The 144,179-nt window shown below is 44.1% G+C and overlaps 1 protein-coding gene across 4 annotated transcripts; it reads right to left on the bottom strand.

Annotated features, from left to right (window-relative positions):
* Nucleotides 1-8,105: 8,105 nt before the first annotated feature.
* On the bottom strand, nucleotides 8,106-117,166 carry IKZF2 (IKAROS family zinc finger 2). Of its 4 annotated transcripts, none has more exons than XM_009990826.2 (7): nucleotides 117,118-117,166; nucleotides 116,278-116,382; nucleotides 56,566-56,832; nucleotides 46,736-46,903; nucleotides 22,376-22,513; nucleotides 14,734-14,877; nucleotides 8,106-8,830 (listed from the first exon to the last, which is right to left on the bottom strand). In XM_009990826.2, the coding sequence occupies exons 1-7, from the start codon at nucleotides 117,149-117,151 to the stop codon at nucleotides 8,106-8,108; spliced, it is 1,581 nt and encodes a 526-aa protein (XP_009989128.2). In that variant the 5' UTR covers nucleotides 117,152-117,166. The 4 variants fall into 4 exon arrangements, with proteins under 4 accessions (XP_009989128.2, XP_009989129.2, XP_086471482.1 ...); XM_009990827.2 differs by having other exon boundaries at nucleotides 56,644-56,832; nucleotides 117,118-117,151; XM_086615356.1 differs by having other exon boundaries at nucleotides 116,278-116,385; nucleotides 117,118-117,151.
* Between the last annotated feature and the right edge of the window lie 27,013 nt (nucleotides 117,167-144,179).

The raw sequence follows: 144,179 nt of genomic DNA on the forward strand, positions 1-144,179 counted from the left end.
AGGAAGGAAGAGGCAAGAACAGGTATGTCCTTAAGTCATACAATGGATGTGTTTCAACGTTAAATAAAAGCAGGAATTAAGGTATGGGCTTGAGCCTTAATTTACAGTTCCTCACCTTTTGTCAGTCACAACCTTAATTTACAGAGTTACTTGAACCTTATCTTTGAATGCATTTAAGACAGAGCATTTTGTTTCACTGATTTGTGTGGACTGGGGAAAGAAAAAAAGAAATCATTGTACATTAATAAGACGTCAGGGAAAGTATTGCACTTGAACAGAAAAATAACCCAAAAAGGTGGTTTTGTTGGTGATTTTTGTTTTTTTAAAACTAATATAAACAAATCATCCATGTCTGCAACGAGTATGTTTAGAAAGCAGGATCCAAGCATGAAGCATAAGAAGCAAATCTGGGGTTGGTAACCCCCACCCTGGAATACAACAGTAGTAAAACTTTTTTTAAAGCATTTTCTTCCAACAGGAAAAAAAAAAATTATATGACTTTTTTTTTTCACTTTACAATTTTTAAATCTTTCTAAATATTTGCATTAAAAGTTTCCAGTTTCTCATAAAAAGATATACATTTTAGGAAAAAAAAAAATACAACCAGAAAATAAAACCAACTAAAAAGGAAGGCAAATATACAGTATTATAATTACATCACTATGGAGTCATTTCGGAAGGTACTCTGGATCTTTAAAGTGTTACAAAGAGTACGTACCTTATTTTTTTTTTTTCTTATATCAACTATCTTTTTTTTCTTTTTCCTGTTTTTAATATAAAACTACACTTGAGTACAAAAATATGTAAACAGACTGTACAGCCGATGAACAAAAAAACCCTAAAACAACCCCCCAAATCCTAGACAGCCCAAAGCTATGGGAGATAAGAGCAGGCCCAGACTTAAAGCTCCGAGAAGGAAAAGGGGGAGAGAGAAGGAGAAACCCACTGAAAGCCGGAGGAGACCGCTACACGGCCGAGGAAGCAAACGTGTTCAAGCTCTGAGGACACTTGACAATTGGTCAAATAATTGATCACAGTTTCAGGATCGGAACGACTACAAAAACAACCAAAAAAGTCCTTCCCTTGTCACAGCGTGTTCAGAAACGAACGCCCATTTCCAGTAAGCAATGTCACATCCCAGTAAGTGCATAGTAGGGGATTCAGTGACCTCCACCCCTTCAAGAAGCTTTTCTTATGCGATGTCACTTGAGGTAAGACTGAACGGCCCGATTTACTGCAAACTGGCCTCGTTGTGCCAATAACCAAGTCCTGCTCTCCACCCCGCCTCGCGGGAGGCATCCGTGTTTTATCCGTGATTGATAACGCAGACTGGAGGCTACTGGTATCGACGTACCGCCGAGGGCGAGGGATTAAGGCTACTACACAAACACAAGTGAGCGCGTCTGCACCGCCGAGCCCGGCCACCGAGACCTTGCCAGAGCTGCTGTGCGGCACCGATGAGCAAATACGGCCCTGATCTCACAAATAACGGTAATTATTAAGCACACGGTTAATTGCAAAGCTCCCGTGCGCTTCCAGATCAAATCCAAGGGATGGCAGGAGGCTCACCATGTGCTCACACGTCTCCTTGGGCTGCAGTGCAGTCGCCTCAATCAATATCTGCTGCAGGAAGGAAGCATCAGCCCAAGCTTTGGGTCAAGTTGCTCCCTTTCTCCCAACAGAGTACATGGCACACGAGCCCCTCTCAAGACATGATCCGATTAACTTCGCCGTCATTCACTCTGGAAAAACACTTCACATACTGCTAGTAAACACATCACGGTATTTTTTTTGTTTGTTTTGTAACTGTAAATAATATTAGGTTTTACTACAGCAATGTAAGTCTTCGTTGAAATGGTCATTTCTGTCCACTGACTCTTTAGGTCCCATGATTTGTATGTAAAGGAAACGTTTTTACAGGAGAGAGCACGGGCAGTTATCCTCCCAAACGAGGATCCACGTGAGGATATTGATAACCACCTTTCCAAAGGCTGGAAGCAAACAGGAACTGGGAATGCTTGTCTGCATGATCAACTGAAAAGCTAGGTGATTTAAACAGAGAGCAGTTTTGTTATCTTGGGCTGCTAAGGGTGCAGCGTGGAAAACATCAGCATGCCATCTCCTCCAGACTGTCCCCTATTCACTTCAGAGCCTCCGTGGAGAAGGAGGACAGAAATCGCGCACTTCCAGGCACGGCAGTAGGAGGCTGAACTAGAAACCAGTGATGTTCTCCCTGGCCTATAATTCAGGACAACTCTTAATGGGGTAAAAGGGAATAATATATCTACTACGAAGCAAATTCTGCCTCTTTTCTACCTAATTCCTCCTCCCACATACTCTCTGCGACCGCCGTGGGCCCGGACTCCAGCAGAGAGGTGCCAGGAGCTGGCAGCGGGCTGCCGCGGGGCTCCGGCTCTGACCGAAGGCGTGCTGGCCCACTCGCCTCCCCTGCCCGCAGGCGCCGTGCCGTGCCCGTGCCAGCACGCTCAGACGCTGCACCCGCGCAGGGTAAATAAACAGATCTGAAACTAGGTCACCAACCTGCCAGGAAAGTACCGAAACAAACCCCGCGCTTTTCACCAAAGCGTTCCAGCTCACAAACCCCCATGACATCTCCTACAGATGGGCTTCTCTCCTCTCTAAGGCAATTATTAGGGCGGCAGCGGCGCGACGGTCAAGCTCACAAACCATTTCCAAAGGACTTTAGTTCCTGCCGGATTTCTTTTTCCGGGTTGAAGCAAGTGGCAGATGCTTTAAAGTCTGCTCCCGTTCCTAAGAGGGAGCTTCAAAGCACAAAGTTCATTCTCAAGCGTGCTTTACTTAAAGCTGTGGAGGGGGAGAAGACAGGAGACAGCTGCCCTGGCATCCCGTAGGGCACTGCGCAGCTGGGGGCTTTTGCAGCGAGTCTCACACCGCTCTGGGGATGCTGCGTTGGTTGGGACCAGCTCCGAGACCAGCTCTGGCTGGATACCTGGAACGCACTTTGCTAGGGTGATCTGCAGCCCTTCCCACTCCCAAAAGCCAGCTGACTCCAGGAAATCTCACGGCAAAGCACTAAGACGGTCGTCTCCCCAGGTCAAGCTGGCAAAGAGGGTGCAGAAGGGGAGCGGGGTCTGTCTTGCTACGCCGCAGGAGAAGGGCTGTTTGCTTTGGGTCGGTTTTTGTCGTGCATTCTGAAAGGGTACGGTAGGATATCATGAACGACATCACAAACTTCCAAAATGCATTTGAAAAAGGCACATATACAATAAAGCATATATCTAGTTATATGATACCATACATATATAAATATACTTTCTCAAAATCCCCAGCTGCCCTAGACTGCAGGTCATTGCTCCCATCCATTTTTGTTTCTAAATGATACTAAGATGCAAATTCCTAGCGTCAAAGCCAATTTCATCCCACTTTTCCTAAAATCCCACACCGAGTTTAGGTGACTGGGGTATCGTTGCAGCCTCCCTTCTCCCTCCTCATCACGTTACAATGAACAGCAAGAGTTAAAGAAGGAAATATCATCTAGTGAAGGAACTATATCACCACGGCTCCTGTCCTTGGCTGAAACAAGCACCTTTCCCTAAATTATCTCCCAACTTTCTTTCTGGAAGAAGGAGTGTCTGTTGTCTGGCGTCTTTGAAATATGAAAAAGCCAGCTTGCAACCTAGACAACAGTAATAATGTCCTATTAAAAGGCAGTTTTGAAGGGTTTGGTTTAATTCCTGGCCTCCTCTTCTGCCTGACAGCTTCAATTTAGGAATGCCCTTGTAAACGGAAATTTGGAAACTCTTAAAATCAAGAATTTCTTCACCTTGTAGTAAATACACTTTAGTTCCACATGACTACACTGTGAGCCGTGTCCTCACATTGTAGAAACTACTATCATTAAAAAATCAGGCCAATTAACAAACTCGGATCCTTTCTCTCTAATAGAGACCAATAAAGGTTAATGCCTGGATACCTTTCACATCGCATCATAGATGGAAGCACTTTTTAAGGAGGATAAAATTGTTTTAATCCCATAAGTTACTGAGTAAAGAGCTGGCTTTACTGAAAAATGCTATATATTTTGATGTGTGCTCCTAACTGATTGCAAAGAGAGATGGCTGTAAAATTCATTGGCCATAACAGCAGATATATAGATAATGCCCTTTGCTCCAAGAGTATGGATCATAGGGAGAGCAGAGGAAGCAGTCACACTTCTATTTCAATTAATAAGCTTGTAATACTCTAAATTGAGTCAGATTCTTGCCATTTTTGACGTAAAAAGAAGCGAAAGTGTTTACTGGCAGGGAAGTGTGCAGAAATGGCTTTTTTTTTTTCTTTTTAATGAAAATGGGGAATGTTCGCAGGAAGCCAATTCTAAATTTGCAAATGCATGTTTTTAACTGGAAGCCTGATTCCAAGAATTTCAATAGAGTCCAATAAAAATCAGTCAGGTTCAATTTCCAGGACCAAATACTTAGAACAAATGGATCCACAGGCCAAGGATTATCTACTGAAATTCTTAGTACAGCGTGAATGACTAATGAACTCAACAAAACTCAAGAGCTTTTCTTAGAAATCTGCAGAGAGCACGAAAGAAAGAAAGAAAAAAAAAATCTCCATGGCCCCATTTCACACACTTCCACATAGGGGCAAACTGCTTTATATAAAACCCTCCAATAATATTCAGTAGGAAGTGAACGCTACGATAAATGCTAGTCCAAAACTTTGTTCAAAATCTGAACTAGAACTTAATCTTTCTCCTTTCCCTAGCTCTAGAATGAAAAACTCCAGTGAGTGTTCAGAAAAGGACATTGATAATAAAAACTAATGGAACTCCCCAAATTCTTCCTCTCTCTCTCAAAAAAAAAAAAAAAAAGCAGTTTTTGGAAGATAACTAAACCAGCATGTGTCTCCCCTGCCTGTCCAGTTCCTTGTGCCCGTGATAGCAGGACACAGCAGTGCTCACTCGCACATCTCGCATGCAAGAAGTTGGGCTTAACTGAAGCCAGTGACAAAAGCACGGAGCCTCCCTGTCTGATCTTTTAAATATCCACAGAATATGCACTACAGGAGGTATCAATGAACCATCAATGAGTGAAAGTGCACACTAACGAACTGCAGATGTAATTGCAGCCAACTTATCCGTGGATACACAAGAGATTCTCTGCCTTTCCCGTACGCCGGTGCTCACCCGAACACAGGCAGAGTTTTGTAACACTTTTTTCCCTAGTGCCAACTATTCCAAGAAACCATAGCCCGTATTCCTTGCGCTGACCGCAGAGGGGAGAACGGAGCGCTGTTCCTCAGAGACCAAAAAAGATTGCCGGCAACCCTTTTCTCCGCTTCAGGCACGTGTCCTTCTGGAGGCCCGTGCAAGCCCAGGGACCTCCAGGCCCAGCACCCTTCCCTTTGCACATTGTTCTTAAAAGACCTTTCCTGCCTCGGCAGAAATCACAATCGCTTTTTTTTTTTTGGTGTGTGTGTGTGGCATGCTGTAAAAGCAACTCCCCTTTTTGAATTTTGAAGCACATCCTGATGCAGAACATGGCCAGCTGCCTCCTAAGCCAACCTTCATAGCTACAGAGAATCAACCATATGGAATAAAAGTGATGCCCTCCAGCATCTCCTCATTTTCCTCCTGCACAAACTCCTTTGACTGCACGGAGCACGAGAAAATGAGAACGGTCTGGAGGACGGCAGCAGTTCATGTGCCTGAGTTTCCTCTACATTAGGACAAAGAAAGAAAGAGGGGGAGGAACCCAACGGCATTAAGAACAATGTTGGGAATAGGTCTTTAAATCTGTCTCTCCAAAGCCCATATATTCCCAGCCTTGATAGCTCTCACATTACACAAGATGACATTTCTCTCCATATTGTATTATAATTAATAGGCTACTGCAAGACTTTACCAGCTCCTACTTAATAGCATTTCAGTGCTGGGAAGCAGTCATCAGGTAATCTGGCCATGATCTACTGTATCCTTTCTAAACACAGATTCTAGCTGCCAAGAATGTCACCATAAAAAGATTTCAATCAATACCACTCAGCTCCTGCTTTCAAATGCTCCAGGTCTAGGAAGAGAGAAGAAGAAAAAAAAAACCAGTACCCTCAAAACGAACAGCAAACTGGCATATGCATCGAGTACGCAGATTGAAGTGAGCAGATGGGAATTCATTATGGCCTGATCTTGCTCTCTCTTTTATACTTCAGTAACTTCATGCTTTGGAAAAGGTCTCGCCAAGCGCATGGAGACTGTGTGCATGGAGGGGGTTAAACCCATGCAGATCTTTCCATTCTCAAGCCGTGTTCTTGTTGCCAAACAACAACATTTCAATTGTGATTGGTACAAACAGTTGGGTTTCAACGGCAATCTGTCACGTAGGTTTAAGCCCAGTTTTTACTGATGCAACCTGCAACTTGCTGGGTGGTTGCTGGCTTTTTTATTTATTGGGAGACAAAGAAAGGAAACAAACCAGATGGGTATGTTGTTGGTTTTTTTTTCTCTTGTCCAGTCTGTAGTTGAAGGACTTGCTCTGGAGTTTGTTTCTCCATTTCTCTTCCCTACAGACAAATTAATAAATTTGGAATAAAAATGAAATCTGCGAATCCAAATCGAAGCACAGCACCTGCATCCCCATCTCCATCTCCATGTATCACTTTCTGGAGAAGCAGGAAAGGTCATATGTGATCTGTTCATTTGCAGGGCTTCTGTGACCTCCAAGAGCCAAAAAACCTGCAAACGCTTCCCCTCCTAAATTAAAGCAGAATCGATGAATTAAAAACAAAAGGAAGTCACTAGTTCAGCAAATAAGACATGAACAAGAGAAAAAAAATGGTCAAGGTTCGGATCTTCGTGTAGCTGAAGTAGTTGGGGTGGTTCCATTAAATTCAATGGAGCTAGGAGGATTAATGCTGGCCAAGGATCTGGCTTCTCGCATTTTTCCAGCTGCAAGTCTTAGTTTAGGCTGTTGCCAAGAGGTTAACACTGTGGTAATAGAATGAGAAAGTATTTATATAATTATGTATCTATATATACCTATATTTAAAGAATACTTTGTTACTAGTACTTCTGTCATTTTAAAATCCGTAATTTTAAAACAAAATTATTTCAGAAGAGCAGCAGAACCTCTCGAGTAAACTACAGACTCTCACCCACTCCTAGGCCACTGGCCGTCCTAGAAGCAAGTTTAAACGTTATTTCTAAATGTTATTTCTTAAAATATAGGGTGCAACTAACTAAGTAAGGCTCCCAAGGGTCTCTAAGAAGCCAGTGAGTCAACACATCGGCATGGAGTAACAGCAAATCAACAATTCTAAAAAAGGTGCTTCATCAGTTAAGGAAAATAAAAATACCAAGCCTCAGACTTACCACAGAAGGCCCTCAGACTTATGAAACTAAACTGCTGTAATGTGGTACAGTGTTAAGACATACATTTCTTTTTTTTTTTCTTTTTTTTTCCTTTTTTTTTTTAAAAAAAAACCCACCACATTCTAGAGGGGCAATACATACTGAACCCAGGAAAACAGCTCATCCTAGAAAGTAATTTTGAAAGGAATATTGACTTTGATTCGTGCTCCTAAATCCCTAACAGTTTTGCTTTGAAACTAATTGTTCATTCTGCAGAATAAATTCTGCCCCCCTTCCTCTTCCAGCCACCGAAACCCCACACCACACCCACACGTTTGAAAAAGGCTCTCCTCTGAAATGTTTGTACCTATTCATCTGAAACTGTAAATGAATGGCATCTCATCAGGACTTTAAAGCACCTAGCAGGGTTGAGGGATATCCCAAAACAGGACACGATGTACAGCTGATGGAGACAGAAACGGACTGCCTTTCAATTCCCACGGAAAGCGAGGTGGGTCACTCCCCAAAAAGTGACAGCAACGACAAACCCCTCTTTTACCCCTTCCCTTCCTTTCCATTTTTAAGCTGGGCAGAGCAAATGAGGTTGGGTCCACAAAAAAATAAGGTTAATAATAATAATTAAACAACAGCAACGACAACAACAGCAACGACAACAAAATAGGTGTCTCAATGTCTGAGGAAAAGTGGGATTGTAAGTGCAGTATTTCTTCATGTGCAGTTCTACTTCATACGAGTCCCCTTTGGATGAGAAGGCCTAGTGGAATGTGTGCTCCCCTCGGACTATGTGCGACGAGAACTCATAGCGGTCCTGGCTTCGGTAGCCACAGATGTTGCACTCTAGCGGGTCCCGGTAGCCGTGGCAGCCCATGTGGATGGTGTACATGACGTGGTCCAGGAAAAGGACGCGACAGTGCTCACACTTGAAAGCCCTGATCTGCTCCCCTTCTCCGTTGATGACCTTGTAGATATCCTTTAAAGAGCCCTTCGAAGCTTTTGTGGCATCCAAAGCCTTGGCGTCCTCCTTCATATAAGCCGGGCTTGGCTTTCTCTTGGGATTTAAGGCAGAGTTTCCTTGGTAGGACTGGCGGTCTTCGTGGCTGCTCTCTGAGTCAGTAGAATCCAGGCAGCTATTGCTGGGGGAGCCCTCTCTATCCTGGGTTCGACTCTTTGGTCTGATGAGGGAGATGGGGCCATCCATGTTGTTCTCGTGACTGTCAGCTGTTTCCCTGCTAATGGGCCTTTCTATCCTATTGGGATGATAGACCTGAGCGTAAGCTGAGCTGATGACCGGGGCCACCTCTGCAATTGTGCTTGGTGTGTGCTGCATCAGGGGGTGAAGTGCCTCAGCTCCAAGGTAGGTGATTGCATTGTTGATGGCTTGGTCCATCATGTGAGACTGCATCAGCTCAGCCTCCTTCTCATAGGTTAGGTTCATATCAAAGGGAATATCTGGATAGCCAAATCTCATGAGCTTTTCACCTAAGGGACAAGAGCAAATGAATGAGAAAAATCAATGTAATCACTCCAAGGTTTCACTGTAAAAGGGGGGGCGAGGGACAGAAAACCCCTGATTTGGGGTGACATTCATTCCACACTCCAAAGTTAGCCTCCTTCTACTTGATTACTGACCTTCTACAAAGTTTCTGTCCTGAGATGGGTAAACCAGCAACCTCACCAACAGCTCTGTTTTTATTCCAGGTGAAGCATGTGGCTGCAGCGACCTCCAGACCAATTCCAAACCTTCCACTGGGCCTGACTGTGCCCTTGCTTCAAGTTAGGAAATACATGTTAACTGGGAGAAAATGGGATTGAAGCACCGAGGGTCAATGAAGCTCTGTTGGTTTATACCATTAGACGTACTCTCCCCAAAATTAAAGGAGGCAGTACCACATGTCCCCCGCACTCTGAGGTGCAACAGGTACAGGGGGCTGGTATGGCAGCATCTTTAGAGCCACGATATGCAAATCCCTCAACCTCAAGCAGAGGGATCCCCAATCCCTCAAGCAGAAAAAATATAAAATGACTGCATGTGGCAAGTAACAGGAGCACTGGGGGCTGACCTGCCATCTCGTGTTCAGGCTACAAGATCTTTGTGGTTCTCCTCCTCCTCCTCCTCCAAAAAAAATTCTATCCCAATGTTTTGGATGAAAAAAAGACACATACACTCCCCCTTCAATGCCTATTTAGGCAAGAAAACAAAACAGAGAAACCATATGTATAGCTTAGTTTCATTTGGTAAAAGGCAAAAGCAACTTTCATTGACATGGGATAAACAAATACATAATGATGATGAAGCTGCCTGATTCATCACTGCGTGAATCCAAATTCACATCCTTGTAACCTTCTCAAATCAATGGAATTACAGATATGCGAAACCAGAACCACATGCTGGTAAATTATGATAGTCACCGGGCACGTTACGTATCACAGCTCTCCTTTGAAGTTCACAATTTACCACTACTTACACCAGGGTCAGCTCAGCAGCATTGCTTTTCCAGTAATGGTTTTAGACCGTCAGTACAAGCAAAGCTCATATAATAACTCTTCTTTTTAAGTAGAAAAGGTTGTATGTGTAACTACATGTGTAAGATACAAGATATACACGTGCTCATATGCGTTCACACACACAAATATTAGCTAGTTGTTGACAGTTAACTTTTTAAGCCTATTTTACAAAGTCTGATAAATAATTTTCGGTGGTTTTCATTGTCTTTGTTACTTTTCACTGCCTCGGTACATAAACCCAGACTTTTCTTCAATAGTGTGAGCTAAGAAATTCAAGGAGTCACTGCATATAACTGGTTTGGCTACCCAAGAATTAAAGAACTCGAGAAACTTCTATCACCTTTTGCCAAAATTACTTGGAACAAAATGTGTATAAACTACCATAAGAAAGAAACAGAACTGTAATCCCAAATCTCTTCCAAATAGCATTAGTACATTTCAACACAGCTATCACTCAGCATTTTATTTTTGACTGTAATAATTCATTCCACTTAGTGCAGCTTATCTTAAAGCGATGCATAAAGACAGAAATAATTTTACATTACCCATGGAACAATCAGGTTATCCTTGGAGATGATGTGTCACTTTTGGTTGGGAACTTAGGCCTGATTAACAAGGTAATTAAATGCAACTCTAAAAAGTGAAGCCTGTGAATATTCCTACTCTTTCCAGCAGTACTGCTCACATGCTTCTGATCAGACATCATGTTCACATACCTCACGACGTTTCCCTAGAGCTGGCTGTGTTACACTTGCAGCTTACCAAAAGAAAGCATAATGTAGAAAACTGTTCTTTTGTTACACATTAGACATTTGGGGAAAATTAGGGAAGGAAAAGGCAAACGGTGCTACAATGATGGCCTTTGTAATCTAACATCACCTAAGGATGATTCTTGCCATCAAAACATCCTCTTTTCAGTGCTTCTGCTGTGGTCTGGCAGTCTTGCTGCCTGTGATGGCTGTCCTTCCACTGGGAGGATGGACAACTCTTTAACAGGAGGTGGCTCCAGCCTCACTTGAAACGGAGCAGCTCCTTCCCAGAGGGAGCCAAAGCAGGACTGGAGGACAGCTTCAGGAGGCACGTGGTGACTTTGGCACAGTGGGAAGAAAGAAATGGAAATGGAAAAGTCCATTTGTTTGGTCTGTCACCTTCTCTGGCCACCTGCATCATTCCTTTGTTTGAATATAGAACTGCATCTGGTGAGAGTCTGATCTTGCCTCCAAACGTGCTGTTAGTCCTTTGTAAGCTATATAGATCAAGAAATAATACCTATGCTTTATGGACTACTTGGATAAATGATGTAAACCTTATTTTGATTCCTTTTATCTCCCACATTTAGTTACTCCACCAGAGACAGCAAAGCAGAGAAAACTGTAAATTGCCAGTGACCTGAATTATTCATTCCTTTAATTATGAACTGGTTCCAAAGATATCAGAGCCTTAGAAATGGAGTATGACATAAAAAAGTAAAATAAAAACACGGGAGGAGAGGGCATAAAACGCAGAGCTCAGAAGAAACGTTAACAAACCAGTCAAAGTGGTTTTCAACTTTAATTCTTCTTTAGCCAAATCTATACTTAAAACTAACTAATCAAATTAACCATTTTGAATTTTCATGCAAAATTATGCTGAAATTCTACTTATTCTTGCCCTGCATTAATGAAGCGGAAGAAGAAACGTTCTCCACTGTGGTCATCTTAGCGTATGACATTCAAAAAAACCTCTATACAGGCATTTGAAGCTAGACCAAAGCAGACAGACACAGCTATCCTGTAGTCCATCTCATCAAGTATCTAGAGCAACTGCACTGCCGGACACTTGGGAGAAAGATGCAAGAAATCTTGGAGAAAGCAGTTACAGAATTTACCATCGGATAAATTTCCTCCTGATCTCTATTAACTAGAAGTTGACTCTGACTTTGAAGCCAGTTGATCTTCATCTGTTCTGAGATTCCTGTGTATTTTTAATTCTTACTATAACAACCATGGTCCTATCATAAGCCACACAAACGTCTCCTCCTGCATTCCTGCCAGTTCTTAAACTCAGTAACACCCTCTGAGCGTGAGCACCACATTCAAACCGAAAATACCTGAATCTGCTTCATGTGATGGGCTTGAAGACCGTTGCTTTCAATTTCACTAATGTCAGTTTGTCCCTTCATTGAAGGAGAGGCAAAACCAAGCACTCAGACTCCTGCACATCATAAGTCATATTTTCTGCCTCCACTATTTCAACAGGTTTGGTCAGGCTAGTACCTCAATAGCAGATACACAACCAAGTCTCTTGCTCAGAAATTAACTCTATTTGCTGTATGCTGCTTCCTTTCCTCCCGAAATTTCAGCCACAGTAGAGACTGTGGTCCATAACCAAGGTCCCTTGGAGACTGCTGATCAGAAAGAGCAATAAAGCATTGACAGATGTAGCATGCAAAGATTTTAGCTTACGCTTACATGACCTTCTCATAAACACCATTAAGTTGTTTTGGACAGGTGCCACACTTGCAGTATGCACAGGAAAATTTCCTGCAAGAGAACCATTACAAGTTCTTCCTGATAGAGTTGAACAATATTTCATTGGGGAGAAAACGGGAAGAAAAGTAAGGTCATGGTGAAAGAAAGAAAAGTAGCAAAGCGGAGACTGCTGTTTTTCAATTCAAACACTGTGATGCCATGAAGGATCAGAAAATGCAGAAAAATAAGATACAGTAAATATGAAAGAGGACTCTCTTTCTCTACAGCTGGTTCTGGATAAAAAGCTGCATGTCACGTGAAACCCTGAATTCCTAGCCCCAGAAAAACGGAATACCAAAACGATCTGTTACACCTATAGAAGAAACAGGTTTATCTCACAACAAAGTAGTATACTCTGCTGAAGACAATAATAATCTGCTACAGCATATCTCAGACAAGGATTTCCAATCAGCAAATCTGCCTTTGAAGACAGTAACAACATATGGTGAATTGCATGGGAGTGGACAAGTAAAATAACTTTCCTGGTCTAAAAAAAAAAAAAAAAAAAAAAAGAGAACATCATCTATAGCTTCCAAAAGTTGATTCTGTTTATACTATCCAAAAAGTGAGTTGCCTCAGTTGCAAGGTATATTTATAATCAAGTAAACTACACTGCTTTGAGAGTAGGCATGGGTACACAGAATGTAAGGGAAGGGAACGAGGTCTCCAGAGCTCTCAGATAGTCTCTGGCCCCTGCAAAGATAATGTCTGAGAGGCACTGCAAACGCAAGTCTGTGGACAACCTAGAGGAGAAAAAGAGCGAGAGGTGTGAACTGCCCTCCTTCCTTTTGAGGCTGTAATGCTTCTGAGGTGTAGACACACCGGTTTAAGTGTCAGCATGGGTAACTATTTCACTGCTGATCAGAACCTGCAAGAACGTACAGCGCTTGCTGAGATAACACCAGGGAAACTTGCTATGATGGGACCACGTTTACGATCTCATAAAGCTGTGTTTGGCTTGTCAGTAGAGTGTCCTGCTTCCATTTCCATCCTCTTCAACCCCAACTGTTGTCACAGCAGTAAATGAAATCAGACTTTAAAGCCTCCCGTTCCTATCAGCTATATAGTAATTCATTTCAGACCACTCTTAAAGACAACAGTCTAAGAATTAAGCTTTTATCTCAGAAGTACTAATAACAATACAGGAAATAGTGATGCCTCCCAGCATTCCTCCTGTAGGTTGGATTGCTCCTGACCCAACCTTGGCTTAGCACCGATATTTGGGAATGGTCAGATGACTGAGCACAGGCAGGTCAGTGTGTCAGTGCCCCCCAGGTGAGCTGCTGCATGCTGCTAACCCCCTACTATTCAAAACCATGTGGGTTAGCTTAAAAAACCACCCTCAATGGTGATTTAACAAATCCATCTGAATCTGCATTTAGCTGAGAGGCAATGACTTTTCTAAATGGCTGCGTTAATTGCTTACAGTCCTCTGATCCTCTCTCCTTAAGTATCCTCGGTGTGGGCAGAATGAGTATATGACACCCTTAAAATCTGTAGGGCTGTCCTTGCAGGGAGTGAGTGTGGAAAATGCATATTACATGACTTTGGAGTCTAGCAGCATACACTTACCCCAAGTAATTCCCTGTCCCAGCTCCCCTCCTAAGTTTAGCACTGCCTCAGGAGCAGTAAAAAGAAGCTTTAGGCTACAGCTCAAAGCAAGTAACGTTCCCCATGCTATCTCCTGCTGAGATGAACAACTTGAAGATGTCAAGATACAAAGCCAAATATGAATTCTGAGCCTAGGATACTAAATTTGGTAACTAAAAGTCATCAAATGCTCTATTATATTCATGCGTTAAGGAGTTTAATGTGCACAGAACACTGCACCTGGAGCAAGCACTTCTTCCAACAGAAGTGATGTGATTTTACTTCCTCATGCTGATATTACGAGACCAGTTGTTGCCAGCTCTCAAGAATTTAATACAAGTTACAAGTCTTGAGATACTGATTGGTTTTTGCCTTTTTTTTAAAACATACGCACGTATGGAGACAGATAATTAAACGAGAGTCTTAGTTTTTATTTGCTGGGGCAAGGAGAGGGAAAAATGACAAGCCTAATTCTCAAAAGGGCTAGAGAAAAGTTAAAAAAAACAAAACAGCCTCAAGGCACAGTAAAAAGCTCAAGATTTTCTAAGCCATTTTCGTGATTCTGGGGACTTCACTTTTGAATTCTCTGGGTTAGTAAAATTAATTCGATAATTTTCAAGATTTCTTGCTGTGATTTAACCGTCTCCATTGTTGTCCCCACCCATCACGACCAAGTTCTGAAAGCGTTGCTTTTCCCCTTGTTCTTTTGGCTATTACAAATAACAAGTGGCCTATACCTACGTGCTAAAAATAACAAAAGGCGTATTTCAAGCTTACCCACAAACTTCTGTGGGGTGGAGCTTTTACGCTTTCCCATGTTGCTTGTCAGCTTCTCTATAACAGCAGGTCTCTCAAAAGGCACCAGAGAAATATTGTTGTCCATCACAGGCTCTTGTTCCTTACAATCTTCCATAGGAGGTACTACATAAAACCAAAAAATCGTATCAGACAAGTCTGGTCTACACTTCACAGACAACACAAATCATTTGAGCCCTGCTGATTGCGCAACAAGTGCAACACAAAACAAAGCAAGGTGTGGGAACACACTGGGCATCAAGATAGCATTCACTTTTAAGCAGAGCCACGTTTACAAAATGCTTCTGTTTGGGACCATCTTATTTATCAGAAGCACGACTTTAAGAATTTATTAAAGGGCTTCTTGTGTTCTGACTACTCAAGATCCCCAGTGAGGAGGGGACACTTGAAAACTCACTCTGTAGATGACATTTTCCGTTATTCTCCCTTCAATACGGTCACCTGTTGCCAATGTAACTTTTCAGTTATCATTCTTTGTGTAAACTCCACACTTATCATATGGCACGCTTACCATTCTTATTCTCTTCTCATGCTAATCTCAACGACTGAAAAACATACAAGGCATTGATGACTTGTGTTTCCTGGGCCTGGCTGTGCATTCCCCAAGACTCCCGGAATGAAGGATCCATTTGTTAAACCATGTTTCCTCTTTCTATACATGAGATTGTAAAATCAACAAACGCTGTACTGGAATTACAGGATTAACATCATATGGAAATTCCTTTCAGAATCAGTTGCAGAAACTATCAAATGTTTGATTAATATTTTGTCCCTTCAAACACGGACCTAACAACCAGTGAAATCATGTCTTCTCTGTCTGTCTTCCCACTTTTTCAGATCAGCAAAGTGCATCCCTGTGCTAACTACATTAGGGGAATACTCATACACTGTCTTTGAGACAATAACGAGAAATTAATGACCCCTTCAGTCTTTACTCATTTCACTCTTTGTTGCTTGTTGGGTTAGGGAATTAGGAGCTACAGCAAAAAAAGTACAGAAATTGCATGGGCTACCAACCAGCGTAGCGACTGACTCGCACAGGGTTTTATGTCACTTGCTGAAACAGCTACCCACTAAATACCTACACAGTACTCCATTTTTGTTCAGCATCCTCTTGCAAACACCAAGAAAGGTCAGTGGTACCATGCTGTGGATCGGGCTCAGAGAACTCAAGTCATAGGGTGGTAAAACACTGGAACAGGTTGCCCAGAGAAGCTGTGGCTGCCTCATCCCTGGAAGTGTTCAAGGCCAGGTTGGATGAGGCTTTGGGCAACCTGGTGTAGTGGAGGATGTCCCTGCCCATGGCAGGGGGGTTGGAACTGGATGATTTTTAAGGTCCCTTCCAACCCAAACCATTCTATGATTCCATGATTTCCAGTATACGTCAAAAGTGTGATTCCACGTGCAGCTCTTCCTACTGCTTTGTTTCCATGAATTTAATACTTGGACTAACTGTCCCACATTCATCTTTGTCAGGTAGCAAGAGAAACCTGAGAAGGAGCAGTGACTATTCCATGTGCTACTGGGATGGTTGAGGTGTAAAAAAATTATTTGAGGAGAAGAACAGACAGCAGAGAAACAGAAACCGGGATGATCTTGCAAAGACTTCCTACAATTTGTAAACTGTGAGCAACCGATTGCATTCTCTGTATTAGATAAGTCTTCCAGAGAAGTCACGGGTGGTATTGCAGAGGTAGTAGAGGAGGACTGAAACCCACATCTTGTGCTACTCCTCCTCTCGTCTCTCAGTGCAGCAGCCTTTCGTGTCACAGATACCCTCTCCCTGAGACTGTGCCATAAATGAACACCACTAGCCTACTTTCCTCCCTTGTAACTTTACTGCCTTCAGGATCCTAATATGGAATAATCACTCCCCTGTTCTTAAACATGCAGCTGTTTGCTAGCACATAATATATGAAAAATGGGGTGATAAAAGCATTGTCTTTGCCTTCTTTCTAGTAAGGAGGAGCAAATACCAGGCAATTACAAAACAGAGTATCTGCTCAGGTGAACTTCTCAATTCAGACACTCATAAGAAGAAAACATGGCAATTTATTCATCTGATTCCATTTGTGCCTCTGCTGCTACGGAAAGCTGAGTACTTGGAGGCTTAGAATCTACCATATGCTATAAAATGATTTACTCTGCAGCTTTTTTATTTGTACATGATGCTCCCCCTGAGAAACACAATGGTTTCTCATTTACAAGGCAGTCCTGCTGGCATCAGTGAAAGAGAGGAAGAAAAAGCACAAATACGAAATGAATCTAAGATTGCAACCAAACGGGACGCAGTGTCTGAGTGACCTAATTAATGCCCAGTGCAGACTGGGAGGTCTGGAATACTTCAATAGCTAAGGCTAAATTTTTAAGGTTATTTAAATACTGTGCTTGGTCAGAAGCTATCTCCACTAGTTCCACTCAAATATTTATCGAGAAGAATGTGTAAGAAAGGAAAGATTACGTCTGTTGATTTTCACTGGCAACTGGTGTCTGACTGTCCTTTTGGCTTACCAAAAATCAGCACATGCACACACTTTGCATGAAACCCCGCATCCCTGCTCAGCAGCAATACCCACCCTCGCTGCCATGGGCCAGGTTTGCATGCCAGAGTCACTTCAAAAATTCCCAGCTGTTGGTGTACACGGCACACGAGGCTGGTGGTGGGGTCCTAGGGAGGTGCAGAGGGCTCTAAATCCCTCCTAGGAAGATTTCCTAAAGGTATGCTGGCTTTGTAGGGCTGTACTTGCCCAAAAAATCAGTTGAAAACCTCCTGATTACTTTCATAGCTATCTGATTAAGCCCCAAAAGTGGTGACATTTGTATGTCTTATAACAATTAAGTAATAAGTAAATAATTCTACTGTTGTGCATACGTGTGTAAAATTTCCTAGATAGAATTTGAAACTTTTCTTCCATGAAAAATGAATAGTGCTAAAAAAGACATCTGCTCTTCTCTATGTCAGGCAAAAATCCTGCCTGGACTCCTTCTAAAAGTAAAATCATCACCAATAAAAGCATTTTCTTTTCTATCTTTCATGCTGCAAGCTCTTTATTCCCACCTCAGAACTCAACTCTATAATCCAGGGCACGGTGAATCACTGAATCACGCAAATGTTTGTGTTACGATGGGAATAAGTTACTGGAGTGTGTTTTGTTGTGTAGATTTCCTGGGAGAAGGGAGAGATGGAAATAGCTTAGTTTCAGAAACCATTGAAATCGCATGCAAAACTAGACCAAACAGGTGAGATGTCACATTTTAGAAACCCAGAGTTAAGCTAAAGATCACCTTGCGAATTCTAGATACATTAATTTTCATTTCAATTTTAAAATATACAAATAAAGGACAAATAGCCCAGCCTGCTTTTTTTTTTTTTTTTTGAGGAAAAACGAAATAAAAAAGGGGAAAAGCAAACTGATCACACACAACCAACAGTTACCAGAAATCAGCTGCTCTGTGGTAGAAGCTCATGTGTACACATTTACTCTGCCGTAAACGCAATTTTTTTTTTTTGTTGTATTTTCTTGTACTTCAATTACCTTGCTAGTGGGAGCTGCCGAGAAACAGCTGACACATTATAACTAGCTTTGATACAGCAACTCATTTTAGGCAGTCAATTTATGGTCTCAGCTCATGAAGGCTTTTTTTTTTAATCTAAAAATCAAGTGTCTAGTCCATGACAAGCCCACGCTTGAGTACGTTTCTCTTCAAGGATGTTCTTCATCAGCTATCAGGCTGCGCTCCTACGCTGCCCATGCAAACATCCACCATCATGTCCTCAACTGCAGTTTACACCAAGTGTTGTTTCTAAACCCAGACTCTCAATACACAAACCTGGATGCTCTTCAGAACAAAGTCTTTATTCTCCTGAAGACATCGGTCTTTCCATCATAGTGCTCAAAGCAGGTATCTTTGAGTTTTTGCTTCTTAGTTTGTAAGAAACCACATACACTGGTAAAAAAAGTTTATGCTGTTCCAGTGAGGAAAGAATAGGGGGGGAAAAAGAAGTCAAAAAAGCACCCAGTATGTGTTTTGCTGATAAATACTTCTATGTGCAGACAACAGACACTGGGCTAAGTCTCAGCTGGTATAAATTAGTATTACTCCATCAACCTCAATTTCCTTTCCTGAGCTCACAAATTGCTATTTTAAAAAGCGTGTGCGTGCAGAGAAATGACAGGAAATATTCCCATGGACCCTGGTGTGAAGTCTCCTGTGGGATCAGCATTTTAATGATGTTTTAAGCAACTATGTAAGAGGGAAGGACACAAGGCCATTGTGTGTTTTATGTGGAGCTGGCCTTTGAGCCTGGCACAGCCTAGGGCTGGGCTTCTTTCTCCTTCTCCACTCTACTTGAAGAATTTCCCTGGATTTTGTACTTTGTGGAGATGGAGAACACCACACCAGGTGCAAACCATAGCTAGCATTCAACTTTTCTCCCTATTCCTTCCTATAAAGATCATGTTCTCGGCATTCGGAGAGCGTCACTTTTGTCACCCCCGACACGCCGCTGGCTCGGAGACCGCAGACTAATTTCTACCTCTGGGGCCAGCACTGCTTAGCTGAAACTGGCCAACAACAAAGTCCTGGGACCTCTCTTGCAGCAGCCGTGGTGCTGAGCAGGGAGCAGGACCCAGCCACGAGGAGGGGCAGCTCCGCAGCCAACTGGCACCCGGAGAGAGGATGGAGAGAGACCCGCAGACGTGTACATTCCTACCCACACACCGAAACTAGCCCTCCTTCCCCTCCTCTCGCTTCCCCCTGTGGCTTTAGTCAGGTGATCTAGCCGCCTGCAACACAAAGATAATTGAAATTAAAGGCCTCCTCAGGCCCAGCAAAAGCACCCAAGTAGATGTTTGTAGCGTGACTATACACTGATCAACTCGAGCACCACGCTTCAAGAAAATCCAAACTCTCTACAGGCTGCCTCCAGTTTTCTAGAACAATTAATCTCTGCCAAAATCATTTAGACTGATGTTAAACGTTGGCCATATTGGGTGAGACCCAGCACAGCCACCTGTGTCTTTACAGCAGGATGTTGGCAGGGATAAGAAAATTCCCATCTCTACCTATTCCGTGCAAAATGGTGAAGTTGTGATCAGGAGACACACCGAAATGCATGCGTAGGCTTCAAAACACTCGGCAAGAATAAAATGCTTTAAAAGTATTTGGGAAGAGAGTTAGGAAAACTTAACCCCAACACGATGCAAAATAAACCAATGATTAAAATCTCCAAAGCAACCACTCACTCATCCTCAGGAATACCTGTTCCATGTGTGACATAGGAGAGAAGGGAAATTAATACATTTTTCAGGGTTAGACTAAGACCTAACTTTTAACCTGAGTAATCATTTGTATACTCTTCCCTGGTGTCTTTATAGTGCCAGGAGAAAGGACTTTGCCTGCAGACCTCTACAGGTTGATGCTCATGACCCTCACTCCCAGGCTAAGCGTCATGGGTGGGAGTGATGCTGGGATGCAAGGTGAGGTTTATTACTGGTCTCAGCTGAATTTGGAGCTTCCTGTCGCTGCCCGTCCTCGTTACACCCTTGCTGAAGAGCACAGTGAAGACAGTGGATCAAACATCTCTTAAACGTTCACCAGGGGAGATTTGGGCATATTTGCCCAGAGGAGAAAGAGGCACTAGTTGAATTCAAAGCGCTGTTTTAAGCTAATTTTGCTGAGAAAAGTAAAGTGGTTGTGTGAACATTTCTATTTTAAGCCCAGTCAGGCTGTAAATAAAAGAACTGTCCACATGGGGTTTGCACCGGTTTAACTCCAGTTGGTAGAAAAATCAATGCAAGGTCAACCATTCCAGCTTCTTTGGGTAGACATGGACTTACCCTTCTTGTCATAGCACTAAGTGGCTGAGAAAAAGCTTTAGATTTCCTCAGCAGTACATTATCAACCAGAGTAACCCAAATTTTAATAAATAACTGAATAATAAATCCACAAGTTGACTGGAATTTGGAAAGATCCTCCACAACGCGATCTCTGAAACATATCCTGGCTGTCATAGCTATATCAGCCTACTCTTACTCCCCTACGGAAAGGCTGATGGAAATCATCACCTCGCTGGTTAACAAGACAGACACACTCTTGTAGAGCAGCGAGCACGTGTTTTGTCAGGAATGGAGCCGGTGGTTAAACTCTGACTACCAACTAAGGGCTCCATCTAACAGATCAAGCCCAAAACAGGTTCCTGCAAATGGCAAAGCCCTGAAATCAGTCTTTCCACTGACTTTTACAGGCGTAAAGTCAGGCCTAAAGCAGATACTCGCTAACTTTGATGTCTTTCAAGTCATCCGTTACAATTTAAATGTTGATTTCAGTCTCGGGGTGCCTACAAAGACAGCAATTACTCAATAGAGCTGTATGAATGTTTTGGCAATATGTATTAAATCTATTTATAATGCCTTTATAGGATTAATTGTTCACAGAAAAGTACTCTAAAATTTTTTGGTGATTTTTTTTCACCAAAAAATAGCCCATATTAGAAATCCTGAACAGATTTTATTTCAGTTTGTATTTTTAGAGATGACCTTTTGGGACTTTTACGTAATTAATTTCCAAATGAAGCCGTACAACTCCACTCAACAATGAAAAGCAAAATAGAAAACAAAAAAAAGAGGAAATGTTCCACCTTTTCATTTACCTACAATCTAACCTTTTCGTATTCTTAGGTATATGGTAATTTTTAATCAAAACGAAAAATGCATAATTTTTATATTTTCTAGTAAGAAATTTTAAACACTTCAAGTACTAAACATCTAAAGACAACTTTTAAAAGTTAAAAGATGTTAAGTTTTAGAAGAGTTTCTGAAACACTAATTTTGAATGAAATTGTAACAATTTTTGGACAGCTACCGTTCAGTATTTAGTGCTACAGACGAGCCTACAACCCTGCAGTCTGAGACGTTATGCTCATTATCCATACTAATAGTTACAGAAATTTTCGAAAACAAATTCACAGAGTTTGACATTTCTTGCTTTCAACAATCTTTTTGGCAATCTTCAGTCTTTAAGTATATTAACACATGCAGTGTTAGTTAACATATTAATACTAAGACATGTAAATGCATATAAACATTTTTCTTGGTTATAATTACTTTCATCAACACTGTTGAATTCTATTCTGCTCTGAAGACTTTTATATCTATCCCTCCCTTTTTTGGGGATATAAGATAATTTCACAAGGAGTGGAAATAACGACTTCTGAATACCTCCACCATCGTTATCTTTTATAATTATCAGTCACTATCAGAAAGGAAGGGGAAGAGAATAATAGATTTTATACATGCCTTAGTTCATTTTTAGGATAACTTTGCACGGGTGTCTTTGCTTTATTTTCATGTCTGCATATTTATACATGCTAAAAACCGAAATATTGACTTTAAAAAAGAAAATCAGCAAAATAAGTGCTGTTAAATTGGCCAGAGTGAGCATTTTAGCCTATCTTTCTCCTCCTGCCTATCTGAGTATAAGTGATCAATAAGATGGAAGTGATGCAAAGCTGAAAGGAAGGAAGAAAAACGGAAGAGAAAAAAAAAAAACCCGCAAGAGATGCTCCAAGTCCAAAAGACCTCAAAAGGCGGTTTCCACCCACCGTGGTGACTCATGACCTGCCCCGCAGCCTCCATACTGACATTCTGCAGATAGTTGTGGCAGCGTTCCTTGTGCTCCTCCAGCGAGCTGCGCTGCTTGTAGCTCCGGCCGCAGTAGTTGCACTTGTGAGGCTTCCCCACTGCAGAAAGAACGAGAGCATCAGGTCAAATCCACTGCAACCCACTTTTTGCTAAAAAAAAAATAAATAAAAAAATCTCACACCTTTGCAACAAACAACTCCTGCAATGGAAAGACACCTAAGAAAGGTTACTCAAGTGCCAGAGCTTTTTCCCAGCCCCATTTTCCCACCACACACACCTCCTCCCACCCGCCGGGTACTTCACCCCATCCGTTTTTCACACTAACGCGCAGCATCAGCAGAAGGAAAAAGAGGCGGACTTGTTGGTCGCAAAGCAAATAAACAGATGACAAAAGGGGAAAACAAACCAAACAGCTGAATCACACCCCAGCACTGCCTGTGTGCCACCAAGTCTCGTGGGAAAGAAACTTCTGAGACGTTTTGCCCACGGTACGAACAGTTGCCTTCACAAAAACGGGCTGCCCCAGTGGCCTAATTCTGCTCCCAACTGTGGGGAAATCCATTACGTGGCCCAGAGGAGTTCTTTCGTTGAGGCAGCTTTGCCAAAATTGCTAAGGGAAGGTTGGAAAAGAAAAGACAACAGAAAATAACTTGGGTAACAGCGCTGTTACATGCCAGAACTGAGCTGTCATCAGTAACTCATAAAAACTGGATAATATTAAAATATATACAATATAAATATACATATATTAAAAATATAAAAGACAATGTACAATTAAAATGAAGCCAGATGAACACAAGACATAACTCCAATTTTTAAATATTTTTTTTGTTTGCTTCACTCAGCAGCGTTATGAACAAATGGCAAATGCTCCTTAATACATGCAAAACCTGGCACCAGATTCTCCTAAAGTATATCCCTTTCGTAGCATGTCATTAAGAAACCACAAGAACGGCCTAACCCAAGGCCAGAAAGCTAGCCAGAAGTGTATTTTGCCAAGCCGTGCTAATAAAGGTTTTTAATATAATTTAAACTTGTACAACATCAACATTTATCCTGTAATAACTAAAGAGCTATTAAGTCAGTACTGCAAGTCTAGTAAAACACCACCGGCTGCGATTTTCAGAGCTGGCTGAGAGATAGGGAAGGTCAAACAACTTACAGAGTTTTGAAAATCTTAGGCAAGAATTTCGGTTTCCGGCCAAAGAAATTGAGAACGTCCTCTGTTGGATAATATAAGTGTTTCTGTTGGGTTTGTCCCAACATTGAAAGCTTTCCATGGTCATTTACTTAATGAAATCCAAGCCGTATTAATTGTAGCCAAAATGCACCGTCACCACTAGGATGGGAAAATACAGGGGAAACTGCAAGGAGGAAACACGTAGCCAAGGAGAAGCCAGGCAGAGGGTTCCTTGTGTTTGGGCCGAAGCCCCAATCATCAACGACCCAGAGTGAGAGAAATTCTCTGGTGCAGGACTAGCATATACCCCAGTGTGTGCCCCACCTCACCCATATGATGGAAGACGAAAAAGCCCGTGCCTCCATGCTTGCAGAAAGTTTCTGTTTTTCTCAAAAAATATGTTTGTGTGTGCAGTTCAGTGACACAACCAAGTTCTCCACCGAGGAAAAAAAAAAAAGCTGCTTTTAATAAGTGTCCAAACTGGGGATTTATTTCTCTTTATTTAGAGAGGTAAGGCTTATCCTCAAGAAAGCATTGTGTCTTCAGCCAGACAGTTGCTGTGGTCTTTATTTCCTTCTGCTCGCTAGCTTACGCTGTTGCTGTAACTGGCATTGGTACTGGGAATCTCAGTGGAGACCAAGTGTGAGGCTCATTATCGTTCCCAGAGTAATTGCCCCTGATGTGAACGAGCTGGATCAAGCCTCAGCTCTTAAACATACACCAGCTGTCTCATTCTGGAAGCACCTTCAGGAAAACAGACTGGCAGCTCCCTAGGATGGAAAGACTTTTATCATCACCATTACAATGCTCCGTCATGCACCTAGATGGCATCAATGCCTGTCAGTCTGGCAGCCTTATTAGAAGCTAACTTGGTGTCCGATCACAAAAAATCCAACGCGATTGAAGGGATTAAGTTAACTGAGCTGAAGCAGGGCTGAAACAGCCCACCAGGTTTGGCCACACCAGGTTATCGAGCAACTCAGATCAACTGTAAGACACAAGGAAAAGGGATGACTACTTTCAGCTATTCCAGAGGTAGCTCCAACTAAATATATTATCATTTGGCAGAGAGAAACATATTCCCCTACAAGCTCGCAGAACAAAAAACTGATTCAACAACCAAAAACCAGTTGGTACTACACCTCTCCAAACATTTACTACCTGCATTGCAACAACTTCGCGAACTATTCACACGCAACAAGGCCGAGCTTTTCCAATGATGGTCTGCTATCCAAATTCCATCAAATTTCAAGGTTCATAGAGATGATAAAAGCTAATGGTAACGGCCCGATTTCTACACGCAATATGAGATTTGAGGAACGTAACTCCCCAAGGAAAGAAATACTCCAGCACACAGGCTCCTTCCTCTGGGGAGGAGATAAGGGAATAAACAACATGTGACAAAGGAGGCTTTGAGCAAGCTGATCTAGTGGAGGGTGTCCCTGCCCACGGCAGGGGGGTTGGAACTGGATGATCTTTAAGGTCCCTTCCAACCCAAACCATTCTAAGATTCTATGAAATGTTAGTCATGTTGTCTAATACATAACTGGAAGCTGCTCAGACACATCTGTGAAGAACGAAGTTTGTAAGCTCCGGTTGAGTGGAATCAACTACAACTCCCTTGGGTTCATTTCCAAATTCTGTCCCCCTTGCTCTACGGATGCAATCGTATCACAGCCCCACACATGTAAAATCTTATTTATACTATAAAATTATACAAAGTGACTGTGACTTGGGTTGCAGCAGAATTGATCAGGTCAGATCAGAACGGAATCGGTTCTGATGGCAGCAGTTTGTGTCACCAGCAATTCTCACAGCCCATTTGGGAAGAGGTGCAGCTAGCCCGGGTAGCAATTACGGTCTGGATTTTAGAAACCTTGTTGTTCTGACAAACCTCAGGTCATTGAAATAGCTTCAGATTTCCCCTCGTATTCTCAAAGTAACTGATGACAAAAAAAACATATTTGTGAACGTGAACGTTGCCAGTGGGTGTACATTTTTCCATATTTCATGTTACCCAACAGAAAGACGTAAAAGTGTACATGAGAATTCAATTCCGGTGATCTCCTCAACAGCATACTTTGTTCCACATAACAAACCACTGTATAAAGCCACCCGACTGCCAAGAGAGATTTCAGCCTTTGTCAAATACTGTGTAGTAGGTAAACATTCATAGCCAAAATTTGCCCCCAAAACATGTGGCTTGCACTACTGGGCACAAGCAGTCTTGGTCTATAGGCCATTGACTTGAAGGCAAAGAGTTCAACAGTGCTATAAGCCTACCAAAACCCTCTCCAAGCCCCCACTGAAGGCAGCTCTTTCCACCACGGAGTCATTTCCATAGAGCCATTTTCACTGTGAGGGCACTCGAAGTTTGGCTCAGCTTCCTTGGCATGAAGTGGCCTTCTCTGAGATCCTCACTGAAGACCACAGTACAAGGACACCACGTTGGCATTGTACGTAACCACCTCTGCCAGTGGTAGTGGCACCCAAGCAACGTCAGTCTGGAAATCCCTGGCTTGGGGTAATTATTCCTTTACCACCTTTTTGGGGTAAGCAATCAGATAAAAAATTACCATCACTCATTCTCATAGAAATGACACAATACAATAAACGCAAACAAGCCCAAAATCTTGAGAAATCTTCGATCTGTTGTTGAACTGGGAAAGACCAGGGCACTGGGCAAAACCCAGCGGCCATACCTACGAAACAGCTAACTTGGAGAATATAAAAAAACACTTTATATTTCTTACTAAAATGTCAGAATTTCCACGCGTTTAAGCTCAGATTCGTGCAGATGACAATGTGGCACAGAAAACCCACAGTGGAGTCTCAGCCTCAAATGGAAAATATTATGACAGTCACAGTGAAAAATACATTTAAATTTGAAGTACAATTTTTACCATGAAACAGGTAGACCACTCGTTGAAATTCACAGGGAAACGGAGTCTGCTTGTGAAATTGAAATGGTTATGTGGAGGGAGGAGGGGGAAGAGGAGGAAGACATAAAAGGCAAGATGTTTGAGTTAGGAATACTTTGAGTCCTGTGGGTGAACTTTGATAGCTGAGAAGTCTGCGTGCAGCGACAATGAGGTGGTGAAACTCTAAGGTCAATATTCAAGACAGAAAGCAGACTTGGGCCTAGGGAAACTTCTTTAAAGTCATAAAAAAAGGTCAGTGAAAGAGAAAGAGCCCGTAAGGCATTCGTGCAGCATTTTGTTCTCAAAAGAGATGGGAGTGCACAGCAGAATATAAAGTAAGTCAAAGGGAAATAACAAGGCATCCCAAGTAATACCTTGCCATAAGCATATAACGTGAGAAAGGCTTATAGAACAGGTTAAGGCAACGATGCACTTGACCGAGCTAAAATCCTGCCTCCATTAAGACCAGTAACAAAACACGCACTGGTTCTAGCAGTCAGGATTAACTACTCCATTTCCCTGTTTCGGGTACCACATTCTCCTCTGCCAGCAGCGCAGAGCTGAGCTCCTTCCCATCCACCTGCCCATGCTCCGAGTCCCTGCAACAGCTCAACTCACGTGACCCAATCACACAGGAAAGGGCATTACTACGGCCGTGCGACGTACGTCAGCCCAATCCAAGGAGTAGAGACTTTCCACCAAGCTTTGTACCAGACTTTTATTATTCTCGCATTATTGCTCCACCAGGGCCTTGGAAGGGAAGCCAGCCAAGATTTCTAAACTAAGTGGCCATCTGACGTAGCTACTCTCGGTCTGAGGAGGTCCCTCTGATAGCAGCGCACCAAGCATGACTTATTTCTGTAAAATCTGAACTCCCACTTGGCCCCTAGCACCCTGGAGCCGGAGGAAACCCCAGTACTCTCCAACTGAAACCTTCTGAAGCAGCATCGAAGAAGTTAAAATGTTTTTTTGGGCTGATACTTACACCTCTCAGTGAGGTTGCAGAATTGTCTGTCACAATCGTAACCAGTATTAATTCATTATTCCTTCTTTCTTCCCTAAAACTGGAAACTGCTGGGGGAGAGAGGAGCTGTTCTGCAGTCACACGGTGCCAACCACAAAGTAACCCTTCGCCTTGAACGGGACTTATCTCAGTAAGATCAGTTTTAACACAGAGGTAGGAAATACGATTAAGGTGCTGGGTTGGGACTGGGGAGCGCGGGGTTCAACTCTTAGTTACGCTACAAATTCTGTGACTGCAGGCAAGTTATTCCGATTTCCTGTGCTTCAATTATTCATACGTATGATTAAGGTAATAATTCCCTTCTTCGCAGCATGTAAATGAATTCATGTGCTTTGCGAGAGGTACGGAGGCTAATTTGGTGAAGCTCACACAAGTAGGTAGACACAGAAAAATACAGCCCATATCTCCACTGAGAAATTAAGGTCTTAATAATACACTGTGATTTTATTAGATGGGGGAGTGAACGTTAAAGGGCGAGAGAAGACACTTAGGATGGCGCAGAGTAGAGGATCAAGCAGGAATAAGAAAATCAAATCAGGAAAAAAATAGGTGGCATATGAGGCAACTTGCAGGCACGGTGAAACGGTCAGCCCAGGGAAATGCAAAATGCCCCTGAGCTTGGTGACACTTAACATCCCCCAGGACAAAAAAAAAAAGAGCATGCAATAGCCACAGAAAGGTGGATATAATAGCTGCTGCGGTCCTTCCCACCTCCAGCTTCCCTGAGGAAGCAGTTGTCGGAGCCGGAGAGGGCCGAGGCAGCGCTGAGGTTTTGGCAGAGAGGTGACACATGGTCCCTCTGGTTCCCTCTGTAATTAAACAGCACACTTTGGCTCTTCTAGAGCTGCCTAGCTCAAAGCTTCACATACAAAAATATTTACATGAACGAATTAATCACCCCTGAACGAATTAATCACAAAAAAAAAAATTCAAGTGAGACCTAAGCCCATGCTGGCTCTGAGCAGCACGCAGCTTTGCAAAGGAAACTGCCTCCCACTCCGATGCTGTATCTCGCTGCTGTGCTTAATGACTGTAAATGTGTTCATTGAAATTCATGGGGGCTCTTTGATTTGTTGCCTTTTTTTTTTTTTTTGCCTGGGAGATTACACACACACAATAATTGGTATATAGTGGAGTTCAGAAATAACAGCAAGTCCCACAGCTAACCCGAGGTTGTCCAAGACAACCTGCATGCAGAAGTCACAACATGTAAACATCTAAAAAGGCTCCAGGCTGTTGGAGCACACCAACACACAGATCTGCAACACGCCGTGTCAAGTACCTCTGCTTCTGAGCGCCCGACCTGTGACATCTTAAAGCAGTCTGATTTTCAGAAAGAACCAACTTTAACCACATAATGAAAACTTTGCCTTAATCTTTTAATGCTTGCCAGTCCAAGCAGAGGCAGCAAAACCTGGGGTACGTTCCATGGGATGCAGGTACTTTGCGGGACCTCATGGAGTTGTGATGTCTCCATTCCACAAGCACTTTGTAGATTATTTGGTCCATATTTTGGGCCAAGTATTAGGGTCCATGAGGTTACGTGGTAAAGGACAAGCTCACTAGGAGGAGACCACACAGCTAGATCTGTGCTTAAAAAGGTTTCTTGACACTCTGGACCCCTCAAAAAGTTCAAAAAGCAAAATGCAGCATTACAACAGTAGAAGTTCACGCACATGCCGTTAAGCAACTAGTACTTTCTTGACCTGCAGCTTGAAACAGAGCACTTGACTCACTTCACGACCTCGTGGCCCAATGCCTCTGAGCACTGATTATTCCCAATTGCCTATTGATACACACGTGGCTGTTGAACATTTTGTCAGCTTCCCAGCAAACTCAGAACGGCTTGTCCGGACTTTCTGCACAGCGGCAGTGGACGATCGGTTATTTCTGCCGACGACCGCCGCGTGCTATCGCAGTAGCCCTACACAGCTAGCAGTGAAACACCACCAGATACTCGTGGTGTATCAGCACGCAGGAAAACAATGGCCAAACACTGCACCTACACACCCTTTGTTTTCCAGACACGTCTGCCTTTCCTATAAATATCTCCAGGGCACAAACCAGCAGCCTGACACCTGCATCTACCTGCCAGTTGTTTACGGTATCGTAAAATAAGTGGCTAGCAGTGAAATACTGTACTAGTGTTCAGTCCTCCCTTGATCCTCTGGGGCAAGCAGGATTAAACACCAGATTATACAGAAACTCTGAGGACTTCATCTGTTTTACATTTTGTCTAGAACGGACTCACAAAAACGCGCACGCACGCGTGGAGAACAAGTAAATACACTATTCAGGAGAAACTTTCAGGCATTTACACCTTCTGTGTGTACAAAGCACACAGTCAGAATCTAGTGTAAACCAGTAAACATTAGTGTTCATGTACAACAGCCAAGGGGTTGGGGTCCTTATTTGTACCTTCAAGATGCTTCCGCCTGCAGCCTTTTATTACTTTAGTAGTAATAAACTTTATTACGATTTATCTTGCAGCTACTGGTGGCTCTGTTACTTGATCTGATTCATCAGATTGTGTTTATTTATTAACTGATCTGCGGGATTTTACAGATAAAACAATGTTCCAATCTGCCACAAGGGTTATAAATAAGTAGGTGGCGTTTTTGTGCCAGAAGTTTAACAAACAAACAAACAAACTCACTCCTGTTTCATTGGCACAGTCACAGAATTACTGAAATCCCCCTAACCGTCCAGATACTTGCAGGGCTCCTGCCGCAGTCTCGCAGCAACCCATTAAATAATTACAAACAGAAAAGCAAGAATCTTACACCCCGTTTTCTTCCTTTGCAGCACAGAAGACAAACAGTTCACTTTGTAGGTTGGTGTGTTGTATCTATGCACGTGTGAAAAATGAAGGAAAACGTACCTGTCTACATGAAACCACGCAAATAAATTATGTAGTAAATCAAGAAAAACACAGATAAGGACACTAATGTCGCGTTTAGTTCTGAAAAAGATGAAATTCACAGATACTTGCTCCAATTCTGTGTCCCAAGTAACATATATTGTAACAGGCAGAAGCTCTGCTCATGTATTTCTCTTGCCTTACCTTTATTTCCTTCAATATAAAAGCTTCAAAACTGGCAAATGGCACTTGACACTCATTTTTGGTTTATATTAAGGGCAACGGAGCTCCCACATCTCCTCACCTGTATCTGAAAATCTCAAGTGCAAACAATCTGCACTGTGATTTTCAGTGCTGTGAGGCCACCGAGCCGGGTGCTCTGTCCTTGTCCTCTACCAGTACGTCCCAGTCCTCCATGCACCCCGGGCACTGGTGGGCTTCCCAGGAATTTTACACTGACGCCGAAATGGTTAAATATTATTAAAAAGGGACTTTGTTTAACAGCACTCTGGTGGAGAGACAAACTAACAAAACCCAGGAAGTCCACAAAATAACTGGATGTTTTATCACCCAGCCAGCTTCAAAATTGCTTAAAGGCAGCCAGGTTTACCGCAGCTTACTTTTAAGGGGGGAGAGGCCCTGCAAGGAACACGAGAGGTGACTCTGGAAAGCAGCCTCCTCCCTATCTGGATGTGGGTGGGAAGCAGCTTAAGACAGAGGTTAAACCTTAACTCTATGTACCGACTCTGTACTTCCCACTCCACTTCAGACTTCTAACATTATAGTCAAGTTGACTCGATAAGCGGAGCATTAACTGGTTCACACCACAAACCTTCCAAAACGTGCTCGTTGGCTTCTCCTTCATTTTAACCCTGCTCCTGGAACACAGCGAGCAAGAAAAATGAAAACAAGTTTAAGTCGGTCTGCTGTTCTTCTCTGCCCTGTCCTGTCTACTCCCCATCAGTGCCAGAGCTCAGCAGGAATTTAAGGAGGTGACCGGAGATCCACACGTCACCACCAGCCGAGCTCCGCGGCGACCGACTGCAGGCGGTGAGGAACAGCTCACACATGCAGCACAGGGTGTGGGTACCTCGGTGCAGATCAGGAATGCTGCTGGACAAACACTCCCCTGAGAAGGGCTTTTGTTTGTTTTGGGGTGGTTTTTTCCCCCTTTGGGTAAAACAGATGTAGGCTTTGGGCCAGATTTGCAGGTGGTACCAATGGAAGTGATACCCTGAAGTCAATTTACATCAGCTGCGTACAGTTTATATTTATTCCAAGTGCAGACCCCTTGTGCGTCTTGCAGAAGACCTTTAGCATTACAAAGCCAACAGAATCTATGAATTATTTGGAGCAAGCAGTGCCAAACACAGTGTTACCAGTTATTTTATACTGTATAAACAAAGGGAGAGAGAATACATGACATTTCACTTTCCCTATAGCACTAGATAGATTTCTCCTGCACAAAACCACTGAACAAGCCCTTAAATCAAGCTCATTTCTTCTTATCCTGTGGCAATGAGTTCCACCGTTCCACCTACATGCTCCTGCACGAGGAAAAACTATTTCTTTTAGCACCTGGCACATTCCAATTCTATATCTCATATTAGGAGATCGTAAGAACACGCTCCAGTTTCCCTTTACATAAGTAAGTTTCCCCTTTTCTTGTCACTGTCAGAAACAAAGTTTTGGAAACAGACTACTAACAACAAGCTGTCATGAAGATAATAGTGACACGGGAGGAATAATATTGACAGCTTCTCTTCTTTTCTCAATCACTGAAGTTGGGAGTTTTCAGTTATTTTGATCAAGGCCAGCAGCGAAGGAAACCTCGCTTCCAAAAACAGGTCAGGCTGTGAAACTAATGGGCTCCCTTGGGACATGAGCATTTTTATTCATACTTTCCTTACTGCCCAAGAACCAGTGTGGCCCATGCCTTTGTGTTACCCTCGTAAAGATCTGCTGCTCAAGCATGTAGTTTTGTCATGTCTTGCACAGATGTCAAATGAGGTCAAACAGCAAAAGAGCTGACTGTCTCCTTTTACTTATGCCATTTTCCTATCTCCTCCTGTTGCTCTCTGCCTGACAACATATATATTTACCACCAAGGTTACAGAGGAGCTCAAAATAAGGGTGGGACTTTTCTCAAGCAGACAGCAATGAGCCGAGCTGTACTGCATACTTCGGAAAATCCCATGCACTAAGGGCTCCTCCAGGATGAGGCTTTTTGGGCCACCTCTCTGCTCCCAAATGCTCTTCCCAACACCCAGAACATTTACTCCCAGTTTCAACAAGGCAAACGCATCTGCTGCTACCAGGGCTGGACAGATGTCCCCTTTCCCCACCACATTCATCACCAACACTTGGGGTCTTCACTGCTCCATGTTCAAAATTAGCCATAGTATTTGGCAGGGGGAAGTCAGGACCATTTTGTATGAAAACAGTTCTCAGCACAACAAAAATTAAGAGCAAAGGTGTGTCTTAAAGGATGATGGGATCACTTAACTCTGAGAGATGAATCTGGGATACCGGACAGCTTCTCTTCTAGTGCGAACCTCTACATCAAGTGTCTATGTCTGACATTGAAGCTACATTAATCTTTTTGGAGTAATAAAATTCAGCAATTCCTGTCAGCCTCAATATGTTTCCTAGCTGTATTTTTTTTTTTTTCGGAAACAGGAAAAATAAATAACGACAGTTCCAGAGCACTTCCTAAAACTCAAGATTTTTTAGGTTTGCTCAGTGGAGAGAATGAGAAGGGAGGGAAGGAGGAAAGATTTAAGGTTTTAGTACGTTTCTTTTTTGGTGCGATTAGTTTTGCACTACAAGCCCTGGATAGATTCAGAAACTGTTATCATGACTGAAAGGCGGGCAGACGAAATGAAAGGAAATTAAATATTACTGTGAAATTAAACCAAAAGGAAGAAAAAGAAAAGAAGGAAAGAAAAAGCAACTGCTTGGGCTGAAAGCAAAGACAGAAAAGTTGGAGAACACAAAATAGAGCTCTCTAAACATCCAGAAATACTTTTTAAAGGTCTCCAGTAAACACAGGGAATTTAGGAAACTCTGAACATGCTTAACTGCATTCCTTGATGGAAAAAAACACCCAACACTAAGATAAAAGTTCATACTGAAGACTCCACTAGGCTATTTAAAATAGGTGATTTTTCTGAGAAGTCTGAATCAAGAGCAAAAGGGTGTAAATCTTCTAATTTCTCATTACCTAGGAGAAGAAAAATCTCTTTTCCTCATTGTCTTACATCTATTTTTTTTTTTCTTTTTGTGTGTAGAATCTTGTAACCGAGTCAGCAGACAAGGATTTAGGACATCTGAGTTCTTTCCCATCTGTGACACTGATGTCTTGAATGCCTTTGTCAAGTCCCTTTCTGTCTGTACTCTAGGCTCATCCTCTGCAGAAGGTAGCTGGGCAATAAACCTTATTGTCTCCTCGTCTTGGGCTTGAACTCTCTGAGAAATGACTGTCTCTCATGATGAGTTATATATTACCTGACACAAAACAGCCCTCTACCTTCTCTTCACAAATGATGCGATCCTATCCCAGCGACTGTACACCAGCCAGGTCACACTGGTCCTGGACTTCATGCTGATCAAGGCAGAAATCCCATACATCTCAACCAAAACTTGCAATCTCCTGAAGCTGGCTCATCATTAGCTCTTGGGACAAACTCAATGCTTGTAGAAGACTAATGATATGAACATAATGGATACATTTTTCACAATATAGCTAAAGTGGATGTTTTACTGTGACATGTAAAAGTCAAACCAAGTGCTTTTCCTGGTGGATGATCTATTCTTTGAAGCTGAGCAGCTTGATTAAAAAAAACCATGCCAAAACTCCATCCTTTGATGCTGGCTGATGGAAAAGTAGCTACGGATATTGAGACAGACCTGATCCTACAGCGTTACCAACACCTGCAGTTTCACCTTAAGTCAGATGTGATACTACGCTTTCCTTCATCTCCAGCTCCTGAAGCCAGTTGACCAAAGAGAAAAGTTAGCTTGTATGCTTTCTCACCCTCTTCCCCATTCACAAAATACATATCATAAGGTAAATTTAAAGGTCAATTTATCACCTTTGACTCTCCTCATTTGTAAGTGTCTATGATCTGGGGGATCCAGATTCATGATCTTTTTAATTCCTAGGGTTAGAAACACATCAATAGCATAAACTCTGGGGAACCATGCCAATCTCAATGCAGTTTCTTCAGATTAGGACAACTACAACCGATATGAAAAGCTCAGTCATTTTCTTCAAAAAAAACACTTTTATGAACCACCTATGTTGCTACTGGAAATCTTCCACTCTGCTGTTGTTTTAAAATCCAGTGGAGTTAAGACAGCTTTTCTCCCTAAATGTGCTCTTACTTATGTCTTAAATCATTTTGCTGTTCCATCCTGGTGTTTTACTGGAAGAAAACTAACACTATATATGAATCACAGAATAAAGTGCCTCCTACAAGAGACATCACTCTATTAGGAGCACATTCTAAGTGGCGCATTCACTGTGCATTTACTTTTCATTTACAGTATGTGCTCTATACCCAGATCGCTGCCTGTATCAGTTTTTGTTTTCATAACCTATTCCTGACACCTAACAAGAACTGGGAGTGCTGCTCCAGGATTTGGCAAGAAGAAACAGGTTGTGGATAAGCAGGTTTCTCTGACTCACCTACACGGATCAACAAGGAAAAATAAAAGGGAGAGGGTGGAGATTGCAAAGGGAGGAGGAGAAAAAAATAAAAAAGGAGAGAGAGGAGAGTGACGTGTTCCTTTGGATGCGGTGTGTAATGCAGCTGGCAGGCTGCCTGCTCGCCGTGCCACAGAGTTCCAGACATGCCAGTCCAGCTGACTCAGCTCTTCGGAAGAAGGAAAGGGAGGGGAGAAATTTCTCAAACGTTTCTGATATCCGAGGGACAGGGATCGCTAGGCTCTCCTCAAAGACCTTTGAACCCATCTTCCACACCAGGGACTCGAGTGGTGTCCCCAGAGAAGTATTAGAGAAAGGTGCCCACGCAATAACCGTGTGCAGAGCTGCTTGTGCTTGTATCAAATCGTGCCTCTGTGGTTGTTGGAAAATTCAGCAGCACAGTTTCATCCCACAAACCAGAAATGTCAGGCCTCTCCTAGCCAAGGCTGGCTGCTCTCAGACAAGCCACCGTCTCCAAGGAGACGAGCAAAATGCACGCACACGAAGGGTATCCAAGTGAGAGTCAGTCTACGGCCCATGCCGCTTTTCTATATAAAAATTTCATCATCGGATTCTCAGCAGCGTATCCTTTGCATGTGATTTATTTTCTAGGAAAAGCCCAAAGCCCTTAAATAGCCTGGGCTCTGCCTACCTGTGAGACCAGCTCGATGCCACGATACAGCACAGTGCCGTCGGCAGCTCAGAACAGCCCTGCGCCGGGAGACTCTGTGCTGTCCTGCACTTCCACTCCAAACTGAAAAGGCAGGAGGAAGAAAGTACCAATTTCCCAGAAAAAGGGACAGAAACACAGGCTAATGCCCAGACTGTCAGAGTCTCTAATTCTCACCAAAACCAAGCAGACCTCAGCGCTTTGAAGACAAAAGCCATGGTGAACCGGCCCCAAAATTAGCACTAGGATGAGCTTGTGTTAATTTTTCCGGTCAGGATCCTCCCCATGGGCCCTCGACCATCTCAGAGCACGCGGGAGCGTTCACGCCTGTCTCACTGGAAGGGAGGGAAGGGACATGTGCTTGGGGAACATATTCCCCCATCCTCAATACAGTATCCGGCTCTCTGAGCAGGAGGAATCTCCGGACAGCAGCAGCACCCCGGGAAAAGGCTGTTGCCTTGCACTGAAAATCCTCCTGAATTACACTGCCCCCACTGATCCCTCACAGCGCTTCCCAAAGAGGTACGGCGATTCCCATGTATTTAATCCAAAAAGCCCAAACAACCGTTAAGCGGAGGCTGTTCCAAAAGCGAGTGCTTTGCAGCGTACGGATAACAGCGAGGTCAGGGAGCGTCCCAGCCAGGTGCTCCCTGTCGAAGTTTCAATAGCCTGGGCCTCCACGGCATTTCTCCAGCTTCAGGAATGAAGACAAGAGATCTTGTCTCTCTGTTGCAAGGCACGGAGGGAACTTGGGGCACCCTGTCTGAAATCAGCACCGCGCAGTTATGCAAAACATGTGTGCAACTGGCATCTCTTGTGCAATAATCCTGGCTGTAATCGACCTCGCTAACCACTCCAGAAAGGAAGGAGGGGCAGAGGGTGGGGAAAGTTCACACTCAGATCAAATAAAAAAATGGGAAAATATCCAGAGAGCTTTAGTCAGGTAAAAACATAGTTCCCTCTCATGGGAAACCTCCGGGACAAGTTTCCTTGAACTTCACACAGGGTTATAAATAGGAGGAGAGTCACACAGAGTTCAGTAGAGGTTCACTGCAAAAAAATCTAGACATTCTCATTTTCCTTCTTGAGTGATATCCATCAATATCTTAGCTGTAAGCCAATTCATAATTACAGGTTGCTGAGAGCTCAGGAGAATATATCAGTAGCAGCTTTCTGCAGCTCTGCTATGGCATGGTGTTAACTGGCTTATTTTTTTTCCCTTTAGTTTCTCTTGGCTTCCTTTCCAGATGGCAAAAATACCTCTCTTACACCTTATAGCACTCGTATATTATCAAAAATGTCAGTGGCGGTTCTCCATTTCGCACTGCCCCATAAAACAGCTCTGCGATAGCTGTGAAAGATGGCCTCAAACCACCGTTTGATTCCAAGCTCCAGCTTTCTCGGGCTGAAAAGTTTCACAAACTCCTTCAAGAACCAACAAAGGTCAGCTCCAAACGCTGGATCTCCTTTCCTCCAAGGCAATAGGCAAAAGCTTTTTTTGCCCTTGAAAATACTTTTCTCAGGGGGGAAAAGAAACTACCTCACTTTTTTCCTCCTTAGAGCTGCTGTGGTATTTTGCTGCTGAAACAGAGTACGTGCAAGAAGCGGTCTTGGTTTCACTGAAACGTGGCTTTGTCAAGTCAAAACGGTGTTCTATTCTCAAGTGCACGAGAAAGCTCTCAGTCAGCTCTTGGATCTCTGTTCTGCAAAAACCACTGCAGCTACCTCAGAAGGCTGCCTCTGGAGCAGGAGGACTCCTGATGCACTGCACCACGTCCCTCAAGCTTATTCTAATGCAATGAGACACCCAGCTCCCAAAGATGATCTGGAGCTTGGCTGTGCAACGCCTGTGTTTACAGCTGCACCTTAAATTCCGATTTTGTACGTCCACATGCCGATCCGAGCATAAAAATACTGGATTTGTGAAGAAATCCCTTAACTTAAAGGAGCAAAGGGATTACACATCTTTAAAAATCTAAGCTACTAGACCCTTATCTGCCAGCCTGTCCGTAGCAGTTCTAGTGCAGAAAGACAAGTAACTCACAGGAAGCTACCGGAATTTGCAAAGTGGGTCTCATAGGGTTTTTTTCCCATCACTGAAAAATGGGAAACAACGAGGCAACAACACATACCCACTTCACACAGGCTTTGAGCTGATGAAATAGATAGGGTTCATAAAAGAAATAAGATGCAAAAATTGCAGGCTAAGTAGTAAGTCCTTTAGCATTACTGATAATCACCTTACTATTGTGTCTAAGATAATCACGCCGGTATCAGGGTATAATACCTCAGTGGTTATGGTAACAATACAAAGTTATTATTCCTTCCACTTAGTAATTATCTCATTTCACTATTGCACAAAGGCTAAGTAAAACTAAGAAGATAATATGCAATGCTATACAGCAGGGGCACCAGCAGTGCTGGAATACTCTGCTACGTACTCACACGACCTTCGTTGCAGAAATATGCGTGTGTCTTGCAATTGTTTGTGCATCCTGCCCTCTCACCATCAAGAGAAGGTCGAGAAGCGTTCTTTATTTCGATTTCACTGACAGGCAACAGAGGCAGAGATGAGGTTATGAGGTCTGCGTCTGTACTGGCCCGTGTTTCTGAAGCATAAAATGACTTTGCAATTTAGGTCCTTCATAAATGAGTGAATAAGAGTAGCAAAAAAATCCAAAATTAGTAATAAAAAAAGAGACAGGAGGATTGGAAAATACAGACAGACTAGAACAGAATCAATGCCAGACATATGACTACAGCCTATCACAGTGTAAACTGAGCACAGGAATTACTCACAGTCACAGAAGACAGTGTTAGGAAGAGCAATAATCTGCAGCAAAAGAAAGGATAGTTTAGGTTAAATATCAGGATGAGAGGCACAGCTATAAAAAGCAGATGGGAAGTGGAATTGTCTCCCTAGGGAGGTGATAGAAACAGTCTCTCTGGATGTTTAAAAAACAGGTTAGGCATGCTGTTTAGGGCTGCTGCTCTACACGCAGAAGTCTTATCACATTCATCTGCTTTTTCGATGCCAGTGAATCCCACATATAGCACTGTGGCAGAATAAAAGCCCAGAGGAAAAAGAAAGTCACTGTCTCGTTTGCTCCTCCAAAGCAGGACATCTCTCTGGCCTACGAATTGGCAACACCCAGCAGCGAAGTGTCCGTTTCCTCTCCAAACAAGAGCCCAATAGGGCAGGACTAGGTGCTTGGTTCTGGTTGTGTATGGCCTGAGGCAACAAAAAAAGGGACAGAATCTGGGTGATGACACCAGGATGCGAATTGCTAACATGGAGGGGAGACGGAAAACATGCAGAACACTGGACATCAGCAGTCCCGGCCCAAACACACGCTTCCATCTTCGCACAGGCATTCAACAGGAAGAAAGGAACTAGGGGATGATCCCATGTGAATCTTACACCACGATGATGCTGTCTAAACACGGACCTTGTTACCTCTAAGTACTGTGATGCTGTCTGACCTTTATGGATAAGGCGATAGTAAGTTCAGGAGGTCTGAAGAAAGGGGCCAAGGACGCCCCATCCCCTCCTTGTGAGCACCTTGTTGCACTGCAGAACTGAAATCTGCCCTGGGGAAACTTCCCCTCATGGTGAAGCTGCAGTGTTGGGGTATTAGTAATCTTCCCCATTCTGGGATGAAGGACCTCCTGCCTTAACACAAAACTCTTCCTTGCCAGGGGTCCAGAGACTTAACCTGACACCAACTACACAATTCTGCCACCCTGCCTCATTAAGGAGAGGAAACTTGGATGATCAGAGAAAGGAGGAGACAATGCAACCTCCCTCCAGACCTGCTCTCCCCCTTCTCAATGCTGAAGAGCAGAGGACTTGCTGGAAGACCTGCAGGTGGCAGAGACATTGCAAGGCCATGTTCCACTAAGAGATGTAGCAGAAGGCACAAGACTTCTCTCAGATACCACAATAAATCTCAGCACCTACTAATCTTGCTGTGAACCAATATTTAGAACGAGGATACTCCCATGATGTTGATGTCTCTCGTCGCTGCCTGGAAGTTGAGCCAATTCACAGGCAGCCCCCAAGCACTGAAGGAACAGCCCACCTCCTGCTTACAGCAGGGCACCACCCCAAGAAGCAAGGAGCCACGCAGTGGCTGTTCTCCTGTCATCTCAATCACACACCCCAGAGAGGGCGGCAGAGAATGGAAAAAATGCTGATACCCAAACGTAAGAGAGACATTCACGAGGCTGGTGGTACACAGCACATCTGCCTTTGCTCGCCAGGACCACTTCTCCTGTTTCTCTGTCTCATCTGTTGGAAACAGATCTGCTGGGTCAAACAGTCAAAGATTCATCCATAACTACTGCAGATAAGGGGGAATGAATCTTTATGGAATTTCAAGACTTTCAAGAGTCCAACAAGCAAAAAGTGAACACTTCTTGCTTTGGGTGGAACCATATCTTTTCACAAGTTTCCCCGAAAACAAAGCCTAAATGTACTTTTTCCAGAAAGATCATGATCCTACAGCATCTTTAAATCAAAGACAGTTTCTCAGTGATAATTATGATCTGTAGAAGAGGTTTAGCATGACCAAGCTTGTATGCTGAGATAATTCTGAGTATATAAAAGATGATCTTTTCACACTACTTGTCGCAGTAGTGCTCTAGAGGTGAAGAGAACCTCACCACTTCAAGGATGAGGTTCAGATGGGGCTTTAGCAAAGCATCAGATACAAGTTGGCTCTACAGAGGATTAAACTTTAAATAAAGATGCTGAGGGGATGAAAGACCTGGCATACCAAACTCCTACCCTTGTATACATTTTGATCTTACCTTCCAAAAACACATATGCAAACGATATGGAAAGCAGAACACTGGAGATTTTAGACACTCCACAACACAGAGCAAAGGCCTCTAGGTACTGGAAGCATTAATGAGAAAGCAGAGCTGCTGCAAGTATTGTGTACATACTAATAACAGTTTGGAACCTGGAGTCCGATAAGAAAAACACAAAATTATTTTGTGACGAGGTTAATTCCACTGAGTTTAACTGAAACAGCGTAAGAAAACCTGAGAGGAAGAGCAGCTCTGCCTGATTAAATAGAGCTCTAAGTATCAGATCAACAGAATAAATGCCCACCGGCTCATCACAACTGAGGGAAGATGCTGTTTGCTAACCTATTGGCAGAACTGGGATTTGCATGCAAAATATCCCCTCGACTCTTCACGTACTTGCTTCCTTTTTCACAGATAGTATCCTGCTTGTTCACATTTAAATTTTTGTTTTCCCCATTCACAACACATTTCAGTCAGTCCAGCTCAGAGTGTAATGAGAATTTCAGGTCCCAAGATTCTTCTAATTACGATGTTCCCATCCTCAAAAACATGGTTACAGAGTAGATACTGGGCCTTTTGAGAGCAGAGATGTTAATAGTGGTAAAAGTCTCTTCAAGATGAAAAATGCAGTTTAACACATTGACTCTTCATTCCTCTTAATAACAATCCTTGCCACTCTTTCAATAATTCCCATGGGCTTTTGACAGGCAGGACTTCATGCGCAGCACTGTGTTTTTCAGCATTGTGCTTGTTCATCCAATTTTTCAGCTGGACTGTGACACTCACAGGTGGGATGACTCTCCCAAACACGTATTGAGTCAGGCATGTCATCAGAATTAGGGACCAGGTTCCTTCTGCCTCTAAGCACGGTCGCAGCCACAGATATCACTTGTCAGTTCTGCCGACAAACGCCATGCAATTGCAGGCTGTAGGATATCTCAAATGGCTCACCACCCCACTGGAGGAGCTGAGAAGAAAGTCCTTATGGAGAAGAAGAGGTGAGAAAGAGATACTTTCAAACCACGAAACATGGAAAGAATTACCAAACTACCTTTCCATGAATGGAGCATTTAGCTTTTTGATTATCTTGTGCACGGTGCACAGTTTGCTAAAACTGTGCTTTGGGGAGTTTTTGCCTGAGCCTTTCTTTTCAAAACAAATGCTTCACTGCTTTTCTTTTGCAAATAAAATGACACCATTAGTTCAGTGCAATTGAAGAGCTGGGCAGTAACAAATGACATGCAGCAGCAATGCAGGAGGAAGGGGAGGGAAGCAAATACTTGTTAAAAGTAGAAAACGGGAAAGAAAAAAAAAGCATTTTTTAAATAGGAAAGAAGTAGCTTGGAAACAAATTTTAAAATGTATCATGAGGAAAGGCTTCTGTGACAGGAAAAATAATGATCTGACTACCCGTTTTTTTAGGAAAAAATAGACGGTAAAACTGCTTTCATACATGAATAACACTTATATACTCCCACAGTAAGGGAATGTGATCGAAGTTGCCAAGAGAAAAATAAGGAAATTCCAGAATCAATGTTGCCCGAGAAGGCTTCATGTGGCCAGTTCGTGTGTATGCATGATGAGACAGTCTTTTAATTAAGAAAAAAAAAAAAAAAAAAAAAAAAAATTACAAAATGCTTTGCCCACAGGACCATCCTTGTTTAGTGCAAAGGATGGATGGATGGTTCTCACTTAATAAAAACCTATCCTGTGTTTTGTTTTCCCCTTAGCAAGTGATCCTATCCGTCATTTACGGCTTACTGCCCAAGCCCTGCTCGGAAAACTAATGCACAAATGTTTTCTACGGGCTGTTCCAGATTGCTCATCGCTGCAGCCTTGATTTTAAGAACTATCAAAGCATTTATGTTCACAATAGCATTATGAGGGGAGGGCTGACTTGGCTCCATTTTAGACACAAGAGAAATTCATGTCAAAACAGAACTGCTAATTTTACGTGCCCATCTGAAGCTGCCTGGCTCTTCAGGGTAAAGCGGCACCAGGTTGTACGTCATATCTTTTGAAGTACAAAGGTCAACGTCGAGGTGCTTTAACCATCAGATTGATCTGTCAGATCAACTGTCTTCCTTAAAACGTCTCGCTTTTGTACATTAATTGCCTACAGTAGAATTAGTCTCATCTGGTTTGTATCTGCCTTTTTTCTCATAGAATGGTTTGGGTTGGAAGGGACCTCAAAGATCATCTAGTTCCAACCCCCCTGCCATGGGCAGGGACACCCTCCACTACACCAGGTTGCCCAAAGCCTCATCCAACCTGGCCTTGAACACTTCCAGGGATGGGGCAGCCACGGCTTCTCTGGGCAACCTGTTCCAGTGCCTCACCACCCTCAGAAGGAAGAATTCTCGTTGAGCAATTCTAGAGATGATGGAAAAAACGGACACGTCTCAGGATGAGATAGCAGGTACTCTGTGACTGCCATCGAGAGATTAGCTTTGCCTGAATGTTCTCCTCTTTAAAAACAGCAAAAGTTAGGCAAGGCAAAGCCAATCCCCACTGGTTTGTCAAGCGCATCCTGCAGGAGGGGGCTACCAACTTTCGCCCCAGTCCTCCACAGCCTGTCTTTACACTTCTGTCCTGGAAGCCCAGTTGGGCACCTCCCCTGTATTATCAGTGTGGTGGAACTATGGAGTTAGTTCTGAAAACAACATCTGAAAGTCCTGTAAGTACCTGGAGGCTCATGCCCACTCTTAGTGTAATTCTGTGCATGAATCTCTCCCCAGGCATTATCCTACTGATATCCTGAAGGCATCGTTATATTCCTGAAATCAAAGAAGCTGCATGTGGGAGGAAAATACAGACACAAAGTTCATCAGAACTCCGTATGTCAGTAAAAGGTAAATAATTGCAGGAGTAAATCCCTGCAAGATAAGTCCTTAATTGTTTAGGGTTAAACAGCAGCAGCATTACAGATGCCGAGTAATATTTTGGTAACCGCTCATCCTGGGAACACTTATATAATAAGATATTATTCTGCACAAGAAGGGGAGCAAAATGTGGACTGCGATGCCTAGAAACATTTCCAAATAAATATGAAATAATATTAAAAAGCACAAACAACAACAAAAAAAATCCATCCAAAGCAAGGGAAAAGAAAAAAAAAGAGAAGCTATCATGAATTATTTTTTGTTAATAGTAGTTTCAGTTACTACCTCTGAGATGCTTCTGCTAATTTCTGTTTGCAATTATATTTCCTTATTTTTTCACCTTTCCTGTCTTACTGTATGAAAACCCTGCACTAAGCACAGGAAAAATTGACTAATTGGTAGTACTGAGAGGGTGGAACTGACTAAGTAGCGACACAAACAAAGTGCTTTCAAATTCACAGATCAAACTAGCTGGGAGGAAAAAACACAAAAAAATTCTTCAATTCCTTTCTTGCACACTCTGCCTTCCATAAAAAACGAGTAGTTTAAAACCTTCTTGGAAAGCAAAAAGATTGGGGTTTTTTTTGATTAATAGCACTCTCTTATTTGAGGAGGAAAAGGACATACAACATGAAAGAGGAAATCGGTCTTACATTTATGAAGTCTTGTGCCAGGTTCTCAGCTGGTGTGAAACAGCAGTACTTTCCTTGCTCAGGGGATGTCATTCCAATCTATATCAGCTGAGGATCTGACCTAAAGAGCTTTCCTCTTATAAATATAAAAACCTAGACTTACCTCAATTGAGACATTAAGGGTACCAGATTGAAACTGGATTGAAGTCTCATATTTTGAAAGAGTTTTCAACCTCTTCTTTCTATATTTTATCTGATAGCCTCTTTTACGGTCAGAAATAGCAGAAGATGTAAACATTCAGTGAAGTTTACTAGATTTGCTATACCTTCAAGGTGTACTTACAGATTTGATACGTGTTTTACTAAAGAAGAAAGTGCTTGTGTAGCACACTGATATGAAACTGTCTAATGTCTCCAGGGAACATCTACCTATCTTCTCCATGAACCAGGTTCACGTACGCACCCATGAACCAACCAAGCTTGCCTATATGACAGGGACAAAAAGACACCTTAACTTTCATGCTCATGTTCAGATTGGCATTCCACCTTTGCGTAGGTGGGTACCAGGTTTTAAGGCAACATCTCAGGTTTTTAACTCTTCACCTGCAAGTGCTACTCCAAGCATTGCCTTGGAGAGTATTGTGGGACCACTTGTCTGCTCCTGCTGGCCCTCTGCTGAAAACTGTTGTAGCTGACTGCTCAGACAGGTGACACTTTCTCCACTGAAAATAAAACGTAAAATTACAAATTGAGCTCAGCTAAGCCAGGTAGGAAAGGAGCACCAAGGGAACTCACGTGCCTAAGCAGCTTCAGTGCCTTCTGAAAATCCCACTTTTACATTTCATCCTCTGCAAAAAGCAGAGACATCGGCCGTGTACTTTCACACAGGAATAACAAACGATCTCTATCAATGGCTGTATCTAGGTAACAAAATCTATATTCATATTATGGAAACAATCTTCAACCACAACGTTCATGTTTTGTAATGTCACAACTCCCTTTTTGATTTTAATTGTGAATATTTTTATCGTGTTTTCTTTTTTACTAAATTTCAAGTTGAAACTACGGTTTATGGTCAGACGTGTGAAAATCGCACCTCGCAGTTCCACAGACATTTTTCCCTTCTGACTTTCGGACCAAATCCTCTCAGCTGACAACTCTCAAGCAGTTCTCTCGCAGTCCAGTCCCACACTTGCACTCCCTTGGAAGCTCATGCAGTGTGTTCGCATCAATACAGCCTCCTGCGTACTCCAAAGTCTACATGGAGAAGCTTCCTAGCTTATCCTTTCTGATTCTTGGAAGCATCAAGGCAACTCGGTGTCTTAAGACCAACCTAATGCTCATAAAACGGAAACTTCTACTAAAACAAGGCTGACCCTGTAGAAGAAGAGACGCGTATAAAGAGTGAGGAAGCTCCATGATAGATTGGATATTAGGAAAAAATTTTTTACCATGCGAGTTGTAGAACACTGGAACAGGTTGCCCAGAGAGGTGGTGGATGCTCCATCCCTGGAGACGTTCAAGGCCAGGTTGGACGAGGCCCTGAGCAACCTGATCTAGTTGGAGATATCCCTGTTCCTTGCAGGGGGGTTGGACTAGATGACCTTTGAAGGTCCCTTCCAGCCCTAACCATTCTATGATTCTATGATCACATTTTCACAGGCAGAGTTTCTGTCCGCAGCTGCACTTTCAACCACTGTGTTTCAGTAGTCACACATTTGCTAACACCTCAGAAAAGTTCATCTGTAATGCTGTCACTTGTAACCAGCCCAATTATCCCTGCTCATTCAACAATGAAAAAACAGTCTCCTATAAATGGCCCAGACACAAAAGTTGAACATCTTGGGAGATAAAAAATGCAGCAGGTTAAGGTCTTACTCAAGAGTCCTACACAAATGAGTAAGCGGGCAGAATGCAGCCCCTTGGTGTAGAGTACAGGGACTAGAAACGCGTCTGAGTTTGATCATCGGGGCTACCAACGCGGCTACTAACACGCAGTTATGCGACGGGTATTTCTTTAGAACGTATCCAGAAACTATATCAAGCAGACTTGATGTAGACATAATGCTATCAAGTAGCAAGGCAAGGCAAACCCAATGTCTCTCTGCCACCTTCTACTCTAGCCTGAGTGCTGTGACTGCCATGAATTAGGACATTACGGCAAGATGTAACTGAATCAAAAATGCAATTAGGAGATCTTTGAGACAAACAACTATGAATTCTATCAGCATACAGCATTTATTAGCTGAAGAAATGGGCATGCACTGCAAACCAGGCTTCCAAGAGCACACAGTTATTCTTTTCATCTTCGGAATTTCACAGCCACTTTGGGGCTGAGAGTGTCAACACAATCTGCCAGTGAAGCCTGGATACACCCAAGGAGATATTCAAAGGGAAACGTGATAGCATCAGCAGAGGAGCTCAGTTACACAAAAGGAGAGGTGTGGCTGAACCACAACTTTTCTGATTCACATCAAGGCTTTCCCAAAGTTCAGAGCTGCGCCATCTGAAGAGGATGGTACAGACCCAGGGCCACCAGGAACACACGGTTACTTTCACAACCTGCTTCACTTGAACGGCAATGACAAAGGAAAAAGCAAGAGGAAGGAGAAGACAAGGCAGGCTCACCAGAGTGCGTCCTGAGGTGTCCCGTGAGGGCGTCCCTCCGTCGGCAGGCATAGCTGCAGAAGGGACATTTGAACGGTTTCTCCCCAGAGTGCAACTTGATGTGCCTCAGCAGGTTCCCCTTCTGGGTAAAAGAAGCTCCACACTGGTTACAGTGGAAGGGGCGTTCACCTGGAAGGGAAATGGAAGGGAAAGAGTTGTCAAGAAACATCATAAGATGCACAGAGCCCGTTATCCCACTCTTTGTAACACTGCCATCTTACATAGGTACGGTCCCCACTACTGTCATCTCACTTGCTAAAGTCAGAGACCTTTTGCACAAGGAGTAAAGCCTCCAGTAGTGATTTGGGGCTCTTCCCTTCTGCAGCCTCAGCTTGAGATGATAAATGCAGTCTGATTTCATACAGCTCTCTACCTTGGAGGTTTTAGCCTTCCTAAAAGACGAGCTCTGCTGAAAATTTAGATCCATAACCATGGCTTCGTGGTATTTATCTCTGGTTTTACACTTATTTTTAGCATGATTCCAATCCATATGAGTATTTAGAACCGATTGTAACAATTGGACTTGGACAGATGTTAAGGTCTTTGCTTCAAACCAAATCTTTTGCTTATATTGGATTTTAATTGAAATCCCTTTTTGAAGGCTGCTTTGCCTTGCTAGAGCAGCGTGAAGAGAATCAGCGCAAGTGAGGATCAGGCCTACAAACTTTGGGCAGTAGCAAACACCGAGAAAAATCTTATGCCATTAAACTGTGAAATAAGCAAATTTGTGTTCTACACAAAACTAAGTGAAAAGACTTGTTCAATGAAAATAAACAAATAAATTAACAGAAACTCTACATACCTTCACCCTCTCCCTTCACCCCATGCATTCACACACACATACAAAACTTATTTTGATGTTAATCCTGAACAGCGCAGATTGGGTCCATAACAACAAAACAACAACAATTTTTATTATTATTTAGAGGAAAACCCTTGACAAACTCACACAGGTTTTGTGAAATATCATCAAAACCATACTCTAAGTCAACATTTGTTGAGGACACTCAATCTGTTCCAGCATTCTTGGGCAGGCAGTCAGCTCTAATCATGTCCCACTGGGTACAGCGCAACTCAACAGGGCACAAGCATATACCCGTGCTGGCCACTTGTCTAAGCACTTTTCTGCAGCTGGGCTCTAGATGTTGAAATGTTTTCACCAACAAGGGCCCCAGTTCAACAAGGTCTTGAACATCTGATTTCAGATGTAAGGGGTCTCATTCATTTTTTTCAGTGTATCACCTATTACAGGAGCCTTGGTCAAATCCTGGTGGGACCTTCTGAGGTTGAATTCACTGGCCTGAAGCACAGTTCTCATGAAAAACAAACATGTTCTTTCATCTGTCACATCTCTCCAAAGCCTTTTTCAATTGCTTTAAAATGATTACTCCCTTGCTGGACAAAATTAATGCTATGTTTTTACCACAGCAGTTCATGTGTCTAGTGTAAAGTCCAACATACTGTTGATTCAAATGGAAAGAGGAGGAGGAAGAGACCTCTTACAGATGTCCGCTAGCTATTCTTGTTTCAGTGGTTTAAATCACTGCCAGCTTTACAGTCCTACCAGGAGGGCAGCAGAAGGCAGGCATGGAATATATATGCCATTCCCCTGCCACTTCACTTCACATGCATGAGCTGGAAATTACATCTGAAACCACTGCAGATGAGCTGAAGAAGATACTAAGGCTCCTACAATCTTGCCAACAATGTTATGGAGTAATGATTAAAAAAAAAAAAATAAAATCAGGGCATAAAGCTCTTCTTCCAATATGCTGAACACAAGCTCATCAGAATTGATAAGAAGTTTGTGGTTTCCCTTTTAAACTCCCACACTATACACTTAGAGGATCTGATTAGCCATTATCTTCTTTTATATCATTTCAAAATGTCCATAACAGAGATATGCAAAGAGACTGCAGTAGAAAAATACATGGCTTATTTTTCTTTTCTGTTTTGCTTTCGCTGTCTGAGAAAAAAGGCAAAACCCCTTCCTTTGACACGTTTCTCAGTATTCAGGAATGATAGCTTCAGTTTCAGGATGACAACATTAAAGAAGATAGCGAGTTTCTTACCAAGTCTACAATTTTTCCTTTTACTCCTGCTGTATTTAAAACTACGCAATCTGTGTGTTTTACCCACTACATCACCCACCTATCTTTGATATTCTGGAGGCCACACGTGAGCAGTTACTATTCCTCGATAAACTGGCAGCTGAAGAGATGCTGAAAGCCTTTGGTCAGGAATTCAAACAATCCCTGCACTAAAGTTCAGTGGCAAAGATGACCTGAAAACTACTCACCACAAAGTCCCCGATAGTCTGCTCCTCTCTGGCAACAGGCACAATCTACTACAACAGCACGTTTTACCTTAAACAACCTTTGTATCTATTTAAAGCTAGCAGGAATTCATTTTTCCTGCTGGCTTAATTCCGGGTAAATAACTGCTTTGATCTGTTTATTATGCTTTTGTCCAATCATTTGATTCCTGCTCCTTGTTTAAGCCCCAGGCTTGTAGGATGACCATAATTTTAGTCACACCTTCACGCTATCGATTAGCAGCTTTTACATTTAGCACAGCTAATCTGAGAGACAATTATCCAATAGAAGGGTGCACGAAAAAAAAAAAAGAAAGAACTGAATAATAAGATTCTGCTGGTTTTCCAAGAAGTCTGTTCCAGATACCAGCAAACCAGCCTTCTTTATCACTTCAGTGCCTGGAGAACTCTGTTTTCTAATTATTTTTCCTGCTTCCTTTTCCTAGTAGGTTTGTAAGCAATTCTCCAGTGTTATTCTTTCCTAATAGCAAAATAACAACCTTGACATCCTTATTCACTTCCCTTCCACTTCTGCGAAAGGTAAAAGTTTTTATTCATAAGCTGAAATCAATCACACTTCAAACTAAACACCGACTCATGAGAAGTCCTTACCTAAATACGTTTCTTCTCTACATGGCAATTCCTGACTGTTTTTCAAAAATGTTTTCCTATCTTTGGGGGTGATGGCAGCACAGACACACCAGAACCTATGGATGTATTAAACAAGTGGCGTGCATGACTACAAAAGGCTACTGCTAACAGCAAGCATGGTGTGTATTTCACACTTAAAGCTACCTCTGTATTTACTGTTTGACTCTATACTCACACTGATTCATTAAAATAAGAATTCCTTATAAGGAGGACATGTACTGGAATGCGACTAAGCAAGCTTTTTGCTTTTCAACACTGGAAACTACATGACTGCAAAATATTTTTCGTCGACCTTAAATATCAAACCTTTTCTCTATTTTTGAGCTAAATCAGGGCAGAAAAAACTCAAAGCTTAGCGATTAAAAAAAAAAGTTTCTGAGTGGGAAGAGGGGGGGGAACAGCTAACCAAACAAAAAAAAAAAGACGCTTCTCGCTTCTTTTCAACTCTAGATTTAAGATCTAAAGCCAGACAAAACCAAGAATGCCTAAAAAGCCTTGCTCTCCAGCACGGGGAATTTAATTATCTAAAGTTACTTCAGGAATGGACAAGGTAAGCCAGAGCTGACTATTACCTTTCATAAAGGCTTAGTAAGAGGTGCTTGTGCCAGGGAACGGCCCATAGAATTGAAGTAAATTAATAAATAAATATATCCACAGAGTTTTATCATTTTACAGTTAAATAAAGTATGAATTAAAAGGTATGGTTTCGAATATTTACTTCTGAATTACAGCAAAATACTGCTGAAACTTCACAGTTCATTAACATGCATCCATTACAGCTACGTCTCCTCCAGGAAAAATAATAATGAAATATTACTGCTCTTTAGCTGCGCCAGTATCTAAAGTACACAAGTTAACTTGCTATTGTGTAAACAAATAGTGAGATGAAAGGTGAAGTGGACCAACAGAGTCAGGGTTATTAGCAAGACCTGGTCCTTTCATAAGCATCTTTACTACACAGCAGCTGGCTGGAGACCTCACAGCACACGCTACGAACGCTGTCTGGCTGATACAACCTGAAACCAAGTAAATGAACTGATTAACTTCCTACTAATAGCTTTCATGTTTTACCGTGTACGGATCAAATGTTATTGCAAAAAGCAAACCAACTCCTTTTTCTGCTTAATTGGAAGCTTCCCTGCACAATAACTCTCCTTTACCGCCTCAGCACGGAAGTGCTGCGCAGAAGTTTCGGTATGAGTTATCCTTCTTCGAATCTCGCACCGGTGCAAAATACATCAGTGATATATTCTGTATCAAAACAGAAATTTAACCGAGGACAAAGAGCCCACAGACCTCGCAACCAAGGAGACTTAGATTTTCATTACCCTTGGCTGGTAACTTTTGTCTCTTTCAAAAAAATCAAACGCAGCGACTCACAAAATAATAGATAATAATGTTCTCGTTAACAGTGAGGCCTGGTTATTTCTACAGCAGTGCTCAGGTCCCTTCCTGGGAATGTTTTAATAACTTTTTTTAAAAAAAAAAAACACCTCTGGTTTTAAAGTCTCTTCCCAAGAAAAGAAAAGCCAGGACAGAGCCTTTCTAAATAGAAGAACTAGGTCCAGCGGGACTACATTTAACATCTGTCCTGGTTAAATGTATGTCTAAGATCTCACCCTTTTTTTGTTTAGCATGTACTTTTGATATGTCAAGGACAGCTTAGGTACTTCTCAAACAGGATTTCTTTTTTTTTTAATCTCTTAATGCAAAATTACTATCCCCATGCTGCCATCAGAAAGTATTTGCTCATACTAATAATACTGATTTTTCACCGTTTCATAGTAGGTTTTTTTGTTAACATTCAGCTAAAATGAAGCATTTCTCTTGATCCATCAGATGCTGCAACTGCTCTTGATTCTGCTCTGTCCCAGGAGCACAAACGACGTACTAGTTGTGCTACCAACACACTGACAGGCAGCGAGTTGCAACCTGCCTTTACCCCAGCGAAATGCAGAGCGGCAGACTTTGCTGTATTTCTGTATTTGTTGCTCTGGGGACTATCTAGCCTGCATAACTACTTGCTGTTCTATCAGATTCACTGGACGGGCTGCATATCACTTGAAATCAGTGCTTTCACTAGGTTTTTTTGTTGGGAAAAACCTACTTCCAGATAGGGCAATTTATTATAAAACAGTAGTGACAAATCTCTCATGAAAAATTTCTGGGAAAACCTGGGTGATTTCCAAGTGTCCTCCGTACAGAAATCCATGACTGCATGCTTTAGAGCGAAAAATCCTTTAAGTGAACTGGTAAAATATCAGAAAAGTTTAGTTACAGAGTACTGTAAGTAAAACACACCCTTATGCAGAGAGCGATTTCAAAAAAATCTAACCTCTCCTTCCTAACGCTTAAGTAGAAAATGAAAATTTAGATTTAAGGACCTAAGTAGAAACCATCACTTGTAGAAATTCGGCCCCACAATTTTTGATTCCGTGCCAAGTTGATTCATATTGCAAGAGGTAGGAGCCTGCACTAGGTTACAAATTACAAATTAAACCAAATAAAACCTTTCTACTAGATGAAAAAGACAGGCAGCCCAACAGAGTTAATTGTAATGTGTTAATATGAACATTTGTTTAATTTTTTCCTGGTTAGCTTCTTTAGGCATAGAAGTCTTTTATACTGAACAGCACGGTCAGTTTTTTCCTAATTTATTAATTGTGCACCAAAAACTTGAACTCTGCATGAAAAAAAATTAAATAGCATTCGGAGTTCCAGTGTTGCGTATGTTCGGTTACAACGCTATGGATGCTAAAGCAGAAATTGAACATTTCCCTCATGGGCATATAACATATCTCATTTCACTGACTTTATGGTACTGCAAGCAAAAGATTTGAGACCCTCCTGTGGTTAGCACCCCAAAAAAGCCTAAAAATAACCTATCAGTGGGTCTAAGCGAGAAGGGGGCAAGACTGCTACCCCTGCTGCATCATGCCCTGCACCCGGAGACCCCCGCCGCGTCCACACAGAGAAAGCATTTAACCTCCAGGTGTTCTTAAAACAAAAAGGATGATCTCAACCCTCCCTTAGAATTAAAAAGTGTTTCAGAATCCAGCGGCGGTCCACATAAAGGACTGGACTTTATGGTGGAGAAAACCCACAACTCACAGTGCAAGGGAGAACCACACCTGGACCTCGCAGATCACAGAGGCAGCAGCACGGCTGCACCAGTAAACTCTTTCTGCTTTGCCAAAATTGAGGAGCAAGGAAATTTTAGTTTGGGCCCACTAGTAGAAAGCCTAAAGAGGTCAAAAAAATCACTGGAGTTCCTTTTCTTTACCTCAGACAAATTGGATTATTGACCTTATCTTCCTCCTCTCCTCTTCCCTCGACATCCCCAAGCACAAGCCCCTGGAGTACCCAGTGGCAATATTACACGCGCGGTCACCTCCTGCAGTAACAAAAAACTCTGATAAAGATGCTGCAACTCAGGGCACGTGCTGTGGAATATGAAATTTGGACCAAAAGAAGATAGTATAGGAGAGGAGGAAAATAAATCAACCCTGACACATGCTGTTTTTCCGACACCAGGACGTGGCACGGGAGGGAGGGGGTGGAGGGTTACCCTGCTCACCAAAGCAGGAGTGCATCACGCTTCATTCCCACATGGAGCGTTTTATTTATCTTCTGTCAGCGATGACAAAGAAATAGCAAGGCCTTTTCCTGATGCCCCCGCAGATTAAAAAACACTTCACCTGCATTATCAGCGTTTCAGAGAAGTGTTGTGTTTGGTGATATCAGACGAGCGGGGCCATTGGCTCCGTGCCGGAGGCGCCATGGACCGAAGCATCGCTTGCACCACGTGCACGAGGCAGCGCCTGGGTGGATCCGAAAGATGAACGGGAAATCCCAGCTCGGTCTATCACGGGAAGTGGTGACTGCAGGCACCAGAAGAAATGGATGCTCCAGCACATGAGGAGGAGAGACGGGACGCTGAGCTCATCTACTCCAGCCTCATCCATGGCACAGATTATTTTCCCTGCCCCTATATCTGTTTGACCGTACCGTGGCAGGATAAGACAACTGCTCCTCAGGAACAGCTGGATAACAGCTGGAGAAGACTGTGTCCCTTTACGTGTGTCACGCAGCCAAAGCCATATGGCACAGCTTCTCGCAAAGCCTCGGTCCCTGGTGTAAGGAAAGCCACACTCTCGTCCCAGCATGCATGCAAATTACAGCCTCTCCTGTGGACCGCAGCATTGTGTGTGATTTACAGAGAATGCTGTCAGGCTTTTTGGGAAGGCAAAAAGGACTTTAGTTTTTGCCAATGCAAACAACTGGCCAGACCATGCTTCGGTTGTGTACGGATAAACAGGAGAGTAAGGCGGGATCCAGCTCCCAAAACATGCTTAAATTGGCTTTGGGGGGGTAAGGATTTACATGCCAGTTGCATTAGCTGATAAAGAACATCATCCGTTTCCACTCGCTAGGGACAACCTCCCTTCCCTCTGCCATTCTCCCTCGGGCTGCAAAACCAGACTGCCCACAGGTCAGGGCTCATTCCAGAGCCGGGGCCAGCCCATCGCGCCCAGCTGCCGAGGAAGTGGCAATATATTTTAAAATCCTGCACTTTAAAAGACAGATACCAGTATGTTAAAAATATTCCTTAAAATCAAGGATGTGGAAATCCAAGCAAACTTCTCCTTCTGCTGAGGACAGCGAAGCAGCAGCATGTATTAAAAACCAAACCAACAAAGCGGGGAGGGGGGGAAAATTCCCCACAAAATTTGCCAACTGCTTTACTGACAGCAGAGCACCGAGCTGCACATTAAAAGGAATGCCATTTCTATATGCTTGAAATCATCTGTATAGAGCAATACATCACAGCTCCTCTGCTCGCATGGGAAAAGTCAGAGCTCTGCAAGGAACCAGCAGTAGCCCGAAGGAAAAAGCTACCAGTTATGCAATTCCTACCCATGCACCCGCACACCGCCGTCTCGCCCGCACCCAGACGAGGTTTTGTTCTGTTCCCTTTGAATTTGCATGTCTTCTTTAACGTGAAAAAGGCAGCTTGGCTGTATTTAAAAGATGCCCTAGCTATTCAGTATCTCAAAAAATGCAGACCATTTAATTAAGAACCTAAATCTACATTTAGCAGGTCTAATTCAGCTGCTCGAGTTCAAATACGTGGACTCTGATGCACCTACAATACATATGCTCAGATACGTGCGAGTGGCAATGAAAACTTTTAGGGAGGTTGAAAGCTGGGGACTCAGTCTGTTACGTTCTCTGTTCTCTTTCCCTTTCCTAGTAACAGCACGTCAAATTGTTCATCAAGATTTTGGTTCTCCAGCTAATGCTTCTCCTCTGTCGTAACTGCTGTCTAAAATCATGACTGCATCATAAATGATACTGCAATGCTTTGCATTATACATTTATGTTAAGTTATTATCAATACGACTTATGTACAGGGCATTAACTATGTAATATATATTTATTATTCCTTTGTACAGAAATTCTATTGATTTCTTTCCCATCGAGAGCACACTACTTGACTGCAAACTACCAGGTTTACAAAGGGATTACACAAAGTCTTTCCTACTCTACCTTAAAACCCCACTTTTCTTTTTATATCTTAGCAAATATCTCAGTGTGAGTCTCTCACTCACTAAATAACAGCAGAGAAAGATAAAAAACAAAGTATCTTTCATTTTGTCCAACAAATATGAAGAACAAACACCTACTGAGGCTCCAACACAGCAACCTGTGCTCAACCTTAATAAGATTTAAGGGTGTATCTTAAGTTAAGCATATATTGTAGCACTTCAGGTGACTTACATGAGCTCAAATCTCATAAAAGTTAAGCAGAAGCTTAAGTGCTTTTTTGAATCAAAGGCTCTGCCAGGTAGACTGCTGCAAGACCGGAGAGCATCATCTTCTGGCATCATCTGTACTTTTATCCTGTTGGAGGTAACTGTCACTCCCACCCCAGGCGCAGCAGAGGTGAGTGAGTACCAGCCCCTTGGGCACTCCAGTTTGTCATATTAGCAAAAACTCCCCTGAAATTCCCTGTTTTGAACTTCAGGCCCCAAAAACCTGCTCCATCAGCGTACTGCAAAGGGTCTGTCTGCCTCTTGAATTCTCAAATCCATCCGCCTGGTAAGCTGTGTTGGTCTCTGAACAGTAGTGGTACTAAGAGCACTAAAACCAAACGACAGGAGAGCGCAAGCACTGAAAGGTGCCACGAAAACGCTATCTGAGTGGTGAGGGGGAGCCAAGCACTCGCCCATGGCAGCGGCTCAGGTGAGGTTTCCCTGATGCAGCTGTCACGCGACGAGCAGCAAGCCCACCCTGGCATCAGGATCGCTAGGTACTGAGTGTCCCCGGCAGGGTTTGCCGATCCCAGGTTTGCCAGGCCACCGGCATCGTGCCCAGCACTTGCAAAGGAGGTGTGAGATCCCCAGGAAGCTGCTGGCATCGCCCACCTGTGGGCACCTCTGAGGGAAGACCATCTAAGACTCACCTTAAAGGCTGAAAAGCCTTGCACATGCACACACACACACACCCCCACATCCACACACCAGAGAAGGACTCTCACTGTCTTGCCCCTGGTCAAGAAGAGTAAAAAAGGCAATTTCCAGACTTCTGTGCTGTTTTTAAGAAACAAAGGCTGGAAATTGACGTCAAGGAAGCACCATGCTTGCCAGAAACACAGCATCACCAGAATGCGGGCAGAAGGAAAAGAACAAAGCCCACGAAGCCCATCTTTCCCCTCCCCAGCCTCCTGCTACCCCACGAATGAAAAGGGAAGAGAGAAGAGTTGTCAGGTAATATCAACATCAGACGCCACGGGCAGTCATCGGATTTTGTTTCAGCTGCTTACCAGTGTGGCTCCTTTTATGTACCATTAGCACATTGGGCCCAATGCAAACCATGCCACAGACGTCACATTTCAGTTTACCATTCGGAAGCCGGATTCCTCCCTCGCTCGATAGCTCCTGGATCTTTCTGTTATCCATCATCTCGTTACTCTCAGTGAGAGGCTCTTCCAGGCTGCTTCCTTCATCATGAGCCCTGATCTCATCTTCCTGACTCAGGGGCTTCCTGTCACATTCCTCATCACTTTGCATTTCTAGCTTTACTGAATTTGCTGGAAAAAAAAAAAAAAAAAAAGAAAAAAATTTAAAGATGTGTATTTTCTAAGTTCCCAATCGCTAATATCATGATAAATTTCTATTATCAATATTCAAGCAAAGCCTTGAAGCTCAAACCAACACAAGGGCCTCATGGTGGTGATGGCACCACGAGTTTTTTCTTCACCACCGCATATTTCTTCAAGGTCTTGTTTGTGATTTTTTTTTTTTTAATTCCTAATTTCTATCCCTATTTTACAGCTTAGAAACTAAGGCACAGCATGATCCAGAGACCTACCAAAAGTTGCAGAGATGCAGCAAGCTTAAGAGCTCACCGCCCGCTTCTTGGCTTGAAACACAGGAGCTCCCTTCCTTCCAAGGAGCCAAAGTCACAAGAGCAAAGGACACAGCCACAGCTGCTTCTCCGAGGTCCCTCCTGCCCAGTGCGCCGAGACGCAGGGTTTCCAACGGCAGGACACTGTCCCACCACAACTCGTGGAAACAAGCACCTTTTGCAACAGGATTGTTCAAAGCAGGGACCTAGTGAAGCCAGGCTTGGGGGCTGTGTCGGTGATCTCCAAATCTCCCTGCCTGCAGGGGCAGGTTTCCTGACAGAGGAGAGATCAATCTCTGGATGAGCCTCCAGTGCTTTTTGCTACCATCTTCTGATTCCCGTCAATGGGACACTGCCAAGGCAAACAGGTCTGAAGCGAGACCTACACCACTGGATTATTTATATTTGCAAGTGAAATAAGCACAGTTGAAGATCTTTTGTATCTGCCTGGTTGGACTGATGGACTCACTACCAATTTCTGTGGTTGTCAGGTTGCAGGACAAATCTCCTCTAACTATCCACAGCTTCTGGGATCAGCAAGTCTTTAAAGAAAATGAACGCATCGGGCGTTTGCACGTAGGGTTGTGGGTGCAGGGGTGTTTCAATCACCAGACACCCCCACTTCGTCTCCTCAGTGGTTGGCTGACACTGCCCAAAGGCCCGTTCCCAGAGTCACGCTCTCCATCTGCGCGGCCGGCCAGAAGGCAAGCCCACGTGCCTGCTTCCCTAAGCCTTGATCCTGCTGAGGGGTTTAAAAAGGAAGTGATTCAGCCTTCATATCTAAGCAGTCTTTGACCTCTGTACTAAGGCCATCAGCACGAGTGCTGGTGACAGCAGTGGACCTGGAGTGCCAACGCGTGCCCTGAGCATGGCCGGTGCCTCCGAACCCTGGGCTGGTGTGCTCCAGAGCTGTCGCCCAAGGGGTCCCTGCTCTGGAACGCAACGTGAGAGATAGGAGTAAATGCATCTGAAACTGGGATGCCTCACAGCAATTAAACAGCCAGCTTGGAAACATCAGAACAGCAAAGCCCTACTACTTAGACTTTGTCCTTCATCCCCCTTTCCCCAGAATTTACGGTTAAAGAAAACCCAAGGTTCAGAGACTGATGTTGATGTTGCAACTCTAAAACACTGCTGTTACTCCTAGGCAAAGTATAATGAACAGGGTAAAGGCACCAGAGACCAAACAACGGTAAGACGCTGCTTTTTAATCATAAAATTGTTGAAACGCATCTTCCAGTATTCATCAAGGCGCTAATGGGAGCTAAGGAACGGAAGCCCTGTTACGGCAAAGCCCATCCGGAGCAAGGACACAGCCACGCTGGATCACAGCAGACTGGTATCAGCACAGGCACCGTCACCGAAACGCTCTGTAACTACGAAATACTCGAGCGCTTCATTTATAGAAGGGAGTTGATATTTTTGTTGCCACAGACATGCCTTTATTGCTTAAAAAAAAAAAAAAAGAAAAACAACAACACAGCCTAAAAGCTCGACCAAGACCCAGCCCCAGCCGGTGCCCGGCGGCAGCGTGCGGCTGTGCTGGCCGGGGTGGGGACAGCTGTGCCCACCTACCCTCGGTGTGATGGAAGAGCACAATCCCACAGGGATGGCTCTCTGCTCCACGGTGCTAACTCTGGTACCAACAGCATGCACGGGCACACACGTAGATGGAAGCAACCTCTTGCACCCAAACCTGGCCATGAAAGAGACACCCTAAACTTTAGGTAAATACAAATCTCCCTGCAAGGACAAGAAACCTTTTTCTTAGTAGTTTCTTCTTCGAGGTCACCACTACTTCAATGAGGGGAGGAAGGAAGGCAGAAACAGGTCAGCAGGAGGCTGTTTGCACAGGAGCACAAGGGGTCTGTCCCACCACGGCAGCAGGAGAAGTGATGGGAAGCCATCCCACGCTTGTGCAGAGCCCACAGTACGGTGGGTGGCACCACCACCGCCAGCCTCGTGACCGGGGGGACGTACCCTCGGTGGAGGGGCTGAGCAGAAGGGAGGAAGAGTGGGAGCTCTGGCAGCTCTGTGAGCTGGCAGAGGGAAAGCCGAGGTCCTAGTCCCACCTCCTCACGGAAAGCACGCGTTGGTGATTTATGGACAGCCCACTTTCAGAGCTACGGAATGGCAGTTCCCTCTAATAATAGCAGCCTTTTGGGGTATTCAGCAAGTCTGAGAATGAAGCCTGAATAAACGGTTTGCTTTCTTCAGGAGCAGGATTTAATACACTTGGCCACACAAGTAGCTATGGCAGAGCCAGAAATAGTGCCCTGCACTCCTCACCTAAAACCCCGGGTCACTGCCACAAGCCTGCACGCTCCCCTCGCACAGCGATGCACAAACCAGCCAAAAACCGCACAGCAATTGTGTACATTTATACCTACTCACCAGAGAGAGAGAGAAAGCCTTGTATCTTACGTATATAAATTTTTGCCTCTGTTTCCCTGACACGGAATAATAAACACTTGACTGTAATCAGTGCTGAGCACCATGAGTTCCCCATTCAAGCCCGTGGACCTCTGGGTGCTCAGCACGTAGGACGGCAAGGCTGCAAGAGCTTACGAACGGGGAGATCACTCACTTTACCTTGCCCTAGCGTGCGTTTCTGCTGAATCGATGGCTTTTATCCAACAGGATAAACAGCACGACAAAACAGAGCGAGCTGTTTGCTGAAATGCAACCTCCCCAAACACATAAATTGCATGTAGTCCCCTGTTCTCAGCCAGCCTTTGAAACTACCATCGTTTCGTGGCACTGTCTTCGTTTTCACCTACAGCCACAAACTCAGAGAGCGTAATGAACGCTGCTCCAAAGAAAAAAAGAAATGTTCAAGGGATGTTGATGGCTATCCTGCATCATATACAAGCCTCCACACCAAATTTCACCCTGGGTTCCCTTGTCTTTCTTGTTCACATCCTTGCTAAAAGTGGCAAGCTTTCTCATTCCTTGGCAAAGCAAAGCATAAATAAGTACATGGAAAAAAAAAATGTTAAGTTTTTGGCACTTTCCTAAAAATCACAACAAGAGATAGCAGGGATGAACTGTAATCCAGCTCACTGAAAAGCACGAACTTGAAGTCAAACCATTTCCCTCCAGTTAATACTAAGTTCCTTTCACTTTTTCCCAGTCCAGCACAACACCTCATGGGGAAAAATAAAAAAAAAAAAAAGAGAGAGACAAGCAGCCACAAAAGCTTCTACTCATTCTACCTATGAACATGAAGCTAATGGCAGATATTCACCAGACCACACAGCAATGTTTCTCTCTTTTTCTTTTTTTTCCCTCAGAGCACCAACCAGCTGATCTTGAATCACACTTTATCCTGAGTGGGCAAATTGAATACAATTATTGTTAATGTCTCATAAGTGCTAATTAAACTGCAGTTCCCTGTCAAACAGCATTTTGGCAAGTTTTCAGTACCAAAATACTTCCTTCACCCACAAATTAGTGTAGCTACAAACCAGAAGTTGGAAAAACCACCTAAGAAAAATATTCCTCCTGTTTCATCCTGCGTCGTGGAAATTTGTCTCTCTCAAAAGTGAGATCTGAAGGAAAAAAAAAACCCCAAAACTCTCCCATCTTGCTGAGAGATTTGATTCCCAGGTGGGGTGTAAATTAAAGCAGTAGTCATCTTTTTGTTAAGCAAGCAAGCTGGAGTGCAATTCCCTGCTACAGAACCGAATTCCTTCTGTCCAACGCACCCGGGAGCGAGCAGCAGGGCTATGTCCCTCTGTCTCCTCCGCTGTCTGCTGTCCTAGGTCGTTGCTTATTTTATCTGTGGCCTTGGAAAACCAGGCTGGCCACTGTCACCAAGGGTTTGTGGTCTCCAGCTAGAGGTTAGCCTTTCCTGGCAGCAGCCATGCACCACCAGCCTCTTCCTGCTGCCCCCGGAGCAGCAGAAAAAGCAAACCCGACCCCTCGAGCCTTCCCGCGCCTCTTCCCCCCTTCCCTCCTCTCTCGCCGGCAGGAAACGAAGCTTTGGCCCAGCTTCAGATACTCATCCTTGAGGAGGCAAAATTCAAACCTGCCGCCCCCAAAGAGCCTTGGGGTGGCTCCGTGGGCGAACGCGGCGAAGGACGTTTGCAGCTAACGTGGACGCAGCGCGTTCTCTAACCAAACTCGTCTGATAGAGGGGGCAGGTGGGGCATCAGCTCTCCAGGGGCCTGCTGCGGATTCCCTGTCCAGAAGGCCATCTAATGCAATATTCAAAACCTGGATAACATGTCTGTCCTCACCCTAGAACACAAAGAAATTAAGACATTGCTGTTTCCCTCTGGAAAACGAGACTGAGCTGCAACTCCTGCGGCACAGTGACGAGCAGCTACGGCACAACCTTCTGCACATCGTGCTGTCAATGGTCAGCGACGCTGCCTGTTTTAATCACAAACTTCTCCTAGGCAGTGGATTAATGACATTGCTAATTGGCAGCTAAAGGCACGTAGAAAACGACCCAGCTTCCCGCATGTTTTGAACCCGGGTACCTAGTCCTTACACACTGCAACACTCGGATGCCGACTGTTTCTATGCTATGAAACGCCCTGTTTCTATACGTTTAAAAGCACTCAGTAATGGTGAGTGGAATACATTGAATTTGAAGAGCTGGAACAGCAAACCGAGGAGTGTTTTGTAAAATGAAAATTAAAGGGGGAGGAGGAGGGGGAACTCTTCTGTCTTGACGGATTTTGAAAATTGAAGGTAAGGAATGCCAAAAGCTGGAAACTACCAGTCCTGACTCTTGTTCAGCCTAAGAGCACTCTGGTAGCAAAAAAGGGTCCTTAAAGAGGCTGTTTACACCACTCCAGAAGTGGAGTGAGACTTTAATGCATGTTTAAACATACTTTCCTCCTGGAATAGTATAAAGGGGTCTTAGTGAAGAGAAAACTTCATCTTTGAGTTTCTTGTTGGTGGTGAAATTTCTTCATTAATGAGGCTTTTCAAGTCCATTTCGGCTTAATTGTGAGCTATTAAATGTGTAAACAAGGAAGCACCGGCAAATCTTCCCCCTTTGAAAAGGCATGCACACACAGGGTGAGAATGCCAGCCGAGCAGTGGCAGAACCCAACACGGAGCCCGCTCTGTTGTCATCTCATCTCGTAGCCACAAAGAACTTGGCAAACAGCTTGCCAAGTTAAAAAGCATTAACTGGAAACTATATTTTGTTCCTGAGAAACAAACAGGCCTGGCCTTCTCCTCGTGCTGCGCTGGCGCAAAGCCAGTATCGCTCCAAAGTTGCATAGATGTGATGCTGAGGAATAAGGAGAGTCCAGTCTGCTGTAGGCACTGGCAGCGCATCTGCTGCTTTGGGGTAGACAACCATGATCTCCAGGAGAAAGGAAGATGTCTCTTCAACGACAACACTGCCCTAACAACACTGTAATGGAAAATGTTTCAGTTTGGGGTTAGAAAGGTGTGTTTTACAGGGAGTCGGTTCTGCTTTCGCAGTAGACTGAGACTTTCTGGAGGCTGAAAGAAGCGAAGTTGTATCTGGATGGAACAAATGAGGGTGAGCGTCACCTGCAAAGAACGGGGAATTACCCAACTCCTTTCTCGAGTCAAGCGACAAAAGCCCAAGCAGGGCCTCTTAACATTACACATGGACATCCCCGATGCTGGGTGTCAAATTCGTTTATTGCAAGCTGCCAAAGATTTAGTTTTTGGCCATTCTGGCAGCGAGAATCTTAGATGGTGACACCATCTTGTCCTGGGGACCTCAGCAGGGTCATGTCTATTGCTAATAGTAAAGTCAAACCAAATATTTCATAACTAACATAAAGAAGAAGGGAAAGGAAAGATTTAGAAGCTTAGTGCCGAGTCCTTTTCTGCATGCTACAAACGCGATTCTTGAAGCCCACATGGAGGTGGTTAATACGCCAGAAATTCAGTGAGAAACGATCGTCTTATTTAGGCATCCTTAGAAATTTTTAGTTTTCACATTGAAGAATCTCAGTTTAAGCCTGCTACCTCTGAAGTCAATTTAAACTCTCACTAAATACAACAGAATACTTATTTCATATCTTCTGGAGGTGGTGTGTGCAGTAAGTGTAGACTAACAGGTCTGTTACACCCAAGTTGAGCTTAAATTAGGATGTGCTTGCACAGCTAAGCCAAGCTTCAGGCAGGTTTAAGCTGACACAAGCCATGGTTGCCGTCCTCTCATTGCCCACCTCTACCATCCTTTACGCTGGCACCAGTGCCCACGGGACTGGGTGGTAAACCCTGTTCAGCTGGATCAGGCCCCTGACCAGGCGTGCTGTGCCACCACGAGAACCAGCTGCAGCTGATGTGGAGCAGCACCCTGGGTGTCACTGCGTGCTTGCAGTAGTGATGGTTTTGAAATACCAGGTGGCTTCTCCCCAGCCCAGCTGTCCACGGCCAGACACAAGGAATGAGGACTGCAGCAGTGAAACCTGTGGAGCAACTTTTATGCTCAAACGGCTAAACGAGCTTATACAAACATTAAACTGAAAAGACTACAGTTACAGCTGGAAAGGCTCCGGTTTAAGTGTGCAGTATCCCACTAAGTGCAGCATCAAGACCTGAAATTCTGTCACAGGACCAAATTCCGATGGTTTCAATGATTTCTGAGTCACGTTCAGTGAGAGTCCTGCTGAAGTCCAAAGGCTGAGATGCTGAGTAAGGATATCTCGGTATATGGCAGTATCTAGAGAAGAATTTGCCCCAGATGCCCAGCCTTTAGGCATGACTGTTTGCTCACCACAAGTCACCCATGCTGCATACCTCCTTTTGGCAAGACTAAGAACTCCTAATTGAACATATATGATTGCTCAGTGTCGCAAGATTCCTCTCCAGAAGGACCTCGGGCCAAATTTCACCCGCAAATGCATCTATACAACTTGTACTTACACAAGTGAGAGTCATGTATTCATATCCCAGGGTAGGAAAAGCACTCCTGATGACCCATCCTCCCCCTCCTTTCTTGCCTATGCTTACAAAGTAATGATGGTGCAACAAGTACTGTGCTTAACATAATACAAGGTTTCTGCTGATTCCCTATCGGTGCAAGGAAGAGCTTCCTCACTCCCGTGCCCCCCTATCCATTCGCCAGGTCAGAACCTGGCCCCTGCAAAAGACGAGTGGAACGCAGTGGTACTCAGCTCCTAGCTGCTGTCCCCTCTATCGATGCTCGAGCTAAGCCAGTTATGAGGCTTGGACTCATGGGTTTTTCCCTAAGGTCAACTAGGAGCAGTTGTTGGATACCTGTTTATTTGTTCTGCTACTTTTTGGGCTCTTTCGATGGGTTTTTTCTTTTTCCGTGCCTTTTTCTGTTGCACGAAACATGCTTTTTGTGGGCAAAATGTCATCTAGCAAACTTTCTGCCTTTATGCAACACCTGGCCAGCCCTCGTGATGCCCTGCTCCCTCCTGCCACATACCGTCATCGCTACGACTTTCTGCCTTTGTCTTAAGGACTTTACGCCCGTTAGAGACGGGTGGGTGACGGGGGGGGGGGGGGGGGGGGGCTGTGCTGCACAGCAGGTGTTCTCCTGGGCCCCTTTTCATTGGAAACTTTTATTTCACAGTCACCGTGAGCCGCAGGAGGCAGGGCTGGGTGATGTGGGTGGTCTTTCACAGTCCTTTCCCTTGCTGACATAAAGCAAGTCTCTTACTGTCTGCAATATGTATGTTAAATACTGTCAGTCTCCTCTCCTACCACAGCTCTTTTTTACTTCAGCAGAGTTATTTCTGATGCACACTGGAAAACAGAGAGAGGAGGAAAAATAAAATCAAGCTCAGTCCTGTAGCGAAACACTCTGTCTCTCAAAACATTAAAACCATGAACACCTTTTTATTTTTAAGACCAGTTGAAATTCTAGTAAGGGAGCAGAAGAAACATATATTCTTTGAGCAATGACACAACATTCACCTCTAAGTGGGTTTTCTAAGAGGCTGATGAGAGCTCTATGTGGTACCCAAAACTAGAAATTTGTAACGGAAAATGCTGACAAACTACAGCTATAAATGGATCATCTCTTATAAACAAAAATAAAGTGATTTATAACATCCACTTAAAGTGACCAAAACCTTACTGCTCACTCATTGTTGTCTCTGCTTCTTAAAAAGTACACGACTTCCTAAAATGCTTTCCAATGTACGCAGCGAATAGCAATTATAACAGTAATGATTATTTCATTTATAAGTAACTTTCCATTAGGGATCTGCACTATATTTGAAAATACACCCGACAAAGTTGTTTGAAGCCAACGGAATGACTTCCCTGGGTCTGGACCAGGTACTTCGCTTCATTTTCTGGCATTTTTACTACTGGAGACATTATTTTAAATAAGTGAAAGGCTTTCATTGCAAGTTCTACCTTTGGATCATTCACAGCTTTTAGGAAAAGATATATTCCCTTTTAATTATATAAACTCTAAATCATCTTAATGCAACCTGACCTAGCCATGTCCTCCTCCTCTAAAGGAGGCACCTCCCCTGATTCATCAACCCATGGAAAATTATAGGATAAGCACCTGTCACAAAAATATTCTCTGTCTTTGTCACTACATTGTAAAAAGCAGATTAACAACAAAACCTGTTTCGTTTATTTGAGCCAAAGCCTTGTCTGCACCCTTGGAGGCAGGTGGCTGATGCAGAGCAAGGGGCAGATTGCCAGGACAGGACCATTTGCAGCCCTGGATCACTGCAAACATCCAAGCGTGGTGACTTCTCACCAGGCACTTCACAGTCATTGCTGTGCTGGACTCCACTGTGATTAAAAGGAAAAAGGGAAAGCAGTTTTGCCTAACCACAGTATGACTGCATGAAGTTGAAGGAAAACTCTTAAAATCCAGTGTCTCCATAAATGCCGAGTTCTATCAGCACGGTGCTGCTTTGAGACATATTTTTACTTGAGACAGCTGAAAACGTGTCTTTTCCTTACATTTATTTTTTTGCTTTACTGATTTCAGATGGCCAGTGGGGACCAGGATTTGGGGATGTGGGATCTCTAGAGACCTGCTCACACTTAGAGACTCCAGCAGTGCTGAATTCAGCACATCAAGGCAGGACTTAGAGCACAAAAAAAACACCTACGTTTAAAGAAGCACATGAAAGGGCTACTCTGAGAACCAGACACTGATGGTATGTTGTAAGGATGGCACAATCTGGTTTAGTCCCTTAACTTTTCCAAATTTAAAGGACAGAACAGTTTATAATCACTTTCCACTTTCAGAAGTCACTTCAAGAATCTAAAGCTGTTTAAACCCAAAATTCAATATACTAAAAATGGGGGGAGGCTATCTCTGTTGCCTCCTTCCCACAACTTAAAACACACCAGCTATTAAAGCAGCAAGTTATTTAAATGACTATTCATTCCGATTTTTTTTTTTTTAAGCAGTGCTAGGCTTTCACCTGTATCATTATTATGTAGGCAGTGACAGATGGCAATGGAAAAATATAAAATAACTCTTAGAGTATTAACTTTTTTTCAGTACCGTATGTGTCAGATTCTTTAGCATAAATAAATGGCATTACACAGTCTCATTAAATCTATACATCTGTGTAGTAACTTGCAATTTATGGATATTTTCTGACACAATGTTCAAACCAACAGGTTTAGCTCACATGTTTCTTTTCTCACCATGCCATCTCCAAGTCACTAGAAAAGCAAACAAAAGCAAAACCCTACAGTAAATATTCCTGAAGATTTATATGAGAAGATTTGCTATTCATCATCTACACGTATTTAAGGGAATATGAAGGAAAGAGGATGGTGGGATCATGGAAGAAAGGGGCTGGAGGGAGCTGGCAAGTAAAACACAATAACTAGGTACCTAAAAATTTACATATCTGACAAGTAAGGAATGTTTCCTCAGGTGAGATTAAAACAATAAGAATGGACACACAGACACACACACTTTCTCATATTGAACACTAAAAGCACCCATCACATTTTCACCGCAGCACCCAAGAGCACTGAGCAGACACCCCCAGTGACTGCTCGAACAAGAAAGGACGAGGGATCACAGGACCAAACCCCAGGCTGAAATATTTCAAGCTGCTGAGGTCACACGATGCATCATCACCGAATAAGCTGAAAGATGCTGCACGTGGCTTAGAGCACCGCTCGGTATTATTCCAGAAGAGTCAAGGAGACGGAGACATGACAGATTCATAGACTGAAGCATCTGATACTTCCTCAGGAGATACATGCAGCCCTCTCACAAACACGTCCCACAAACTCAGCTACTCCGTGGAAACCGCACGCTCCACCACCACGTCCCGCCGTGCACACAGCCTCTCTGATGGACGGCAGAACTGTTTCATTTGTTTGCCTTCGGTTGGCTGTAAAGCAGTGCGTGCCCTTTGTTTTACTAAGGGGCTGAGGCTGGGCAGCATCAAGGAAGGTCCTTGTTTGCCTTGTACTAGCTTCTGCAGCCCGAGCTCCACGGGGAGAGCAGGGACACTGCTCCTGCTGGGGCACAAGGCCAGGAGGAAGCTGGGGTGGGAGGAGAAGAGGGCTGGCTTCCACGCCTTGCACATACAGATCTACCCCAGGAATACTCCCAGGCCCACCTTCACTCATCCCTGAGCAGGAGCAGGGCAGCTGCAGGGACCTCAAAGCTGCTACCATCTGTACCAGTTAAAGAGTCTCTTTTTGGGCAAAAAGCTGTGTTAAAGGGAGGGTTCTCAGAGACAACAGCCCGCGGGTCCAGGCTGGTGGAACGAGATGCAGCCACACTCACTGTTACTAAACATTCATTAAAGACATCAACAAAAGATTAAAATTCGTAAACATGGCCACAGGGGTGGTCAAAGAGTACAGCCACCCTGCAAATTCATTCCTCAGTGATGTGTTTCAAGTGGTACCTTGTTTTTCAACTCCCATGATAGTACCTTTGGAAATATTCTCCAAAGATCCCCAACAGATCTGGAGAGCCATTAATACTTCCAAAATATCACAGAGTATCAAGAAACACTCCTGCCCGAAGAACAAGTCACATCTTCCAGACAAACTCAAACCTCCTGTACTGACACATTCCCATTGGAAAGCTTAAATTTGGCATTAGCAGCGACTTCTGCACGTCACCCTTTTGTCTCCTTGGGTAAAGGATCTGTTGGGAGCTATTTACGTACTGGCTCTTTTCCTCTAGGAGGAGCTGGTATCTCTGCCTAAAATTAAGATTGCTTGACACTTCCTACGACGAGGCCCTGTTTTTTACTTGCTTATCACTTTGCCAAAAACAGTTTAGGCTGAAAATTGTAGGCAATGTTTTAAATTTTCTTGTGTGTGAAACTGTAAATCAAAACAGTTCAACTGGCTCTGACTAAGAGGTCGGAGAAACCACCACCACTGGTTCCTAGTGCTCAAGTAAGGTGACTGATGACCGGCCAAACCAACGAAGCCTGCTTTGCTAAGGATTTGTACCCACAGACTCCTTCAAGCCCTCTTTCCTTGCAGTAATCCCAACTGGGGTACCTGCTGCTAAACAGAACGAGTATCATCCGACTTCCACTTCTCTTTCCTCTCATTAACAAAGGCCAGCAATCCCAAGAGATCCTCTGACCATGCCCCAAATTTCATCTCATGGGTACACATCTTCTGTTGTGTCCGTTCAAGAAAAGCGAGACCCAGAGACACGAAACATCACTGACATGTCTTATTTTGTTTTTGAGGATGGGTCATGCGCATTTAAAAATCATTACTCACTGCAATGAGAAGAAGAGGAGGAAAGAATTTGGCATCCTAAGAGCCTCACTAAAGCTCTTTAAAGTGCATAATTCCATCACCGTACTGTACATAGCACACAATCTCTGAGGGGTGATTATCCATGGATTGGAAGCCAGTGTGAATACACACACAGTCAGTCAATATGATGTGCTGGCTGCTGCTGCTTCTCTTTCCTTTTCTTTTTTTTTTTTTTTTTTTAATCAATTTTAATTGTTGTGGATCTATTTCTGCTAATAAAAGAGAGTGAACCGATTCTGGTCGGATAGATTTCTGGATACGGAAAATGAGTGAGCAAAACATGTGAGAGTACTTACTGTATTACCAGAAATATTTATAAATGGCTTTTCCCTCCCTCGGCTGGCAGAATATCAAAGCACTGAGGAAGCAGCACGGATGGAGAAAGCAAAAGTCCACTCCTTCATCATCAACCTGGGACAGCAATGCCACAGGGCTCCGCTCTGGCAGAAGCCCAGACTGGAACTGCTCTAACAGCAACATCTCCCCTCTTGTCAAAGGGCTAACGCTATTCTGAGTGCAAACTGTATCAGAACGGATCACAAAGGAGCCTCCACAGGGAATATATTCTGTGCCTACTGGGTTATGACAACATATGAACTGGAGACTCAAGTGTTTTTGTAATTCAGATGCAATTCCTGGGACTGCCACTCGTTCCAACGAAGGACAATCACATTCTCTGAAGGCTCGATGCCTATGTACACCGAGGCCAACCTAGACTCTTTGGGCTTCACAGCAGAGCAGCCTTCTCTGCAAAACACAGCACCATCACAATGCATTAAGCGTATTTATATCAGCAAAAGAAATATGTGGGGACGAGCACATTTTTCAAGAGGCACATGGAAAACCATCCATATCCTTGCGTGAGAACTTGGCTGAGAAAGAAAGGACTTTGCACCATGAGCTCCTGCAAACAGAGTTTCTGCAGAGGTACACACACACACAGAGTTATACTGGGATGCAGATTCCTGGCACGGACACGTGCTTTTGCATAACTCATACCTGCACACAGACTAACGAGGCTTTCCAGAATTGGATTAACCAAATACACGCTCTGAACTTTGTCCAACATCACCATTTGTTTCCGTTTATCCCACTAGTGTCAACGCAAAGGCATAAAGGCCAACGCTGGTCTGCAGATTTACCTGGAGGAAGAGGAGCACCTGGTTGGGCTGCTGTGCTTCCAGCTATCCCGGTGCGTGGCCAGGCGCTTGCGGCGACGGTCGGGTGCAGGAGCGTCCCGAGCCTGCTCTTCGTTCCCATCGCTGGAGAGCTACAATACGGTGCACCCATTCCCAAGTCAGCCTGTGCATGTGAAAACGCCTGGGGGTCCTGATTCAGTGCAACACTTAAGCAATCACTGATCTTTAACGTTAAAGTCAACAGGACTTCGGTACATACATAGGTAATTACATGAATTCATCACTGGGCTGAGCAAGCATGTTCCAGCTCACAAAAGCAATGAAAGGACAACGTGCAGGAAGAACGAAAAGCCTTCAGGAAAGGATTAGTAGTGTCACAAGTTAAACATCTCCTCCCTGATGACATACAGGATCGGGTCAACTGTGCAGACAAGCGAGAACGCTGTAGCATGAAGTTAGAAATGGTAACAGCCTGCTCAAACTACTGCCTGTAGTAGCTTTTCAGACAACAGAGGCAGAATACTAATGGGCAATAAGCAATAGTTTAATAGCTCTCCTCTGTAGAAGAGGTAGAAATTTTTCAGTGTTTAACTGCACATCATTTCTATTCCAGATCTCCTACTTGGCTGTTTTAACTTACCTAGCAGATTTAAGTGTAAGAAATAACAATAAACTTCTCTCTGTAATCAACCTCTGAAACCCTGCAACTCTTGCTTTACGGTTCTAAAAATCATAACCTAGGAGGGCTATAACCTAATAGCGATATGCTGTCCTTAACAGCCTCCTGAATTACAACAAATAATGCAGAAGGACCTGAGAGACAACTCCGCCCTGCTATTTTAAAAATAGATAACAGGGGTTTGGTGACAGTATGAACACATTTCACTTACTTAGTACTATATAACCTACCACCAGTTCCGACCAAATCTTGGTCTTAAAAAAAAAAAAAAAAGCATTATATAAAAAATTGTCTTAATCCACACTAAACATACAAGTTCCTCAGATCATTATGTCTTCTCGTAAGTACAGGAAATATCAAGAATTTACACTAGGTCATTTGAGCGCCCTCGCTCACAGCAAGGAGAAAGTAGTTCAGCACCTGCTGAAATAATTGCTAAGCAAGGAAAAGATAAAGATATAAAACAAATTTATTGGCTGTCTAGCAGACTTTACATTCAATTTTCCCTTGTCACATTCTCATCAAGTGTACGTAACCGCACAACTTGAGTTGCAAAGGTTACAATCAGAGTCGTGTCAGATGCAACTGCCCTGGTGCCCAATTTGAAGTGAGGGGCTCAGGAAGGTGGTATGCCTACTCTCAGGTAGGACATATAATTTTATGAATCACACACGACACTTCATTTATCTACTTTCATGTGCATAGTGGATCCATTGATTTCCTTTAATGTTCCTGAACACTGACAACCACCATTGTTCATGCATATATGCTAAACAGTCTTTGCAGAAAGGGACTTGTTCATATAAGCAATGCCTCGTTACTACTCTGTTGCCAAGTTCCTAGCCTGGGGCTTTGGGATCATTGGCTTCCTTAAAGATATCATCGACAGGGGATTCTCACTCTAGGGTAAGAATAAAGCATCTACCAGGAGGCAGAGCTTGAGATGCTCAAAGCTTGGAGATTTATTTTAGGCAGCTGCACCCCGCACACACGGAGGTGGAATATTCCAGTCTCCAACTTTCAGTTCTGGTGGGAGACATAAGGAAAATAGAGTTTTTGCAGTGACTACTGAAGACAAAAAGAAAGAAATAATCGTATGGGTCAAACAAACAGAAACGTTTCATTTGTTATGAAAATATTTTGAGTTGACTCGAGACCTTTATTCAAGCAAAAATAAAATAAAACCTTTCTGAAGTTGTATAACCTCCTCCTTTCAAGTGCTGGCCCTTTTGAGCTGAAATACATAATTTTGAAACAAACATGGAAATGTTTTCTACCTTCAAACATCAAAAGCCAGTTCAATGTTGCTGAAGAGTTTTCTCCCCCAATGTTTTCATCTAACTTGACTCAAATTTCATCCTGGTCCCGCTCACAAGCTGCCTTTTCCGACAATTTTATTACTTGTCATTTCCACCTAGCGGTTTCCACAGCAAGCTCGTTCCCAGCAGGCTGTAAGGATGCAAACCAGTCTCGAGCTAGTCTTCTGCATCTGGAACTAAGGAAGCACTGAACTCGTTTAAATCAAGGAATTTCTGAACACAGGCATTATTTAAAACTAAATAAACAAATTCTAAAAAATTTTAAAAATTAAAAACCAAACATTTGAAATCTCTAGATACCCTTAACTGTATGACGACATAATTATGCAATGTTTTGGAGAGTGGAACAGCTGTGCCTATCTCTTTCATCAGCACAGATGATCACTTCAGAAGCCCTCACTGTGCGCCCAGCTGCCCAGTCATGACAGGGACATAGGAACTCTGCAGCCACTGCACCTCCATGGGTCCTGGAGCCATACCCTCTGCTGCATCTGGAATTGATTCAGCTGAAAAATAACCCGAGGTGGGAAGGGGGTTCTGATAGAAGTACAAGGCTGGGACCCAGCTTTCATCTCCTGCGTGCACTTTCTGCCTACCATGAGGTGCAAGCCCAGGTTCAGCTCTAGGTCTGCTCCCAAACACAGGTGAGACCAGGGATGTCAGCACGAGGCTGCTATAGACGCTCCAGCGCCCAGTTGAATTTATAAAAGCCCCTCACTTCTCCGGGCCCTAAACTTCCACTCAAAATCAGTTCAAGCACTTTCACAAATCTTAACTCAGCATCTAGTTGCATCCTGAGGTGCCTAAACACACGTTTAAAAAGGAATCTAAATCTCTTTGCAACTCAGTTTATCTACAAAAGAGAGGGTGTAATTCTTCATCTTATGGGGGTTCAGTGACAATAAATTGATCAATATTGAAGATTAACGTTTATGTGCTGAAGTCAATGGAAGCAGAAACAAATCCTAGTTCAGCACAAGTAGGACACACTGCTTATAGGAATCTCAGCATTTGGAAAACCAGTGCCTTCTCTGTCAGGGACAAGATACATCTGCTCGCAAAGAAACTCGCACAAATTTTCCCTCCGTATATTTTGGCTCAAGCTAGTAGTAGCAGCCTGCCTCTTTTATGAGCCCTTCAGAAAAAAATATCTCTGTACATCCTTTAAGTTCTCTACTGTTGGGTTCAATGAAATTGATGCAGAAAAACTTGGAACGTAAATTCAAGCAACAACTGAAGTTTAACACAGGCTGAAAGAAAGGCAGGCAGGACTTTGCATATGTTTGCACAAAAGAGAAATTGTTTGAGCGAGTGGGAAGAAATTTCTAATGCTAATGTCTTATAACATGACCCCATGCCAGTTGAGATGTCTTTCACAAAAAACATGTCACGTGCTGTTGATTCCATGACTCATTATTTCCAATGTTAGAAGAAAAGTACGGCTGGATACTGTGCTAAGAAGAATTAGTTTGTGTCACTATCATAAGTTTTTCTTATACTGCAAACAGAGTATATCGATTAAAAAATTAGATTCTGAATATTAGTTTAAGGTAAAATACATCATTAATAACAATTTGGAAAGAAAAAGTAACTACATCTGCTAAAATAATATCTACTTGAAGAGACACGGAACAAAATCCCATCTAATATTTAATACATTTTATTTTCTCCCTCTATAAACACAGTGTATGACTAATGTTGGCTTTAAAGAAGGGCTTCATTACACAGAAAAAACGTCAAGGCTGTCACTGACAAAATCATGAAGACGAGGCAGACCCCGATTCAAGCAGAGGGAAGAACCCTACCCCTTTTGTGGTCTACAGTGACACTTCGAGCACTTGCTCAGGTTGACTGAGCCCAAGCTCTCCATGGCACTGCTACAGCCTCTACCTTCTAAGCTGGCAAGGGTGTTGATCACATATCTGTTTTCATCAAAATTCCATCTGGATTTTAGAAACCGTCTCAATTTAGGCCTCATCAAGACTTGCACACATCTGCAGGGAGCTTTGATTTCTAGACACCAAAGGCTTCCAGTGGGGAAAAAAAAAAACCTTCTCCAAATAGTTTCCCACCCACTCTCGCAGCAAGTCTGATAACAGTACATTTGTGCCTGTGCTTTTGGATGGATAAAGTACACACACATATATGTACACACATGTGCTTCTGCTGGTGAAGCTACAGTCTCTTCTTAGCTTGGGTTTGGATGACCCTGCTTGTAAAACATCACAGCATCCTGAACGGATCAGAACACTGTCCGCCCTAGAGCCCAGCACCACAGGTTTTAGTGAGCAAACGTCTATCTATGCTGATAGGTTTTGTGGTCACCAAGTCTTTATCTGCCAGCAGGAGAATTTAGGTGCAGGAGAGAACGTGGAAGTCAGCTGGATAACAAACATCATCGGCCACTGGTGACTCCAGTGAACAGCAGGACTGAATGGAATGGATTTGACCAAAAGATTAGTAACCTTTCAAAATATCACACGTGACCGTTCCTTAAATAGATTAGATGACACGTTCTCTGCCAAACACAAATCAGAAAATGGGATGGTTATCCTCCTATTTGCCCTATTTTTGGTAAAAAGGGAGGGCAAACTTTCAAGCTTCTTAAAAAGGCAGTGAGCCTTCTGCATTCCTGACCTTTCACTTGCAGAGGGAATGCTGATTTCTTGCTGAGCTATGGCTCTGATCATCCTTGCCAAAGCTAAGATGTACACGAGCTGGCTTACCCTTGTTTCCACTGGCTGCTGGAGCATGCCGAAGAGACTGTGTGCCCTACTGCCTTAAGCATCGAGCCAAGCAACGTGATACTTTTGAGAACCTTATATAGCACTTTAGGAGCTGTATAGAGGAGCTTGAAACAGGATGACAGAGAAGACAGCAGTGCAGGGAAGTTGAGAAATGTCTTCTACTTTTGCTCTCAAGCAGATCAAATGGTCAGTTCCAAAGTGGGCCATGATAAACTCACTAAATTTTTTGAGTCAAAAGTTAGTTGAAAGATTAGAATAACAGAGAGTAGGAGGAGTAAGTGGATGTGATTGCCCACAGACCAAAAAAAGAAGGTTTATTCAAGCATTGCAGTACGACAATCATGCCTTGCAAATGCCCCAGCGAAGGGAAAATTTGCAGTCGGTACTGGAAGCCTGAGGCTTCCGCGCTCACAAGGCAGGTCAGCCAACTGAAGCACTCCAGGAGCTGTGCTTGGCTCTGCCATTTCTCCCAGTAAGCCCAACAGGAAACACTTGTGCTGAACTACTACTTTCTAAATACCCAAGTTACTGTTTGAACACACTTACTGCTACCCCTTCCATCAGAGCTGTGCCTACAGATCCTAAACAATGCCAAGGTCCCTTCCTGCCCAGCGCTCTGTTTTACCTAGTGAAAAAGAAAAAGCTGCAAGAGCAGATCTGTACCTGCAGTGCCCGTTTATCTATCCTGTTATTTAGTGTAGCGCTTAACACGTGCCGCCGTCCTACGATTCTACTTCTGAATGGATAAAAAGGGAACAGAGTTCCATTTTACAATCATTGCAGCATCTATCTAAAGTGCTCTCTACCAATATCAGCACAGACTGTATCACCAGGCCTGAGAAGAGAATTTGGCCCAAGATGTTAAAGGGTTATTTTAAGGAATGCTTTTTTTTTTTTTTCCCCTTCTCTCTCTGTCTCCATTTGTTTGTTTTGGAATTGATACCAGGAAAAAAAAAAATGTAACTAGGAAACAGAATACATAAGCGCCTGAGGTGATGTACAAGAAGTTTCTTCGCATTCTCTGACTTTTTCCTGGTTAAAACCAGTTTGCCTGGGGATGGGCCAGCTCGGTTTCGGCTTCTCCTGCTTTCCCAGCATTCCACAGACTAACATGACCTTCATTAACTCCACACAGAGCAACTGGATCCAGCTAACAAAATCCAACACATGTAGGCACTTGTCCCCCTCGTCCTCAAGGGTAGAGAAACAAGGATACAGTTGTTCCAAAACTGGCCTTGCCGTTTCCAATCCTTATCCTTGAACAACAGATACTATCAAGACTGCTCACTGCTGGTCAAAGGCTGCAGCAGCTTCTCTGCACCTTTTCTGCTTGCTGGATTAACACCCAGTTGTTCTCTTAAGGAGCTGTGGATCTAGTGAGGGAGCTTCATGAAAAAGAGTTTACTACAAATGATAAATAAGTAGTAGCCGGCTCTATACTGCTGTTGGCTGGGTGTCAGGGTATTTGTTACTGAGAATATGGACTTGTCCCAGTTTTAAAAAAAAGTATAATAAAAAAAAAAATCAACAAACCAACGAAGAAACAACAGAAAACCTCAGAATCATCACGATCTGCACACAGTTTGATGGACTGGGGATCAAGAGGAGGGAAAGATCTAGTCAGTCTGCAAAACTACGTATCTAGAGATACAACAGAGGTAGTGGGGAACGCACTGAAGATAACAAACCGGCCTCACATTTCATTATTTATTCAAACTTTTCATGTTTTCAGCAGAAATTCCACTAAAAACTCCCAACAAACTCCAGCAGCTAGCAGCAGCAGAAAGCAGGACACTATCATAAGATCAAAACAGGACACTATCATAAGATCAAAATATCTCTCTCCCATTCCCACTCAAGACCAACACTCACGAGCCCAGACTCGGCAGCAGCAGGTCTTATATGCTGCCTACATCCTTCTGCCTTCAACAAAACTTTTCTTCTGAATTTACAGGTTAGTGAACAAGAGACGCTTCAGACCTAATAACTCCAAAATTGGACTCTGCACCTCATCTAGAGCAGCAAACTACAGCGCACAGAGAGATTGCATTATTTTATTGACTATGCTGTTTGTCAGGCTGTACTATCACTCGTGACGACCTCACAAGTGCTCAATTGGATCTCAATCCACAAAGGCTCCTTCAGTGAAACCTGCCCTTTGCAAAGAGCTGTGCTGTCGGGCTGCAGAGGCAGACGCTGAAGTCCCGCTCTCCACGAAGCCTAAAGCCATCCTGAATCAATTCAGCTGTAAACGGATATCTGCTTTATCTGAGACAGGGAACCAAAGGCAGCTGGGTGCGATGCCACTCGGACAATTCCTTGAGGAGACAAAAACTGGCACACCTCCCACTCAGGGGCCACGTGAGAACAAGGAAGACCCCTGACATATTTCTGACCACAATATAGAAGTGTAAGCCCTTTCCAGACTGGGACTCTTTCCCTCATTCCTTCAAAAAAGTCACAGAGACCTCCATAAAGCCCACAGACTAAATAACCAGAATGGAAATGGGCAATGGGAGATGGTGGAGGAACAAGCCCGAGTGAAGCGTTGCACAAGGAGTGTTAGGGTTTTAGTGGGGCTGGCTAGTTTAGTTTGTCATATCAGCAAAGTAAACAGAGAAAAGCGAAAGTGTTTCACATTTACGCAGTTCAAAAAATATTTCTCAGGACCTTGCTCCTTGGTAAGGATTCCAGGTAATTACCACAGTAATACCAGAAGGAATAAAAAGTAGCATCCAGCTTGTGCAGCAGTTGCTACATCTCTTATTTGACCAAGTGGAGAAGTCCATCATTTCTACCTCAGTCTAATCTCAGAGGTAATCCTCTGATGGTGCGTGTTTTTAACCAAACTCCTCCTTACAGCGCACACGAGTTCTACTAGCAGACGACGAGCACCCAGTATATCAAAACAACCACGGCATTTAAAGTAACCAACATGAGAGATGTCCTCGCCATACTCAAATTCCAAAGTGGTTTTGCACATGCATTCCCATCTGTCTTTGTCGTTGCTCATGGTGAGTTTAACTATCACTTCACCATTTACTGCTGCGAGGGCAAATTTATGCCACCTAGTTTTACACACCTAACAGCTAGTTAGCCAAGTCCCAGCTAGCACTGCCTAGGTTCCCTGTGAAGCCAATCCAAAAAAAATAAGCATCTCCAGAGGGCAAATAATTTCATCCCACCTGTTCAGTGAGATGATGATTTCTGGAGGAGCCTATAGAATAAGATGAAATTACTAGTTTGGACTAGATATTTAGCTTCTGCAAGGCTGAAGTTCCTCGACACAAACTCCACGTGGACAGGACTATTCAGTGCAGAACTTCGCAGATCCTTCCACTGAAGTCGGAAAAATCTTTTACCAGCCATTTCAGCTGAAATCATTTATTACTAAGACAATAGTACTAAATCATCTTCAGAGCAAGTCATCCTCACTAGATACTGAGCAAAGCTGGACCATATTGCTACGCCTTCCCATCTTCTGGTGGGTGATGCTCAGATTGCCCACCACCACCTCTGTTCTACTTTCTTGCCTGTTTGGTTGCTCCCAAAGTCCCAAAAGGACATAGCTTACCCATGCCTTCACTTCCATGTTTTCCACGTGATGCTGAAGTCAAGTTCTTACAATATTAGAAACCCTATCTGGATTTGAGAAAGTTTTAGTCAGAGTATTTTATGTTACTACACCAAATTCCATTTTTACAGCGTATGGATTAATTTATGCCAGAAGACAATCTTGTACTTATGTTAATTAATTTATTGATTCTTGGGCAAAGAAACGCAAACTCAAACTGGGAAGAGAGAAAGACAACGTGCATTTGTCTTCCACATACAGTCAAAGTCCTTCCAATGATGCTGGTTTTAATAATGCCCAAGATCTACTCTTCTGCTCTAGAGTGGTAAAAAGCAGACCCTTTTCTTTCCCCTGTTCCCATGGGAGAAACAACTACAGAGAAACAGCAGGAATGAAAAGACATGGAGAGACACACTCACCTATGAAAGCCTTCATACGCTACAACTTTACATCAAGGTTACAAGCATTCACACAGAACATCGTATGGTAAGACAGAACCTACCATTAAGTCACTGGGAAACAATGAAAGGAAAACTACCAATAACGAAAGGGGTGTAGGATGGTTGGAGAAGTCCAGAGTCAGGTAGGATTCGGACGCATTAAGATCAGAAGAGGTTGTTATGATCTTATAGCCTGACCTCTCTACTCACAGAACTTCTGTTATTGACGCCTGCACAGTAGCCACAGCTTGCTGGCTGTTGTCTTTCCCTAAACCACTGATGCTCCTTCTCTGTGGGTGCCAGAGGCAGGTAGTTGTAAGGTTTCTATCAACTTGTTTCACTCCCTTGTAAACGATAAGCACATCAGGCACACAGCTCGTCTGAGGACAGTCCTGAACCTTAATGGTGTGACCAATGCAATTAACTCAGGATTCATTACAGGCATGCTGTGATCCGCCCTGAAAATACCGGGACACATGGCTGCACTGGGCTGTCCATCATGTTAAGTCTTCCTTCCCGTCGCGCTTCCAGCCAGGACACTGAGCAAGGCCAGGTTTAATCCCAGGTTGTGAGCACATATAAGAGCATATCACTGTAAAAGAGCAGATCACTAGAAGCTGGAGTTCCTCCTAACTCCACAAGTATTGCTAGGGCAGAAGTCCGGCAAGCTGACTCACACAGCTTCCCCACCCTCCTTGAAAGAAGCAATCTTGTTGAAGAGACCTATAAACTTAAACAGAAAAGAAACCCTACAGGTTTTCTCAAAAGGAGGAAATAAAAAAAAAACAGACATTAAAAAAAGAAAAGTCCTAAAGAAACACACAGAGAATTTAGCTACGCTTGCATATTTTCTAAGATTTTACTTTTTAAAAGAGAAAAAAGTGTAATGAAAAAAATAACCACTTTCTTAAATTTAAAAAATTACTTCAAGAAGAATTTTTATAAAAGCTAGTTAGTGCTCAAGCGAGTTGTACCAGCTATGTTGTAAACCAGATCTGCAACACAAAAATTAGAAATGAAAAAATCCTCTCCCAGAAAACACTGTGTTTTGGTTTCGTTTTTTAAACTCTGGCTTTTCACAGCTCCAGGTCGTCTCCTGATTTCTGAAACACAGCCTGGCCACACATAACTCAGCCAGAAGGAGAGGTAGTGCCCAGCTTGCAGTAGCAAGGATACGAGAACAAGGAGGCAAAGGATGAGGGTCCTGCCCTCTCCCTGTTGCCAGCAACACACAGCCACGCCGCGTGAGCCTGGGTCCTGATCCAAGGGATGGAAAAAATAATTGCCTCTTCCTACAGTGAAAATGCAAAGGATCAACAGGTTTTCTGTGCTATTTAAGGGGGGAAAAAAAGTCTATTTGGCTTTTATTAAGAACTGCTGCTCTCAGGTTCGAGATTATTCTAATAGGCATTATCACCAGTTGGTTTGAGTTCTTTGGTTGCTGCCTGAGCAGAGCTGGAAAAAGAGATTTTTACTCCCTGCAATAAATTATTGACTGCTATGACTCTCAGGAAGCCCAAGGTGTGGTCCTTGCTGGCAGGTGTGAGGGTGTTTGTTTGCCAGTCTTTCCCCCAACTGGAGGAAAGGTGCTCACAAAGCCAGACTGCAGGAGAAAAGCAAAAAGTGAAAGCCAGGATTCCCCTGCGTGACTTTTTGGTGCTCAGGGGACACGTGCATTCCGGCCACGCTGAACCACCGAGGTGCATGTCCGAGCACAAAGGCACCCCGCGCCAGAAAACTGGGGTTTCTGTTGGTCCGTACTAAAACGCATGGAGACGGCCGACCTTTGCTCCGTCTCCTTCTTCAGAGCCACAGGTAAACACGATGAGGAACGCAGAAACCACGGATCACGCGTGCACCACACAGTCCAACTGCAGAGCAAACAAGGACAGACCACTGCTGCGCAGCAGACCACGGCTAATCGCCACTACAGGACCTTCCTGCCGTGTACCATGATGTTGCTGAAGATTCAGGTGGGATTTAATTAACTCTTCCGCCCAACACCCATCCTGGGAGGCAGGCAGGGAAATGTTCCTACTCCTTCACTTGCACAGGGGAGAAAAATGAAACAGGAAGGTGAAGCAGCTTGCTCAAGTCTGCACCGTGAGCCACAACTAGGTTTCACCACCTCCTGCCTCCCAACCCAGTTTTCATTCCTGCACACCACACCACCTCTCAGATCTGCTCCAGGTGAGCAGATAACACACATGTACTTCATACCACAGAGGAGGACAAGTCATAGTGAAAAATGACTCAAAGATTCAAAGGTTTGGTGTGATTTATAACTAAGCGCCCTGAGAACAGCAGAGGCTGATGATATTTGAAAGCGAGCAGGTAAAAGCACAAAATCAGGACTGGAGCTAAAGGTGGTGTGCTAAGCCTGACAACCTGACTGCAAACAATTCCTTTGTGCTTCTCCAGTGCCCTCAGAAGCCTTCAGACACAAGGTGATTCTGATTTCTTTCCTGAATCCCTAGTACTACGCCCAGCTAACAACTCAGCATCCTCTCCCCACCTTCTTCCTCTTCCCGCAGCAAAAATTAGCAATAAGTTTCAGGAAAAAAAAAAAGTTTTATCAATGGTATTTTTCCTTAGGGCACTGCCAGCACAAAAAACCCAAGGGACATAAAATTGAATGCCTTGTGTCCTTAAATCTTTGAAAGCGTAATTCCTAGGGGTTTTGGTTACGGAAAGGTTCAAACGACACCAGGCAGTTCAGAGTTATCCTTCGTGGGTGTTTTTGTCATTCTGACCTCCCAGTCTAGAACTCAGCTGCTAATTCCTCCTAGTTAGAAATAGGAAATGTTATTAAACCGGCCAGCTCTACTTCACATCACTGGAAAGTAATGCCCCTTGTGATCTCCTGGTTGTAAAAAGGCAGACTTTAAAATAAATGTTAGGCTCTGGAAACAGAGAGATATCATGCCCAGACTTACAGCAGTTGGAACAGTACAAATATTCCAAGGAGAAGCGCTCTATGGCCAGAGGCTCTGAAAAAAAGCACGCTTAAGTTAAAAGCCCTGAAGTTCCAGGCTAATTTCAGTACTTGGTGAATCTTAAAATAAAGCCTCCACGTGAGTCGTTTTAGGATTGTGGCCCTCGTTTGTGTCTAACTGAAGAAATGAAAACTATCATTATACAGCTCTGGAAAAGGCTTATTCCCAAATAGATCCTATTTACAGGCCAAATTCTACCCTCCCATGTTTACATGCAGCTCCCATAAAAAAATTAAATACCGTCCCCTGAAGACTCACGAGATTGTGCAAATACACACGGGCTCCTGAGTGTGCTCAGCCTGGCCAGAGCCACCTTCAGAGAGGTTCCTCTGAGGCAGCACCTGGCAGTCCTGTGCTCTCCCGGGTACCAGCGCCACAGCCCCAGTGCCCGCGGGCTCCCCTGGATTCTTTTGGATATCCAGCCTTTATGGTCAAATTTCAAAGACAAATTTTTTCACCTATCGCAGACTTGACGAATTTACTGTTACAGAAAAATTACTTCCCATGGACGTAAGAAAGGTGCTGCATGTTGACCGACTTAAGATTTTCAAGACCGCAAGCGTTTTCCCTGTCTCGTTGAAAGCACCACCTCAGCCATACCTTGGTGGGCCAACATAGGTGAAGCCAAAAGAGCGTGTTAAAATTATAAATCAAAATCGTCACCTTTCAGGATGAGAGTTACAGCATTTCTTGCTGAAAATCATTTTCAGTTTCTTTTGATAAAAAATACATACTTTTTTTGAATGCTCTTTGTGAGTAAGCAAATCTGCCTGGCAGCCCCCTCTCCACTGCTGCCGAATTTTGCGTGGGGAAGACGGGATGGCTGTTAACCTCTGTATCGTCAGGTCAGCATCACAACAACATGCTCCTCCGACAATCCTACACCTCCTGTCAGAGCATTCCTCTACCTCCGCTTGTTTTTCCAAGTTTAATTAAAATCCACCAGAATTTTTTCCCCCCATCTGCTCTGAGGGGTTGAGCGCCTCTGCCTCGTCTCTGCTTGTGGTAAGCAGCAGGAACGGAGGGGTTAACGCTCTGTATTCAGAACAAAAACCACAACGCTGAGGCAGATCTGCACTCATCCAATCCATTCCCTGACAAAACTTGTTGCTAGTCCTGTCTGCACCATCCTAGATCTCCCAGGTTTCACTGGCCTCTAGCCAAAAGTGTCATTTTACTCTCATAATGAAGGGGGCCAGAAGGATTTATCTTTCCCAACCTCTCCCTACATTATGTCCATCCCTGCAGAGCAATCTTCTTGTTTTTCCACATTTTCTTGCAGTCTGAAACCCTCCCAAGGGCATATCCCCAAGGATCTGCTGAGATGGAGGGCTTCTCAGCTTACAGCTTCTGCCTACAATGCTGTATTTAGCCCATTAAAAATCCCAATAAGGTTACACATAAAAGCTCCTTCAAAGTTTTGGCCCTGACACTTTACTCCTCACCTTCTAAATCAAGTTATGCCTTATTTGAAAATCTTTAGAAATTGTTTGGAGGAGTGAATGACCTATTCCGAGGCTTTAAAATTAGATCGCAAGTATAAAGTTGCTTCCTCCCAGGCCACTGTATTACTAAACAAGGAAACGGTCACACAATAAAATTTCCACAAGAAGAATGGAGTCTGTAAACTGAAGCTGTCACAGGTGAAGTAGTAAAAAGGAAAAAAAAAAAAAAAAAGGAGAGGAAACGAAAAAAAAGCTCTAAGGCTGATGCTTTAGTAGTTGTTAAGCTCCTGAAATCTAATTCAACAATATAAAAAAATACTGTTCCCATCTTCCAACTTGCATCAAGAACTGCCTCACCCAGAACAACCACCTCTCCAAAAAACCAAACCTCTGGGGTCAAACATTTTCCCTGCACTAAGTGCAGGCTGAGAGACTCGGGTTAATGGGGGAGATGCCAATTTTACCTTTATCTGCTCGAGTAGTCTGCTACTCCAGAGTCAGGGGATTACAGACAAGTACAAATACCAAAGTCCGCCCGCTGGATCCCTCCTTTCCCTTTTCAGTCTCTTTTCTCCCTACAACCTATCGAGTTAGTCACAATATTCCCTGAAAGCACACCTGAAAAGCAACCAAAAAATCCAACTCTGTACAACGATGTTAGCCTTCTCTGAACGGAGTTAGGTTCCTAGGCCTGGAAGACTAATCCAAGATTCAAATTGTTCTCCTCCTGACCCGAGAAGAAAACGGTAAAAGTTCTGCAGCTGGAATTTAACAAATAATCCCACTGACGAGGCACAAATACCTGTTGTTCTAACGTCTAAGAGTTCTTACGACTCTACTGGCTGAGTGAATACTACAGTTGGAGCAGACACCTCCCTTATTTTTAGTCAAAGTGAGCAAATACAAGACTGAAAGCAGAGGGACGGATCCTGAAGCCAGTATGTGCTATTTTTACACGCTAATTGCTGATAAAACCATACTTAAAAAAAGAATGAACTTCAGCAGCATATCCATTGTTCCCCATTGCCATGGTCTACTGAAGGGAATCTCAACTAGATGGAGCCTGCCTCGAGTTTTACTTTGTGTTTTGATTCTAGCTTTGATAAGGTCACACCTTAGAAGAGCCATGCACAGTGTAACAGATGGGAATAAAGCTTTCAGCTATTCCCAGACTCCGCTAATGGCATTTCTAAGAGAAGAAAAATCAAAATTTTTTTTCTATCTATATAAATAGGTACGGGTTTTCAAGTTACTTTTGCTCCCACCTCATCCCACCAACCCACACGGGGATGATTTCTGCTGCAGTGGAGGCTGTAACAGCTGAGAGTGCAGAGGCAAATACCCACTCAGGCAGGCAGAGCGCTTGCAACTGCCTCCCCCCCGAGGACCACGATCGACCTGGCCTCCTCTCTGCTTAGCCACAGCCCTCAGGGAAGCAACTCCTACCACGAGCTCTGCAAACCACCCTGGTCCCCAAACCCAACCTAATTCTACGGTGCCAAAGACCAGCTCACGCTCAGACCTTCCTTCCCAAAGAAACCAGCAATCCTCCACTGCTTCTCCGCTCCTGGCACTGGTTTCACACTCTGAATTCACCCCTCCGAAGCCTCACACCCTTCCGTCGGTCTCCTTCCTGCTGCCAGCTTGGGATCCAATCCACCTTGGGTGTCACTGGTAAGACAGCAACAGTGTCAACTCCAGGATTTAAAAAAAATTAAAAATAAAATAAAATAAAGTAGTGAGGTAATGGTGACCTGATTTCCTAGACTGGCTGTCTGCTAACCACAACTTTAAGGTTTCAGAGACTTTGGCTCGCTATCAGCTTGCTCTAAAAATGCCTTCTCTGCAAACCAGAAATAAGCATATTATGTTGTTTTCAGATAATACCATCCAAAAGAAATGAAGGCAGGCCACAAACTTGCATCTCCATGAGTAACAAGCCAAAAACTTTTTTATTCATGTCAAACTTTTAAAAGAAATACGAACTTTCATATAAAAAGTAGCTCAACTCTAGTCCATCACAAGAAAGACGCTGTCACACAAATGACCCTGTAGAAAGATATCTACAACACAGGCTTGATCTTGAGAAAAGCCTTAGGTTTAGTATCACTTTATACCAGGTCAAGAGATAAGCAGCAACATTATTAGCCAGAATGCTGAAAATCAACCGCGGGGAGAAAGTTTTGGAAACTGCATGCCATAAGAATGAAACATTAGGAAAATGTGGAAGGCAACGTGCTTAAGACTGTGGCAGATGGACCGAGGCAGAAGAGCTTTGCTTAGCAAAGCCTCAGGAATTCCCCGGGGACGGCACTGTAGTGATGTGAAGGAATTTTGGGGGATGTTGTATATTTAGAGCATTTCACGAGATTCTGCACCAGACAGCAACAGCTAAGGAAGGTTTGGAAGAAGATCTAAAGTAGGAGCCTATCCAGTAAACAGAGTTAAGAACAGAAGCCAAAGGGCACCAAAAGTGAAAATATTTCAGGTTGGAACAAAATCGAAAGAAAATCACTCCAGAGGTCAGTTCAGATCTCTTAAAAAATACATAGGTACTCATTTATTTATACAGGCTCTTCTTGCGTATTTATGTGTGTTTGACAGGATAGTAAGCCCATAATGTGGTTTTGGTTCACTTTTCCCTTCCATGTTTCAGAGTATTATATTTGCACATCATGTTACAGTTGCTAAAGAGCAAAATAATGAAACTAAATTGAAACAGGACTAGATCAGTGAAGAAATAGAGCCATTATACGTCCAGTGATGTTTCACAGATGTGAGCCTGAAGTAGCTACATCAGTACACAGCCACGTGTGCCTGAACAGTTCACGCTTGGGGGTTGGTATACACAAGTATTCAAAACCCCAACCCAGTACATCAGTCAAGAAAATAAATTAAAAAAAAAATATTAGGCTGCATTTATATGGGTCATAAGGATGTTTCTTCTGGAAACTAGAAAAAGTCTAGAAAAGCTGTGGAGGAGAGGGGACAAAAAGGCCAGCCAAATTCAAGGTGGAGCTTAAGAGAACTGAGACACTCTTGCCTCTACCACGGCTAAAGACAGTATTTCAGGGCTAAAAGAGCACAGAAGACAGAAACGCTCCTCTGTTCTTAACCAGGGAAAGCTTCACAGCAAAAACATGGCTGAGAAATTCCAGTTCCATACACAGGAACCAGTAAAAAAGCAAAGCATGTGGTTATTCTTCTGGAATGCTTCACTCAACAAGGCTTTTAGGACACTCAAATCTTGTACAAGCCAAAGGGGCTTGCTAGCATCTTCAGAGCCCGGGTGAACGGGGAGAGGATTGCTCCGAGTTAACCAAGTGCACAACTGTTCAACTAAATCGCGTGCTGCTGAATTCTGATCTAAAGACATTTGCTAAACACCCATATTGATTAAACTTGCATAAATCCCAGTTCAGTTCCTCAAGGACATATTATGACTATCCCATAAACGTTTCAATGAAAAGCAAACAGGAAGAGGCCAAATACCAAATCTCGTACGTTATGAAGAACAACTGAAGGAGCCAGGTTGATTCCCAGCGGAAGAGGCAATTTCTAGGAGACCTTTTTGAAATTTTTTATCAGTACAGGAGGGACAGACATCGTTCACACACCAACTGTTTCACAGTGGTAAAAGGTCCGGAAAAGAAGGAGCAGTGTAAAAAGAAGAACAGAAATAAACAGATTTGCTTCGATGCCTGGTTAAGTCATACAAATGTAACTTGGAGAAGAAAACTGAAGTTTCTAACAAAGCTTAGAGGAGACTTACTAAACAGCAGTTCTGGATGAATCCACTTAAGCTCCTAGATCAACTGGTTTGTGCTGGACCAGTCTCTGCCGAAATGCCAGCCAACAGCAAAAATGCAGCTCCAGGAGTTCAGAAGGAATAAAAGGCAGTGAGCACAGGTCACCCGATACTTTTTTCAGGAAAGAAGAGAAGTGAAAAATAAAGATGTTCCAAAGACTGTCTCCTTTCCCTAAAGTATCCTCAATTTTGCCAATTCCGCCACCATCAAGCGGACAAAACATCAGCTTTGCTCATTTGCACCAAGTATCTCAAACGCGGCATATCACTGACACAGTTTAAGAGGAAACAACGTTCTTATAACACAGCATTCCTTACATCCAGCTAAACGTTAGCAAAGCCTCCGGCTTCTCAAAATATCCTATACCTAAACTGCAACCGTGAGCTTCTCTAACGTGCCATGGCTGTTTGCCAAGTGATTATTCAGCAGAACTACCATGAGCGCAGAGGATTTTGGACACAGATATTTCTCAAGTCAACTGTTTTGCTCTTCTTCAGCTCTACTGCAGCCATTAGGCATAGGAAAATCCTGGACCTGCCTGGTCTTACCAATATTGCTAATGCAAAGGATCCCGTGTCAAACTGAGGTCTGTTTGTGCCCATGGATCCCAGGTGCCATTTTTCAGCTTGCTTCCAGCAAACAAATTCCTTTCTAAAATAGAAATAGTTTATATTCATATTAGAAGGAAACAGGCAAAAACTCACTCAGCGATAGTTTTCAACTTTGTGCTTTTCCTTCTTCTTGTCAAGCAGCCCTCGTAGAGATAGCAACCCAGCAGTGGAAACAGGCGTAGACACAGAAACAAATTTGCAAGAACTGACACCTATTTGTCACACTGTCCGTGAGATAATGAATTTTCATATTCCAAGAACCAACCACAGGGTGAGCAGGTACTAATCTGTGGTCAATCTGACCCACCACAACACCAAAATTATATTCAATGCATATATGTGCACAATGTCTTCTTGTTCAGGCTTGACAGACAAGATATCTTGAGGTAAGAGTGGTTAGAACAGCCTCTCTCCTGAACAGCACTGTAGATATATTCTACATAAATGTAATGAACATATTTATCTCCTAGAAAAGCCCACCCTCTTTTATTGTCACATCAGGCAGTCCAGAAACACGAAAATTCTGCATTAAAAGATAATTTTGAGGTAAGGTCCTTTGTTTGGGTTGTTTTTTTTTTCGTTTGTTTGTGGGGTTTTTTTTTGAAGAATCACTTGTTGTAGCTCCTTCCAGTATGTCTTTTTAGATATGACAAAAGCTGAGAGCATTGGGAAATTCCTATTCTTAGTCTTTAAAGAATATAGTAAGTCTTAAATGCGTGTCCCGAAAACTTCTGACACTTAAGGGTAGGTTTTCAAAGCAGCTCATGGGAGGTACAAGCATAAATCCCATTATTTGTTAATAGGATTAGTGAACACTGCTTTGAAAATATATCCCAGACTGTTTTGGCATTAACATGCACATTTACAAACCTCAAAGACACTATAATTTATTCTTTGTAAGAAAACACTGGCCTGCTAACTGTTGTCCAAAAATTCCAGTTAGCCAGCCTCATTTCTCATTCACTATCTGGGCAGCATACCTTGTTTGTGTGACAGCAGTGACATTACACCATCCTATCCCATAGCAGAGGAGAGGCAGACTGTAAAATTAAATTTTGAACATTGGAGTGAGTTCATGATTGCAGCCATACTAGAGAAGAACGGCATTCCTCCTCCTCTTACGATAAATGTATGGGAAAGGAAACCAAACAATGTTTTATTAGGGAGTTTTATTTTGAATAAAAACAGTGGCACATTTTTAAAAAATGAAATAAACGACAGTTAGTAAACTAGAACATCAGATGCTCTAAATCAGAAGCTCTCTATTAGATCTATGCTTATGGCACTTTATAGCAATGAAAATTTGGCACCAGCTGAGGATTTTGGTTCTCTATGAATGCCTTCCACACAAATCAAAGCAAATTTGCTGGAAGACTTACACACAACTTGCAGTGGGTTTTACAACAAAATTATATACGGTTCAGTCAAAATTTCCATAGCCATTAGAATTTCAGTTACTCAAGGGCAAGTTAATCTCCAATGCTCCAGACAGACCTGAGCCTTGCTTTCTGCTGCTTCTTGTTCATCTAAAACTGACCCTGGGCCTAACCTTGCCCTGGACAAAACGAGTGGAAAAAGCAACGCAGTAGGTTTGCAGACTCCCCACCTACGGTCACTTGTCGCCGGAGAGGAACACTCTATCCTCAGACTTACTCTCTTGATCCAACTTTTACCCTGTAGTCAAGATGAGGTTCAGAGCATAGGGGTATAGAAAATAAATGACTTTCATATTAAAATGCACATAAAGGGTACGAAACATAATTTTCAAGTGAAAAACGTCAGACTAAAAACTATGTATTTTAATTATATTTATTAGGAATAGAGACATACTGTTTAAAATGAACATTTTCTCTACTCGTTCTCCCTCTCCTCAAAACGTTTAGCTTGTTGCATGGCTGGCCTCAAGTTTGGATAGCAAGGGTTATTGTGGAGAAGTGAAGCCACCTTGCTCCCAACAGCTAATGAAAGAGCAACACTGAACAGTGCCAAAACGTCGCATCATTTAGACTCCTTCCACAGCTGCTCAGCGAGATGACTTTCCTTCTTCCACCTTCCTCTCATAAGGAAGAAGAGGAAGGTGAAATTCTTCCTTCTCTCATAAGGACATGAGGAAGCACAAATGTCTGAAGACTTTCCTTTTTGCATTGCCTTGCAGCACAGAAAAAAGTAAAATAATCATAGAATGGTTTGGGTGGGAAGGGACCTCAAAGATTATCTAGTTCCAAGCCCCCTGCCATGGGCAGGGACACCCTCCACCACACCAGGTTGCACAAACCTCATCCAACCTGGCCTTGAACACTTCCAAGGAAGATGACTTTTTCCACAAGAAACAGACTCTTAAGTCCTCACTAGCTCCAAGCTTTCCCAGCTCTATAGTAAAATATGGAACAACTCATCCAACTAAAGGAAGTTCATAACCATGCCTCCATGTATTTCAGGACTTCTTGTAGGCAACTGCTTCCTTGGTACAGGCCTAGTACAGGTCTTACTAAGGAAGACTTTGGCTTTCCTACTGGAGCTCAAGTCAATCAACAGGGTAGCCAACTCATGCTAGAGTTGCAGAAAGTCATGAAAAGTACATGGAAATGATGTTCCTGCTGCTGCACAATTGAACAGTGGCCCATGAAAAGCAAGACCTTGTGTACATGTGCAGACATTGCAGGTCCTGGCTTGGACTTCAGAGTAGAGCGAGTCTACCGTCACCCTTTGAGTGAGAATTTGAGAAGATGAAGGCGGCGTTGCTCCTGGCTCCGGGAAGGCCACCCAATTGATGACCTCTGTAAAGTGAAAACGTGACTGTCAGCCCTCCTCTGTCGGGCCGTCATGCCATATGATCCCATTCAGAAACGTGTCAGACTCCTGACCATGTTCTGGCAGAAGCAAAGGGGTGACTTTGCCTTATGCATTGTCTGTTGCTTCTCGTGGCAATAGCTTGCTACCCTATCTGATATTTACCCCTTCCTGTACTTTTCGAGGGGCCCAATCTCATGCCCTTTCAAAAGGTTTAATTTACCAGGCTGACTAGACTTGGCAGAATACACCTTCATTTCTTGACAGAGAGCAGAGATTCCCGAACTAGTTTTAAAAGGGAGTTCAAGAAACGGAAGACGTCTAGTCGCTGAAGTGCAGACCTCTGCGTGGGCTAAGCTACCCTGGTTCTCAGGCTGGTAGAACAGCGTCAACATTTCCCTTCTCCACTGGAAATGCTTTACCTGCAATATCACATCATGGCATGTGCCTTTTTCGTGACTTTATCGTGTTGGTGCCTAACAGACATCTTGTGTCACCTAAAAACGTCCAGATCTTTTTCCTCCCGTCATTTTCAGGCGCGCGGGTTACAACAGAAATTGTTATTAGTCCTTGTGTGCCCGACCTTGCACTGTGCACTATCACGTTTCAGCTCATTTTCACTGCTCCAGCCCAAGTGCATCATCAACTCTTTCTGTACAATTTTCTGATTGATCCATGTTGATGCTGCCTTCTGATTTGACTTGGAAAATACATCAGTACCTCCTCATTTTTAATGGCAATTCATTAACGGATATTTGAAACAAATCCGTTTTAAGACTGAACCAGAAGGAACTTGCAACCTTCTCGTAGCCTGATAATTCCCATCTATTATAGCCTGCCATGATCTTCCATTTAGACATTTTCTCATGTGCTTTACAACAGCTGTATCAATTTCCATCTTCTTAGTTTAACTAACAACTTTCTCAGTCATAGCGTATCAGCGGCTCTACCGAAACGCATAGAGATTAGGTATACTGTGTTTCTTGTTTCTAAGATAAATGTACTTTATTAAAGAGAAAAACATGGTGAACCAACTCATAATCAAGTGATTTAATCACCTTTTCAAGATGGGGTTTAAAAAAAGGAAACTTCAGTTTAAATGTCGTAGCTCAACCTTGTCTTGCTTGCAATTGGACTTCAGTTGTTTTATAACCAAAAACTATTAGCCACAGAGACCAGTGATTTTGCAAATAAATGTATGTTTTATAGTAGAACAAGCACTTCTTTTTATTACCTCAGGGGATATACCATGCACTTATTTAAAAAGCTTAACATTCATTAATTCACACGTTTGTTTTACACGTTAATATATTAAGGATAATTAACAGCGTCATTTCCCAGACAATTTTAAAATTCACCATTTATGTCAACTTTATCCCGAACACAAATTGGAATTGGCCTCAACCTCTCAAACCAGTTTTCATTTACCAGCTTGCAGAGAACAAATCTTTCTGCTTTTTCGTCTCCTAGTCGTCCTACCCTACACTTCGACTGAACTCTGAATAAACTGAAGAAAATACATCCCTGTACCAACAGAAAGAGCAACAACCAGAGTAACAAAGCACTTCCAGCAGCAAGCTCTGCTTTTAGGTGCTGATTTTGTGACATCCCCGATTTTAGTAGCGAGACATTCTTTAACGTTTCAGCGGCAAATATTTAAGCAGCACTTTTGCTGTTATTTAAGTGGTTTTTCTGTTACAGTCGATTTATGTTTTAAAATAGGTTCTCTCGATTTCGAACTTAAGCAGGGTTTTAAAAAGTTATTGAATCCAGCCTGAAAATCCGATTGACATTTTAAAGCTTCCTTTTTCAACTACTGGATTTTTATGTACTCCGGTGTTCAGCTTGCTCAGCCTGCCTTTGGACAACTGCGGTTGCACCTGTTCCTGAAGGCATCTTAAGGCGTTTTCCCCCCTCATCCTCTCTCCCTTTTTTCTTTCCTCGATTCCTTGTACGATTGAGGTCACACTAATCCACCTATAGTTGCTCACGTGACTTTTGTCCTGAGATATGCCAGTGGCTACCGTGCCATCTCCGTGAGTGCTATTTATTAAGTTATGCTTTTGTGGACATTTATTTATTTGAAAACCCCCGGCTTGTGCAAAATAGTGTTAGCTAAGAGGAAGTACACAGAGTTTAATAGACAGGGATGGGCATGTTTTGCTAACTAGCTAATCAGACTCAGAAAAGCATAAACCCATTTAAAACTTCCTGGTAAAACCTGGCGCTGTCATAACCAGCCAGTCACCGGAGCACAGAGGAGTCACTCTCCAGATTGTCCTCCTCCCTTCATTTTCTGCTCCGTTCACCCCGCTTTGAGCAAACCAGTATTCAAAGCAGCACGAGCTGCACCTGCCTGCACAGGCTGGCCAGGTCAAATGGCTTCGCAGGGACATTTAACATCTACAAGCTCTATAGGATAATCCTGGAGTCCTGCCCAGCATTCCTTCCCTCGCTTGCATAATCGCACACAAATTAACCGGCACTAATGAAACGTTCGTAACTGCGCGTGGAATATTGTTGTGTGCCCAATGCCTATCTTCAGGTGCATAATTAATTGCTCTGTGAGGCATTTTGAGGCAGGGGGAATAAAAGCTCAGCAGAAACGCTGATACAACAGTCTGCAAAGCCAGTGGCCTAGGACAGAAAGGCCTTCGAGATCAGTAGCTTTCAGCCAAGACTCCTGCTATCGTTATGCACGGTACTAATTAGGATATTATTTGTTACCATTTGGAGGAGCAGCTTCTCAGTTTGGTTAGAGGTGAGCACTAATCAGCTGCTGAAATCTAAACTGATTATGACTGAAGTGTCGACAGATGCAGAACTCCCCAAGTGAAGAACAAACATGTGTCAGCTTTTTGTGACAAGCCGAGGGAATACTTGTTTAACAGAAAAAAAAACCCTGCACATTATTTAATACTGTGCAACAGACGTGTACAAATAGAACGAATCATATGGAGAACAGTGGGATTGAAAGTACCAGTCTAACACATAAAAATAATTACATAAAATGTCCTTTTTCTTCTCAACAGAACCAAAATCTTTCCCCACTGATGCTTTTCTCTTAGAGATGTCCAGGGTAAGAGAGGGCGGAAAGAAAGCAAAACCTCTCAGACTTGTCAGCAAAGCATCTTGGTTCATTGCTTTGTAGAACATGCTTTAACACTGCTGCTTAAACAAGCATTATAATTAAGTTTTCTGTTCCTCAAATACTAAGCTCAAATCCTTCTCCTGACCCCCAAATCATCTCTACACGTAAATTTTTTTTTTTACACAGTAACCTACCACCACCTGATACATCTACACACAACAAAACAGCAGTCTTTGCCCTAAGGAATTTAGAAGGGAATTTAACAGTAATACTCCCATCCCTGCTTCAAAGCAGTTCAGACATAGCAGAACGGTCCTAGTTCTAACCAGGACAGTCATGCAGGCAGCCAGGGAGGACTGCCTTACTTGGCAGGCCCTAAAACACTTGTAAATTTTGCCAGAGGGGCACTCCATCCCATTTTTAAAATGCCATGGAACTGAAAGGGAGCAAAACCCAACCAGCTTCCTTTGATCTTCTCCCCCAGAGCAGCGGGGTCTCACTCAAAGTACTTCGCGGAGTCAGGACTGAACAGCTCAACACCTCGCAGGAACAAACATCAACACTCCACTTGGTACGGGCTGTGCAAAAGCATTAGTACTTGCAGGAACGGGGCTTCAAAGACAAGATTGGAAAAGGGAAAAGAGCAGAGGGATACATCCAAAACGGCATGTTTCAGCACAATCACCTGTTCACACAGTTACCAGATACAAGACAAAGCAGTTGCAGTCGTCATGCTCGTAGCATTAAGTGAGGCAACAACTTGCCCACTTATCCCGTCTGCGCTTTGCTGGACCAGGCATACGGCTCAAAACGTGCACCAGTTCAAACTGCTCTTTCCTAAGTGATATGCTGAATTATAAAAGACACTGCAAAAGCATCCAAACTACATAAGGTGCTGAGCATATATATGGAAAGAGACAGCCCATATCCCAAAAAGCTTTAATCCTCCTGAAAATTAAAATCCAAACGAACGTGTGGGTTTGAAATGTCATTGTTCAGCACCAGCCAATGAGATATTCCAGTCTGAGTTTCTGAACCATCTGGTAAAGCATCACAACAGCTTTAAGCATCCAAGGATCTGTCAGGGGCTTTAGTTTAGAAATACTAATAATCCCATCATGTGCAGCTCCTGCTGAATGGAAGATATACCTACTGAATGATTTTCTCCCTCCTCCTTTTCCCAACTGAGCTAGGGAGAATTAGCCTGGACAAGATTTGTTAACATTTCTCCATTCGAACATAGCATTGCTCAAACGATTTGAGAGCTTCGGCTTACGAGTCTCAGAGAGGACCTTTGGTGGGCCAAAAGGGAAGAACAATTTCCAAGACAAGCATTTAAGGAAGAGAAAGCATTTTGCTTTGAACTACTTATTTCTACTGATTTTATGCTAAAGATTTCTTTTTCTTTCTTACAGTTCACCTCGACTTTTAGAGGTGACACCTGGGGGAAAAAAAAAAAAAGAAATAAAAAGAGGGAGGGAGCTTCATTAAACACATTTAACACTTCTACATAACCCACAGAGCAAGAAATGCTGGTCTGGCAAAGTGAACTCGTAGCTGGAAGACAGGTGTTTCAGCTTCTCTGGGGCTCGGTTGCTGACTCACTGCATGTCACTGATCAAGACATTTAGGACCAACACCTCAAGAGTCCAACTTCATGTGTTCTTGACTCATTTTCAAATGGTCTAGCAATCCACGTCATCTTTAAAAGTCAAGTCCACAATAGGCCAAGTGAGGCATCCCAAAGACAGGTGGCTCTTGCTAAAAGAGAGCGTAAGCTCTTCTTCCACCTCCATCCTCTGAAAGTACTGAGGACACTGCTCATTCATCATTCAAGAAGGCTTTGAAACCTTTGGATGAAACACCTTTTCTTGAACCTTATCCACGGCCTGCTAGCACTAATAAGGAGCTTTACGGTTCTTCTCTCCTTTTAATTCCAGTAAGATTTAAAGTCATGTCTACAAGCATGAAGTTGAACCAGCAGTTTAGGACCACTGACCCTAACACGTGGCTTGTGGTCAACGTGTTGCACTTGGGAGACTTTGATAATGCTCACGGCAACAGAAATAGAAAAATGAGGTGACAGAGACCTGAATACCATACGTTTGCAGCACTGTGATTGCCCACGGGCTGAGAGTGGCTGGTGACTGTTTTCTAGAGCAGCAGTGTGCAGTCACTAGAGCACGGGATACTCCTAGGAAGGCACACACACCAACAAGAAGAAATGCAAAGCTGTGACCAAACAATCTTAAATTCAGTCAGTGAGACCCATAGTTACAACACAAAATGGTTTTAGTTCTGGAAATTGTGGTGGGGAGGGAAATAATTGAAAATAAGCACTTTTTAGAAGAAACCAGCCTTTGAAAGCAGCCTCACAGTCTAGCCTCACCAGAAAGGCACTCTAAGCCCAATATGCAGCATCTTTAGGGAAGTTGTTTAAAAAATGCTTTGTACACAGCCAATTAACTCTAACTTATTGATTGAAAGGGCATCTCTTAATCGTTCAATTTGTTAAATATTTCTCTTTGAAGAATTTTCTTTCCAAAGAGCCGCTTACATCAATTCCTGTAACTTGCCATGCAAGCTATCGGTGGACACTACATTCCTAAGAGTTATACACATGCTGATGAGCTTTTAATAGTTAAAAAAAACAGCAGCAGAAACAAAGAGCAAAAAAAGGCTTGTCTTAGGAAACCACACTGGAAAATAACAACTCACAGGTAATTCTAAATAGAGACTTGTAAAGTAAAGACAAATGCAACTGAGAGCTAATAAAGCCCTATCTGTTAAACTCAGCATCCTGTGAGCTGATATTGGGCTTTTAACACTCACCATTCTGCAAACCACTGGAAAAAAATGGTAATGGGTAAAACCCAAAAAGATGTGATAAAGTCTTCCTATTTCGCTGAAAAGCCACATGTCGTTTGCATGAACACCTCAGCAAATCATTGCAGAAAAATCAGCTGTCAGTCAGCTGCTGCTTCTGTATCACAAGTTGACCCGACAGGGAAAAAAAGAAAAAAGTGATTTTTCAAAATTCAGAATTGTGTTGATGTGTAAAAGCCATTGATCAGTACGTGGGCCAACGGAGAAGTGGTGCAAGTTACAAGGTATTGAATTAAGAAGAGTCAAATCCTACAAAGTGCCAGCCCTTGCTAAACTCGTGCTACTAGCATCTGAGCAAGAGGGACAGTTTCAGGAAAACGAAGAATTATTCTTTACTGACGGGAAAGCAGCCCAGCGTGGGGTTCACGGCCTTAAAGAAGAAGAAAAAAAAAATAAAAAGCAATTCACCAGACAAAAAGTCAATGCTGAATGGAAACCTACTGAACACAACTGACAGGACCAACTTTTTCTTGCTGGCGTCTGGGCCTTTTCCCACCAGCATCACAACTTCACACTTTCCAATGCAAACCAGTGAAAGCCAAGCTACCCCACAACGAAGCCACGCATGAAAGCTCTCCCCATACAGCATTACAGGGAGGGAATTCACCACAACAGTAGCCTTAAATTGTGTTAGAGCAACTATGCAGGTGAGAAACAGTGTTTGGCTTCAGTGTGTCCAGTTTCACTCATCACCAGCTCTTCCACACCCCCTGCCTAAGAAGTAAGCCTGTGAACACTGAAACACATGAATAATGCTACCTGTGTGGGTATTCCCATGGCCTGCTCTGATAAGCCAAGGTATACATGTGTCAAATCACAAGCAAAACTCACGCTTTGCACTTGCTAGACCTCTAGATATAACTCGAGATTCTCAAATATCAAAAGGGAAGATGTGATGAACACTCTGGTCTTTCTCTCCTTCTCAAAGCTGAAAAGGCTGGTGAGCATCCATGCACTAGATGATGACATTCTCAGAAGAGTAAAAGGCAGGTACGGAGTTATCACATCCGTCCCAAGCCCAACATGCCTTTTATTGGGGCAGACAAGAAAACAGAGTTAAATTAGGCCTGGACAACAAACTTGATGGACGTAAGATACAACTCTATCATTAAAGAATGCCCCATTTTTCAGCCAACAGCAGAGCTGGCTAAAATTAATAGTGATTTAAACTCGACTGGAAAATGGAAGTATGTTTCATTAAAACTGATTTTCCAGCCAGCTCTAACAACAGGGAAGTAGAGGAAGAATGAGAATAAGAGACACAGAGGTGTAATATTTAAAGTACCTCATGTTTTGTGGCTCTTAGTACAGCAATAGCATCTCCCTGCTTCATCCACAATTTTCTTTGCAAGATCAAAACCAGCCCAGACCAGCACCTCGCTCCATAAAATTTAGCCTTCCACCAAGAAACATAAATAATACTCTCAGTCTTCCTCATACAGTCTACTATTTATCAGCTACAAACACCTTTACTCTGAGATAAAGTAGGTTTCCAGCTCTCTAGATCAGGGGATAACTTACAGCAGCATTTCGAAAACGTGCTTGCCCAACTGAGGAGAATTCAGAGCAAAAAGGGAAGTCCTGCAGGACGTGCTGGCCTCCGATAGTCAAACCTCTGCACTGTTACACGAAGAACCAAGACTGAATGAGGAGGAGGTGTGAGGAAAAGGAAATGTACACATACCACGACTTCGCACTTACACAACACTTCCTCTCCACGGCCCTCTGCAGAGAAACAAGGCATGAATCTTCACCATCCCCATCTACCAGGGATGAAACTGAGGCAGAGGAGAGGGGGGAATTTCCCCAGGATCGAAAGGGTACTGGGGAGAGAGCAAAGTTGACACTAAAAAGTTTAACTCACTCTCAGGATTATGCTAATATGACCACACTTGTTTTTTTGCAACAGAAGAGTCCTACCACATAATTGCTTCTCCAACATAATCAAGGACATCGAACTTGGAGTTCAGGGAAGCAGGAGGAGGGAGATGGAGAAGGGGAGACAAGCAGAGTTTCAAATCTTTGGTGTGTATTTATAATGTTGTAGAGAAACTGCATTTCAGGATGGAATGATTATTGATTTCTTAATGGATTACTGCTGCACAAATTTACACTCCCCCCCAAAAAGCATCAATCTTAGGATAATAATTATAAACCTATCACAGTGGATAGAGCGTTTTGACTGAGTAGAAACTTATCGCTATCTGCCAGGAAATGGCCAGTTTTCTGTTTCTCCCACTCCAACCACATTGCAGCATGGCAAGGAGCTACTGAAAAATACATGCTATTATAAAACAAAGTTTGTCATAGCCACAGGACATACCTCCAGTCAACTTTCATTAAACGGACTCTTTTAAACTGCTGCCCTTAAGACAATGCTTGATCCATTAGTGAACAAGTTAATTAGTTATTAGAATCCTTTTATGTTATTTTTATCATAGTAATGAAGCAGCCCCAGCATAGACTGAGACTCCTTAATGGGCAACATACATTCACAAACCCACACAGCCTCACTTTTTCTGCTTGCCAGCCTACAGTCAAACGTTTCTGTAGCTAAGTAATTTTTTAGCAAAGGCATCCATAGAGCAGCTTTGCTACAAGCAGCATCACGTTGCAAAAACGACTGAATTACCACCAGGACTCCCCTTGACTTCAAGAAGTGTCAGACCAAATCGCTGGAGACAGGGCACTACGGAAATTTAAAACCATTCTAAAACAAAAGCCTCAATAACCCCGAAGTTGGTGCAAGGTGCATTCAGGAATGTGGAAGATTCAAGTCTGGCTCTGTTTAGTGGTTCCCACCCATAACACCACCTCTATTCAGCCCGCTGTTTAACTAGAGACATTATATGAGGTTATAGTCCAACTGTGAGCCACGAGCTGAAGGCAATCTGCAAAAGGGCTGGTTGTGAAGCCAGTGCCTCTCTGCAAGAGGTGACCACCCTTTGCACCGGGGCAGAGGCAGCAGAACAGCCCGTTGACCAACACAGTTTGCAGCTCTGGTAGCTCCAGGCATTAGCACAGTTCGGTGTGCCTTTGCCTCTGCAGAAACATCAGCACCAGGAGCTCCCACCCCTGCCCAGACACTACCCTCTCACTGTGTGAGACCATGCAGTAAACTAGCTTAGTAAATCAATCCAAGCTAAAAATATCCCATTTTGTTGTTTGGCTTTTCTTTTTTTAGAAGAACTGCTGGCATTGCCACCAAGAACGAGGCACGTTGAAGTCTGCTTTGAATGCTTGCCCCAGGAATAGCCATCTCCGCCAGAAGGCCATGTGGAGCACTTTAAACAGTCCTAACTAATGACAGTCCACACATCCAGTGCCATGAAAACACGTGCAGGTTAAAACTCGGCACACAACGCATCTCCAAGCTCCCGCAGCGCCGTTCCAGCGCGGTCTGCTCCGGAGCAGAGCTGCAGTTACACACTGCTCAACACCGGTGCCACCGCACCCAGTGACGAGTCTCGCCGTCAGCGGCTGGTAAAAGAAGAGCTCATGGAAGCCAAGTGCCAGAATTTAAAAGGAAAGATGAAGTAGGACTTGATTGTAATCCGGCTGCTGCATTCCGTGCCTACAACAGTTTCATACCCAAAAGCAGTCCCTGTAATATTCCCCCAGACTGAGCTTGTCGTACCTACAACTTGCCCCCGTGATAGGGGTCTGCTCCAGAAGTGCATGGAACTAGATGGAGAATCTCCCACGAAGTCCAGAGGGCTTTGGATAGGTCCTATATTACTCCTCAGGAAGCTCTCCAGCTACTCAACGCAGAATCAGCACCTCAACTCTCATTTCTCCAAGAGGTTACAATTCAATCCGTGCAGCAACTTCTCCCCTTTCTCATAACCCACCATTCCTCGCCTAGCCCAGGAACAGGTCATAGCTGCTGTGGGACGGCAAGAGCATCTCCAGAAAAACCTCGCCTACTCAAAAGGTGGTTAACAAAAAAAAAGAAAACAGCCAAAGACAGCAGCGTTCTCCAAAGTGCACAGGCCACATAAAATAAAAGCAAAAAGGCCCAAAGCACAACACTTGGCATCAGCTTCAATTAGCAGCAAAGTGGGGTTTGGGAAAACAAGGGCCTCTTCAGAGCTGCTATAGGGCAAAGATGAAATCCCAGAATTAAAAACAAAATCCCCACATGCACATTAATATTCAGAGGCAATTACCTTTCAGCTTAAAGTCAGCCAACATGCATCTTACTACAGCGGCTCTTCAAGCAATCTTGTTTACAATTGGAAATGGATTACATTATCTCAGCTCCACCTATCCACATAATGCAGAGCAAACTGTCAAACATAAAATTACAAAATGGTTATTGTAAGGTATCCCCTTCAGCATAAGAATTAATTTGACCTATTTTATTACTAAATTATTACTCCCACACAAATTTTCTCTCATAGATATCTATCAGCGCTGACATTTATATTCCAGCGAGGCGCACTCAGACGCATATTTTCTTCTTCTCCATCTCAAAGGTGTATTGAGCAGATTTCATGTAAACAGCCTCCTGCCAAGCTAGTTAAAATCTGTAAACTTTACACATACAATTAGATTGTGACAATAACTGTTTGCTTTTTTAAAAAAAAAAAAAGAGCATGAGCTACAGGGAGTTTTAGGTTCTGAAACAGAATGCTTCACAAGTTAAAGAAATGATTAATCTAAATTTAAGGAGGACCTACAGATATTTTTTTACTACGGCTCTGGCAGGTTGTTCTGATTGTCACCAAGAGACATGATTTGACACAACGGCCCTGATTAAGAATGTGCTTAAGTCCTATTAAAGCCAATGGAAGTTAATCATCTGTTTAAGAGCTTTGCTAAATCAGGACCAGAACAGGAGACATTTCCAAAAAATCTGGGCCTAAATTGAATGCACACTAATTAGCTGCACACACCAATTACATGATTATGGATGAAATGCGGTTGTTCAGCGTTTACAACAGCACACTTTGTGTGGAATCACTTAGAAATAAGGTCTAATTATCATTCTGTAACAGGTCCCACAATGCATTATAACCCACATATACCATGTTAATTTTAGTTAAAGGAATAGCTTAAAAAAGGGGGGAAAAAATAAAAATAAAAATCCTTCCAGTAATATTTGTCCAAATTCTCAAGGGGATGAAGATCTGACCCTTTTGGAACTTCACTGCGTTCACGGTGAGAACATCTGAGGCTCCAGCTCAGCTCTCTTTTCCTATTGCTACATTTTGCTTACAGAAAATATTCACTCTTGCATTTCAAAACGTAACATTTGTACTCTATGCTGCCTAATGACTTAACCCTTGCACTCCAGAAACAAACAAATTGGCACAGATTTGCATATCCAGGATTACGGATATCAGCAAATTATTTCTAGCAAATTACTGTGCCTACAAACCAGGAGCTGCTAAAAGTATAATTGTAAATGATCTCAACTATTCGACATCAGCCAAGATTGCAAGTCTCACTTTTACGTCTCTTAGCCCAATATTTACTGGTTTTTGTTAGCAGCAAGATTTTCAGATAAGTGATTACAGAAGTCTCCACTTTCATTAAATTAAGAAAAAAAGGCATTCCCAACCCCAGAAACGGCCACGCTTCAGTGCAAAACACAGCTCAGAAATGAGAAGGTACATAGAGAATTGCATTTATTACACAAACACAGGAAAAAAAAAAAATAATCTCATGGCATGTAAGGCAATCTTGCGATTTAAAACTTGACTCATGATTGTGAAAGTTTGGAGTTGGCATGCCAACTTGGTGAGCCATCTGCTCACCAACAATTTATAAACGAGACTGCTGCCAAAGCCACCCGATTACTCAGTTCTAATATTAGTGATGTAACTAAAACATGCTCATAGGGTTTTTCTCCCCGTGAACCAGGAAGCACAAGGAAAAAAAAAAAAACCACACTCGCAGAGGAAAAGTTAAAAATAAAATAGGTAAAATGCATTTATGCTCAATATTCCCTTGAAGTTTGATTAGCAGGAACATTCAAGATTAATTCAATGCTTCAGTTCTGTGATTCCCTCTAAAGCAAGTCAGAAGGAAAAAAAAAAAATCAGTAGAGTGATTACAAATGATGAGACAAGGTGAATCATATATTCTGTATCCAGTGCCCATTTCTTTGCTAATGATTCAAACAGTACTTTGTTAAAATAAAACACGCTGTGCTAAAAAAAAAAAAACATCACCTCACAATAGCATTTAATATATTTTGACAACAGATTAAAAAAAAATAAATCAAGGAATTGTGCATACAGGGTAGCAGGAACAACTGCTGATTTTACTAGTAATGCTACTTTTACCGTCAGAATAAGGCAATTTGGGATAAAACACTATCCTATTTAAACAATTCCTTCTTATTAAAATTCCAGATTACACCTAGCAATGAAAAACTGCTGGAAGTTAATCCTTGGGGCGAAAGATACTGTAATGAAACTGCAGGGAAAATTACTCAATCGTTTTTAAAAAGTTGAGTCACAATTCAGTTTTGTTGGCCTGAAACTCCAGATCTATCTCCATGGCGAGTCAGTAGCAAATCCCAAAGCGTAGCCAGTATTCCCAGAGCTCAGGCACACGGATACGCTGCTACAGTAGTAAACCCAGGAGCATACAACGTCTTACACTAGCACCTCCATATAGCACCTTCTTCCCATGGAAGTTAAAAAAAAAAAGACAGTTTAACCACTGGTTTCAATGTGAGCAGAATTAGGACATTTCCAAGTGCTCTACAGGGGACACTAATAAAACCCAGGGAATCCTGGTGGCATTAATTAAGAGGACAATGACAGCGATAAGCATCCCGCCTCATTTAAGAACACCTTGCTCTATCACCACCAAAAGGAGTAGCTTGTAAATCTGCATTTTGACATTAAATGCATCACCATTACACAATTACTGTTCTAATTAGGCTCCTCAACAACAGATCGGCTTTATTTATGATTAATTTTGGTTAATGAGTTAGTTGTAGTTTTAGCTGACGGATAATGGGAGAGAATTAATAATTGCTTAATCCACACAAAATTTTGTTGTTCACATAGTGCACAAAATTTTGACAAATGTTTCTGAATCCTAGCCAACAACCACCAGCACATTTTCACTGTCTGAAAGCAGCCAAAGCTCAGCAAATGTTACCATATTACATTAAACTGTTTATATATATATAATTAGAATTATTATTATAAACTACACTCATAATTATAAATTGAAATCTTGTCACCAGCTCATAAGGAAGCTTCCACCCTTCCAAAACACCTGGCCAGAACGATTAATTCAGATCACCTCCTTGATGGTCTACCAAGATCTGTTCCATTTACTATCGCGTGAGAAAACGATGCACAGACCCAAGTTGGAGAAGAAATTGCCTAGTCCACACGTCAGGCATCCTGTCTATCTCATACCTTTATCCAGACCCTCCATGTCCCTCCAACAAACCCTAGTCTGCATCCGAGGCCGGTTTAAGGTCACAGCTCTAGTTTTTTAACTAGGCACTGGTTTTCAATGGTTTTAAACCAGCATTTTCAGTCGCCACATTGCCACCTTCTCTCAAAAACACTTTCCCCTTCCCAAACGCAGGGCTGGCTTTGCCTCCACCCAGACCCGAGGACTGACCTCACACCAGGAGACACGTCAGAAATTCCTCAAAGGGACTCTCACACCCCACTAGTTCCAGAAGGGCGTTCGGATGCCACAGCAAAGGGGAGGAAAACATGACAAGCCGGGGCACGGAACGCCGTTCACGTGTGTCAGAAAACAGGATGGACAGTAGCCTCGTGCAATTCTCTTCTCCCAGCACTGTAGTCTGGTGCTGGGGTGCTGTCTATCAGATGCAACATAAAAAAAACTTAAATATCTCCCCGTATACAGTCACTAAGGAACCCTGGATAATCATACTGCAATTATCATTCATGTTTCTGCAATGAAAACACTATTTTTCACTCTTTTCCTAAGGCACTGCACTGTCTTGTTCTCGGCTGCTAAAAAAAAAATACAACCAATCGGGGTTCCACTGCAGGAAGGGCTGCAGTTGGGACACAGATAAAGCATCTTGACATGAAGATGAGCAAGTACTTTGCAGAGCATCATTACAGATGATTTCCTGGAATGCACTGCAGTTTTCTTTGGTTTTGAATACACACATGATATATATTTACTATAGCAAAAATCTCACTACTATCGATTTTGCTGTAAATATTTAATGGTTACCAGTCAGAAGCTAAAATTAAGTAACAACAGCGTTAATGACATTAAATAAACGAAGCGCTTTAAAAGTGTGAGGGGGGAAAAAAAAAAAAGCAAATACCTCTTTACAGCATTTTAACACAAGAACAGTAAGACAGCAACCTGAAACCACGTTACGTGCCGATAGCCTGAGTCACGTCTGGTCTCACAGTCCCACCAGCGAGGAGGATTTTGCACAAACATCTAACAAAAAGTGTGTTCTGCAAGCGGCAGACTTAGCAGAGGCTGGCTTCTAACAACTTTTTCCCATGCATTTGACATTTGAAGAGGGTGGCGCTTAATAGCTTTTCCTTCAGCAGAGGCACAATTCACACACCTCTCCTCTTTCTGGCTTCCTAATTTCATGAGACTTGCTTGATTCTGATATTTTTCAAGCCCGTACATCTCTAGCGTATGTGACCGAAACTCTCCATAAGTGCCTTGGATTTGTATTTACACACATCACACATGTACAGGCTTGTCATAAACCAGGGCTGGACACGTTTTCACGTTTTTTTCTCCAGCTGCCAACCTTCTCTACTTGATATTAGCTAATTTAGGGGCTAGTGTTTGTACTCTGAAAACACGCTGGTTTGGAATTCGCATATAAGTGCATGGAATTTTGGAGAAATGAAGAAATTGTCCAACTGACAGAATACAAATTTAACAGAACACAATAATTAAATCACAGACTTCTCAGTCTGCTAACGTCATAGACTGCTTGACCCTTAAATACACAACTAGCACATCATTCGTCCGAACCTTTGACAACTACCTATAATCTGACATTTTGAAGTCACATGCACAAATGATGAAGCTGACTGCCTCCCACCTATGGGAGCTGAATTCCTACTAACACTAATTTCTCTAATTTTTCTCCACCTCTTCAGCCTATAATTTTATTCACCCATTTGTATCTCTTCAACTGGCACCCTTTGTGAAGCTGTTAAAGATTTATTGTTGAAAAAGCATGATATAACGAGGAGATATTATTACATTGCACTCTAAAAGAACAGCTTATCCAAAGGATAATACTTAACAGTGATGGAGAGAGGGACCTGTGTGTTTAAGCTAGAGGAAAAATTTCAAGCAGGGAGTTTCAACTAAAGCTGATACCCCAGATTGTTCCACACAGCTGCATGGAGATAGATTCAACTCACCCAGGAACCACCTGTGCTGGTAACAAGGTCAAAACAACTGCTAAAGTTGACCCAATTTTGGGAGATTAAACCATAAAACTGTTACATACATCTTTGTCTAGGACATGCCTACATCTGAAAGGTGACGAGGATTAAGGCACCCAGTGAATTTAAGGCACAATAGTGCATTCTAAAAATATTTCTGTACCTGGGCCAACTGCACACGTGCCAGACCAAACCCCAGAGATGCAGGGAGAAAGGCCCCTCACCACAACACTGCACATGCTCTACAAAGGCCCTATCTAGAAACGGACCATTAAAAGCGCTATGCAACACCACTAATTAATAATATTTGTTCCCCTTCAGGAGCCATTATCTGGACTAGGCAAAACACACACTGCAGGATATCAATTTCTCAAGAAATAAGATTAAAAACCACCAGAATCAAACTCTCTTTTCTTCTTTCGCCTGAGCTTTCGCCCCCATCAGCATAGACCGGGCTGCTAACCAGAACATCTTCAATCTACCGCGACTCTTTCCCAGAAACTTTTAAACCATCCATGACTTCAAAGAGAACCGCTACTCTTCCCTAAATGAATAGACTTCATATCTCTTCTGTGTCAAAAGACTTGTTGTTTTCATACAGAAAGAGGCAACTTCTTTCATTTTCAAAAGAAGGGAATTCACACCATCCTGTTTGCTGCTCTTTGGACAGAAGCAAGTGTTTAATTCATGCCACTGGGGTTTGATGGATACACAAATACAGTTACCAAAATTTCTCTCAGTTTGTGTTTTGTGGCTAGATCATCACCCAAAAGAGCACTTTTGCTTGCAGAAGGAATCATAAAATGTCCAAAGGCTGAGCTGGGGACTAGGAAAGAATAGGTGTGAGTTCTCGTATGACTGCACACACACACACGTTCCCAAATCAAAGAGTAATTATGAGAAAAATTAACATGGACTTGGGTACATCACAGGCTTCTCCAGACAGCTTTCTGTGCCACTCACCAACGTAACTTTCATGGACTGAGGGAACACGCGTTCCTTGAGAAAAACCAGAGCAACGTCACTTTCTTCTGATGGAATTAGGGTTTTTTGGAGGCTTAGGGGAACACAAAGGAAACTTAAGGAGCTGAGAAGGCTCCAGCCTACTGTTGAAAGTCACCGCATCAATATCTTTGGGATAACACTCATTTTGTTCAAGTGGAGGAACAAATGAGATACACAGAAAAATATCCTTCATCGGAAACTCAAGCTTTGTCACGTATGTGGTTTAACTGCAAACGGAGCACCTCTATCGTAAGCCTAGCCCGGATCTTCCATTAGCCAGAGATGAAACACAGACTGTCCTACCTCCCCACATAAGAGGAAACACCATGAGAAAATAAAAAGGTGATAGATGGGACAGGCAGACAAGGTCAATGGATTTTCTGTGCTTCAGTATGTCCTACCTTCCTTGGAAACTGCTTCAGACTTCCACTCCTCAGGACAAAGGACCTGACACTGACAGCACCAAGACGTGGCTGGGTCTTCTACCCCCATCACATAAAGCTTCAGGGGGGACAGTAGAGCTGAGCCCTCAAAAGGCCTTCTCCAGCACAGCGACAGGGAAAGGGCTTTAATATTCCCAACGGTCTTCCCTTCCTCTCTGCCCTAATGGTGTGACTACACCTGTGCCCAGAACAGCCTCACAGGTGATACCAATACCTCAGCAGAAAGAGAGGGTGAAAAAAAAAAAAAAAACCAACCACCAAATCTCTGCAGCTTCTCCAGGTAACATGAAGCCATGGTGGGGAGAGTGGAGGTAGGTCTGGAATGAATCAGATTCCTTGGCTCATGCCCTGCATAAAACCCAGAGAAGAAGAGGAGGGACTCCTACCTATTTAGCGAGATGATGCGCTTAAACTCCACCGTCTTTTTCATTCAGCACCAGCTGGTAGATGCAGATATTCACACTCTCCACGCCAGGGAGAGCAGTTGGGCTCTAGGACTGACCTCTAACCACCTACAGGTGTTCCCCCTTTCCTGGGGAGGCACAGGGATCCAACCAGAAGTCTCAGCTTCGCCAGAGGGGAGGCTGAGCCCTATGACCTGCCACAGACAGAGCAATCACGAGCTTCACGAGCGGGTACGCCGCACACAGAGCCCACCACCACTGCGGTGCTACGCCTCGGCCGCGCAGCGCTAGAGGAATAAACTCCGAAACTGGAAAGCAGAGCTAAAAAGAAGAGGCTTGAAGAAAGCAAAAGTCAGTTTAGATGAAAAAAAAAAGAGGTTCTAATTCACAGAAGTTCACAAGATGTATGTGCACAGAAGTGGATGAATCAATGCCATCCTTTTCCAGGAACAGCATCTCCTGTTTTACGGCATGCTCCACTGTACCCCCTGTAACACCACTAGCAGGTGACCCTGCCAGCCAGGTCTATGCTCACAGCAGGAGCTTCTGCCAGCATCACTCCACCTGTGAGGGATTACAGCTCTCCAAAGCCACAGGCTGTCACCGCTGTGCCAGCAGAAGCCGGTAATGTAGACCTGGCTCCGCATCAAGGGCGCGTTTTGCTGGGCAGTGCAAAGAGGGGTTTGTCCACCTGGAGACCTGGTAATGCTCAGTTGTTTGGGAAGAGTTAAAATGCTGTGGTTGCTCTAATGTAATCACACCAGAACAGGGTGCTGTAGGACTACAACCATTATTCCTGCACGGGACAGGAAATAAGCTATGTTGGTATTAAGGTACTTCTAAATCCATCTCATTATGGGGCTGCAAAAATTAAACCTAAAACAACCCCTAAGCAAAGCGGGTATCATAATAAAATTCCTACTTTTGACAAGGCCTAGCATGTACCATCCAAACCTCCATCCTGAGTGATCTACAGCCTCTGTGATTCAGAAAAAAAGTCAAGAATGGGGGAAAAAAAGCAGCACAGAAACATGAAGTGACTCCCCTGCGATGACAAGAGTCAGGAGAAAAAAAATGGGCCTCTGGTCACCTACCCCCAGCGCCATTCCTATGGAGCCTCATCGCTTCTCAGTGATAATCACAGCTCTCCTTCCTTCCGTTGGGATGCAGCAGCCGGATGCCTGGGCTCCAAGCAAGCGTTCACTGCTCTAGGCAAGGGACAACATGCCATGGCACAGGCTCCGCACCCGGGCTGGCAACAGGTCTTGTTAGTACAGACAGCAGTGGCACAGCCTTCTCTTAAATTTTCTACAGAGCTGCTTCAAGGTGGATTCCCCCAAGGAGTTTCCTTCACTGGGACTACCGAGGGACAAGCAGAAGAGGGCTATGCCTTTTCTCCTGGCTAGAATAGCATGGCTCCTCCAAGGTGCCCTCTTGGCACTGGATGGAGAACAAGCACTGCTTACCCTCAGCAACGCACAAAGACATCACAGGTAGATGCATTTTCACGTGAAAAGCATCGTCCTGAAAACCATAATTTAGTCAGAAGACTAGACAGAGCCAGTGGCCCACGGGAACGGGAAACAAGGCCTCGACCCAAATTCCCAGGAGAAAATACCTATCGGTTTCAACAGGAGCAGCACCTTCTCCCCCAGATCCGGGATGGAAAAGACAGAGCGCTCTCTAACGGGTATCTTGTCGTCCAGCTGCTATCAGTGCCGCGTTTCAAGGAAGATGAGGATTGCTCTTTTTGTTGGCGTGTCCGAAAAGGAACTGAAATTCCAGAAGCACACACTGAAAACTTGCTGACTGCAAAGCTAGCAAGAGCACCAAGTGTTGTAACAGGGTGTGTACCAAGCAAAGTTAACCGAAGCTGACAGTCCAAGAGAATAACACAAGCTCCCTAAGCAAGGTGTGTGCTGCAACAAAGCCCTGGCAGATGACCTCTCAAGAGACTTCCATGAGAATGAATAAAAACCTATTTAATGAGATTAACTGATCATTTCGCTCCACCCTCGTTATAACACTCACCAAGAGAGAGGAATGTTTTTGCAGCTGAGTAGCTGATTCCATGGGGAATGCCAGTGAGACCGTGACAGAAGATCTGAAAAATACACAGGGCAACCCTCTGCCAGCGGGGCGTGAGCTATAGACAGTAGTTACTCAAACATCTAGCAATTTCAGTGGCTACTTGGTTTTCATCAGAGAAACCGTTTCATGATTTTAACCACACCAACGTGAAAAAACTAAGCTGATACCTGCTAGGATGCCATGTGGATTGTATTTCATTTCCAGGTAAACTTTTATTTCTTTTTTTTTTTTTTTTTTTAAGAAAAAAAATAAATAGTGTGTGTGATAGTTTGATGTGTGTGGGGGGTGTTCTGGTGGCAGGGGAGGGGATTTGCTCCCTGTGCCACCAGATCTGAGTCCCATCCCCCCGGGGGAGGTTGAGCCAAGGCGGCGCCTCTGCGAATTGCCCTATTTAAGTTGGGACAAAGGGGCGGGAAAGGGGCTTTTTGCTCAGGAGCGAGGAGAGAGCAGGAGGGCGCTGCCCTCGCTCCCGGCTCCCGGCCGAGCGGCCGCTCGGGCCCGGGGCCGGCGCCATGTGCTCAAGATGGCGCCGGGGAAGCCGCATGGGGGACTCGGTAAGCGCCCCACTCCCGGGGTGCCCGCCGGGCCGAGCTTCCCCAGAGAGGATTAATATCTAAGAGAAGACAATTACAACGACCGGGTCAGCAAAGATGGAGCAGGAGGAGGTGTACTGGAGCTGAGGCTTCCCTTGCAAATCGGTGTGAGATGGCAGGCGGCCCCCCTGCAGCCAGGGTGTACTCGGCGGAGCAGCGGCCCACTCGTGGCCTGTGGAGAAACCCACGTCGGGAAGGAGATGCCTGAGCCCAGGAGAGGTCGTGGAGCAGGGGATGCGCGACCAGGTACTGTTGATAATGGGGCATGGAATGCACGACGAGGTCGTGGAGGCATCTGGAGACCGTGGGACGACCCACGCCGACGCGAGTGGCAGCAGCTCCCTAAGAGGCCGAGACTGGTAAAGCCCGAACTGGTGCGATCCATGGGGAGGATTGCAATCCTGCGGGCAGGACTTACTTTGGAAAAGTTTGGGGACTTTTTTCTTTGTGAGTAGGGGATCCACCGAAGCAAGGGAAAAATGGTGTAAAGACTCCTCCTCCTTTAAGAAAGGAGCGGCAGTGAACAACATGGATGAACTGACCTGTACTCCCCCATTCCCTGTCTCCCTGCGCCGCTGGGGGGAAGGCAGAGCCAGGAACGAAAGGAAAATAGGGGGTGGGGAGGTGTTGTTTTGAGATCGGGCCTTGTTTTCTCTTTCTCCTCTCAAGTAACCGGTTTTCTTGTTCCCTTGTGTCTCTTGTAACTGTTAATAAATTATTTCGTTTTAAGAAGTAAGCCTGAGTCATGTTTTGCCCGAGACCATGGTTGGTGGGTGCTCCCTTTTCGGTTCTTGTCTCGATCCTCAGTCCAAAAACCACGACAGTGTGACACTACTCTGCATTGCTTTGGTTTCATACGTGTGGACAAAATCTGAGATTTCTGTGTAAAGCCTGATTGTTCCTTTTTTAAAAATTATTTTATTTTTCCTCCTTAAACTTCAAGAAAGCAAAACCTATTGACTAAAACTTTCATGAGTATTATTCCCCTGGCTATTCTCCGGGAGTCTTGGGGTTAAAAGACCAAAACAAAGTCATTGCTTCCATAAGTGCCAAAGTAGCTCACTCCTACCTGTTCCCTGCCACACTTGGTTGAGCTCATCCCTTATGTCTAAGCTCATCTTGGCATAGTGCATCTTCACTGCCCTTCAAGCTGTAAAACCACAGGTACATCTGGATTGGGCATCATCATGAAATTCCACAGCTGAGCTCTCTAAACATCAAACTGTCAAGGTTGGAAAGTCAGACAGAAAGGACTAGAGGACATCTCAAATGACTGCCAAAAGTCCACCTCCCTGCACGAAAACAGGATCAAAGATACCTAGACCAACAGATGCTGCCTACTCTACTCCTTAAAGGCTGCTGAGGAAAGCGATTCCTCAGCATCTCCAGGTTATCCAGTCCAAGTTTTTAGCACCATATGCAGAGTTTCACACTTTCCAAGATATTTGGAAGAACTGGCTACCTGGATCTGCACTTCAGAGCCCAGCAGTTTGGCTGCCAGAATTCTTCATGCCCCAGTGCACATGTCAGGGGAGCGACTGCCCCAAAGCACTAGCTCAGTTCCCCCTGCAGCCCAGCCCAGACAGCTTCCACCACCCATCCTGAAGAAAAGCCTCCCGCAGAGGCTCAGCCTCCATCACCTCATCCTACCACAAAAACCACACGCTGAGCCAAAAAGAATCTCACTGCAAGGTCCAGCCTGACGTGCCCGGGCCGCAGACCCTGGCGATGGCAAGACTCGTTTGCCGCGTAGCCGAGGCACAAAGCAACCTCTAATTTCACACGTTTTCATTCCAAAAGGCAGACTCCACGGTTGTATTTCTTTATCCATACAGATGTGGTTCTGATACAGACGTGGCACATGAAACTTTCTGCTTAGGGCAACAAAACAGCGAAAAAACAGGGCTTGTACGGCAATTTCGAGTTGAAAAATGAAAGTAATCAGGAAAGACTTGAGGCTCTGAAGTTACAAAAAAAAAAAAAAAAGAGTGCAACTGATAGTCCACCCCAGTCTACCCTGACCACCGGAAACACAGTATTGGCTACACTACAGTAAGACCTTGCCCGAGTTCTCTTTAAATACTGCTGCTGGAATCACTCACCCTTCACACTGTTGTCCCAACAGCTGTCTCGCCAGACAGCGCGATCCTTCCCCACCATGGCGAAAACGCAATCGCCTCATTATTTTCAGAGTGGGCTGACAAGGCTTATTTTCTTAATAAACTATTTCTCAAAACTTAGTAACACTTTAAGCTACTATAAACACACCTTGAAAGCATACCACAATTTTAATCAGTTTCAAACATCAGATGTTGGGTTTGATATTTATGATTGTTCCGACTCCGTTTCATTTAAGGGCTCCTTTTGTCTATGAAAGCAGAGATAAGAAAGTTATCTAGGACACCCACTGTAAAGTCTCTAGTTTAAGAGGAAATTTCCTCTGTCACTGACTGTCAGATGGTAATAGCTGCTGTCACTATTTTCCATATGATACCAGGCAAACAGTCTTAGAGAAGATCCTTCATCCTCTACAAAGCGGTCATCGAGGCAACTAACGGAGCAACTGTGCCCCTGCAGTTTCTAATGCAGACGTTCTTCTAAGTCTGTTTTAACCCACAGGAAAAAAAAATAGTATGTGTCTCTAATAACTACAGTAAGGACTCAATGTGGTATTATGAGGACATGACTGGGAATTACTTCTTTTATAAAGACTCCTCACCAGCCTTTAATTAGCGTGCCAGTTCCTATTCGGAGGTTCCTGATCACTTACAGGCAACAAAACAGACTCCCTTGAACTCGATGGGGTCTAGAGGAGTGCTTAGGGCCATGCAGGGAACTCTCTAGTACCAGCACAAAGTTAATTGAGCAGCCCTTTTGATGCCCAAGCTCTGGATGTCAGCCTTTGGAAGAGTTTTGCTACAAAAGATCAGAAGAAAATCCGGACATCGAGATTTGGGGCTATGTAAATGTATCACCGGTACTCAGCAGGTACAGCACTAATTTCTTTTTTGCTGCAGAGGAAAGCGAGATGGTGTATCGACCTATTCAGTTCGACTATTTACACGTATTTCACATCTTTGCTTACATAAAACTCCAATGAAGTATTTTAGAACAGAGCATCTGCCAACATACGTACAGCATTCTGCTACAGGCAGATACATACCGTAAGGTATATGTGAGATCATTAGTTAGCTTTGACAGCCGATTTACTGTGATTTATCTTTCAGGATCGCCTCATTCAGAAGGAAAACTGAGTGTCAGCCCCATCCATAACCTACACATCCCGTCTAGATACTTGATAATAGGTTAAAGGATGCAATAGATAGCTCTCCGGCACAAACCAAAATATTTAACCTGAAGCCTTTTGGAATAGAACCCAAACCCATCAGTAGCCCAGCCAGAACTCCTCCTAACACGGATTGCTAGGGGCTAACGAGCATAGAAAACTCTTTACCTAGCACATAATTTTGCTGTTGCCGGGAGAGCTGCTCAGTCGTTTCGGTACAGATCCAAGAAATTCGCTTCTTAGGGTTTTGTCTCTGTTTGAGCCAGACGCAAATTAAGGCTAAATTAAGAGCCGCGGTTCAAAATAATTCAACGGAATGCAAGAACAAAGGGCAAAACTTAGATCTCTACCCTGCAGGTGCACATCCTAACTAGGGCCAGCCACCTTCTGGGGATGACTGGCAACAGAACCGGGAGCGAAACGTTTTGGGTCTGATCCACGTACCACCTTACGTACCACCTCCTCCGTTAGCAAACCCTGCCCAACCAGAACAACATGCCCTGAGCTTCGCTGTAGCAGCGGGCCAACAGGAGATCAGTCTCCAGTGTCTCCACTAGAAACTAAACCATACTGGAACACAACGCAGCCACTTCCTCCGCTTACGATAACGGATCAATTCACTGGGAGCTACCAAATTCATTTTGAACAGCCATTCCTCCTTACTCTCCCACCTCCACCCATCCTTAAAAAACAAAATAAATAATAAAAAAAAAGAGGTCCCAGGCCCCTGAGTTACTGAACCTTTAAAAGGATTTCCTGTACCCTGCAAAACAGGTGGCAAGCTCCAAAGCACAGCCTGGCAATATAGTCTACACATGCCAGATTCAAGATTTGGCCAAAAACCTGAAGCGAACCAACGTTAACAGCTGCCACAAAAGCCGACAACCTCTAATCAATACCTTCCACGTTTAAGACAGAACAAACTGCCTCTCTGCAAAACATTCTTATGTCTGCAAAGAATAAATAAATTACAACAAATTTAAGGAGCTTGACTTTTGCTTGGCTCAGGAAACCCAGGCAGAGCCCCTGATTTTTCAACAGCAGCACATGCTTAACAGAGAGCAGCAGTGATGAAACCAGTTGAGACACCTGTGAGAGACCAAAAAACACATAAAAAAAAAAAGATATTCACCAAGGCTGCAGATACATGTGTGTTGCAAGAACTAACAAAGCTTAAAAACCATTGAAAATGTTAACACAGTGAACGTGAAAATATTGAATGTGCTAAAGTATTTTTGCATTACTTCATCCTAGATCTTTTTATTCCCTAATTTGACTCTGGTTTTTAGCCTAGATTATAAAGAAGATTTAAAACAGGGAGATTTTTTTCCTTCCAATGAAGCCTTCCCATTAATAAAAAGGAAACAAAGAAAATGAAGAAAGTGAGCAGTAAAACTTTTACAACATAATAAAATATATCAGAATCCCAGAGCAGCAGGATTGGAATTGTCTAAAGATGCTGAATTATGATCGGTTGTCATATAAAGTTCAGTCCGGAGTATTAGCAATCATATTCTCTAGCAACATGTACATAATTGGGAGATCTTCATAATAACCCTCAGTTTTAAAGGCTCATAAAAACTGCGTATTACTCGTAATTTGCAGGAGGAAAGAAGAATTCTTAAAGGAAAGTAACGTCTTTTCCTCAGTAAGAAAGACTCTGAAGACAATACACTCTGTGTTTCAAAGCAAGCAACATCAAAAGGTCTCTTTTTCTTTCACAGTTTTTCGGTGGGGTATTATGCAAACACTCAGTTTAAAAAGATACATACATTTCTATAGTACACACACTAGAAAGAAAATTAGAATCACATAGAGAGGAACCCTCTGAAAGTATATTGCAAGCAAAGCATGTTACATTATTTTTGAATACAAGTATAGAGGTATGTCAAGGTAAATATTTTGATGCAACACTATAAAATTATAACAGTAAAACCAGCTATGCCACTCACACACACACAGAGAAAAGAAAGGATGTTGGTTTTATGAAACGTGTGTAAACTACATTTATCCACCTCCAAAACACACCATGAAAATAATTATTAAAAAATTATGAGAACTTGATACTCTGGGTCGACTCCCAAATCTCTCTACATTTTCTCATTTTCTCCCCTGACATTCTAAAACAAAATCCTTTCGAGTTTGTTAGGGAGTCAGCTACCGATTGCCATAAACTTCCAGCAATCCCAGCCACCTTTGGACTTGCCAAGGCAACGAATGGGATGCTGAAGTTTCTATGCGGAACAGTACAATACAACCTGCCATCAAACCCAGATATTTTAACTTTATAGTTTTGTGAGAGTAAATAAAATGTGTTTGTTTTCAAATAAAGCTACTTCAAGCTGTTTTGGGGAAGCACAGTAAGTAATAATAACAACAATTTCCATTTGTATTTCAAAACCTGATGAAACAAAACCAGCACATGTCAAATCTAGCGTTTTCCTACCTGGAACAGGTAAGGACCAGCTCTCAAATGCCACCTTGGGATAGTTCAGACTAGTAATCCCGTTCATGTTTAGATGAGACATCAGCATGAACAAGAAAGAAAAGAGAGAGGAAAAAAAAAAAGTCTACCCTGCCCTTCTCTTCTGTTACTAGCAACGCCTACAGCAGGGGTTAGGACCTGACTAACCCAACCGCGCCGGTGAAGAGAAGGAGGTTTAACAAGAGACTTACTGCTCGCCATGTGACTAGGGGAGGTATGCTGCCCGTTGGGTGTGCTGGAGGTGAGGTCGATGGCCATGCCGGAGTGCTCCCTTTCGGGCGAAAGCTCATTGTCACCTGCTTGCACAAAACAAGCCCCCCGTAAGTTTCCATCCCCTTCTTCGGCAGAGCAACACGACGATTAAAAAGCACGGCTCGCTCGCTCCCTTCGCCCCTGCCCTTCCCTCCTCTACCAGCCCATAAAATCCTGGTAGTAGGATTCTCGGTAGCCACAAATAAACATTTGACTGACTGATTTTAAGAGCCCCCTCAAACCTACTGCCACCAGTCCTCTACACACACGCCTGTGACAAACCTTACCCCAGCTGCTTTGTCTCAGGAGAAGTTCGGATTACTTTTCTACCTGCAGACACGGAGAGTTGAGGCTGGGCAGGAGAAGACTGAAGCAGCACTTTAACGTGCAGACCTTCCCCCACAAAGCTCTCGTTAACCGACAGTTAAACAAAGTGCTTAAACTAAGAGGTTTTGCCCTGACAGAAGACAGGAGAAACGCACAGTAAAAGGCATTAAAAGTTTCTGGGTGCAATCTGAACTTATGAAGACCAACTCTCTCTCGTTTGCAAAGTTCATTCGTCCTCATCAAACATTTACACCTGGAGCTACTCCCCCATGCATCCATCCCCATGCAATTTCCAGTCACACACAAAGTTTATGTTTAAAGGCTGTTAATTCGGCAGCATCTCCATGCAAAGACCATACACGAGGAAGCTAAAGTTTCAGATGTCTGCATTACAGAAAAGACAGTGGGAAAAAGAAAGTAATTCAGAATAATCAAATAAAACGACTACTTACATGTTATATATCCATCAGCAGCCTCTGCTTCCATAGTCAAAGTGCAGTGCTGCAAGGCAGAAAAGTACACCCTCAAAGATGCCTGCCAGTATCAACCATTAAATGATTAAACTTACTTAAAGCCCTAAGTAGTTGCCCATGTTACTGCTGTTGCAACCATTGCCTAGAGAAACACACAAGTGTAGCGCATGTGCTCGTTTGCAAATCACCCAACTCTTCCTGCAAATTATCTGGGTAAAGAAATTCAGCTGGCTCCTGGGCAGGCGGCGCTGGGATCGTCTTGGTCTGACCCTACCTCACATTTTTACCTGATCTGAGAGTTTTTTCCCCCTGACTTTCCACTTGTTTTGTCAAGCCGGGACGGTAATGCTTTATCACTTATCAGCTCTCACAGCCAGAACAGACTTCGAGGAGATGGATGCTATGAACAATTGCTCTTTTCACACGCGTTCCAAGCGACTCCATCCTCATCTAAGCAAAATAAAGCCCTCCCAGGTCCGTTCCCCTTCGAGAGAGTTATCACAACTCTTTGTCTCACACCACCCTACGCACACACACACCTGCACACGCACCTGTTCCCTCTAACCCTATTTATCTGCCACAGCATGGGGCTGAACGTCACAATACTCCCAGATCATGCATTTTGTGGCGTGAAGCAATCTTAAAGTTTCTGGAAGCACTTTGCTGACACAGAACAAGCTATTACTTTCCAGAAACCCAAGTAACTGTATAGAATGACACCCCCTAGCTATCATTTGATATATATTGGGGGGGGGGGGGGAGGGAGGGAAGAGATAGATCAATAATCATAACTATGTTCTTTTAAGTGGAAAAGTTAAGAATCTGACATGACCAGAGGAGAATTTTATTTCCTCTCTCCCTCCACAGCCTCTTTTTTGCCTTTAGTTTCAAAACTCTCACTGCACCAGGCAGCTAAATTATTCACAATGAGCCATTTCTGTATTGATCGCCAAGTATATTTAGCCCTGGCTCCTGGAATTTCTCCATTACTTACTGGAAAACAGGCAGCTTCACTTCTTGTCTCCAAAACCACTTCCCTCCCCCTCCCTTAACCCTCTTTCCTTCCCCCCCCCCCCTCGCCTTTCCCCCCAATAAATAAATACTTTTCTCTGTGCTCTTCTTTGGTATAAAGCAGATCAAATTCCCAAGGCATTCAGCACATAACACTTAAATTTCAACCTGCCCAGCTGCTACCAAACTCTCTTCAATTACTGATTTTCACATAACTCTTAAAAAGAAATCTCAAAAAAAAAAAAAAAAAGTTTTCAAAACAGGTAAGCCGCTTCCTCAAGCCCTTCAAAATTACCTTATCTTCCCCCTAGTCCAGGTAGGCAGGCACACACTGAGAAAAAGAAAGAAACATCAGAAGCAACAGGGAAAGATCATCCCAGCCAATGAAGTGGAAGGAAAGAAAGGGAGGAGGAAGAGAAAGAAAGACAAAAAGAAACACAGAAACATCCATACCCGAAATTAAAAGACGGTTTGATTTTTACTTTGTATTTCTTCAAGGAGGGGGGAGAGAAGGAAGAAGGGGAGTGTGCGGGGGGAAGTTTGGTCACCATTTTTAGGCTGGTGATGGCAAATCCCAGCCGCTAAGCCTCCCTCTCCACAACGAACAGAGAGTTTTGCTCGGGTTGAAGAGACAGCAAGATGGGGAAAGTTTAAAAAATAATTTTTAGAAGAAAGGGAGAGAGAGAGGAGGGGAGGTGGGGGGGGGGGAAGCGAAACCCGCCCCCGGCACTTACAGGTGGGGCATGCGGAGCCGGGAGCCGGGCAGCCCCCGGGATGAGCCGGCGGGGAAACTCGCTCAGGAATGGCACATACTTTGAAGGAAGATGAAGAACAAAACAAAACAAAACAAAAAAAAAAAAAAAGAGGGAGAGGGAGGGAGGGAGGGAGGGAGGGAGGGAGGTCAGCCGGTACTACGGCAATGCGATTAACCAGCGGGGAGAGAGAGAGAAAAACTTGATCCACCGGTTCTTTACGAATCGGCACGAAACCGGGGGGAGAGGAGGGGGTGCGGGGAGGGATGGGGCGAGGGGGACGCCCGGCAGCCACGCTCGCACCCCGCGCAGCGAACGCGGGGCCAACTTCCCCGGAGCGCTGCTCCGGCCCTGGGCGACAGCGGGCTCCGCGCCCCATCCCCGCCCACACCACAACCTGTCAAAGTCACGCAAGTCCTGCCTCGGGGTTTTTTTTTTTGTTTTTTTTTTTTTTACCCCATTTCGTTTTATTTTCTCCCTTCCCGTCCCTCCCGGCGCCGCGTCAGGCCGCGGCCCCCCGGGGGCGCGCAGGTGGCGGCGGGCGCGGAGGGAAATGGCAGTTGGGGCCGGCGCGCGGCTAACGGACCGCGCGAGCCCCGCCGCCCGCTCGGGAGGGATTCGGGGGGGGGCGGGCGGTGTGTGGAATTGGGAGCGGGGCGCTTTTTTTCTATTATTTTATTTTATTTTTTTTATTATTCGGGGGGGGGGGGGCGGCTAATAGCAACAAGTCACCGCGCGGAGGGGGCGGGGGGGGGGGGGATGCCGCACTTTATTCGGGGACCCCCCTCCACGCGCACGGACGCAGCCCCGCCGTCCCCGCCGCCGCCTCGCGCACCGGCCAGGAGCTGTCCTCCCCTCCAGGGAAAGAAAGACCCGGGATGAGGGGAGAAAGCAGGGAAGGGGAGGGGGGGGGGGGGGGTGGGGGGGGGAAGGGAAGGGAAAAAAAAAAAAAAGAAAATAAGAAAAAGAAAGAAATAAAAAGAAGCCAGGCGCAGATTTACCTCAGCCGCGCAGGCAGTGACTCACTTCCATCCCCCTTTTGTTTGTGTTTTTATTAGTGTCGGCTCGCTGTGCCTAGTGGAGGTGTGTTTGTGCACGGCAGTTGGCTATGGAAACTAAGGCAGTGGAGCTGTAGCTAAGGGTAATCCTGTTTTTACTTCCTCCATCTTCGGAGAGCAGGGTTAGCCTGGGACAGCTGGTCAAACCCCGAGAAACCGATCCGCCGCCGGCCGCACGCACTCCCTCCCTCCCTCCTTCCTTCCCTCCCTCCTTTCCCTCCACACACACACGGACACACGGACACGCTCACGGACACGCGCGCTCGCACGGACACGCGCGCGCGCCCGCGAACCCCCCCCCCCCGCCCCCAACACACGCACGCGGGCGGGCGCGCCGCGCCGCCTCACCCAAAGGGCCGGCGCGGGGTGGGAATGGGAATAATGGGAGTGGGAATGGGAGGGGATGGGGGATGGATGGGGGGGGAGGGGGGGGGCGCGGGGGGCGGGTGCCCGCGCCGGCAGGGCCGCTCAGCGCGCTCGGCAATCGATTAGAGGACAAGTGCCGCCGCCGCCGCGTGCGCTCCGCGCCGCACGCGGGCGGGCACTCGCCGCGGCCCCGCTGTCCGTCCGTCCGTCCGTCACCATCACCACCACGCCGGGCACCGGGCTGCCCCCTCTGCTTCCCCCCCCCCCCCCCCCCCCCCCCCCCGCCCTTCCCCTGCCCCGCAGAAGCGGCCGCCGCCGGCGGCGGGCGGGAGAAGTTGCCGGCGGAGTCATGATTCAGCACTTCTATTTTTAACCGCCCGGCGGCCGCCGCGCCTCGCCCGGTGTCGGCTTTGACCCCGGTGTAAAGCCGGAGGGGTGAGTGACCCGAGCCGCCCCCCGCCCCGCAGCTGGCGGGCATGGCCGCAGCAAGGCAGCGAGCGCCCCGTGTCTCCCGCGCCCGTGGTGAGCGCTTGATGTCTCCTCTCGCAGGTTTTCCCTTGCCTTTGGATCAGGTGCAATGGCTTCATCTTTTTTTTGCTTCGAGAGTCTCTTCGTTGAAGCCGAATTGCCGGGTGCTGGTGACCGTGGTAATGCCGTCATTAGGCACCAGAGTTAACGCCACACGGAGAAGCTTTAGTTGTGCGCATCATGGATTATACGCACAGATATTAAATTTAAATTTAAGCACACAAACGCTAGGAAGCATTGGAATTCAGGCTGTCCATACACCCTTGAGCCATTGCACCCAACAGAGCAGCTGACAGGAATAACAGAGTTATCCTTTATCTTCACCGGTACCGAAGGAGAAGACAACACACGTTCTGCCAGGGAGTTTCAGACGTTCACTGGCGAGTGCCTTCATCACTACGTACCCACCTTCTCTGCGTATCAAGAGCCCGCAAAGGCTCTAGGTACCTGTAAGTTTTGCTTTCAAGCAAAATCTTAACTGCAACCGTAGGTCTTGCTCCAGCTCCAGACGAGCGCACCGGTGGTGTTAGAGGCAGTAAAGTGAAACCCAAGGTTTTATCAGCTCAGCCCCTTCACATCGAATGACTTTCTGCTTCGTAGTGGCAGAGCCACCCTATCCTGCGAGAGGGAGACAAACTCCACTTTTGGAAATACGTTAAATTATTCAGCCAGCCAAAGACAAATTATTCAAAACTCCAAAGACACTGAAGTTAACAGACAGCTCTCGCCCCGGCGCTACAAATTTGAGCCAATTAGTCATTACGCCACATCTGTGAAAGTGGGTTAATTTAACTCTTCTCATTTTGCATAGGAAGGAGGCAGAAAGGTTCGGGGACTGGCCCAAGGCCACAAAGAGCACCCAGAGCTGAGCCTAGAAAGCAGACTTCTTGTTTCCCACGCCTACGTTTCGACAACTAGACTTGGCTTGCCTACATCAGAAAATAGACTGGCATAGCTATAGCTGTGTAATTATACCATCGCAGTTTACGCCGGAATAACTCTCCTTGCGGACGTTCTCCTCCAGATGGAAAGTTACTTCCCAAAAGCTGTCCAAATGAATTCACTCAACAGCACACACTTCGGGGTTTGCCTTCCTCCCCTTCATTTTGGGGGGTCAAAATTCCCAAGATGTGGGTCTCGGCAGCATTTTGAAGCCTTTGATCAGTTTTACAGGCCGTAGAAAAGCAGGGACAAATGCAAAAAAAAACGTAATTGAAATGCTACAAGTCTTGTTGTCAAGATTTTTATGGTGCTTTTCATCAAAATGTTGAAAACTGAAAGCTTCCAGCTGGCTCTCTTTACAGGTAATAATTTAATAGCTAACAGCTTTTATCCCAAAGCTGCTGGAACCTGCTCGAGCCATGGAAGCTGATGGGAAAAGCCAGACCCATCCTCTACAGTAATTATTTCTGATTTTTTAATCCTTCTGCTCCATAAGCTTTCAAAACCAAATGAAGCCGTGAAAACAAGGAGGAGTGACCAAAGGAAAAGTGAGGGACAGGGAGTAAAGTGAAAGGGTTTGCTTTTAAAAACAGTCTTGTTAACTCCAAGGACCGCAGCGATGAGCGCATCTTCACTACAGCAACACCAGTTTCAATGCAAAACTCAGCTGGGTGCTGCAGCGAGAGCTCCACAGTGATGAACATCAACCACACACCTGCCCCCAGACGATACTCGGCAGAGCAGCTGCCGGGATTTCGAGGACCAAGTGATGGTTTGGGGCTCGGGAGACCAGAGTTCACATCCAACCACGGTCAGAGGTCCTCCACGTGATTTCAGCCAAGTCATTATTTCTCTGCGTTTCAGTTCTGCGTTTCTAAAATGCGGTGAATAATCCAATGAGAGTTTTACTTCTGCCGAGCAATCCCTCAAGAGTGATTCTCAGCTTTCCCACGGACTTCGGCCACATTAGAGAGGTCACTTCAGCACATCTCCGAAAGAGCCATCTCCGGAACTCCTGTGAGCCCAGCGGACGCCCCTTTCCTCTCCATTTCCATCAACGAGACCTAAGCAGCCTTCTCTCAGCCCTGCCTGCCCTGGGACAGCATCCTGGCACACAAGCCCAGCTGTCCTGGGAATCACAACCTGTGCCAACAGCCACCTACCCTTGAGACCTGCATTGTCCCTCCAGGCCCTCAGTTCTCTTCCTGTGTGCTAGAAATAATAGAGCTCCTCCATCTCACCCTGGGAGGAGAATTAAATTTGTCATCGCTTGTCAGTAACGTGCTTGGATGGGTCAGCGATGGGCTCAGTCAGTTTTCAGCAAAAGATTTAAATTGCATATTCATTTAGCCCATGTATGTGTGTGTGTGCACATGGATGTCAGAATTGTCATTCGAAACAAACAATGCTTTCATGTAAATTCTGGTTTAAATTATCTGATCCACCTATTTTATATGCCTACATGAGGCAGTCTAGGAGTTCACTCCCGAGAACGTGTTAGATATTGACCTACATAGTAGTTCAACACAACAAAAGCTCTGGCTTTATTTAGGTTTAGCACGTTAAAAAGGTGCAAAAAACACACTGTTGCCTTGGACAGCTGTGAACACCACGCACCAGCAGACCCCTGCACCAGCTTTCTTGCCTTTAGACTGAACCCTCTCTTCTTTACCCACAGAAGGGGCACTTTGGAGACAAACTGCATCAAATCCCAACATACTTTGAAGAGGATAAAATGTAGACCTTTCTTTACTTAACTGGGCGTTGGGCAATCTAAAAACCATATAAGTGCTAATCTATTCATTATTCCATCTCCTCCTCTTCACTACAGTAAAGCACTGTTTTATGCTTATATGCATCAATAAAGAGACCTATAAAGAAAATAATGAACATCCTTGAAGATCTTCAGGGCATACCCTATTAATTTTAAAAGGGATACAACATACTGTCCCCCTTGTATTTCACCAAGATAAAAGCCTATAGATTCATTCCTATTAAAACAGTTGGTATTTTCAGGACACGCAGATGTAATTTATGGAGAGGCACAATACTCATAATAGCTCAAAGGCCACAGAAACTGTAGATCTGTGTCTGTTACTGTAGTTGTACAGGCATTCATTGTACAGGGAGCAGTTGAAAAGGCAGAGTATGTAATCTGAATACTAAATTTGTGAATAGTTTCTCACTCGGGCCACGGCGGATGCTTTGTGGGGGACTTGGTAAAACATTCTGCTAATATATCACATGGTTGCTGTATTTTCTTCCCTTATCTTTACTGCTAGAGCTTTATTCATGAAAACACAGTATTTGAGTCTTAAAAGGGCACCAGCTCCTGCTCTGTACTCTCCACCTGAATTCGGTGTGCTCTGAGGCACAATTTTCACAACAAACACTTCTTCCTTCTTCTATAGTGGACAACTTTAAGTGTATATGACCCAAAAGTCCACAAGAAACAAAGATCTTTTCCCTCATCCCCATGTATTCGAATCGCTACATCCAAGTTACTTGGAAAATAGTATTATATTTTCTGTTTTATTATCAATAATAAAAGTGTACAGGTTTTCTCTTTTATTATGGAGATATAAACGTATATGGATATATCACTTAGGAGGAAGGGCAATTCTAAAGTGTCCTAACAAAATCTAATTATGACACAAGCTTCTAACAGAGAAGCCTTGAGCCTGGGATCATTTTTATTCTTTGCTTGTACAGCACCTAGCACAATGAGGATTTATGCATGACCTAGCTTCCCGCTCAGTACTTCAACAAAAATAAGAATTAACTCTTGCTTTGCTTATGGCTGGAAACCACAGCACCAACAGAATTACACACATCCAATACAGAACAGTGGACAACACAGAATTACAAAGTTCATAAAGCAGCTGATACAAAAGTGTGCTGGATCTGTTTAAACTCCTGGAGCTGCTAGAGGTTTTTAGACAGTTGTTACTCGAGCTGAAATCTGGCAAAATTACAGCTGTCAATTACACTGAGTATTGCAAAGTGCTGGGAACATTCAGTGACAAACGACCAAGCTCATGGCTCTGCAACATCTGAAAATTCAGTGGGAATGGAGTTCTTCCCTTTCTCTGTGACAAGATTAACATGAAGGTTGGATCTCAAAAGGTCAAAAGTTGCCATTTGGATTTGGAGGGACTTCTACCAAATTAGGCTGCAAACATCAGGAGAGCAGGTCTTGTAAGGCTTCTCTGACACTTACCTTCTGCATTTGACCTGATATGCTACAGCTATATTCATCCTGGGTGAAGTATGGAACAGATACAGCCACCCTATGGATGCATTTCTGAACTCAAAAAGAGTGTCCACTACAGCTCTTCGAAGTTTGGCAAAGAATTGAGGAATAAGGACATTTTCCTCTTCAAATCCAAGTGCACAGCATGAGCCAGTGGCACTCTGGGAGCTGGCAGCCACAGGGGTGCCCCAGGCCAGCACGGCAAGAACCTCACCAGCCGAGGTCCATCCCACAACAAGCAAGGGTGTAGGACAGGCCAGAGATGATAGCCAGGAGCCCTGATCTTCAGGGAAATCCACAATGATGAGGCAGTCCTGAAGTCAAGCCAAGAAGTCAATCTGCAGATCAGGATCAGCAAGGTCCATGGCGAAGCAGGGGCACAACAACAGCCAAGCAGAAGACCAGCACACCTCAAACATAGGGCAAAGTATGGGGCTGAGCTTAAATGGGGTCCTGGCCCAATGGCAGGAGTGTGGGTGGAGGCTCCAGCTGAGGCTGATCAGAGTCATCAAGGTCTGTTAGTGCCTTCAGGGTCCTCGTGCTGCCAGCCCATCTTCGGCTCTGAGCAACTATGGAGAGGAGTTTTCAAACAAGGAAAGGAATAGCTGACCTTATCATGAAGTTAGATAGTCTAATTGGCTGTGCATGCTCTTGCTCAGTGGGAGCTGTTAGGCATCCCACTCTTCCTTTGCTGGAGAGCGCTGCTTGTGCACGAGGGAAGTAACTGGTGAGTTTTAAGCTCACGTCTCACCTCACCTCGCAGGAGCTTGCAGATCTCCCTTGAAGTTAAACAGACTGTTTTCCCAGATTCTGCCCAGGTGGTTGTGTGATTTCCCTCAGGGTCCCAGTGCCTTTAATCAAAACGCCTGAAGGATGTCCTGTTTATTCACTTCTCTCCTCACTCCATGCGTTTCTAAAAACACCACCCGCCCTGTTCAGCAGTCATTGCTACAGAAAAGTCACCACGATTTACTGGCATGTGCTTTACCCTCCTTAGTCCTTGTCCCTATTTGTTCACCACTTCTGCAGCATCGTGCTGGTCCTTGCAAGGAGCTGGGGAGAGGCAGTGGTGCTGGGTGGAAAACTGGTTGCTGTGGCGGTCAGGGGCTGAACAGCTAAAGCATCTTTTGGGCTGACAGCAGCTCCTGCAGGTGTGGGGCTCTGTAACATGACCTGAGCCAGGGGACAGGCACGGCTGTCCCAGGCCAGGGGAGCAGGGCAGGGATTAGTCCCCTTTGTGCTGCTCCGTGCGATGCATGGACTCAGAGTGAGCAGGTCAGTGTCAAGTACCACCTCTACAGTGAGCGCTGGGGGTGAAAAGCTGCCACCCAAACTAGTCTTTTGATCATTGCAGAAATACTATGTTGTCAGAGTTTCATGAGTAATGAAGTCAGAACATAAAATTGTCCGAGAAAACAAAAATGCCCAGCCCTCCACCTCCAGAAGTGGCACAGCTGAGCCAAAGGCTGACACTCTGTCATCTCAGAGGTGAAGGACAGCCTGGGGACTAAGCCTAAGCCTGGACTGTTGATGACTCGCTTTCAATGCCTTGCTTTGGAGGAGGATATTTGTTTTCCCCTCCATTTACAAGGGGTATTCTGCTACAGGCACCTTACGTTTCGCCTCCTATGCCATGGCTGTTTCTGGAGCCCATGGAAAAGACTGGTGCGTCCAGATTGCAACTCTAAACTCCAAAATTAGATTCCTACTTGTAGTCACTCTCCAGAGGAGCATTTCTTTCTCCAGTGACTACACAGGGAGGCTGGAGGTACCAGCTGGCTAAATTAGTTACTTACAGTGGGTGAATATCCCTGTTCGTCCTTCCATTCTTCACCTAGAAAACAAAGCTGGTAGTATGTCTTCTCCTCTGTCAACTGTGCTGAGAATCAGCAACACCTCAGCGAGAGGGGCAAGGACTCGGATACAGCTGTGATGGAGGCCGAGGGAATGTGCAAGAGAGAGACATTTAAAAACCAGAGGGGTCGTATGGCTCTTTTGTGCCCATAAGCCAAGTGTCACCATAGACGTGTCCTGGGGTTCGACTGGGAAAACACAGCCACCTTAAACCAACCGGCCACACGGTCAGTTGTGAAGTAGAGCCAGGCTAACTTTGATTAACCACAAGCAACAATTTAGATCATAAAAATAAAACATAAGCAACTTTTTACACTCCTCAGTGTGGCACGAAACAACGCTTGGCCACAGCCTTTTAAAGCTGCATGTTAATTTTTACGGCGAAGCGTTCCTCTGTCTCGCTCCAGCAGCAGCGCCGTGGAGCGCTCCGCAGCCTTTTTTTAGGAGATGGATTTGTTTCACAGCAGAAGATTTCTTTATTTTTCAAAGTTTTATTTGTTATTCTTATTTTACTCCAGGAAAGGAATAACGTTTCTCTACATCCAGACATTACCAATACGTAACTGTGCGAGCAAAGAAAACATAACTTCATTCTTGTGGTTTGAAAATGCCTCGGTTTTATTTGTTTGTTTTTAAGAGGGAGGCCTTTCGGTTTTTTTAGTTCTCCTTTGGGGATTTAAATCAATGAAGACATCATTCAGTCTCTGTATCAAAAAGACAATCTTCTACTCCCAGCTACTGCCAATACACTGTCGTTTTTTTTTCTGAAACCTGGGAGAACAAATGTTACTTTCTGTTTATTAGCAACATGAGGGATTCTTCTAATTAAGATTTTGGGTGGTGGAATGACGGCTGAAGAGGATGTCATTTCATCAGGTATCTTTTCTTCACTGCACAGGCCTGAGCTTATACCCCTTAATATCAACAGAAATTCTCCTACTTACTTCAACTGAAAGACCCTATCTAAAATCTACCAAAGTAAAAGAAAAAAGCTTCAGATTTTACAGCGTTATGAATGAGGACATAAAGAGTAAAACCTTTGCAGATATGATCATCATCTCTGTCTTAAAAATTCTTCTCTGAACTGCTTTTGCTGGTTTATTGCGTCCGTACACTGCTATGGAGTGTTCTTCTCGTAACACAACCTTCCTCACGCAAAACGCTCGCAGAGTTTATTGTGAAGCCCTGTAGAAGTACCAGGTCTCAGCTTACTCATTGCATCAGAGAAGCAAATGCTTCTCGTAGAGGCTTGCTGCCAGTTTGGGTTTGTTGGGATGTTTTTGAATTCAACAGGGGTCTAATTTTACATTCAGCTCTGAAGTTTGGTTAAAAATAGCTACTGAAAACAATCCTTAAAATCTGAAGATGTTTTCCGTGGAAATTGTATCTGGAGGAGCTATAGGTCTTCAGCGTTGACTTGATCTTTAAGTGATTTCTACGCAATATTGAGTTGCCTTAATTGGCCGACAACAAAATCATGACCCTCCAGCAAGGTTATCCTAGATGGCTCAGGCAAGACTTTTGCTCACTTGCACATAGGACCCTTTGAAATAAAGTGTTTGTCTGGCTGTAGATGGTGGCTTCTTCTTTTGTAAGACAAAAGAGCTCTGTTGAAAACCCCCACTTAGTTGTCATCGCCCTAAAATCAGAGATACTGAAAGAGGAAAAACTAAGATGATGACTTCTCTAAGAATTATTATCTGTGGCTGCTCCTGAAGTAGGCAGAGCTATGAAAAAAAACAAAATGCCAGACTGTTGGGTTGACCTCACATTTCTCCATGGGAATATTTTTTTTCTGCTGCCTCCTTTAAGAGGTAGTTTCTTACTTTAGATAAGGGAAGCTCCATCAGCTGCTTCATGGAGCAAAACTGACACCCACTGGCCACCCCCAGTACTTGAAACATTTTGAGCTATTGAGCAACCCTTGCTCCAGGGCAGAGCAGGAGAAAGGAGAGGTGGCTCAACCTTCTAGCTCATCTCAGCCCATCTTCCTTACAGCACGCGACCTCGGCCTCATCGTTGGCAGCCCCAAAACCCCACTGCCATGAAGTGGGAGGATGCCTGACGTGATGTCCAGGCTCCCTTTCGCTCCTTAGGGAATCAGTCCTATAAACTCCTTTTACATGACAAATGACATGGCTCCTGTCCCTTGCTGTAGGAAGATGGATCAGCTTTACTGACCGTTTTCCCCCTGAAATTCAGGATGACATATCATCGGATCAGTCTCGGGCTTGCCACACTCATGGTCCACCACGCTTCCCTGCATCAGCTGCTTGCAAGCAGCCATCCATGTGCTGGTTGCCACTCAGCCACACTTACTCAATTCCACTTCGGCAGAGGTCCGTCTCTTCCGCGTCCCGCATTTCTCTGCGGTATCCTTGTTCCTCGTCACGCTGTCACCTCCTGTCGCTGGAGCTTTATTATCAAGGCTCCCAAAGATAATGTTTCCTACCAGCTCCTGTGGGTTGTGTGAAGAAGTGTCCCTTTCTGCCTCTCTGTCACAGCACAGGCCAGAATTACGTTGGCATTTATTCATTTATTTTTCAGTCGCACTGCACGCTCATATCTGATTTGCTATCCACTTAGGTGCTTCCAACATGATTGCCTTGTAAGTAGCTCCTTCCTACCAAATATCTTTGGTTTAGATGATACTTATCTCCTCGTGGAGAACTTCAATCCTTCCCAAGATTCAATGTAATTCTCTTATTTCCTCCACATGTCATATATCATCATGTGTTTCTCTCTGGTATTATTCCTTGTTCCCGTCTGGTCTTTGAAACTCTTCTCCACTCTCTTAACATGTTACTGATTTCGTATAGCACATTATATTCTGCGTGGAACGTGTCACTTTGCTGAAGGGTACGTTATTATATTTTATGTAACCGGCGTGCCCTTTCGTGCCTGTGTGATCAGTTTGCACTTTAGCTATTTTAAACATCCCTGTAGTACATTATTCAAAATTTAAAGCGTTGTATCTCTAAAGCACCATCCTGTTTCTTATCACAGTTTCCAGGCAGTGTAGAGTAACTGACGTCGTTAAACAGGGAAGAATGTTTTTCAACACTGAGCAGCTTCATCCATGCACGATCTCCCTGCCTGTGCCACTGCTTGGCACAGCCTCAAGGGAAAAAGGAAATGGGAATAAACTGTGCTCTCCCTTTCCGAACACTCATACATTCAGCTCGTCTCACAAGGGTTTTCAAGAACAGGCAAGCTACTCTAATATTTTAAATAATGATTGTTTTGGAGACCCCTCACAGAAATAAATACTCTCACTTCGTTTTACAGTTCTCCTTTTAGCTTTTAACTTCTCCAGGTGAGCAAAACATCACCGCACCATGCGTTGCTTTAGAGAAACTTGATGAAGTTGCGAGATTATTTGATGATGTTTAACAGCTGGTTAATCAATAAGTTGAAGGCAACGTGTGACAGCCACCTCTCCAAGAAGAACAGAGGCCATGGTGTTGCTCTGTATTTCCCTAGTGCTGTACAGATCCACTTCGGCCTCTACAAATTCCTCTCACCCGCAGCCCGACTTCAGGACCGGCTGCACGGAGGCCAGGGGGTCTGTCAGGGACACAAGCACAAATACCTCTGACAGTGCTGTCAGGGGGAACCGGCCAAGGATTTTAGTGCAGCTCATTGCCACCTACCCAACATCAATATTACAGGGGAGGAAGATCCCACCTTGACTTCCCAAGTCCAGGGTCCAACTGCTTTGCACCCAGCTGTCAGTCCAGCCCAGCTCTGAAGCATTAGCCTTTCACAGGGGCCTGTAAGGGACAAGTTGTGGTCTGGGTTAACAGGACAAAACTGCTTGGCCACAGCTGTACAATGTTATTTGTGAGCACACAGAGATGCCCTGTCTGCCCAAGCATTTGGGAGCAGCGGGGAAGGAGCTGGAAGGAAAGTCCCATCCAAGCACGGACATACTGGGAAGGGTCACCGGCTTCAGCAGAGTTAATACAGAAAGCACGAACTGGGAACCTGTCTGTCACAGCACTCTTTATTGCATCTCACTTTGGTTTCTAGTCTTGCCTGAATTCCAGTTTCTCCCAAACTAAAATGCACAGCCTCATGGCCAGAGGATGAGATGGTCACTTGGAGAACACGGAGCCTGTTCATCCCCAGATATCCCCGTTTCCCAGAGGTGATGGCTGCTGGTAGGACAGAGGGGACGCCCTGCGGCCTTGCTGGGGGGACTGGGCTCCTTGAGCTCCCTCTGCAGAGAGGGGGTGATGCTCAACATCAAACTGGAGCAGCAGATACATCTCCCCTGCTTTCCTTCTGCAGTGATAACGCCAAAATAATACCAAGCTGCCCTATGCACAGCTGACGGCTACACATCATTTATTGATTTTCCTTGCTTAAAGCTTAGCCATGATTTCAGGCATGCAAAAATCTATTACACCAGAATGATTTGCCAGTAAATTGCTTTTTATGTTAAAAAGAGAGGGGGAAAAAAAAGATGTTCAATAAAGAGTCCTGGGATTTTCAGGCTATGCTTCAGGTGATCATGGGGTTGTGAGAATATGGGTAAGTCCTCGCCTCAATTCACACCCACAGAAACGATATGCTGGCTTCCGTTGGAATATTCTTTTCCTTATTCAGACTAGATTTGTCTGTATTTAGTGAGATTCCTGGGAGAGAGGACTGCTTATACAAACGAACCTTGTGTCATTTAGCTTTCAAATTTCAGTTTTCAAAGCAATTTCTGAAAAAGGACCCACCCCATTGCTGTCCTGAATATTTGCTTATTCGAGCTCTGCAAAGAGGGACAATTTGCTCCAGTTTTCAGCATGAGGGCACAAGAAGAGGCCGCACGTTTGCAGAGGCACAGGACCCATTTTGGTCGTGCAATTTCGTGGACATTTGAACACCAAGTGGTCCTTGCGCTCTGCGGTGCTACCAGGTCATCATTTGGAAAGCCCAGTCCCGTTTGGATGCGAGTTATAGTGAGGTGCCCGGAACACACGTGGGAGCCCTTCGCAAACGAACACCAACACATTTGAAGGTTGGAATATTGGGAAGTCCATCAGAGAGAGATAACATGGAGACCATTCAAAGCCATCTTTGAATATGTTTCACTGGGATCATACACGGATGGAAACAGTACCCAGTGAGTTTGTGCAGCTGGGTAAAGACTAATCACGTACCCCGTATGTTACTGTAGGTTTATATGTGTTGACTTGCTGAGTGTTTGGTATAAAATGAGAAGAACTTCAAGACACTGAAATCCTGGAAAATTAAAGGGCTAACAGCCCTTCTGTCTTCTGATACCTTCACCAAGATGTCTTGAAACCTATGCAGAGATCCAGATATGCAGTCTAGACATGCAATCCAGACACTTTCTGCAAGCGATGTGAATTCAGGGAGGAAATCCCAAGAGCCAGCTTTAACTCTGTTTTCAACGCAGACTTGTTTCTAGACTCATAACCAGTGTTTCCATGATTTTACCACCTATGCTTCTGTTGTGAGACAACTGCTTGTTTTTTACTTCAATAACTAAGAACTGTAGGTGTGGCTGGTTTTGTTTTTTTTCCCCCTGGTCTTTCAACCTTCCTTTCAGCTGCATGAAACCTGTAGACTTTTTCCTTTCAATTTTCAAGTTTAGGTCTCAATCCAACAAAGCACTTAAACGAGTATTTTCATTTGAAGTTAGGCCTTTTTTTTTTTTCCCCACCAGGAGGTTGAATTAGATGAGCTCCAGAGGTGTCCTTTCAACCTAAATTACCCCACACATAGGAATTAATTGTAACAAGACTTAATATTTTATGTTCTGTGGCCATCACAGAACGAAAAGTTTCAAAGATGTTAGAATCCACAAATACAGAAAGCAAGGACGGAGAATGAAAGGGCAACATAAGGTGCAGAAAAAGATTTGGTTTCCAGTAGTCTAATAATTTTTTGCAGTATCATGGATATCAGGGAGAGGTTTCAAGGGAAAAACTTGGTTTCATCCCAATTTTTTGCCCTTCATGCACATTTAAAATCCAGTCATTCAATTAGTCTTCTGTTTTGGGGTTTTTAATATTATTTTTTAAAGTATTTGAAAAATAAATACACTGATGAAAGGGTTTTCTGGAATTGTAGCTTGCTTTTTACCTTTTCATAAATAATGGAAATACACAGCCGAGGCATAGTAAGCGTGTGGCTGTACTATTTATTGCTTTCCTCTGGGGAGCCATTTATCTTACAACTACTACAGTTTACTTTCGGAAACGTCTCTGATTGTAACACTTGCAAATGCATATCTCGAAAGTTGGATCCGATAATTTATGCACTCACGCTTCCAGATCACACACTATTTTTAACGCTTCCCTTTTCTCGATGATGTTCTCCATTTTCACTAAAATAAAGTGGTGGGGATGGGGGGGAAACAGCCCACCTGTGATATACCTGAAGGGAAACCTATGTAGATGATGAATAAAATTTTTATCACATTGTCGTCAATATCACATTAGTCCTTTTGGGCTACAACCTACACCACGCATAGTAAGATGAAAAAATAAGAGAAAGGTAGAATTTAGTACAAATTACTATAAATTTGTCAAGATCATTGGTTCAGAATAGGAGAAATGGAAAAAAAAAAAACCCAAAACTCAACATGAAGACCCATCCCTTACAATTTACCTCAACAGACAGAAAAATGTGTAATTTGGGGGAACGTTTCTTGTCAAAAACACAAGCTGTGGGGTTTTTTTTCTCCATTTTGTTTTCTCCTAGTCAAACTTGAAAAAAAGTCCACTCCAAATTTAAGTTTTCTCCTTTTGAACACGTATTTCTAGATCTGGGGTCTTTGGTTTTCTTAAGGAAAAAAAAAAAACCACGCTGAATAGAAATTGGTTTACTGTCACTTTTTTTTTAGTTAATATCCAAATTTTCTGTTAAAAAAAGTTGATGGAAAATTTTCAGCTAGATTTAATCTTTATTCTTGCTTTTAGTCCATAGGTGCAGACAAGGCAACAGGCTGAAGAGGTGACAGAAACAAGAAATATCCAGCAAAAGCTCTGTGAAACAAAAACTCATGGAGAATAAATAAAGAATAATATTATTTGCCTTATTCTGATCAAGTTCCTTGTTCAGAGTTAACAGGTCTCAATATTCAATGATTTATCGCCACCATATTTAAGAAACGAAACCAAGGCCGTGGTCACAAATATCAGGGTGTTCCAGATCATTTTTTTCTCTGCATATCTTCACCCCGGCACAAATCGAGGTTCACGTTGCTGAGCATGAGCAAGTCCCAACAAACAGCCCTTAGACAAAAGGAAATATGATATTTCTGGCCATTTTTTATGTTTGCCTGTAAGACCAAAGAAATATATAATCTCCTACGTATGTCTATTTCTTCTAGGGCACTATTAGCTAATTTTGGCATGGCAAAGGCCATGCTATTATATTTTGATAACAGGTCAGGTTATCTATTTTGTCCAATATCAGCCACTTCTCAGTGAGGGAACATACCTTATCATCGTATATCAATATACCTTATTATCAATATACCTCATCATGATCCAAAGGCTGGAGCACCTCTCCTACGAAGACAGGCTGAGAAAGTTGGAGTTGTTCAGCCTGGAGAAGAGAAGGCTCCAGGGAGACCTTCTAGCAGCCTTCCAGTACCTAAAGGGCCTACAAGAAAGCTGGAGAGGGACTTTTTACAAGGGCATGGAGTGACAGGACAAGGGGCAATGGATTTAAACTGAAAGAGGGGAGATTTAGATTGGATATAAGAAAGAAATTTTTCACTTTGAGGGTGGTGAGGCAGTGGAACAGGTTGCCCAGAGAAGCTGTGGCTGCCTCATCCCTGGAAGTGTTCAAGGCCAGGTTGGATGAGGTTTTGAGCAACCTGGTGTAGTGGAGGGTGTCCCTGCCCATGGCAGGGGGGTTGGAATTAGACCATCTTTGAGGTCCCTTCCCACCCAAACCGTTCTATGATTCTATGATTTACAGTAGGCAGGCTACCAAAAATTCACGACAAATACTCCAACCTGAAAACTTTCCCCAGCAAAAGGTTTTAAGATCAGGAAAGTGAGGAGTAATTTACAAAACAACCCCCAAAACTTTCCACTACACTTGAACTTTCTTTTTTCTGTGGTAAAAGGCAGAGGAGTTTGATGTTTATTATCAGTTTTTCCTATTGTCATTGCGCAGAGTTAATGTAACTGCCATGCTATAGCAACATACATCTGCTCTTTGAAATGCACCGGTGAATGTCAGTTAGGCAGTATTTATGCTTTTCATGGTGTCAGACTATTTAACATCCCTTTCGTTTTAAGTACCCGATAAAACAATACCTTAAAAGTCCCCGCAGAACATACCAGAAAGAGTTTAAACAGTAGGGGAAAAAAAAATAAAAATCATAAAGATCAGGGCTGCATTCCAGCACCTCACTTTGGGTACGGTAAAATTTAAACCCAGGGCAAAAATCCCACTAATAGGAATTAAGCAAGAGTGCCCAGGCTACATGCCAGCATGGAGATGAGGATGGAGGAGCATCATTGGACTAGAGACACCTGAGCTACTCGGATTTCCTTTTGTTCTCCATTTGTCCACCCTAAAACCTCTCTCTTTTTTTAATTTTATTCACACAGCAATGAGTTTCATTAAATGTTTACAACCCTATTACAGGATACAGTTTTAGATGACTATAATAAAAAGGAGTTGATAAAACTTCATTATCTGTGATGGCAGAGGAAGAATAAAATCTTACACCTTCAAGTTTGTCCATAACATTGATTGTAATAACTTTTTTAAAAGCCAAAGCACACAAAAAAGCCACCCTGAAAAGCCAAATTCACTGTTACTGGAGTCAGTGTCGCAAAGTCACCACTGGAAACTGGTAGATCAAGCATGTAAGGAAAACTTTACTGAAGCCAGCATTTCTTTGTCACTGTGTATATCATTTTGGGGGGGACGCCTTTTTGTTCCCTGTGTTGCTAGGGTGGGAAGTACAATAGTTAAAGTACAGGAGCATCACCTCAGCAAGGATAAATTTATACCTGAGTTGAGGTGTGGAGCTCGGAAATTCCTGTGATCTTTTCCTTTAAAAAATCGCTGGTACTTTAATCATTTATCAGAAGGAAGAGAGTGTTTGTTTCAAAGGCGCGGAACGAGGGCTTTAAAACCAAACTCCGCTCATCTTCAGCTTCTAGGTGAATGCAGGAGTAATCAGGATTTTAAGATCTGCAGAGATGTTTTAATTCCTTTGTGTTCTGCAGCTAAAAAAAAATTATCTCTTTTTCTCCCTCTCATCAGGTGTGCAAGAAGGGATGTTTTGATAAAACCCAGTCCTCAGTTTCGAGTTCTATTAAAAAAAAATATTACCAACACAAAAATGCTGTAAAATACTCTCCTCTTCCCCTCCCACGGTATTTTAGGAGTCTGATTTTTGTTTAGAGGATGAGTTGGGCTGGGCCATGCAGGAGCGATGCTTAATCACCTACTGCTGGGACTTGGATTCAGGCAGCCCCAAGAGGTACTGCACGTCCCCACGGGCAGGGGGAGGCCACGGGGTGGGCATCCCAGATCCACAGCCCAAAGCGCCTGCGGGGTTCGAGCACTGCGCCATCAAAGGGGCACAACCGAGGGCAGGCAGGGAGGAGGAGGGAATTGTGCTGTCAGGGTTTGGGAAAGGTTTCTGAGAGGGAACCTGTTGTACAAGCTCCTGCAGAAGGTCTGCCCAAGACCAGTCTCAGAGGAGCGTATTGGACACAGCGGGAAAAACTGGTCTCAAAGGGTCTTTCGAAAGCAGAGGGCTGGGTGAGCTACCAGTTATCCCAAATTTGGGGCAACCAGCTTGACTGCAAAGGGTTGAAAAGAAACAGACTGCAAAGGGTTGAAAAGAAACAGGAGGTGGTGGCTTCCCCAGCTGCCCTGCTCCAGCTACACTATCCCCTCATCATGCCCTCCGAGCCTCCATGTATTTTTAATCTTCCTTCATTTCTCACTCTTTGACCCAAAAAAGTTTTCTCTGCATGGAAGAGCCACCTCCATTTGAGGGCATGGCCAGCTGTGGCCTCCAGATGTGCTGGCAGAGAGCAGACACTCACCTGGGTGCTGTGAGTGCTGTGCCTTCCCTCTCCCCATCTGCAAACAGTCATGAAAACCAAAGGTGCTGCTTGTCCTGAGGGTGGTTACCTCTCCATCAAACATGGCCAAAGGGACTGGTGGGGAGAGGGAAAGGGAGATGTCATGCGGACAGGCTGTCCTCTGGCCCCAACACAGCATGCGGGCATCTTCCCATGGGCAGAGGAAGGAAGCGAAGCAAAGACAGAGGCAAGTGTGCCAAGGAAGGGTGAGGAGATGGGAGATGCGGGGCAGGATGAGGCGCTGGATGGGAAAACCTGCATTTATGGAGCTTTTTGTGTGTCCGAGACAGGCACAAGTAGCACACAGCCCCTTCCTTACTCCTGGCACCATGGCCTGTATGCTGGCACAGCCTCTGCTTGGAGACCCTCAGCCATGTCTCCATGGGCCAGGGGGGATGAGATGCCTTCTACCCAATATAGTCATCCTAGATTTAACGCTGGTTTGATTGCATTTGGACCAACAGCGCTCTGAATCGCCAGGGCTGGGAGGATGGGTTCTCCTTTCACCCACCCAAAAACGCATCGTCAGTCCTGGTCCTTGCCACCACTCCGCTTTGGGCTTTCGGCACATGTGCAGGTCCCACGCTCGGCCTTTCAGCTGGAAGCACAAAGGCTAGAAAAAGCTCTCATTTAAAACCCTCTTCATATAAGCAGAAACACTGTTAAGACTTGGTGAATTCAGGAGCTTCCCAGCTGTTCCTTTTTTTTTTTCCCAAGAAGTTAAAAGGGAAACGTAGAGCATTCCTGACCTTGAAAGGCCAAGTAACCAGCTTCTTGTACTAAAAAGCCCTGTTGCACACACAGGATCATAAATGTGTAAAGTCTAGACACAGGATCACGTGTCTGTGCTAGAGCCAACAGCCTCATTTTGTAAAACCAAAGCAGGTCTGGGCTTTGGCTCTCCCAACTGGCACGCGTGCCGATGTCCCACTGGGGCATCTGGTGCTAGAAACACAGCAAGTCAACAAACAAACTGTTGTTGCTTCCTGTGAAAAAAGTCAGGAGGTGGAAAGAGGAGGCTGGGGGGAGAAGGGAGATGTTTAAATGGTCTTGGAGTAAGATCTGCTTTCTGAAAGTGGAAGCAACCATGCCCTATTAGAAACTAACCTCAGGTACGCTTCGTACGTCAAAATAAAATTTCAGTTCAATGTCTTGGATGGAAACTGCTTGACATGAAAGAGGCAGTTTCACAGAGATGTCCTTAGGATTCGGGGTTTCTGCCCACATGCAAGAGCGTGGAAAGCTGCTTTTAAGATGTTGTTGGAGCAGCCCCGTTTGATACATCGGTTCGTGGGACAGACTATGCCTCTGAGGGTTTAACTCAGGTTTTAACTTAGTGTGGCTTGAGCCCTGGGGGAAAGCAGGGGGTTTGGTGAGTATCTGCCAAGGCTCCTCAAAGGTAAAAGCGAAGCTGGTGCCTATTAGTCAGAAACCACCACAAAGCTGCGGAGCCGGAGGATGCTGAAGCCCTGGGCGTGCTGTGCAACACCTGCCAGCTTTCAGCACAACTGTATCCTAAGAGGCTGTTTCCACTTGCACTTGTGGTTAGCAACACCAAACCCCAAACCTTCAGCAATTAACACTTTTTCTCTAAGGTTTCTGCTGAAAAGGCCTTTCGCTCGCACGTCCGAATCTCAGTGAGGAAAATGCAGGTTGAATGCTCAAACGGTCTTTTTGGGTTTGGTGGTTTTTTTTTTTTTTTTATGGAGGCTTTGGTTTCAGGAAAGACATTTGGCTCAGGGATGGGGAGAAAGGGGGTCAGGAAGATGAAAAGATGGCGTAAGAAAAGGAGAGAGCACTGAGAACGCATTGCCTCCGTGGAGTAAAAAAAATCTTCCTGAGTACTCAAATTCCTTTGAAAATCCAAAGCCATGGGGATAAGGCAGCGAAGTGCCTGCCTTTTGCCTTCCTTCAAAATACCCTCCAGCCTGTGACCATTTAAACGGGGGTTAAGGAGGGGGATTAAAAGCAGCCTCCTGCCCCAAGCCCTGCCTGCTCCATCCTGTTTCAGCTCTCACAGCCCCTATGGATGTAGGATCCTTAAAAAGCTGTGGAAACAGGAATGTTATTAAACTTGAGTGTCCTGTGGGTATTCCTCTTTAACAAGAGGAACTAGAGGAATTGGGCACTTGGGAGCAGAAGCAAATATTTATGTATGAGCTGCATTTATTAAATTCCCTTTCATGGCTGGCCTCATTTTTTTTTTCTGCTTTTAGGGGGTTAAATAGCTTAGAAACAAACCCTCTTTGGATCAGCGTTTCAGGCTGCTCTAGACCAGGCATCCCCAGATATGCTGCTGTTTTAACTGCAAACACGGGTCATTGTAGACCTGTTCTCCACCAAACATCTCACACTTCCTAAGTGGGAAGCCCCAGCTTTGCCTCGCTGGGCAGTAATATATATTTACTTAAGGCCTTCCTGCTGGAATGAACCATTGGAAAATAGAAAGCCAAAGACTGGATGAAAGCAGTGATGAACAGATTCAGATGGTTCAGGCCTGCTTTGACTCCTGAGAGCAGCTGGTGGTCCCTGAGGTATTTTGATGGTGGCATCTGACCTTCGTCAGCTGCACCTCGCTGACCAACTGGGCTGGGGCTCACAGCAAGTCCATATGGGCATCTCCAGAATAACATTTAGATATGATCCTGGATTTCCCATGAGGTTTCATACTATCCCATCACCCTGGAAGGTGACTCCAGTGCTGTACTGGGAAGGCTTTTCCAGAGAGCCTCCCTGCTCTGCTTTCATTACCCCGGCAGCGAGCGGGTGCCGTACCTAGCCATGACACAAGCGTACCAGAAATAAGTCCTGTAATATTCTTGCACAACTAACGTTGTAAGTTAGACTGCATTCCTGCCTTTCAGTTGTCAGGAGAGCGTGGAAAGAAGATATTTATCGCATTAGCCCTGCACGATCAAGGAGAAGCCTGGCTGTTTAAGGATGCTTTATTAATGAATGCTGGAGGACATCTACCCCTCCTAACGTACGAGTGGCTCGTTACTGAAAAATGCAGGGAGATAAACAGCCAAGTCCTCTGTCTTCTGTGGCTGTTCAGTAGGTGTGTTACACTTGACATGGGTTATTTATGAGCCTCAGATAGTGCCCAAGGCTAAACCTACCATCGCCATTAAAAAATAAAAGCAGATGTAACCGACAGTGTTCTGCTGCTGCCGTTTTAATAACACGAATGTCTTTCACATGACTTAAAAGGCCCAATCCGAAGCGTATCAAAGTCGAGGATAATTTTTCTATTGACTTCAAAGGGTTTGGGATCAGGCTTAACAACGCAGCTGGTAACTCACCCCCGTCTCCCACACTTCTCCCCCCACACCCGCCCGGCTGGAGGCGTATCAATACCTTAGACAAAACCAGCAGACTACGGCTGCGTAAACTGGGTGCTTAACCGCTGCTGGAGCACTCCCTCAAAGTCCCCAGTCCTTCCAGCAAGGCACCTGTGCCCCATGGGGACGCTGCCTGGGAGAGCAGAGAGTCAGAGGCATCTTCCTCCCCGGCTGCCTCTCTCTTAGCAGCACATCAACAGCTCACATGAAGCTTTGAGCGGGTCAGGCAGCCCACCTTCCCCAGTCCTGGGTGCTGGAAACGCATCCTTCTCCAAAACGCAAATGGGAAGGTGTGCTGCTGCGAAGGAAACCCTTCCCTAGGGCTTCACCTGCCCGCTTTTCTCCCTCTCCCCCAAATCCCCGCACACCTACTAAATTCAACCCACAAATAGTAGGGGAGGGGGAAAAAATCTCAACTCAATAGTAAATCATGCTTTGTATTTACATCCCACGGCTCGTTTAATCCTGCTACAACTGAAGGAAGGCCAATCTTGCCCTTAGAAGGCGTATAACGACCCTATAGCCACCATATGCCATCCTATAGCAGCCTTTTCCACTCCAGCAAAGGGGAGCAGAGCAGGGGCAGGCGATACACGGTTCCCACACCTTGCCAACACGCTGCTCACTCTCTCTGGCACCGAGAGCCTGGATTTTTACCAGCCAACCATAACTCCCAGAGCAAACCATGATACGGAGGCCCTCTTAACCATGTGGCTCCGTGAGCTGGAGAGTTAAGGCTTTTAATTAAAACCAAAGGAGCTGGTGCCTCTGAGTGTCTCGTAACACCTGCTGACAGCCTGGCTACGAGAGGGGGCTCAGTTGTCCCCCCCTCAACTCACACAGCTCTGCGGAGGCTCGGGAAGGTGCCCAAAACCACCCCGACTGATGGGGATGTTGCAAGTAAGAAGCCAGGCACGCCATTAGCCTCACCGCAGGCTGCAAAACCAGTAACACCCGAACGCGTGGCTGGAGCGGAGCCTTTTAAAACATAAAGTTAATGAAACTCCAGCTCCTGACGAGCTGTTGGCATTTTAAACCCCCACCGTAAAGTACGGGAAGGTGTAACAAGCACCGACGTATGCGGAGCTGTCCCCGAACCGGAGGGGCCGAGGCGTCGGTGGTAAAACACCGCGGGCGCAGGGAGCTGCGGCGGGGCAGAGGAACGTATCAGAGAGCCCAGGGTACCTGCTGGCAGCTTCCTCGTAAAACTGCTCCTACAACAAACTTTCCGACAGAGCTCTCCGCTCCCCGCCAGCACGCTCGCTGCCAACACATTGCAAGCGCTCTGGAAAATGCTGCTCACTTGCTCTGCGGTTGCTCACGACAGCTTGGTTTGGATGAGAAGAGAGAATTAAAACAGTCTTCTGAAGAAGGTGCACAACCTGCATCCAATGCTATCTTATTTTTCTTACTATTTCTTTCAAACCAGTGCTACCCTTCCAAAGGCCAAGTCCTCCAGACACTATAACCACCAACACATTTCCAAGGAGGCAGTCGCCGCTCCTTAGCTCCCCTTTCGCTGGGCACGCTGCACACAGGGAACGCGACACCAAAATAAATTTATCTATGACTTCTACCAGCTCCAGACCCCACATACACATCACCCCCTTACCAACACCTCCACGAAGAAAAGAGAAATTTGCCCACAAGCAAGCGGTTTCCACAGCACCGCGCTCAGGTGAACCACGCCGGATGTATCCCAAAGCATTGGATTTATCCCATCGTGCCGAGCACCAGCCCAAGCAAGGGTTAAACTGAGCTCTCCCTCCTTAGAACAGAAGAGCAACTTGCTCCCAAGAACTCAACTCCTGCAGACACTCATTTTAATGACTCTACTTTGTTGTAATGGTACCAGATATTTTAAAGAGCATATCGCTCCAGCAGAAGCCACTGCCATCTGTGCTTCCCCAATTAGGAATGCAAGCAAATATGTATTTTACAGTAACATCAATAAAATGTAACGTGCAAGTGATGTATCTTTGTTTTGTGTTGTGATTTTTTTTTTTTTTTTTTAAAGACACATATTAGGGAACCAGTCAGTCTTGAAACTGCGGAATTCCCTCGCAGGAAGAATGGGGGTTTTGTAACCAAAAGAACAATCCAGGCAGGGCCTCCGTCACACGGATTTTAGTTTTCAAGGCAGAATGAATGGGCTTTAATTTTTTTTTTTTTCTTAAATGTATCATCCCTTTGAGAACATGGCCTATACTTTTAAAAAAAATAATCCCAAACACAAAACAAAACCCAAACCCCTGCTTGCCAGGCTATTCATTAGTGAGCATCCCATACGATACACCTGAAACTTGCCTCCTGTCAGAAGACAGGTGTTGAGCTTTTTCCAAAATCTTGGCTTTTTTTTTTTTTTGGCTCTACTGCTGGCTCAGTTCAGTCACCCACGAGCTGAGCCACCAGAAATCAGCGATTCGGGGAAGAAAACACTTTCATTTCCCTGTTTCTTGCAACACGGAGATCTGGTTGCTCTGCAAATATTTTTGGTTGTTTCCTGAAGGTCCTTTCCCTGACGGAGCTGCGCCACAGCTCTCCCCATCACCCCACGGCACCCACCTCCCTGGGGAGAGCAAGAAAAGCCTTCAGAGGGCAGGAAAAGAAAACACCAGGGGAGAAAACACCAGCTTTGCAGAGAAGTAGAGAAAGTGGAAATCCCTGGTGCAGGGCTGGAGAGCCCAACTCCTCCGAGGGGACACGAGGAGATGCCGTGGGGTGAGGCCAGGTATCGGGGGGGGGGGATGCCACGGCATCTCTCTGGTGATGCTTATCAGGCTGCACGGTCGCGGGGCGAGGGCTCGCTGCGGGCTGGGGAGGTGTTTGAAGTCGGGGGAGCCGTTAGAAACCTCCAGCCTGCTGAAACAGTGCTGTGCACTGCCGGCACTTGCCTCTCTCTGCCTTTCTTCTTTTTTTTTTTTTCCATCCAACTGTGTCTTAAACTGTTTCTCTAGAGCACGCAGCCCCCAAAGTGGGGGGGGACACCCAACCCAAACAAAGTAAAACAGCAACATATTGTCTGCGACCGCTGGCAAGGCATCCCCTCCCTGCCTCGTGCTTAATGCGATAATGCATCTTCCCGTAGGAGCTTTTGTGGTTTAGGGCTTACTGAATAATAATGCAACACAGAATACTCACAAAGCCACATCTCTCTCCCTCCTCCTCTTTTTTTTTTTTTCTTCCAAAATACACATCTGATCAAAAGCCAAGCTGCAATTAAAACATAGCGTAGTTTGGGGTTTGTTTTATTTCTTTTTTTTTTTTTTTCCAATGCCACTAGATGGTATTTCATTAGCAAACGAAAGCTAAGACAGCGCAAATATTTTCCCCACAATGGTAACGATAAAGGTTATACTTTGTCCCTCTGCTTTGTGCTTTAACACTCAGCCCTTTGAAACATATTTTATGTCAAACTACTGTATGTGGATAACTAAAAACCGCGCGTCGCGCAGAAGGGTTGTACCTGCTTCGCGACACGGGGAGACGAGCGCAGGACTTGCCTTGCTCTGCCCGAGTTTCCCATTTTGGCATTGCCTGACCTCAGCAGGAATGGTGTCGCACACACACATGCGTCCCCTCCACCAGCTTAACCATGAGTAACTCTTGCGTGACAAAGATCTCAGAGCATCCCTACGTGATGCTGCGGAGACTTGGGAATGATGCACCTTTTAAGGGTGGGGAAAGCCTTCAAGCTCCTGCCTGTCTTGGTCCAGGTTTTTCGGCAACTTAATGGGAAAGAGAAGAGCAGACTAAGTCCTTCTCTGGCCTCTTCTCCTTTCTGTGCTGTAACTTGCTCTCCATGTGCATATTAATGTACTCCAGACATACACAGAAGTTCCACA

This window comes from Tauraco erythrolophus, chromosome 8, assembly GCF_009769465.1.
Source record: "Tauraco erythrolophus isolate bTauEry1 chromosome 8, bTauEry1.pri, whole genome shotgun sequence".
Lineage (NCBI taxonomy): Eukaryota > Metazoa > Chordata > Aves > Musophagiformes > Musophagidae > Tauraco > Tauraco erythrolophus.

Excerpts from the sequence above, each read along its gene's own strand:
- IKZF2 (XM_086615356.1), bottom strand. The coding sequence starts at position 117,151 with ATGGAAGCAGAGGCTGCTGATGGATATATAACAT. Across the intron at positions 116,386-117,117 it reads TGCTGATGGATATATAACAT|CAGGTGACAATGAGCTTTCG; the intron begins GTAAGTAGTCGT and ends GTTTTGTGCAAG. Across the intron at positions 14,878-22,375 it reads GCAGGTCATGAGTCACCACG|TACCTCCTATGGAAGATTGT; the intron begins GTGGGTGGAAAC and ends GGTTTTATGTAG.